Source organism: Arachis stenosperma, chromosome 4 (assembly GCF_014773155.1).
Source record: "Arachis stenosperma cultivar V10309 chromosome 4, arast.V10309.gnm1.PFL2, whole genome shotgun sequence".
NCBI classification, from domain to species: Eukaryota; Viridiplantae; Streptophyta; class Magnoliopsida; order Fabales; family Fabaceae; genus Arachis; species Arachis stenosperma.
The window spans coordinates 139,904,988-140,042,591 of NC_080380.1; the positions used below are offsets into that span (position 1 = coordinate 139,904,988).

Below are 137,604 nucleotides of genomic sequence, written 5' to 3' on the forward strand. Positions count from 1 at the left end.
AGCTACTTTAATTAAGATTTGAACTATATAAATTGTTCTTTTTAAAAAAAGATTATTCTCTTTAATCAAATTCAATATAGATTGAATTATTTGTATTATTCAACATTTTATTTTTGGTAAAATGACTAAAATATTCAATAGTACGTACTAAATGAAATGAATTAGAATTTTTTTTTTAAATTCTCTTGATAACTTTGAAAATTTATCACCCGCCTACAAATTTCTTTGATCTTGATTCTCTTCAAAGAGAGTAACATATAAGAACTTATTTGCAGTTAATGTTGTAATAATAAACTTCCTATTGAGCATTTTTTTTCTAAATATTACTATATCCTAATTAAATTCAAATTCATTGAATCATAAATTAGAAATTAATTTCATTCCCATTTAATTTTTTGACACGTTGAGCACCCCTATTTTTTAAGATTCCTAGCATTCATTTGTCCTCTTTCTTGTTTTGCCTTATTTATACATTAAAATAATAATGAAACTAGAAATTAAATATGTAATGGTTGTTGGTGGTGGTGGCAGAGGTTACAAATTGAGAGGTACAATGAAAAAGGGTAGGAGTGGATGTTGTTCCATTGTTGGTGCTTGCAAATGCCACAACCTTCAAATGAGAAAATAAGAAGGTTTGGTGGTTGTTGGTGGGGATTGAAAGCGAGTGTTGGACAAATTGGTTCACATTCATTTATGTTGATTGGATATATAATGCTACCTAGTTTAGCTATCCATTTTTGTTGCTACATTATCATTCATTTTAGATCTATATCTTTTTAGTTCACATACTTGGTAGAGTATTAGACTATTATTTTCTATATAAAAAAAATTAAGTGTTAATAATTTGAATTATAGATTAATTTTATATCATTAGGAATTTGGTTAGTTTAATAAAAAAATTAAATCAACTATCCAAATTAGTTTATATTTTTTAATCTAATTTTTTATGAATATCAAATTAGTTTATATTTTTTAATCATTATATTTGTCTATGCTTTAATCTTTCATATAGTAAAAAAAAAATGATAGTTTACCTTTTAACACGAGAAAAATAAGAATTTGTTTAATTTGAAAAAAAAATAACTTTTTACATTTATTTTAACATCTTTGTATTTCATAATTTTATAAAAAAAATATTTTTTTCATTTACAAAATAAAAAATGAAAATATAAACCATAAAACCCTAAAATTTCTCCTATTGATTGTCATTTAGTTAAATTCATTATTTAAACAATTATTTAAATACTATAAAATAATTTCTATGTTGGATTTTCAATGGTCATTCACATTCACACTAAGGGGTTTTTTTTTTTTTTTTTGGGGATTTTGAAAAATAAAGGAAAAGTGACACAACAGAGAATAACACATGCATTGATGCCCTTCCATGGGACCTACCTAATCTTCATTAGGTCGTTGACTTTCAGAGATGAACTAGTTGACTTAAATGTCAAAAGAAATTGGGGACTTGGCCCAATGAGCAAACAAACTTAGCCCGACAAAGAAATTTAAAAACAAAAACAAAAATTAGTACTTAGTTTGTTAATCTATTTAAATAAATATCAAAATTTGAACTAAGTTGGGTTGGTTTAGTGGTTAGCTCACTAGTCCGCTTAAGCAAGGTTGGGGTTCGAATCCTGCCTTGTACATGCAGCAACCCATTGGCCAGCGGCAAACCCTTAAATGGAGCTTAGTACCGCGGCGGATTAGTCCTTAGCCTGTCGGGCTGAGGGATACCGTGGGAAACCAAAAAAAAAAAATCAAAATTTGAATATTTTATTGTACATATAGCAACTCATTAATTAATGATAAATTTTTAAATAGAATTATGATTTGTAATGTATGTATCAATCCTTGATTTATTAGACTATAATTGTAAAATATTGTGAAAATAAAAAAAATCAACAAAAATTTAAAAATATATATTATTGCAAGTTAGATTTTTAAAACTATAACTCTTTTTTTAAAACTTTATTGTTTTATTATTAGAGTTAGCTTACATGTGATTTTAGAGTAAATGATAAATTTATTATTAGTAAAAAATTTTAAATATTTTTATTTAATAAATATAAATAAATATATTAAAAATTTAAATTTTTTAATAACTTTTTTTAATTTATAAACTTAATATGTGTTCTAAACTCTTATTATTAACTTCTGAAGAAGACAAAGCACAAGTTTTTCATTTATTTTTTGTAAATCCACCAAAAGAAGACTTGTTCAATCCCCCCCCCCCCCCCCTTCTTTTTTCCCTCTTTAAATTTGGGATTTGTTTTCATCGATCAACACTTGGATTAATTATTATATTCGTTTAATCTTCTTCTTTCCCCCATTTGTGAAGCATAATAGGTATATATCATGAGTTCATAGAATAAAAACCATGCACTCATTCTAGTGCTCACTTCTCTCTCTCTCTCTCTCTCTCTCTCTCTCTCTCTCTCTCTCTCTCTCTCTCTTCTCTCTCTCTCTCTCTCTCTCTCTCTCTCTCTCTCTCTCTCTCTCTCTCTCTCTCTCTCTCTCTCTCTCTCTCTCTCTCTCTCTCTCTCTCTCTCTCTCTCTCTCTCTCTCTCGCTCTCTCTCTCTCTCTCTCTCTCTCTCTCTCTCTCTCTCTCTCTCTCTCTCTCTCTCTCTCTCTCTCTCTCTCTCTCTCTCTCTCTCTCTCTCTCTCTCTCTCTCTCTCTCTCTATATATATGGTCCATCTACGTACAGATGTACTTTTGTATATATTTACAGATTTTTGTCTTTTATTGATTTAAAAGTGTGTCACTTAAAGTGTTGTTTAAAGAGAAAGTGTTACCCTTAATCGTTAACTTGGCTCTGATACCAATTTTTAAATGTAATTTCTTTTTTCAAAATTTCTATTAACTCTTCATATTTTGCTTCGAATAAGTTTATAATTTGTATAGATTTGGTTGGTGGTACTTTATAGTTTACAATTTCATAAAAAGTATTGACAATTTCTACTATTACTAATTCTGATTTCATTTTTATAGTTTTCAATCTTATTTTAATTTATAATATTCTTTTTTGCATGGATTATTGTATATAAATCTTTTATCTATTTGTCTTTTTTTTAATATAATTTTTCAAATCTTCAAAAACCTCTTTTATTTCTACACTTTCTGTTGTTCTAAATATCTTTTTAAATTTTCAACTTCATTCTCCATTTTTTCTTTCAACAGCTTAATTCTTTAAGTCATAATATTTTCTAGGCATTTATAAATTTTTTAAGTTTAGTTCCAACTTGTTATATTATTCTTATTTCTATCCTTTTTATTATAAGGTCATTAATTTCGAATGAAGATTATTTAATTTCCTTTTATACCCTTTATTTTACTTTTTAATTTTTTCGCCATTTTTCTTTTTATTTTATTTTCTGGTCTTTCAATCTTTGTATACTTCATTATTTATCTTAGAATTTCTGCAAATTTTATCATCGATTCATCACTATTTTCTAGAGATTCTATTAATTTTTCTAACTCTTCCACTTCTCCTTTCAATTTGTCATAGATTATTTTTAGAGCTTTAAATGCTATTTGATTTATTTCAGAAAACTGTAAATAATTCAACCGATTTTCTCTTTCAAAGAGCTCTTGTTTCTTGTCTTGATAGGTTACATATATTTTTTCTTTATTTATTGTCATAACTTAGTGTTTAGGGTTTCATTTAATTTTTCGACCTTTTTTTGTTAATTCTTTTATTTCAGAATTTTCTTCTTTGATCTTTAACTTAGATAAACTTAACGGGCTATTAATTTTGGATTCTCTTATTTGAAAATTTGATGAAACTAATTTTCCTAATGGTTCTTTTAGTAAAAGAACTGGGTTTTCAATAGCTTTATATTTTGGTATTTTTGTCTTTACAATTTTCTGAAATAATCATCGACATAAATTCTTTCTCTATTTTTAAATATTATACTATGATGGCTATTTGTTAAAGCATAATTATTGCATATGTAATTGAAAATGGTTCATCGTCTTGTTCCATTAGATTCTTTCTGTGAAATTTATAAGCCAAACTTATAGATCTTCCAAGATTTTCAGTTGATAAAGGTATAGCATATCCAAGATGGGCATTGAATTTAACATTTACGTTTGCCAAGTTTCCATGAACTATTCCAATTATTGATCTATTGGGTCATCAGTAATTCTTTTGTCACAGATTGCTAAGCTTATTGGTGAATTAATTCCTTTCATATATGTAGATTTGATTAAGACTTGTATAGTACTAATATGAATCCATCCAATTTTAGATCTTTTTTGTTGATCCTTAATTTCTCAATCTGTTACTCAATTCTTCATCATTTATCAAAGCTATTTCAAGTTCTCCATGGCGGATTTATCTTTATAGGGGCTTCAAGTTGAATTTTTCCATAGTATATATATTTTTTCTATTAAAAACTTCTTTTAAAAGATTTGTTTATTAAAATTTTCATTTGATTTGAGATTTAATTCTGTTTTAGAACAGCTGTTTTTCATTATTAGTAGGCAGATAATCTATAATAATCAGATTCTTCCGTTTTCTCCTTGCTCTCCTAGCATATGAGTACTCTTAGCCTCCTGCTTTCTATTGTCTGATGCCTTCTACAATTGCCTAAGCAACCTATTTATAATGGTTGGGTCTGATGGACAATTCCCATCCTTACCCTTCTTATGACGTCATTGCTTACGTCATTGTTTATTATCTTGCACCAGCTACATTGTTGGTGCTCTATGACCTAAGCGCTTACGTCATATGCAATAATGTTGAGAGATGCTTCAGATGTGCTGTCCTCCTCTTTCATTATTGACCTTCAGATGCGTTGTCTTCTTCCTTTATCATGTGGGGTGATTCCGTTTCATTATTGCTTTCTTCAGATAACTTGAGACACATAAATAGCACTTGTGGTCTTCTCTGTCTTTTATCAAATAGCAGAGATTCCTCTTTATCCCTTCGGGGAGCTTTTCTAAGAGTCCAAATAAGTTGTAGAATGCTGATTCAAATTCCACTAAGAGTCTCATCTCTTTCTTCAATTTCATTCCTTTTACTGGCACAAGCAAAGTATTTCTGCTTTTATAATTGATTCTTGTGTGAGATTCCCTTGTTATCTTTTGAGTTCTTTCGAAGACCATTGCTAGTGCTGGCTAGTCTTCCTTCATGACTGTAGATTGTTAAATCTTGAACTTGATCAATTGGTTGAAAATTTTCTGGGAAGACGGACATGAAGATTACTTGATGTGCTGGAACCAAGCATTCTTCTTCTTCATTAAAAATAGGTTGACTATTCGTAAATTTTAGGGATATATTCCTTGGATTTACGTTGTCAATCATATTTTTAAATCTCTTTACTGCATCAACGAATCCTGCAGGAAACTCACTAATAATTTTCAAATCATTAAAAATTAAAATTGTATCAATTAATCCATACTGGAAAAACTGATAGGTGTCAGATGGGGAAGCATCTGAAAATATAACCAGCTTTGTTAGCTGTTCTTTGGCAATAGGATAATATCCCAAGATTGCCCTTTTTTCTTCAGTCCAATTCAGAACTATGTTAAGGGTTTCTTTGAGATTTGATCTACAGACCCTTTTCTTTTCCTTAATTTCAGCCCTTGTAGGATGTTTCTTATCCCTGTTCTCTGGGTTTGAATTGGAGCTTTATCTGCTCTTTTAGGGTTTGCTCTGGATGAAGAGCTTCATATTCCCTGAAAGATTCTTTGCTTTTTCCAGTGTTAAAACCCTCCTTTATGAATTATCTAGATTGATGTGTAAATGGTGCTGCTTTTTCCCAGGCACATATACTCCTTTCATGGGGCCATTATAAATTACATAATATTTTTTATCTTGGGTGGATTTTTTGATAATTCAGCAATTGTTTATTTTCTGGAATTTTTTCTTCACCTGATTTGTCACCACGCTTAGCTGGCTGAACTCTGATGGTTTTTGGTTGTTGTGTTAATTTCATTGCTTCGATGGCCTTTTTGAGGGATTGGATTTGTATCCTTATTTGCTGACAATGCTTGCATTTTTCGAGTTCTTGTTCGTATTTTTGAATTTCTTGATCTAATGCGTTGTAGACGAACTCCATTCTCTTGTTAATGTATCTGCAATAACATTTTTGTCACCCTTAATATATCAATTTTTATGGATATTGTAACAAAAATAATTGCCATCTTACCAATCGTCCATGATTATAATCAACTTTTAAGTTATATCGTATAAAACCTGTTAGGTAACTTGAATCTGTCCTTAATGTAAATTCTCTGGGTAGTAAATCAATTTTCCATTTCTTAAGAGATTTAATTGCTGCTAGAGTTTCCTTTTCATGAGTGGTATATCTCTGTTCTGTTGGAGTAAAAGTCCCTGAAAATACCTGCAAAGTAATTCCTTTGGGGGATATTTAGAATCTAGTGATTATTTTTCTTGTTCCAAACTTTTATAGCTTTCTTAGCTTTTAGACATCCTGATCAGGTTATGTCTGAAGCATCTGTTTCTACTATTAAGTAGTCATTTTCTTCTGGAATATAAAGTTCTGGAAGTTTCCACATAATTCTTTAATTCTTTGAATTGTATACTATCTTTTTCATCCCATTTCCATTCTTTTTTAGTACTTATTTTTGGAAATAAGCTTTTAGTGTATTCTGTTTATATTCTTTAAAAATCCTTGATCCGAAATATATTATACACCCTAAAAATATTTGTAATGTTTTCTATCTTTTATTCTGTTCGGAAATAAATTTACCTTTTCTAGAACATTTGGTTGAAGTTTTAGCTTTCCTTGAGTGGATAGAATTAATCCAAGAAACTCTATTTCTTGTTTTGCTATTCTTGCTTTCTTTTTGCTAAGAACTAATCCTTTCTGTTTACATCTTTCTAAAACTATTAATAATTTTTGAAGATGATCTTCTTATCCGTTTTGTAAAAATTAGTATATCATCAATGTATACTAAAACAAATTCATTTAACTCTTTTAAATTTTCTTCCATAAATCTTTGATAAATACTTGGGGCTTGCTTTAATCCAAATGGTAATACATTCCATTCATAAAGCAACACACTTGTTGATTCTTTTGTTGGGCAAGTAAAAGCAGTTAATTTCTTTGTTTCTTCGTCTAAACGAAGTTGCCAATATCCTGATTTTGCATCAAGAGATGAAAACCAAGTTGCTCCCTTGATTTTTTCTAAAATAGAATCTTTTCTTGGAAGTTTATAAGCATCACCAATAGTTGCTTCATTCATTTTCTTATAGTTTATTACCATTCTTCGTTTTCCCCTTTTAATTTCATTATTGTTTTCTACGTAAAAAGCTGGAGCCGCATGAGGACTTTTACTTAATCTTATAATTCCTTTTTCTAAAATATCTTTACATTCTAATGAGAACTCTTCTCTATCTCTTGCAGAATAAGGAATTTTATTTGGAACATTTATCTCTTTTGTGGGATCTTTTAATTTAATGCTTACTAATTCGTTATTTGTATTTTTAATATCTAAAGGATTTTCAGCACAAATTTCATCCAAAAGTTCTTCTATCTTTATTTCAAGATTATTTTTTGAAATATTTATCTAAAAGTATAAATTTAAATAACATGTTTCTAATATAGAAAATATTTTAAATTTTAAGATCTTATCTATAGTAGTAGTTGGTATTTTTATACGTTTTGATTTTTGATTTATTGAAGAATCGTGTGGGGCTTTTAAAACTATATATGTTAATTCTTGAATGAATGGATGATATAGCTTTAAAAAGTTATTTCCTATGATAAAATCCATTCCAGAATCTAACATATATATAAATGGAACAATAAACCTATAATTTTGAATAAAAATTTCAACCATCTCTGCTTTTTGGTCAATTTTATGTATTGATTTGTCAGCTATTCTAACTCTTAATGGTTTCTTTAATTTTTTCCAATCAGTTTTATATTGAACTAGCAAAGCATTGTGTTGCCCCAGAATCTATGAAAGCATTTATAAACTTTTCTGTTTTTTTATAGTAATAAATGTAGCATTATTATCAGTCTCTGAGTCTGTTTCCGAGACATATTCAAAAATATAGTCTAAGTTATCATCAGATTCTTCTAATGGTTCCATAAAACAAGACTTAGCAATTTCTATTTGTTTAGTAAGATCCTTTTTATCCTTCTTTTTCGGGCATTCATTTGCGTAGTGTCCTTCTTCTTGGCAATACCAACATTTACAATTTTCTTTTTTATTCGGGCAATAGTTATTTCTTTGTCTTTTGTTTTTATTGTTATTTTTTTTCTAAAATATCTCTTTTTCTCCAGTTTGGATAGTATTTTCTTTTTCTAAATTGATATTTTCTTTTTCTTTAAAAATTTTTATTAAGACCATATTTTTGAGGTATCTCTTCATTATCCTGACAGCAAATTCTGATTATATTTGCAATCTTTTTTGAGTTGCTTCTTGCATACAACGTTCTTTTATTTCCTCTCTTATTGCAGAGGTTGCTCCACCAAAATTATTTTCAATTGTTCCTCTATTTATTTCTCTTATAAATCTTCTCATTATAAATTCATTAGCAGGATATGGAAGTTTGTTATGTACATACTAAGATAATGATTTTTATCTTCTTCTTTTAATTTGTAATAATGTATTCTATATTCACATATATAAGATTCCACATTACATAATCATATATCTGAATATTAGCTAAATGGTTTTTTGCTTCTTGATATTCTTTATTATAGACTTCTTGTCTATGATCTATAATATTTTTTCCAAAAAATTCTTTATATGAATCATCATTATATATAATATCTTATCATAAGCTGTTGTTTTTGTTTCTAATTCTTCTATTACTTGGTTTTCTATTGATGTCATATAATCTCTTATAGTTCCTTTAGTATGAAACCCTATGTAATTCCAAATGTCTCTTCCAGATAATTCACTAAGTTTTGGATTAGTAAAGGCTTCTAATAAGAAGGAATTAACCAGTTTTCGAAATTTCTTTTTCATTCTTTTTGCAGTCTAAATCGAGCATTCTTTCTCCTTCCATTTCCTGGATTTTAGGAACGTATTTTGATGGTATTTTTGTATATTTTGAATCTTTATTTATAAACCCTTTTTTAAAAGCATAATTATCAAAACCTGTTTCCCATTTAAATTGAGATTGATTATCCTTAGATGTTCCAGCTTCATTTTTTACTTGTATTGGAATTGCTGGTTCTTCGTCACTTGAATAATCTAAAATGTTCTTCATTTCTATATTTTCAGAATTAACTAACTCTTCTTCTATTTGAAAACCATGTTCCATAATATTATTTTCTTGAGTCATTTTTAATTGTTTAAAAAGTATTGTAACTTCTTCTAATTTTTCTTCAATATTCATAATTTTAATGGTGGTTTTACTTTTAGATTTGTTATGTTGATTATATTTTGAAGTTTTTCTTCTTTAGGATTCTCTTTTTCCTTATCCCTTTGAAATTTTATACATACTAATATTTCTTCGAGCATATCTACTATAGAATTTAATTGCGGGTTGAAGGTATGATAAAGATGTGGAGAATCATTTCCATGGTAACATTTTTTAGAAATTCCGTGTGAAAAATAAGTTTTTTCAGGTTTTTGAAGTCCTTCAATAAAACTTATAGTAAAATAAAGATTTTGAGAAAAATCATTTTGTATTGATTTTAAAAATTCGGTGTCATTACAATTAACATTAGTTAAAATCATTAATTTTTGATCTATTAATTTTGATAACTTAATTATTTCTTCTCTTAAATCTTCTAATTTACTTTTTTCCGTTAGGTGACGCTTTTCTTTGTGAAAAGTTATAGTTTTGAGTGAAAAGTGTAGCTTTAAGATGTGTGGTTTAGATCATTAAATCTGTAAATCTGTACAGATTTAGATCTGTACCATATAATTTTCTTATATATATATATGTTATAATGCGATATCAAGAGTTACTCCTTATCATTAAATAATATAAAATTGAGTAATCAAAAGAATATGATATAAAATATTATATTTAAAGTGACCAACTGACCATCGGATCGGGTTTTTGTTGGCAAAAATAAAATATGTGGAGCCAACTTTGTACTTTTTACATGTATAAAAATCGTGTAGATATATTCCATGTGTGATAAGTGTCTAGTTAGAGGAACAAAAATAATATTTTATAGTGTTTGTTTTATTTTTCATTGTTTACATAAAGTGACTTTAAAAATTTGTTTGTTTGTATAATTAGGTTTAGTTAAATTAATTACGGAAAAGCTATGTATATAAGTGATTAGGGCTTGTAAGTATTACACGTTAATTAATTTCTAATCCACTAAAATGCGCTGCAACTGCTACATCTCTTACACGCGCTATATAAAGATCATGCGTTTGTATAACTACCAAATTTAAAAGATTTGTTTTCTTCTTTGTTTTTCTTCTTTCCAAATTTGCTCCTTCTTCTTCTTGCGCGTCTTTTCCTGGTTTTTCGATCGTTCTTTTTCCTCCTTTCTCATTGGTTTGTTCTTCGTCATTAACATTAGTTCCTCTCTCTGTAACTCCAGCTTCGTTTTCTATTCGATTTTTTGGTTTCTGAAATCAAAGTTTGAACTCGTTTTAAAGATAATGGATGATTCAACTTCAGATTATCAGCTGAATCAGGACAAAGTGGATTATGAATTTGAATCTAACGTAGTTCCTGAGGTTTGATTTACATACGATTACTCTGAATTTTGTTGCAGTTATTTGTATAGCATTGTGTAGCTGAATAATTCGTGAACATTGACTGTGAAACTAACGCGTGAACATAAATCTGTAGATTGAATCTAATGTATTAGTTTTGATTAATTATCTGCAATTTATAGCAGACGCTCGGGTGTAGATCAGAATTTTTTGGGTGTATTTTTGGAGGAAGTGTGGGTGTATTTACAGTTTATGACTTTTTTTTGTTATTTTAGTTGAGTTGTTGTCGTTCGGGTGTATTAGATCAGACATGATTGGGTGTATTTTTTGTTTTTGACATGGTGTATTCTGCAGCCTCTCTCTGTTGTTGATGACCAGTTTGTTCCCAAGGTTGGAATGACCTTTACCACCCTTGAAGATGCTGGAAAAGTTTACAGGAACTACACCAAGGCTGTAGGGTTTTCTACAAGAGTTCGGAGCACAAATAGGAAGGAAAACGAGATTAAGAATCAATTGATTACATGTAGCAGAGAGAGAAAATGGAAATCTAAAATATCTCAAACAGCACAGGGAACTAAGCATGTCCATTCGTCGTACAATAGAGAATAACGAGGAAGCTAGTATTAGACCAAGCAAAATTTACCAATCATTTGTTGCGGCTGCCGGGGGTCATCGCGAGTTAAATTTTATTGAAAATGATGTGAGGAATTACATTACGAGAGAAGTGCGAGAAGCGTAAGTGTGCTTAAAGACTCATTTGATAGGAATTGGAATGATTTTCTGCTGAATTTTGGTCTTGTGGACAACAAATGGCTTTCAGGTAATGTTTGTTCAAAATCTGCAGCAGAGGTGTAAATTTAATTTTTTTCGAGTGTATTTATAGTCTGTGTTTGGGTGTATTCTGCAGATCTTTAGGAAGACCGTCATATATGGGTTCCAATCTATCTGGATCACCACTTCTGGGCAGGGATGAGAAGCACACAAAGGAGCGAAAGCATGCATTCTTTTGGGTGTAAAAGCAGTGTTCTTTTGGGTGTATTTCTAAATTTTCTTGTATTTCACATTTTACATATATATACATATATATACTTCAGAATCTTGTTTTTATGTTATAAAATACTGTTTGTTTTTTTTTTACAACGGTTTAAGGGTTTTAGGTATTAGGGTTTAGGGTTTTAGGATTTACGGTTTAGGTTTTAGGGTTTACGGGTTAGGGGTTAGGGTTTAGGTTTTAAGTGTTTAGGGTTCAGAGTTTTAGGGATAAACCATCAGGGGAGATAGATTTTTGGGTGTATATTCAACTTTCTTTGGGTGTAAAAAATGACAGGTTATGAGTGTATATTTAGTTTGATATTTTTCTTCATATTATAGTACCTGTAATTCATACATTTTGAATACAGCAGAGATAGTTTAATTATTGAAAGAAATTTTACAATAAACTGGATTATAATTGAAAAATTTTTACAGCATGAGTTCAATTTGTTACAGGACTATATAACATTTATATTAATCAGTGTCAATATCCTTAGAATCTATCTGACAATTTGGTGATGTACCCTTAGCGGCGGGATGTGCATCAGGCCACCAAATCCCAAATTCCTAACAATTATTTTCTTCTCCTCGCTCATGTTTCTGAATTTCTCACTTAACAAATGTGTTGCACACTTAAGGTCTTTGGTTTGCTATAAACAAAGCAAAATTATAGTCAGATATATTTCTATTATATAAAACTGATTTCATCTAAGACATATATTTGTTCTTACATTTTTTTCAGCTTGGTTTCTGCTGTCATTTTTTCTGAAATGAAAAATACACCCATAGAAATCAGTAAGATATATCCATATATATGATTCAGATACACCCATAGATATGAGTCAGATATCACTCAAACATGCATTAGTATACAAGGTCAAGCAACATTACAAGGTCAAGCAATATACACCCATGGACAAGCAAATATTAGAATAGTTGCAACTGTTGACTATATTACAGTATATCAGTTCAGAAATATACACCCAACAAATTATGCTATATACACCCAACAAAATACTCAATATACACCCACCAAATCACGCAATATACTTCCAAAAATCAGTTACCAGAAGAACTAGAACAACAAGAACAGTAACACCTAGAACAACTAAGAATAACAGAATAACCTAGAAACAAGAATAACAGTAAAACCTAGAACAAGTAGAATATTAAAAATTGTAAAATGAGACCTAGAACAAGAAGAACAGTAAAACCTAGAAGAACGTAGAAGAATAGTAAAATCTAGTTCTTCGTTTTCGAAATGTGAAAAATATACAATATGAGTAAAATAGTAACGTAACGTACCTTGAGTATTATAACTTCATTTTTTCTGGAGATTGTTGATCGAGAGTTCTATGTTGTGTTGATGGAGAGTTCTAATCTTCGCGACGAGTCCTATCTCTGCAGTTTAGAATGTTGCTCGAAAACGGACGGTTTGTGTTTTCTTCGAAGGGCTTGGAGAAGTGGAAGAGTGCTATTTTGCGAAGAGCAACCGTTGAGTGGGGCGCGTGTAGTTTACGTTCCATTCAAAGAGAGATGAGTACGCGTATGAATGAAGTGTGGGTTGGGAATTTGTAAAACTTGTAGGGCCTTTTTGTTTGTATGTGTAGGACCTGAATTAATTAATGAGAGATGGAGTTGGGCTTTAGTCTATTGAGCTTTTGATATTGTTGGATTAGAAGATAAAATTAATAAGTTTATTGGATCATTTGGTACTGAAATATGAATTTAATTTCAAAAGTTTCTTCAATAAAAAAGAAAAAAATTTTCAAAACCCAGGAAAAAAAAAATCAATTTGAACTATACATCTTTATTCTTCTCATAAGTCATAACAGAATATGTCCTTAAATTATTTTTATTATCCTAATAATTATTTATTTCATATAACTTTTAAATTCTTCAAGTTAGAGTTATAATTAGTTATTTAATATTATTTCACATCTACTTAAAAATGTCCTTTAAAAGTCTAGAGTAAATTTTTAACTTGTATCTAAATTAGCTATAAATTTATCATCCTTATATTTTATAATATATCAATTAATCAATTATTCATTTAATTTACCAGATTTATTTATATTAACTGTCAAAACTTCTTTCTACTAATTATAAATACGTAACTATCAAAAGTAAAATAAATATATAAATATACATACATAGATAATTATATACAAGACAATTTTATTTATATCACGTAATGAATTTTCTAAAGTCGTATATTATTTTGGTTCAATACTATTAATTTAGCAAGCCTAATTATGGGATTGATAGGTGAGCTTTTTTGGGATAATTTACATCAATTAATTTATTAGAGATTAATTTTTATGAAGATGTCTTGAATAAAAATTGATTACTAAATAGATTTATATAAATTGAATCAAACAGAAATTTGATTTAAGTATTTACATATAAATTGAATTAGCTTGATTTAATTTACTATTTGTACATATTATTGATATTTTCTATTTGAATTCAAATAAAATATTTATTCTAATTCTAAAAAAATTGAAGTTTTAATTTCTATCTCACTTTAAAGGATTATACTTTATAATAATTTTTTTAACATCAAAAGTTTTAGTAATAATTCTTTGGATACTAATGAGTTAAAAAATAATTTTTAATAAATTTTTAAAAATTATTTATTGTTTCGTTTTAAATCCATAAACTTGTAAAAATATAGATTTTTTAGAACTTGAATTAAAATACAAAATATAAATTTTTATTTTTATTTATTTTATTTATTTTTTTGATATTTTATTTGAATTCAAATAGAAGGTACTTTCTTATATTGATACTTATGTTTTAAAGTTAATGATTAACTTAAAAATAAGAAATGCCAATAATTTATACAAGTAATAAATTGAATCAGGTTGATTTAATTTACTAAATATATGTTGTACAAGTAGTAAATCAAATCAGGTTAATTCAATTTTCATGTAAATACACAAATTGAGTTTGCCTTATTTGATTTTTATAGATCTATTAGGACAGACGTGTAACCAATTTTTATTCAAAATATTTTTATAAAATTGATTTTAATTAATTTATTGATGCAAATTACCTTTTTTTATTGTTTGGTTAAATTACTGGATTTTTTATTAAGGATTAAAATGTTTTGATTCAAGCTATTATTTTTGGTATATTTTCAATATTTTTATTTCCATATTTATTTTATTTTTGGTAGTTGAGTATTTATAATTAGTAGAAAGAAATTTTGACAATGTAATATAAATAACTCATAGTAAAAATTAAATAAATAAATAAATAATTAAGTAATTACATATTATAAAATATGAAAATCATAAAATTATAGCTAATTTAAACATAGATTAAACATGGACTTTAGACTTTTAAAAGATATTTGTAAGTATATATAAAATAATATTAAACAACTAATTATAATTCAATCTTAAAGAATTTAAAAATAATATAAAATAAGTAATTATTAGGCTAACAAAAACAATTTGAAGACATACTCTGTTACAAAAAGAGTAAAGATATATAAGTCAAATTATTTTTTTTTCTTGGATTTTAATTTTGTTTTTCTTTTGGTTGAAGAGAGTTTGAGATTAAATACATGTTTCGGTACCAAATAACTCAATACAATGAAGTCTATTATTTATTTAGCTTTTTATTACTAACAATATGAAAAATTCAAAAGACTGAGGCCCAATTTCATTTCTCATTAATTAATTTAAATAAACTTAATTATACAAGCAAATAAAGTTTCAAATCACATTATGTAAATAGGATAGAGATAAAGACAAATACTATAAAATGTCACTTTTAGTCCTTTAACTAGACACTTGTCGCACATTAGACATATCCACAACATTTCTATATATGTAGAACATACAATAGAATTTGCCTTATTATTATTACTTCTCAAAGAAAGAGGAAGGGGTTATATATTTTTTTATATTTATCTCTCTTCAGCTCAATTAACTTCTCTATACCAATAAAAGAATATTTTTGTGTTAATGTGTTATATCATATAAAGATTTTAAACAAAATTAATATACATTCTAAAAATTGATATCACTTAACTTGAAGGTAACAAACAAAGGCAATTATAATTTATGGGATGAATACATCATTGAAACCTACACCTAAATGGCTGAAAAAATGGTGTAGCACTGCACAGGTTGTTCTTTCTTTCCAATATTATATGTTTCCCATCAAATGATGACAGACAAAAACTGAGTACAGGCTCTGAATTGGATGCCATTGATGGAGTATTATATTTCTTTGTAATATATAATAAATACTCAAAAACTTCCAAGTTGTTAATTACTATAATTGAAGTATCTCTGTATTATATATATGAATTTAGTTATGCATTCACTGAATATGATGCGTATTTATGGGAGGAAATTATTTCTACTTATTTTGTCCTATTATTATATTTATATTTATTTTGTCCTGTTATTATATAATTAAGGAAAAAAACGTGAGGGTGAAATATATTGTGCTGTGATTCCTTGAATTGAATGTTATTCTCTAACAGATTGCATTACTCTAGAAATTTGTGAGACAAATTAGATCTAATTATATTATATATAATACAATGTTCTGAAAACGGTTCGGACCGGCCGGTCGAGCTAGTCGAACCGTAAACCGGACACAAAAACGGTTCGGGCAATTAGCAAAACCGCAAAATATGAAAATCGGAGTTAAACTGATGAACCGGTTGATAATCGGTCGGTCGAATCGAATCGTGATTCGGTTGGTTTTTGGGCTGGGCAGCAAAACGCTGCCGTTTCAACGAATGAAACCCCAAATCAATATTCTGAATCCCTAATTGCCTTAAGCCCTTCACAATTCTCATCGAGCAAGGTTATGAGAACGCCATCACAGTCTCACACGGCCAAACGGGTTTGGTGTCGAGCAGTCACCTCCGTCGAGCAGTCACCTCCGTCGCGCAGTCACCTCCTTCGACCAGTGACCTCCGTCGCGCAGCAGCCATCGTTTGTTGGAACTTGGAACAGCCACCTCCATCGTGCAGCAGCCGTCGTCCCTTGAAGGTGCTCCACCACTGGTCAGTTCACTCGGCGTCGCTGTCTCCCAAGTCCCACTCTCCCTATTGCATGTTCTGTTGAAGCCTTGAGGGTGCCTTCGAGCTTCCAGAGTTCCAGGTAATCTTTTTTTTAAGTTATGAATTTATGATTGTTTGATTGAATCATTGAAAAACTGTTACATGATGAACTCTGATTCTGTGAACTCTGATACTGTGAACTCTGTTCGTTGAGTAGCTCTTTGATTTTGTGACATGATGAACTGCTAAACTGTGAACTCTTTGATTGAGTAGCTCTTTGATTTTGCTTTGCTTACTAAACTGGATTTTGTTGTTTGTTGAATAATTGTGAATAATTTTGAATAATTTTGGATGTTGTTTGTTGTAAACTTGAGAGTTGAGATTATTGGGTTGGATTGCTGGTAATGTTTAGGTATGGATGAAAGTATCAACCAAGAAATACCTAAGAATAATAATGCGGAAAATAATTCTGTTTCAAATGAACGTTCTCTTCCTCCCGCGACTAACGAAAGTCAGTCACAAACTTCTAATGTTCGGGGAAAAACTGATCCTGCTTGGAGATACGTTGCTTTACAAAATATAAATGAAAAATCGTATTACCAATGCTTATTTTGTCTGAGTACTTTTGGGGGCGGGGAAATTAATAGAATGAAAAAGCATTTGGCGAAGATAGGTGGAGACATTAAGAAGTGTTCTAAGGTCCCGTATGATGTAGAAAAATAAATGGAAGGTTTATTGAAAGAGATTGAGAAAAGTAAAACTAATAAAAGAAAAGTAAGTTTCAACGAAGAGGGTACTGATGAGTGTGAGGATGCAATTGATGAAGCAATAGCGCAAGAAGAACAACAGAGTCAGTTACCAACTAAGGAGGTTATTGGAGGCGATCCAAAAAAGAAAGCAAAAACCATTATTCCTCCTATGTTTGCACCAAGAACAACTCTGGGAAGTCAACCAAGTCTGAAAAGCTTGTTTCAAAACAAAGAGGCGCTTCATGAAGTTGATAAGCGAGTGGCTAGATGGCTTTTGGATTGTAGGATTCCTTTCAATGCGGTTATGTCACCCTTTTTTCAAGATATGTTGGATGGTGTTGCTGGCATTGGGCCTGGTTATAAAAGTCCTTCTTATGATACATTGAGGGTTAACTTATTAGCCGATCTCAAAAGGGAGTGTCAAATGGTTGTTGATAGCTATAGGTCTACTTGAAAAGAAACTGGATGTACTCTCATGACTGATGGTTGGACAGATCAAAGGCAAAAAACGTTGATTAATTTTTTGATTTATTGTTCGAAAGGGTTGTGCTTTGTGAAATCCGTAGATGCCTCAAGTATGGTTAAAAATGCTTCAAGCTTGTGTGACTTGTTTTCAGAGGTGATTGAATGGATTGGACCTGATAATATTATTCATGTAGTGACAGATAATGCCGCGAATTATGTTGCTGCTGGTAGGCTTATTAATAAGAAATTTGAAAATATTCACTGGTCACCTTGTGCTGCTCATTGCTTGAATCTTATTCTAAAAGATATAAGCAGCATGCCACATATTTCTAACCTTGCAACACGTGCTTCGAAGATTACCGTGTTTGTGTATAATCATACGGTGTTCTTGTCCTGGCTAAGACAAAGAACTGATTAGAGGAAGATTGTTCGTCCAAGTGCAACTCGTTTTGCCATTGTCTTCCTCACATTAACAAATATCTTTGAGCGCAAATCAGATTTTCAATCATTGGTTATTGATACAATCATTGGTTATTATTATATTATAATAACATTTGTTAAGCATATTTTATATATATATATATATATATATATATATATATATATATTTTTTTTTTTGATTTATTCTATACGTATTAAAAATTTTAATAAACAACGAAAAAATCTCAGAAATTAATTTATGAATAGAAATTAAAATGGTGATGTGCTAGCATATTGTAGTATGTTGTGTAATTCACAAATATAGACTTGATGAAGTCAGTAACCTACAAAATGCAGGTTACATTTTGACTGAGACGAAAAGTGAAATAGCTGCAAAATGCAGCTTGCGTTTGGCAGGAGTGGGGAGGAAAACGAAATCTCGAAACGTATCCCTGCCACCTGCATGCCGACATGACTCGTAATTTTGACCATTCTCGAAACTCCAAAACGCAACCTGCGTTTGGCAGGCTGCAGAGGCAAATCGCAGGCTGTGATTGGCAGCCTCCCCACCTGCATGCATGACATGTGTATGGAAGAGTGGTGGAGCCGGTGTTTAAAAGCAAAACACAGGCCATGAGCATTTCACCGTTTCACTTATACTTGTTTCAAATTTTCACTTGCTATGGGTGGTATAGTTTAAAGAGTGAAAGGATTGGAGTTGAGGGTGAAAGGGGATAAGTGGTGGGAGGAAGAATCAGTGAAGGTTTGGGTTTTTATTTAATGAAAAAGTAACAATGTCTCGTAATTTTACTTTATCTGAAGAACATATTATTGAATATTTAGATCATCTTCAATGAGTAAGTATTATTTTTTTTATTTTATGATAAATAAATATATTTATTTTTATGTTCTTTATTTATGTTTTAATTAATAATTTATTGTTAATTTTATTTTTATTATTATTATTATTATTATTATTATTATTAGGATTAGTATATCGTTAACTTTTTATAATACTGTTTATGATAATAATAATAATAATTAAAATGTTATTTTTTAGTAATAAATAGGACTGTTTAATAATTTATTATTATTTTTTAGGATAATAATAAAATTGTGTTGTTATTAGTAATTTTTAATATAATAATAACTATAATAGTTAATAGATTATTAACAGAATATTATTTTTAAAAATTTTGTTATGGTTATTATTATTATTGTTATGAATATTGTTATTATTGTCATTATTAGTAACTTTATTATAATTGTTATCATGGGTACTGGCTGCTGGGTATATTATTATTATTATTAGCCGTTATTATGCTTAAGTCTGTCGAAAATAAAAATTGTTATCATGAATAGTATATTAATAAAATATTGTGTAGAATAATAATAATAAATTATTAATATTTTTTAATAATAAATAAATAATATTGTGTAATAATAATAATAAATTGTTATTATTTTCTAATGATAAATAAACAATGTTTAATAATTTTTTATTATTTTTTAATAATTTATGATTAGTTTTAAGATAATAATATTGTTTAGTTACCGTTGTTATTATTATTATTATTATTATTATTATTATTATTATTATTATTATTATTATTTTTAGTCATTATAGAATACTATATAATAATAATTATTATTTTCTAATAATAAATAAATAATACTGTTTAATAAATAAATATTGATTATTTTTTAATAACTTATTATTATTTTTTAAGATAATAATAATAATACTATTTAATTATTGTTGCTATTTTTTTTGAATAAATTATTAACAGATATTATTTAGAATTTAATAATTATCATTTTTCTTTTTGCAGTCTAATAGGAATTTGTTGTCTAGAAAACTCGATCCGCCCGATACTTTTAACGAGGTAGTTTCCAGCGGCACTAATATTTACTGGGTTTCAACACGTTTCACGAGTAGACGAAATGAGAGGTCATTGACAATCGGATTTTCTATCGGTAAAGAATTTCACAAAAATATAATCGCGTTGTAAGTATAACTTCTAAACCAACAGAGAATCCTTTCGTACAAAAGTTTTGTTTGTCACTTAAGCAAACCCAATAAAAATAAATAACCGAAGTATTCAAACCTCAGGTTATCTTCTCAAGGAATTGTAGGGAAGTAAGATTTATTATTGGTTATGGAAAAATGTATATTTTTGGGTTTTGAAATAGGAACAGGTAATTTAAATGGCAAGGAAAATAAATTAATAATTAGAAAAGCTCTTGGCAAGGTATGAGAATTGGAAGTCCTATCCTAGTTATCCTTATCAATTGTGATGAGAATTGGCTTTTACTCCCACTTAGTCAACCTCTAACTACGAAGGTAAGTCAGGTGGATAAATCGATATGAATCATCAAGTCCTAGTCTTTCCCTTGGAAAAGCTAGAGTTAGTCGAATCCAAATTAATTAGCAAGGAATTCCAATTTTGTGTCAACACCTCGAGTTTGATAACTCAAACGTCACCAATTACTTAACCAAAGCCAAAAGGAAAAATTCTAAATTAAATTGAAAACATCATAAATAGAATAAAGCAATCATAAATCTGAAATACCTCAAACTACGTTTAAACATAAATTCAAATCTAACATGGAAAAGTTCATAAATTAAATTGGAAAAATAAATAAAAAGAACATTAAACCTGGAAATTGAGAAGAAGAAATCATAAATCCTTTAAGAGGAATCATAATCCTAAATCCTAAGAGAGAGGACCTCTCTCTCTAAAACTACATTTAAACCTAAAAATTATGAATTATCAGCTTATGCTCAGTATGTATTGAGTCTTTGCATGTTCCCTGACTTTATTCTGTGTTTCTGGGCCGAAAACTGAGTTAAAACGCGGCGCATATTCTGTAATTTCTGCAGATCGCGCAGGTCACGCGTACGCGTCGGTCACGCGTACGCATTGTTTGACGATTTTCCTCTCCACGCGTGCGCGTCAGGCACGCGTTCGCATCATTTGCGCGAACTCCAATCCACGCGTACGCGTCAAGCACGCGTACGCATCACTGTGATTTTGTCCATTTCGCGCGGTCGCGTGAGCCATGCGTCCGCGTCGGTGTTCGCTGGTCATCTCCTTAGTTTCTTGTGTTCCTTCCATTTTTGCAAGCTTCCTCTCCATTCTCTAAACCATTCCTATCCTATGAAGCTTGAAACACTTAACACACGGATCACGGCATCGAATGGTATAAAGGAGAATTAAAATATACAATAAAAAGATCTCTAGGAAGCAAATTTTTAACCATGGAACAATTTTGGGAAGGAATTGTAAATACATGCTAATCGTATGAATAAGTGGATAAAGACTTGATAAAAACCACTCAATTAAACACAATATAAACCACAAAATAGTAGTTTATCAACTTTCCCACACTTAAACATTAGTATGTCCTCATGCTTAGCTTAAGGAGATAAAATAAATGAGTAGGGAAAAGCAAGACTCATGCAATGCAATGCAACCTATATATATGAATGCAACTACATGCAAAATGTTTCTACCTACTTGGTTAAAAGTAAACAAGTTCTCCAAGACAAATACAAACCAAATTCCACTAATTCAAATTATATAGTGAAAACAAGTAAACTTGTAAGAAGATAGCTCATAAAAGCAGGAAATATAGAATCAAGCACTGAATCCTTACTGGTAGTGTATATCACTCTAACTCTCAAGTGTCTAGGGTCAATCGCTCTACTCTTCTCTAATCAAGCTTTCTCAACCTTGTTCTTCATCTAACCAATCAACAAATATTTAATATACCAATGCAAATATCATGAGGTCTTTTCAAGGTTGTAATGGGGCTAAGGTAAGGGTGAGGGTATATATATGGCTAAGTGAGCCATAAATTGAATCATTGAATAGCCTAAGCTCTCACCTAATACACACACACTCTATGTAATTCTAAAAATCACACCCAACTATCCATAATTCCCTCTTTTGGATAATTCCTATACTCATGAACCAAATTTTTGATATTTCTTTACTTTTATCACATGTGCATTGATCTTTATTAAAACTTAACATTGAGGTAATTTTATCCCCTTATTCACTTACTTTTTTTTTGTATCTGAAACATAACTTATCAATGCACATGGATTTTTAATTTTTTTTCTGATTTTACATGAGTAGGTTCCCAAATTTCTAATATCAAAATAAATTAGAAACATGATACATTCCCTTATTAACCCATGTTCCCACAGTTTTCCCACATTTAGTTGATGCACAACCTCTATCTTAAACTAACCAAATATTCAATTGGGATATTTAATTTATTTTTCTGCTTAAGGCTAGTGATGTGGTAAAATATTAAACAAATGGGGATAAAAGGCTCAAGGTGGCTAACAAAGGTAATTGAAAGGGTAGGCTATTTGGGGGTAAGTGAGCTAGTAATCAAATAATGGCCTCAATCATATGCATGCATTTGAATACACTAAACATTGGACATATAGGATAGAACAAAGTAAAAAATTACAATCATAGAGAAGAAAACACACAAGAATAAAATATTATGGTTAAATAATGTAACCATGTAATTAAGCTCAAATCTCACAGGTTGTGTGTTCTTTACCTAAAAAACCATGTTTCAAATACAACTTTAAATAAATTTAACACAAAAGTTTTGATTTAAATTGGTGAAATTTTTCAAAAAATAGGGTCTTAAAAAGAGACTTATTACTTTAACCAAGCAGTAGCTAAATGCATAAAATCAAACAAACATGTAATGCAACATGCAAATGCAACAATGTACTAAATAAAATAAAACATTGGTGTTGAGAAAAAAATAACTAACCCATGGAGATCGGTATTGACCTCCCCACACTTAAAGATTGCACCGTCCTCGGTGCATGCTGAGATGTGCAGGTGGACGGGTGACTACAACTGATGCTTTTCTTTAGAGATTGTGCAGATGGACTTGTCTGTTGCCCCATATAGAAGTCTCTTTTTTTCTTTCTCGATGGCCAGCTTGAAAGAAGAGGAAAAAGAAGAAAAAGTAACCCAGAAATAATGATAGAAAACAAATAAAATATGAGGGGGTAATGCCAAATAATAAGGGTCTCAATTACATGGTAGCTACAACATGCAAGAGAGAAGACAGTAGGAGCAAACGGCATATTAATAGTGCAAAAGTTGCAACAATGGGAGAAAAGAGTGTGAGTAATGAAAGACAGTGTAAGTTCATGTCAATGCAAGAGGAATACAGGTATCATAAAAGATTGACATTGACAGAAAAATAATATCACCCAACATTGTAAAACAAGTCACTAAGCACCAAAATAATACCAGAAAGATATAATAGTTGAAAAAGAAAATGAAACACCAATGGAAAAATAATAAATTTAAAAAAAGAAATAAAAATATGCACAAAATTAAAATACAATGAATGAAAACATGCAGATAAATTAAGTAAAATAGAATGAAGGAAAAGAAGGATGAGAAGTTAAAGAGATGAAGAAAAAGAAAGTAAGAAAGGAGGAAGAAAGAAATAAGAAGGAAAAGAAAAGATTTAGATTTGGGGAAGAAAAGATAAGATTGGATAAACTGTGAGTCGCACGTGACGCGGACGCGTGGGGAACGCGTTCGCGCAAGTTGCCAAATTTTCGGATGACGCGTACGCGTTACTTGGTTTGTGCCATTGGCGCGAGAGCAGCCTCACGCTCACGCAACTTTCTGTCTCATACGCACTTATTGCCAAAATTAATTGACGCGTGCGCGTGAGGGATGCGCACGCGTGGATGGTCTGGTTTAGAAAATGACGCGTACGCGTCAGGGACGCGTACGCGTGATACGGCTTTGTGCTTCCAGCACTATGCCAGCACCACTCCATCCTAACTTTCTGCTATACACCTTTTTACGCTGATTTTGCAAGGTCACACGTACGCGTGGGTGACGCGTACGCGTGGGTGGCTGATTTTTCAAGTGACGCAGATGCGTGGGCGTGTTTGTGCTTAAAGCATGCCTCTGGTCACGCTTCCGCGTAACTCTCTACTTCTTTTCTTCTTGTTTCGAATGCACATATGACGAGGACGCGTCAGCGACGCTAGCACGTCGCGTGCATTTTTTTATATAAAATGCAGAATGCAGTATGCAGATGCTGATACAGATGTTATGAATAATTCCATGTTCAATAAAATAAAATAAAACTAAAAAACAAACAATACTAAATAAAATTATAATTGAAAAAGGAACGATCATACCATGGTGGGTTGTCTCCCACCTAGCACTGTGGTTAAAGTCTTTAATATAAGTTGGACATTTGATGAGCTTCCTATTATGGTGGCTTGTGCTTGTATTCATCCAAAAATCTCCGCCAGTGTTTGGAATTCCAACAGCCTCCGGGGTCCCAAACAAGGCACATAAAGCCCTTGAGTAGCTTCAAACAGGTTCTCAGGTTCCCGGAGTATTGAATATCAGAATAGATTTCAGGATCCCAAACCTTGCTTTTACACCCGCTTTTGTCTAGAATTATATTTTTCCAGCCGGGCGGTTTGGAAGTTGTATTCTCATCAAGATGACCAAACATCTTCCGAGACCCATTCAATTGAACTTGACACCAATCTTTGCACTTTAAATAGAGGCGTGGAACCTTATTGAATCTTGCATACCAGCTCTGAGTACGAGCCAATTCCCTCTTACTCTTAAAGCCGCAGAGAGCTCTAAGCTGGCCATTTGTTTCAAGCAAACCATATTCAAGTGGAAAAGTAAAGATAAAGGCTAAGAATTTTACCCACTTGAAGTTTGTATTGGGCGGTAATGGCCTTGGGATAGGTGTTTCCAGCGGTTCTGCAAGCTCTACTCCCTTGTGTTCCTCTATGAATTCCTCCACTTCTTTGCAAACTTCTTCAATTTCAACCATGTCTTGATCAAAGTCTTCGATTTCTTCTTCATCATCACTCAAGTCATAAGTTGGAGGTTGAGAAAAATCTACCTCAGCATCATCTTCGTATTCACTCGGGGAAGATTCTTCTATCTCAAAGAATTCACTTGCGGATGCAAGTTCATTACTAGGAGAACTTGACTCGTGATTATCATTCTCAAGGAAACTTGCCTCTTGGATTGTTCCGTCTAGTTCTTCATAAGGTAGCTGTTTTGGGGGTTGTGCACTATCCTCCTTAGCATCAATTGTAACGTCCTTGATGGAATTTTCCACAACTCTAAATTCCCATGGAGGTTCAGCATCTCCTAAATCTTCAACCAATTCTTCTTCTTCTTGGATAATTTGGGCTTCCTCCAATTGTTCCAGTACAAATTCATGCTCCTTACTGTCCACCGGAGTTTCTAGGATCTCCTTCATACTACGTTCTTCATGAAATTGCCCACATGAAGCCATGGAGGTTCCTTGCGTATCCGAACGTCGGGAAGGTAATCGATTTATCGCTTGGTCCAGTTGGCGAAGGGTTGCATTAAGTTTTTTCACTGTTTCCTTGAAACGCTCCCTTGATTCTTGAGGTGATGGATATGGACATGGTACATAGGGAGGTGGTGTTTCTTGGGAGTAATTGGATTTGAATTGGGGTGGATAAGGGTCATACGGTGGTGAATGGTGGAAAGGGGTCTTGTGAGTGTGGTGGTTCAAAGCTATGTTGAGGAGGTGGTTCATAGGTATATGATGGGGCTTGTTGGTAACTACAAGGGGATCCACCATATCTATTGTCTTGACATGGATTCTGGAATGGTCATGGTCCTTGGTATCTTGGAGGGTGTTGTTGCCTAAAGGGTTGATCAGATCCTCGTGGCTCCGTCCATCTTTGATTGTTTTGACCTTGATGCATGTTCCTGTTATAGCTTCCATTCCTTTCAACACTATTAGAACCAAACTCAAAGCAATAGGGGTGAGAACTCATAGTAGTTAATAAAAATTAAAAGCAAAAATAAAAACAAAAACAAGTAAAAGCAGATATTTACAATAACCAATAATAAGGCACACGTTTGCAATTTTCCGGCAACGGCGCCATTTTGACAATCGAATTTTCTATCGGTAAAGAATTTCACAAAAATATAATCGCGTTGTAAGTATAGCTTCTAAACCAACAAAGAATCCTTTCGTACAAAAGTTTTGTTTGTCACTTAAGCAAACCCAATAAAAATAAATAACCGAAGTATTCAAACCTCGGGTCGTCTTCTTAAGGAATTGCAGGGAAGTATGATTTATTATTGGTTATGAAAAAGGTATATTTTTGGGTTTTGAAATAGGGAACATGTAATTTAAATGGCAAGGAAAATAAATTAATAATTTGAAAAGCTCTTGGCAAGGTATGAGAATTGGAAGTCCTATCCTAGTTATCCTTATCAATTGTGATGAGAATTGGCTTTTGCTCCCACTTAGTCAACCTCTAACTACGAAGGTAAGTCAGGTGGATAAATCAATATGAATCCTTAAGTCCTAGTCTTTCCCTTGGAAAGGCTAGAGTTAGTGAAATCCAAATTAATTAGCAAGGAATTCCAATTTTCAGTCAACACCTCGAGTTTGATAACTCAAGCGTCACCAATTACTTAACCAAAGCCAAAAGAAAAAATTCTAAATTAAATTGAAAACATCATAAATAGAATAAAGCAATCATAAATCTGAAATACCACAAACTACGTTTAAACATAAATTCAAATCTAACATGGAAAAGTTCATAAATTAAATTGGGAAAATAAATAAAAGGAACATTAAACCTGGAAATTGAGAAGAAGAAATCCTAAATCCTTTAAGAGGAATCCTAATCCTAAATCCTAAGAGAGAGGAGAGAATCTCTCTCTCTAAAACTACATCTAAACCTAAAATTTATGAATTATCAGCTTATGCTCAGTATGTATTGAGTCTTTGCATGTTCCCTGGCTTTATTCTGTGTTTCTGGGCTAAAAACTGGGTTAAAATACGGCCCGCAATTGTCTCCAGCGTATTCTGTAATTTTTGCAGATCGCGCAGGTCACGCGTATGGGTCGGTCACGCGTACGCGTCGTTTGACGATTTTCCTCTCCACGCGTGCGCGTCAGGCACGCATTCACGTCGTTTGCGTGAACTCCAATCCATGCGTACGCGTCAAGCACGCGTACGCATCGCTGTGATTTTGTCCATTTTGCGTGGTCGCGTGAGCCATGCGTCCGTGTCGGTGTTCGCTGGTCATCTCCTTAGTTTATTGTGTTCCTTCCATTTTTGCAAGTTTTCTCTCCATTCTCTAAGCCATTCCTGTCCTATGAAACCTGAAACACTTAACACACGGATCACGGCATTGAATGGTATAAAGGAGAATTAAAATATACAATAAAAAGATTTCTAGGAAGCAAGTTTTCAACCATGAAACAATTTTGGGAAGGAATTGTAAATACATGCTAATCGTATGAATAAGTGGGTAAAGACTTGATAAAAATCACTCAATTAAACACAATATAAACCATAAAATAGTGGTTTATCAGTCATTCTGCACTACTGAGTGCCTTAGTAGAACGTTGGAGGCCGGACACTCACACATTTCATCTTTTAGTCGGTGAAGTGACGGTGATGTTGGAAGATGTGAGCTATATTCTTGGTCTCCCGATTAATGGTGAGGCTGTTACGGGTAGATCAGACAGCAATCACGAGTTTTTTGTGGAGAACTGCGTTGCGTGTTTTGGTCAGGAGCCCAGTCCGCAAGATCACATGTTGGGGAAGGTTAATCTTGCATGGGTCCGGCGGTGTAGAGACACTGAGCCGTGAGACACTCAAGAGTCTGTTGAGTGGTATGTTCGAGCGCACATTTTCTGCGTGCTTGGAACAGTTGTGTTTCCGGATAAGTCGACCACTTCATTGAACTCGAAGTTTCTACCACTACTTCAGGATTTTCACCGGATTTCAGCATACAGTTGGGGGGCAGCCAGTCTGGCACACCTATACAGATCGTTGTGTCGTGCATCACAATACAACTGTAAAGAGATGTATAACCCCCTGATATTGCTTTTTGTTTAGGCATGGGAGGCGTATGCCGCTCCTAGCACCTATAGAAGAAAAAGTAATAGGAATAGAAGAAGTGGTGTGAGGACACTAGCATGAGTCTCGCTTCATGTTTATAGACAAGGCTGTTGTTTAAAAAAATTTTTTAATTCAAATCGCAGGCTGCGTTTGCAGCTTCCAAAAATTTTTCTGACTCACGAAAAATGCAACCTACATTTTAGGCCAAAAAAAATATTTCGAATTTTGAAAACCCCTAAACGTTGCCTGCGTTTAGTGAATTTTGAAAAAAAAAAAATTAAAAATTCAAAACGCACGTTAAGATTTCACCTGACATCATAGTAATGAATATTCTCCATTTCATAGTGTTACACCATACTTCTTTTCATTTGCAAAAAATGAACCAAAAAATCTATAAATCTAATAAGAATAATATTCAAATTTCAGAGTTTTTTTTTTTTCAAAACTAAGATATTTTATTCTTCAAAGGATAAAATAAAAAATGTCCATAGCTAGGACAATAGTACATAAAATAGAGTTCTCTTAGGCTGCGTTTGTTTACAAAGATAGGACACTGAGATATGGACACAGAGACACAAAATTATGTTTGACAGAGGAGACATGAACAGAGATAGTGTGTCCAGAGACACTGAATTAGTGTATTTTGTGTCCATTCTAACAGGAAGGACACATGGACACTAATAAGGACATAATTTTTTTTATTATTTTTGTTAATTTTTATAATTATATTTTTTATTATTATATTTTTCATCTCAAATTTTTTGAATGAAAAAAAAGAGAGAATAAATTAGATTTTCATATTTTGTTCTAGTTTATCACCAAACAAAATATAAAAACACAAAATTTTATGTCTCTGTCTATCAATGTTTTATCTTGTCCTATTCTCAATGTCTTGTCCTGTCATATTCTCAGAAACAAATGCAGGCTCACGACCAACTCGAAAAAATAACATCAAATTAAAGAGAAGAAAAAAAAGAAAAGTAACTAACTCACTTTTGATTTTTTTTGCTTAGACATAGTATCCCAATTAATTTACGTCATCTTTTATTCTATACCTTTCATCCCATTAAAATTAGAAGAAAATGCTATAAATTTTGGAAATTAACATGTTTGATAGTCTGAAACATAATAGTGAGTATATAAGAATAGCTTCGTCCACTACTTTAATTAGGATACACAAGTTTTTTATTTAGATCGATTAACATACAGTGGACAAAAATCTTAGGTATTTATTGTGAGCTCCAGTATATTTAACAATAAGTTTTGCTATTATCAAGAGCTTTTTTTCCGTAGGAAGGGAGTGGGGGAGGTATTATTACTGAAAAATAGGGAAGATTTATTTAGGTTCACCATACATGTTTAGGAGCTCTAGAATATGATCACAATTGTCCTCTGTAATCTTGTTAAACGAGATAGAATCATTTGCAAATAGTAGGTAATTAATTGAGGGACACCTTTGGTTGATTTAGATTCTAGAGAATTTATCTGATTTGACTCTATCTTGTCTAGCAAAAAGAAAAGATTTTATGCACAAAAAAAAAAGATAGAAAGATAAAGAGTCATTTTATCGAATATCTTTATTTGTCTTAAAAAAATTAATAATTAATCTTTCACAATAGAATAAGAAATTGTAGTCACTACCTCTTAAATTCAACCAATCTATCTATGATCAAAACCTAGTTTTTGAAAAATAAACTAAAAACATTGTCATTCAATTCTATCATTATAGGATTTATTCATGTTTAACTTCAACTCCATCTTAGTAACTAAACCTATCTCAGTTTTCTGTATGCATTTATGAGCTATAAAGATGTTATCATTAATTAGTCTTCTTTTTAGAAAAATATTTTGATTAGGACTAATTAGTAAGTTCATAAGATTCTGTAGTCATTTTTCAGAGACTTTTATAATAATAAAAAAATACAAACTAAATTAAATAACCAAAAATTGAAATTATTCTATCAGATTTTATAGTTTCATCAAATTTGTAATTAAGTTCTTATAGTTTAAAATTTTTTAATTGGATCTATAAACTATTTTAAATTTTGTAATTAAATTTGTTTGCACAAAAAATTATATCAATAATGGAATATTCTTCTCCAAATTAAAAATACGCATACCTAAAGGCTAAACTAACATCTTTTTATTTTTTGAATATTCTATTAACTCTAATATTTGATTTGAAAATAATCTAATTGCAAAATTTAAAATAATGTAAGAATCCAATTAAAAACTTTTAAACTATAGAGACTTTTTTTTGGGACTTAAAACTAACAAAGTTATTTAAACCTAACAAAAAAAAATACAAAATAAATACATCTAACTCATCTAATTCAACACTATATATATATATAAATGCTATTTATCTTCATTATTCTTGGAAATCGCTCTACACTCATTATAATAAGTTGAGTGAGCAATATTCACAATAAAGAGTAGTACAAAAAAGGGGAAAATTTTATGCATTTTTTAAATTTATCATGCATATGATAAAGTACCATCCCTTATTTTATACATATATATAGAGATGTTCTAAACCTACTACTTCTATCCAAAATATTTACCATATGTATCATGGTTTTAAATTACAATTGCAACTGTGTTTCAGTGTAGAATTACGGGAAAGAAAAACATGTATATATGTAATAACCACATATTGTGACGGTAGTTATTGACCGCCATTATTTAAAACCTTGACATGCATTTCCAAAGTGGTGATTGAACTATGCTATTTCATGATCATCCTTGTAATGGTGAATCCCTACAAAGGGGACATGACCCATTAACTTTCAACCACAAGTCAAGGCAATCCCGGTGAAAGTAGTGGCCACATTGAGGCATCATCCTCAAAATTTCGAACTTGCCGTAATCCGAAATACATATGCAACAAGTAGTTGCGTCGCAATTGCTAACAACAATGTTGTTGTTAGCAATTGCAATGTGAGGAAAAGTATGGTATGAGTTGATCACATGCATAGGAAGTCCCATAGTCTTAATATTTTCTTGATTTTGAGACAATAATAATGTGTTAGAGTTTTCAACCGACCTTGATTTCAAGATTACAATATGTAATAGTCTTATTACGAGAATTATGATGAAGAATGAGAGCATCATGTGGGACAAATTGAGAGGTGGTCGTGTTTGTGATGACGTGGCAATCGAAGAACGAAAAGTTAACTCTACGGTAGCCTCCAACGGAAAAGTGGACATGGCTAAGTTAATCATACAAAAACAACATTAAAAATTTATCCTTAATTCTGGATATTGGTTTAATAATTCAGTTTCGAGTAACAATAGTTAGGTTTCTTATAGCGGGTAGCGATCGTTGTGAATAATTTCAAGAGTTTAGTTTTTTTAATTGATAATTGTAGTGTAAAGGCAAACCACTTTTATTTTTTTAATTTGATTTGGAAAATTAGTATAAAATCATAATTCATGAAATCATAAGATGAAACACAAAATTATATTTAAAAAATTTGACGATTAATGTCATATAAGTTAAATATCAAATAAACCAAATCATATATGTCATAATCGTTGTTGTATCCAAAGGAAATCAATTTTACACATGCATTGTATTTTCCCTTGATTCTACCATCACTCACTCACAAGATACTACTGAACATATATACTACATACAAACAACCGATTGAAATAAATTCTTTTCAATCTTCAATGGCAGAGTAGCAATGGCAACAAAAAAAAGAAGGCCCACAAATTAGTGTGCATTTGTGTATAAAACTAGCGTATAAAATTTTATATGACAAAAATTAGTAAAGTTTGAATTTAATAAATATTATATAACATTTATACCAAAATAAATTATTTTAAAACAAAAATAATATTTTATATATATAAAATATTAATTTAAATATAAAAATATAACATTTAATTACTAATTTTAATAATATAAAATATATATTTTAATTATAAAACATAATTTTAGACCGTAATGCATCTATCAAAAACATAACTCGAATCGGCCAAAATAGGCAAATATTATACTAATAAAAATAACAAACACAAATCCAAAAAATATAATTTGACACCGAACTAAAATTCATATCTACTTAAAATTGGTGTATTAAATTTATTGTAACTACTATGTGGTTCTTTTAAAGACAAAATTATATATATTGTGTTATATAAAATATATATCTATACCTACCTAATTTGACTCTTTTAATTTAATAAATTATATTAATATTTAAAAAGGGCTCAATAGCCACATTCGAATATTATGCATCGGTGCATAATGGCTACTATTATAGTTTGATATTGTTTAGAGACGGGATATATATCGGTACGTACAAGAGCAAAATTCATGTGTCAATCTTTATCATTATGTTAAGTTTATTATTTCACTAACTATCTGAAATGACTAAACTCAAAAAGAAAATATTATAACATAATTTTAATAAAAAAATATTTAAATTTAATAGCCAATGAGAAAAGAGAGTTTAAGTATATCTGATAAAATTGTGAAAGAATAGGAAAAGTAAAGAAATAATTTTTATTGATTATTGATTGATTAAATTGAACATGTGTTGTAAATTATGAGGGTAAAATTAAATATATATATAGAGTATTATCCTATGAAAGATAAAAATAAAGATAAGATAAGAAGAGAAGATAACATAAAAATAAGATAAGATAAAATAATAAAGACTAAAATTAGAACTGAATTTATGTATTCTGTTGGGTTGAATTTATGGGCCATAAGACGTCTTTATTGTTGTCATGGGCTAATATAAAAGAGTAGTTTAGTACGCCCCCGCAAGCTGGTGGATGGAAGATGTCAATAATCCACAGTTTGGATAAGTTCCAAAGAAATTGTTGAGGAAGACGCGTCTGACGTAGTGACGCGGAAGAAGATGCGTGCGGCGGAGCTTGAGCTGCCGACGGCAAAAATATAAAAGGAGATGTTGTACTTGAGTAGCGATCTTCAAAAAATGCATACGTATGACGCAATAGCTTCAAATGGCGCATAGACCGCGATAAATAAAAGAGGGCGCGTGGAGCACAATAAGAGTGCAGATGAAACTACTAAAACATATGCAGATTAAACTGCTGAAACAAAATACAGATATGACTGCTGAAACGACGAAATTGTCGAAAGAAAAGAGGCGCAGACGGAATTGCTGGTAAAGAACCGGGATAACCAAAAAGGATTTTCACTTGGATGCCTTTAACAAAGATTGGTTGGATCTTGAACTGAATTGGAAGATTGATTATTCATTGTGATAGGAGGTTGAAAAAGAGGTAGGGTGATTTCTCACCGAAAAGATGATAGCTTATGTATCCTCTTCAATGAGGATACCAAGGCTCTGATACCATGATAAAATTGTGAAAGAATAGGGAAAGTAAAGAAATAATTTTTATTGATTATTGATTGATTGAATTAAACATGTGTTGTAAACTATGAGGGTAAAACTAAATATATATAGAGTATTATTCTATGAAAGATAAAAGTAAAGATAAGATAAGAAGAGAAGATAACATAAAAATAAGATAAGATAAAATAATAAAGACTAAAATTAAAACTGAATTTATGTATTCTGTTGGGTTGAATTTATGGGTCATAAGACTTCTTTATTGTTGTCATGGGCTAATATAGAAAAGTAGTTTAATAATGATAAAAATCAAAATTAAAAATGAATAAAATAAAAAAGAAAAAATTTCATCATCATTATAACAAAAGAATAAATTACCATTTATACCCATAAAAGATACAGATACGGACAAATGTACCCATACAAGAATAAAACGACAATTATAACTACAGAAGATGGCTTCCGTATGCCAAGAGTATCCGGATGTTGGTTACACAATTGGTCCGTTAGGGTATTTTTGGCACACAAAAACTATTTTCCATGAATACAATTATCATTTTATTTTTATATGAATACATTTGTCAGTATTTATATCTTTCATAAATACAAATGGTAATTTATTCTATAACAAAAAATACACCAAAAATCTTTGATTGTTAACTTTATTTTAACTTATTTTTGTATATTAATATTATTAAATATATTGTAATTGTTAGACTTTTAGAGATACCAAAAGCTATTTATTTAGCATCTTTTATATGAAGATAAATATTCTTCATATTGTAGGCTATTAACGACTTGGAAAAAAAAATTAAATCTATGATGTCTTTTAAAATTTATATACTTTAACTTTAAACTAAATTTAGAATTGAGTTGCTGATGATGAGTCTGTATAATTAATAATATAAAAGATAATTTTGTTTTATCTTTTTATAATTAATTAAGAAAGCAAATTAATTACTTTTAAATATTTTAATATACTGTGATTTTTATGAAATAAATTAAGTTAAAAATAATTTTATTTTGTCTCATATCAAATGAATAAAAGAAATATAATAGAGAGAAAAAAATGTTACAGTCATATATCTTGGTTCAACCCTTTTATGTAATATGACCTATATCTAATTTACACCACAATTGTACTAGAATTTACACTATTTTTATCAAAGATTTATAAATACTAATTTCCAAAGATATGACCTAATCCTATCAGAGATAAACCAAATTAAACTTCTACATACCCAAACTTGATTTAGTTAGGTTTACTCCCTAAACTTTTAACCATTAAGTGCTCATCTAACTTAGTAAGAGAATCTTCTCAAGATCATAAATACAAAACAGTATACATACAAAAGAGATCAAAATATTTTTTTTATTTTTTTTAAATTAATTCTCTTTGCCTTTTCTCTCAATAACTTTTACTGATATCTCACATAATACTTTTTTCTATTGATAAGAAATAAAAAAAGATAAAAACGGAAGAACATATTAATGTAAAACCATGAAGGAGAAAAATGTTAAGTGAAAGTTATGAAGACCCAACTAGTATGCTCATTCTCTTTAATTCAATTTCTAGCCGTTTATCATTTTAAATAAAAATAAAGCTTCTAAAACTTGAGTTAGGTTGAACACTTTTAATTTTGTTCTTATTCCCAAAAGTGCATAACAGAGACGCAGATTAGAGATGGGACAGTAAGGTAACTTCAAAAATTTGTCAACAAACTAAAATGGTAATACAAAGATGGAATTGCTATGTTGATTTTTTTTCTTATTCAACTTTTGATTTGATTTTAATTTTTTGCAACAATATTGGACTATTATTCTTTTTTCTTTTTTTTTTTTGGTGAGCTGGATTGGACAACTCTTAATCTTAGGTATTACAATACACTCACTCTACACATTCACTCACACAACATTAAAAGATTTCTTTTCAATACTTGATACATTCACCAAAATTTAAACTCAAATACAACATATTAAGAGACATAAATTATTATCTGAGCTAAACTTCAGCTGTTTTTTTTAATGCTTAAACTTAGTGTTTTTTTTATAGAACTCTAATATGAATATATATTTTTTTTATTTGTGAAATTTTTTATCCTTAATTTAAGGTTAGTTACGTGGATTACAATCAAAAGAAAAAAAGAAAATATTTAATTGGAGTCTTAGGCACATTAGACATGGACCTAAAAAAAGAATGAGAACTGACTCTTGAGAATTTTGGGACTTTTTTACATATTTTAATTCTCTACACAATAAACATATACATCAACTATACTGGTGAGCTTTTAACTCAAAACTACAATATTAATTATTATTAAATTATTGTTTTTGTTTTCTCGAACTCAACAGTACATATCTTTATTAAAATAAATTATTTTATAAAATATACATTTTCAAGTTTTGATTATATTAAAATAAATGTAAAAATTATTTATAAAAAATTTAATTTATTTTATATTTTATATTTTTTTTTCTCATTTAACCATAGTAGTTAGAATCTCGATTTAACTCTTAAAATCTTTCGATATTACTATTTTAAATGAGAGAATCGATTTTACAAAATTTGTACTAGGTCTGACGATTTTACAATTTAAATCTTATTAAGATTTTACGTTTTACGTACTTAATTTACTTTTTCGATTTCACGTAACATCTCGATTTTCTCTACCTTGCATTTAACAGTATCATTCCAATCAATTAAAAAATTGCATTAAAAAGCTTCTCATCATCAAATAAATTTCGTGAGGAAAAAAGTTATTTCTATCATGCCTCTATCATATATCTAAACGCCAATTACTTGTTCCACACAATATATATATCTGATCATGGCAACAATTGTTCAAATTCAAACTCTTTTTAGTGTTATTAGTTTCAATTCCAATTCATGGAACCTAGCTTTGCATATTCACTTAAATTAATCTTGTTCCTTATCATCACTACTCCATGGTTTCTATTGTCCCTTCATGGCTATAATAATAATGTTGATGAGAGTTCAACTTATTCCACATACATAGTCCATATGGACAAATCTCAATTTCCTAACATATTCACAACCCACCATGATTGGTTTGAGGCCACAATTCAATCTTCAAAACCATCCATTCACATATCAAATAGTAATGAAAAACCATCAAAAAAACAATTATTGTACTCATATAATCATGCAATGTATGGTTTTAGTGCAACCTTATCTTCAGAAGAATTAAACTCTCTTAGAAACTCATATGGATTTATTTCAGCATATCCTGATAGAACCGCCACAATGGACACAACACACACCTTTGAGTTTCTCTCTTTAGACCCTTCTTTTGGGCTATGGAATGCTTCAAACCTTGGTGAGGGTGTGATTGTGGGTATGATTGATAGTGGGGTGTGGCCTGAGAGTGAGAGCTTCAAAGATGATGGAATGGAAAAGAAGCTTCCATTGAAATGGAAAGGGACATGTGAGGAAGGTGAAGAGTTCAATGCCTCCATGTGCAACTTGAAGCTCATTGGTGCTAGGTATTTCAACAAGGGTTTGGTTGCTGCAAAACCTAATGTCACAATCAAGATGAACTCACCTAGGGATTATGATGGACATGGAACTCACACATCATCCACTGTTGCTGGAAACTATGTTCATGGTGCCAATTTCTTTGGCTATGCCAAAGGTGTGGCTAGAGGCATTGCACCAAGGGCTAGGGTTGCCATGTACAAGGTAATTAACTAATTTTATTGTTTTTGCATGTTTATGTTACAACAAAATATACAATTATCTTATGGGTATAATAAAAATCAATCAACAAATTAGTTATTTGTATGAAATATATATTTAAATATAAAATATATATTAAAAATAAATAAAATAAAATAAATATATATTTAAAAAATATTAGAAAATTATTAGAATATTTATTATTTTTTAATTTATTGTTATTGAATATCAGTTAGTCATTAATGTTTAAAAATACAGGATAAAATATGTTGACTAACTTAAAAAATTGAGTTGATGACAAAATAATTACTAAAAATAATAAATTATAATAATTTTTTAATATTTTTTATATATTTATATATAAATATATGGTGATTGATTTTTAGTATATACATATTATATTTTATAAATTTATATTGATAGGCAACTATTGAATATGATATTTTACGCATTAATTAAAAAATTTAGTTTTCATGCGATGTAAATTTTTTATATATAAATCTAAGACATGCTATAGTGTCTTTAATATTATCTCCAAACTTATTACTAAAATAAATTAGACAATTTAAATACTATAATAAAAACACTATAAAATTTACCTAAATCTAATTATGTATTGGCAAAACTAAACATTGGCTATTATATAAATACTTATTACTTGAGTTTATATAAAACAATAATTCGATTTGATTGCACGATGAGTATGTATAGTGTAAAAAATATTTTTTATTTAAATATATAAAAGTTCATATCTTAGCTAAAAAATATATATACATATAAATAATATAATTAGATAATCTTAATCAAATATTTATAGTAATTTTTTATAGTTTATAATAAATGGGATTCGATAATAAATAGAATGAGGGCTTACTAATTTGTTTCTATTTTCACTTTTAATATTTTTTGTTTTAAAATTTTGTGGCAAAAGAATTAAAATAAATTTTTAAATTTATTATTATTTATATTTTTTAAATATTTTAAAAATAAAAAATACTGAATATAAAAAAATGGTAAAATATATCATAAATAAATTTATATTTTAAAATATTTGTGGATCCAATATCGGATATAGGTATCATGGGAGGAAGGTCGTCAGGCTTCCGATATATTGGCCGGAATGGACCAAGCAATTGGTGATGGAGTTGATGTGATTTCAGCTTCAATGGGGCTTGATAAAGTTCCGCTATATGAAGACTCCATAGCCATAGCTTCTTTTGCAGCAATGGAGAAAGGCATTGTTGTTTCAACTTCTGCAGGTAATGAAGGTCCAAAGCTTGGAACCTTACACAATGGAATCCCTTGGGTTATAAATGTGGCTGCAAGCTCCATTGATCGTACATTTGGAAGCTTGGTTCTTGGAAATGGTGAAACCATCATTGGTTGGACACTGTTTGCAGCAGATGCTATTGTTCAAGATCTTCAACTTGTTTATCATGACACTTTATCAGCTTGCAACTCTTCGCACATGTTAAGTGAGGTTGTTTATTACTAATTATTTAATTTCTTTGGGTTAACTATGTTTAATTTTTTTTATTCTTCTAAAATTTGTGACCTTTTGTGCATATATATAGTCTTATACTTTGTTATTAATTAGTTTGTCACTGTTAATTAAAAACTTATTAAAAACTTATCAATTGACAAATAAAAATGAAATTTGTAAAGTATCTTGTTTATCATGTCAGAATTTACTAAAAACAATTTAATAATTCTTTGCAACATAAAAAAAATTATAAATTTTATAAAAAAAAGTTATTTAAAATTTAGTTTATTTTATGTTTTAGAACTCTTAATTAGTATTTTATTAGGTTTTATAAGAAATTCATATGACTCTTTACATTAGTTATGATATAATATTAAATTTATAACACGTGTCATTGTCTAACTAACAGAAAGAGAATTAATCTGATTTGAAATTATATCTTTTAAAAACTAATTTAAAATGGTTATTAATCCTATCAAATTATTTTAATTTTGTGATATTTCTAATACTATTTTAACTCTTATTCATACTCAACATGATATTTAATGTGAATGTTTAATAATAGGTTGTTGCTGCCACATCCGATAGGATTATTGTATGCAAGGCCAGTGATTCAATTTCTGTGTTTGATCAAATAAAATTAGTGACTACGACGAATGTAAAAGGAGCAGTGTTCATCTCAGATGATCCTCAACTAACTGAATGGGGGCATCTCTATTCTCCTAGCATTGTAATTACTTCCAAAAATGCACAATCTGTAATCAATTATGCACAAAGCAACAAGAATCCAAAAGCCACTATCAATTTTCAACAAACATTTCTTGGAATCAAGCCATCACCAGTTGCTGCACATTATAGTTCAAGAGGACCTTCACCTAGTTTTCCATGGATCTTAAAACCTGATATAATGGCACCAGGAACTAGGATTTTAGCTGCTTATATTCCTCACAAAACAACAGCAACAATTGGCACAAATGTCTTTCTATCAAGTCACTATAATATTCAATCCGGAACTTCAATGGCTTGCCCTCATGTTTCTGCGATCGCGGCACTTCTTAAAGCAGCACGCCCCGAATGGGGCGTTGCTGCTATTAAGTCAGCAATAATGACTACTGCTAATTTTCTTGATAACACGGAGAATTTAATTAGGGATAATGCTAACCCTAATGAATTTGCTTCACCTCTTGCAATTGGAACCGGTGAGATTGATCCTAATAGAGCACTTGATCCAGGTTTGGTTTATGATGCTACCCCACAAGATTATGTTAATCTCCTTTGTGGTTTGAACTATAGTTATGATCAAATATTAACAATTACTAGGTCAAGATCCTATGATTGTTCAAACCCATCACTTGATCTTAATTACCCTTCATTTATAGTTTTCTATAGCAAGGAATCAGAATCAGTGGTTCACAAATTTAGGAGGACAGTGACTAATGTTGGAGAGGATGGTGCTACATATAGGGTTAAGGTGAGAGAACCAATGGGGTCTATGGTCACAGTGTTACCTAATACATTGGTATTCAAAGATAAGAATGAGAAGCAGAGTTATGAGGTTCACATAATATATATGAAGAAGGACAATGAAAGTAATAATAATGTGTCGTTTGGGGACATTGTTTGGGTTGAAGATGGTGGAAAACACACAGTTAGGAGCCCTATTGTTGTGGCACCAAATGGAATTGTATGACTTCATATGTTGCTTTCATAATATATAAGAACTCTTTATTATTATTATATTATTATTATTATTATTATTATTATTATTATTATTATTATTATTATTTAGAGCTATTTAAACCTTAGCTTTAAAGGTTAAACCAATGCCTAGAGTCCTGCTTTGTTTTTAATGCAAGATTTGTGTTGAACTATTTATTTCACATAAGAAAAATAAAAAAAAAGAAGTAAGATAATTTGTTATAAGTATAATTATTCATATATATGGCAATTTTATAACATAGTATTAAAGCTTGTATGTGATTTAGAATTTTAGCTTAAGATAAATTACAAAAATTTTTTATACAAATTTAAAAGAAATAAACTCTTAAAAAAATATATTAGAGATATAACATTTGTATATCTCTTCTATTAATTTAAATTTTTAAAATAAGTGATTGTTCTTGACATGATTTTAACATAAAAATAAATTAAAATTATAAACGTACATAACAAAGTAAAATATATTTAATAATTATAAATAGAGAAATAACATTAATTATTTCCTTACATTTGTCTTACATCTGAACCAATATTAATTATTTATCTTTTTCTTCACTAAAAGTATGGTCTTTTATTTAATATTTTTCTTAAAAATATATAATTTATCAATTAAGTACAAAATTAAACAAGTTGTAAAAGTTTTATTTTATGATTGTGAATTTGGGGCTTGATCATTATTCATTAACTCATATTATTATTAGTATTAGTATTAACTTGGTCTTCATGCATTTCGGGTACGTATTCATATTATTTGACATAACAAATTAAAGTTCTGTCGCTTCTATGAACTGTTCTAGCTAGCTTCATTCTTAACTTATTAGTCCATGACATGCGTGCATTATTTACCATTATATATATGACTAATTAAGTGTTTAAATTATTCAGTTTTAGTCTACATTTTGGTTTCTTCTGAAGAATTAGGCAACAAATTTTGAGTGTGCATGTAACTTCATTTAAGACATAACTTTGCCCGTGAAACATATTATTAAGTAATTAACATAAGTATTGAATTGATCAACTACGGCCCAAGCTATTTTTTATTTAATCATGCTGATAATTATGTTGATTGTTGTTTATTCTTTTTCCGCGTTTTACATTGACATTATAAAAAATAATAATAATAATCATTATTATTTTTATTTTTGAAAACCATATTCCATCCCTATCCCATTTGACAATGAAGATTCATATCTTATTTGACAGTGATATTTTTCTTATACTAATTATTTTTGTGTTATAAACAATTGAGTAATGCGATATAGTTTTCGAAAGGATCTAGAGCTGAAAATAATAAACTAAACCAATAGGGAATTTATTGTACGTACGGAAATAATTAGTAGTGACCTTTGCATATAATAAGATGTGTATTTCATTGTAATATACATATAAGAGTAATTACCCAAATCAGTCCCGAGAATTTTAAAATCGGACGTTTTAGTTCTCGAAGGAAATTAATATCCAAATCAGTCCCATGGTTTATCTCCGGCGGCCAAAATAATCCCCAAACCGATTTCTCCATTTTATGCCACCAGAAAAAGCTGAAGTGGCACAGTTACTCTTCAGCGTGTCCAGCAATAAGAACAGGTGTCATAGAAGGACAAATTAATCCCCAGCCACCTCATCAAAATGGCATCATTTAGGGCTTGGAACCAAACGTACGTTGAGTTTTAGTGGGAGACACAAGGTCAGACTTCTTCTTCTCAACTTCAACCCCTTTCTATTCAAATAGAAACTAAACTCCACACATTCTTCAAATTGTTACAGAGAAGGTGGCTGTCAATCCCTCGCACCTAATCTCCCAGAGCAACTGAAGAATTTGATTACCAACGCTAGCATTGGGTGACTCTGTTGACACGTCGCTCCCGAAACAGAAGCAACAATTGGCGCGCAAGACGGAGGGAAGTGGATGTTACGATCGTTGAACATGTTCATTGAAGAAGGTGAGCTTATATTCTCTTTCTTATGTTGCTTAGATTTATGGAATTTTGAATTAGTTAAGTACAACGCTGAATGTCACCATTACAGAATATGTTGGATTTTGAATTTTTGTTCTGTGATAATTATGGAGTATAATGGTTTGGTTGTTATGTTGTGACTATATAGTGTTTGGTTAGGGTTCAGTTACCAAAATTCTCAAAATAGAGTAGTTTAGGATTTGATGATTCTGTTTGTTGATTTCAAGTATGTTGTACTTGCAGTTAGATGGAGGATTATGTAGTTTCTGTTTTCCACCATGGTGGACATTTTGTAAGGGATAACCAGGGAGTTCTTCTATATATTGATGGAAAAGTTGACAAATTTCCTAAGATGGATATTGACCTCATATGCTTCTTTGACCTGGAAACTCTGTTCAAAGGTTTAGCCTATTTAGATTACAAGGCTATGTACTGGTTTGATCCTAAGGCTCCTGACTTGGAGAGGGGGCTGCACCCTATAAAAGGAGATTTGGAGATTAATCATTTGCGTAAAAATAAACAGATGAACTAGGAGACTGACGAGTTTTATCTATATTTTGATCACCCAATAATGGTTACTCCACCAGAGGACATCAATTTGGACTTTGATGCTGATGCAGATGTTGAGGAGGAGTCTAGTGATGACGGATATGAAACGACAGAGGATGAACCATATAGACCACTCCCAGCAGGATTTGAGGATGAAGATAGTGACTCAGATTGTTTGATTGTGAAGAGAAATACTAGAAAAGTTGGCAAAAAAAAAACAGAGGATGGTGTAGAAATGCAGAGTTTACAGAGGAATATAGGTGCAAGAAGGAAGGCTTTAAAAGAGAATAAAAAAGCTACAGATGGGCCAAGTACAATCAAGACAAACACTAATGGAGCTACTGGTTCTGGATCAAAGTATGCAGGCCCAAACATGTCAAGGGCTGCTGTTGCTGCTAGGCCCAATATTAGGGCTCCAAAAAATGCTGGACAAAAAGGTCATAGGTCAACTTCATCTGGCCCAACTGCAAATGGGCCAAAAACTGTTAGAACAAAGGCTGGATTACTAAATTTTGAGGTTGCCAATGCTGCTGAAGCTACTAACAGTAGTAGTGAAGATGAGGCTGAGAAAAATATTAAAGAAGAAGATCCAATTTTTGAGTATGAATCAGAGACATTGTTGACTCCGAAAAGCTCTAAAGATGAGAGAGATAGGTATGAATTTCCTCAATTTAATGAAGGTGTTGGATTTGGGGAGGTAAACTTTGAGTTGGGAATGGAGTTTGCCACAATTGAAAGTTTTAAGAATGCTCTTAAGGATCATGTAATTTTTTAGGGGAGAAAAATTAGGTACATAAAGAATTATCAAAGGAGGGTTAGATGTGATTGTGAGCATGGTGTGGAGAGGATTAAAAAGCCATGAAAGCCAAAGGAGCAAAGTAATGTTTCAGGTGAGCACAATGTGAATGAAGCTGCTGTGACTAAAGAGACTGTGACAACTGAGGCTACCAAAGTTGACGTTGGAGATATGAATGCTAGAATTAAGGATTATGTTAAAAATGGAACTGGTAGTGCCAAATTGAATCCTTGTCCATGGCTAATTTATTGTGCATGAAATAATCAGCTTAAGAGTTACCAAATCAAGACTTATACTCCTAATCACACTTGTGCCAGAGAATTTGAAAGCAACATGGCATATCAGAAGTGGGTAGCCAAGAAGCTGGAGAAGAGGCTTCGAACTCAGCCTCACATGACCCTGAGTGAGGCTTATGAGCACATCAAGATCGACTACAACGTTATGATTAATGGGAAGATGGTATATAGGGCCCTCAAGAAAACAAGGGAGCGTGTGATTGGCAACGAGAGAGCACAATACAGTAAGTTGAGGGACTATCTAACAGAGATACACAGGATTAACCCAGGGAGCTCCACCATTCTTGATGTGACACCCATCCCTCAGTCCCTTCCACTGTTTAACAGACTATACATCTCTCTAAAAGCATGTAAAAGGGGTTTTAAAGCTGGATGTAGAAAACTAATCGGTCTTGATGGTTGCTTCTTAAAGGGATACTTTGGGGGCCAGCTATTATCCGCTATAAGTCAAGATGCGAACAATCACTTCTATGTGATAGTATTCGCTGTTGTTGACAGTGAAACAAAGGAGAGTTGGAAGTGGTTCCTCACCTTGTTACAAGAAGATCTTGGAGATCAATACATTCATAGATAGAATTTTATCTCAGAGCAACAAAAGGTATTCTTTTAACTTAGTTGTTTTCGGGTTAATGTATAAGTTAATTTAGTTGTGATTAATTATCTTACTTGATGGATATAAACTAACAAGCAATTGATTAATTATCTTGCTCTGCACATTTTTTTAATTAACATTGTTAGTTCTATTAATTTTAATTAAGTTATAGTTAAGTTGCTGATTATGTTACATTGTTGGGACTGTATATAGTTGCTGATTAAGTTATAAGTTAATTTAGTTGTTTTTGGGTTAACGTATAAATTAATTTAGTTGTGATTAATTATCTTACTTGATGGATATAAATTAACAAGCAATTGATTAATTATCTTGCTCTGCACTAGAAGAAATTTTTCCATTCTTTCAATAGCTATTTAGAATATATATAAAAGGGAACACGTTCTGTTAATGCAGCTTTCAAAATACTAGTTCAATGTATTGAGACTAATATATTACTCTTAAGACTCAATCAAACATAATCAGGACCTACACATCTAGAAATCTACACATCTAAAAATCTGGCAACCTTATATAATTAATGCAAAGATCATTATAAAGTAATATTTTCAGAGTACTAACAATACAAAAAATGGACATTACTAATTGATTTAGTCATAAGAAAATTTGAAGTAGAATTTCAAGACTTGGTTTTAAGTATTTTCTCTCTTTCTACTAAAACCTCTTTAAGTTTTTAATATGAAAACTGATGATACATTTTGTTAGGACTAAATGTCTTCGAGTTGATTGCTCTAATAATGTTATCAATATATTGCTTATTATTGCCTGCTATTTTGTGTCTAGTATGGTGAGTGAAAAACTAAATATAAAGATATGTAATTTGTGTTATTGCACTGTTAGATTTGCTACCATAAATTTGTTTACTCTATGCATATGCTATCTTCTTTATCACAGGGTGCAGCAAATTCTAGAGCGACAATTCTCCAAAGTGCAAGGGCCAAGCAGCCTATTATTAGACCATAATATCCTGCACCAGTCCAGTCTAGCACTCCACCTCCTATTCCACCGCCTAGACCAAGTCAAGGCGTCTCAGTAGAAACAATTGCAGTGGCAAGTGAGGGTACTATATCAAAGATGTTCCAGTTTATTCCTAATCCTGGGTTCAAGCATCCGAGACAGAAGTGAATGAAGACAAATGATTATGCTTTTTGATGTAATAGTTTGGTTTGTATTTTGGTAATGAACTTTTAAGTTGATGGACCTAAACTTGAAATACTCTTAATTTAGATATTGATGATAGAGTAGTGTGGATGAAACTTTTTTTGTGAATTATGTTTCGGCTCATGTATGACCAAATTCTCGAATTCTGACTTTAGTTTAAGTTGCTACTATGACAGTTATGTTGTTTTTATTAGGTCGAATCTGTGACTTGCATTCTATGATTTGAAGTTGCTATTTGACATTAAAGCAATATATTTACTGTTATAAGTAACGGTGCTGTTGTTTTTTTCCATTATTCATTTCATGCTATTTGCTGTCAACCCATGCAAAGAACTTGTAATGAGATAACTTTTTCCTGCTCATCACACAAAAATAGCTCTTCAACACAATTCTTATAGAATGTAAATTATTCAAAATCCTACAATTGTTTACCTTATATAGTGGGCATCCAAAAAATAGTCTACCCGAATTTTCATGAGTCCTTGAAGTGGAGATTATTGCATACAAACCGCATAGACATTTTGGGTGTTGCCCTTTGGGAATTTCAACTTTACTTAGGCTGCTGATGTCACCGTCTCCGATAATGCTACAACTATGGCCACCGCCGAGTCTCCCACCATGGCGATTCGAAGACGATGAGCTTCCTTTGCTTGGTGTCATTACAACTGATGATAAATTAGGGTTCCAAAAGTTTTAACGAAGAAGACGTTTCTATTCAAGTACAGAGGGGTTGAGGTAGAGGAGAAGAAGCACGACCTTGTGTTTCCCACTTAAACGCAACGTTTAATACCAATCCTTAAACGGCGCCGTTTTCATAACATGGCTGGGGACTAATTTGTCCTTCTATGACACCTGTTCTTATTGCTGGACACGCTGAAGAGTAACTGTGCCACTTCAGCTTTTTTCGGTGGCATAAAATGGAGAAATCGGTCTGGGGATTGTTTTGGTCGCCGGAGATAAATCATGGGGATTGATTTGGGTATTAATTTTTTTCGGGGACTAAAACGTCCAATTTTAAAATCTTCGGAGACTGATTTGGATAATTACTCTACATATAATTAAGTTTCAAAATTCTCCAGTTTGTTGCAAGAGAAAAATCAATAAAATAAAATGTTTCGGTGTGTTTTTTTTTTTTTTTTTTTATTCCCCTAATGAGTAAGGTATATATTTTTCTTCTAAATATTTGACTCAATCAACAGAATCACTCTTTGTCTTAATTAAGCCAAAGTGCCAAACAAATCATTTCATATATTGATATATAAAACTACGTATTGGACCGCATGTATCTATTTATTGGAAAACCGCTAGCTACAAGATTAGTTCTTCTAACTAAATATTTACAAAAATTGTGAGAGTCTTGAAGAGAAAAACAGTGATGATGAAAGAACTTTAGACAGAGCAATTGACAAGGAAACTTAATTAAGTGTATTTTCATCTTTTGTGTGTTTTGAATTACACTCTATATATATATATATATATATATATATATATATATATATACAAGTGCAGTGGCTATAATTATAGGAAAAGTTTTAAAAGTATACTAGAAATACTCACATTTAAGTAGTTTTAGTTGTTAATCTCAATCATAATATATATATATATATATGATTAAGATCAACGGCTAATACTACTAAAACATCAGTATTTCTAATATACTTGAAAATTTTCTGGGCATCTAATAAATTTAAATCCAGTGGACACTTATTTAAGGTGCAAAGTGATGAACATGTGAATTAGGCAAAGTAAACATAGAGAGTAGAAATAACAGAATGTCAGCAAAAAACTAATTTGTTCTATTGACTAAGACGTTTGGGCACACTAGTCTTTGTCGTTTGCTTTCATTTCCTTTGCAATTCGACTAAGCCTATGTATGCTATGTGATTGACAAACAATAATACCAAATATTTGTCTCATTCAATCATATATCAACAAATTTAACACAAAGTTTTCTTACCCCTATTGCATTGGTGTGAACATGACATTCATATTTCATAGAATATACCAAGTCAATGAATAAAACAAAGCCAACACCGCGTGAACATGCCTCTTAAACAAATTCAATTATTAATGAAAAACTCATCATCATCATCATCATCATCTAGTAATATATACTATTGTCTTTGTCTTTGTCTTCTATACTACAGACACTTAATTGGTATCATCAATGGAGCTTCACTACTATCTCTACATTCTCTCAATAAACCTATGCTTCTTGTTATTGTTACCTGAATCACTCTATTCCCAACAAGTGTACCTAAATGGAACAGTTTATGATTGCACTGATACCCCTTCTACACCAAAAGGGTACCTTTGCAATGGCCTCAAGAAATCATGCACTTCATTCATTGTTTTCAGGTCCAAACACCCTTATGATAACCCTGCAAGCATTGCATACCTTCTTGACTCTGAAGCATCAATCATAGCCTCAATCAACAAGCTCTCAAACAATGCAAGAATCCCTTCTAACAGACCCATCATTGTTCCTGTTTTCTGTTCATGTCATGGAAATATCTATAGCCATGATGCTTCTTACACTGTCAAGAACAATGACACATACTTTGAATTGGTGAGAATCTATCATCCACATATATAATGCTACCAAAGTCTCAATTTTGATTCTTAAATGTGTGACTCATTTAGTCATTTCCTTTCATGAATGTATGCTATGTGTATCCGTTTGGTTTACGTTTTCATTTTCAGTATTTTCTATTTTCAAAAATTCTCGTATTTACGTATCGTATCGTATTTGTATTCATGTGTCATAGGTAAAAACAACTTACCAAGGACTAACAACATGCCAAGCATTGATGGGGCAGAACTACTATCCCCCTAATGGACTTCCAATTGGTGCTGAACTCACAGTTCCTTTGTTATGTGCCTGTCCAACAGAAAATCAAACTTCAACAGGTGTCACTTCCTTATTGGTTGATTTGATCAACTATGGTGACACCTTGAAGTCCATAGGAGAATCTTATGGTGTTGATGAAGAAAGTATGTTAGAGGCTAATAAGCCACAAAGTAAAAATAGTAGCAGCTTTAACCTCTTGGCCTTGACACCTATCTTGGTTCCTCTAAGAGGAAAGAGTTGCAAAGAGGATCCAAATAGTTTCTATTGTAACTGTTCTAAGGAATTTCTTGCTGATGGAAGCTTAAAGGGGATTTATTGTGATGAGTCTGATGGTCAAAAATTTCCTGCCAAATTGGTTGTTTGCATTGGTATTTTTTTTTTTTTTATCTAAAAACTCTCCATTTTTCAAGTAAAATATACTTCCATTAAAATCTTGATTTCTACATGAATAATTTATGTTATAAGACTAGCATTGTTTGATTTTTGCAGGTGTTGGCATTGGTGTAGGCTTTCTTTGTTTCTTTTTCTTGGGTTATAAACTATTCCAATACATACAGAAAAAAAGAGAAAGGATTCACAAGGAAAAGCTATTCAAACAGAATGGAGGCTACTTGTTACAAGAGAAAGTGTCATCATCACATGGAAATGGATCACAAAAGGTAATAATAAAGCTTTTCACAGCCGAGGAGCTTCAAAGAGCAACAGATAACTACAACTGGAGCAGGTTTCTTGGTCAAGGTGGATATGGAAAAGTCTACAAAGGAATGCTACCAGATGGAACCATAGTAGCTGTTAAGAGATCTAAGGAGATTGAGAGGAACCAGATTGAGACTTTTGTCAATGAAGTTGTCATTTTATCACAGATTAATCACAGGTATTGAAGCTCAAATATCACAATCAAGTAAATAACTAACTATTTTCTCCTATATTCACCGATATCTCTAATAACAGGAATATTGTGAAGCTCTTGGGGTGCTGTCTTGAGACAGAAGCACCATTACTAGTCTATGAGTTCATTCCAAATGGAACACTTGCACAACATATTCATAGCAAACACCATGAATCATTTTCACCACTTTCATGGGATAGCCGGCTTCGAATCGCATGCGAGGTAGCCGGAGCAGTGGCCTATATGCATTCTTCAGCTTCAATTCCCATCTTCCATAGAGATATCAAACCTACTAACATACTCTTAGATAGTAACTATAGTGCAAAAGTGTCTGATTTTGGAACATCAAGATCATTGCCACAAGACAAAACTCACTTGACAACACAAATAGGAGGAACTTTCGGATACATCGACCCTGAATATTTCCAATCTAGTCAATTTTCGGATAAGAGTGACGTATATAGTTTTGGAGTTGTGCTTGTCGAAATCATAACTGGGAAGAAGCCGATTTCGTTTATAGAAGAAGATGAGGGTCAGAATTTGATTGCTGAATTCATTTCTGTGATGAAGGAGAACAAAGTTTGTGATATCTTGGATCCCAAGGTATTGAAGGAAGCTAAGAAGGATGAGATTGTTGCAATTTCAAATCTTGCAATGAGGTGTTTGAGGCTAAATGGGAGAAAAAGGCCAACAATGAAAGAGGTTTCAGCTGAGTTGGAATCATTGAGGAAGGTACAAAGTTCCATGTTGGTTGATAACCATGATCATCATCACGATGAATCAACAAACAATGATGAAAAATTATTGCATAAACACAACAATAGTTTAGTACAAGAATATGCAGAGGAGAGCATTTTGCTGTCATTACAATTACAAATGGAGTCCTCATCCTTCTAAGATGTTACATTAATAACTGATTCTATGTTAGTTATGACTTGTGTTTCAATTTTTGGTCATTGTTTTTCATATGCATGAAGTGTGTGTCCCCTAAGACCATGACCAATTTAACTGTCTTTTTTTCCCCTTCATTATGTTATTGTTCTAAAGTTGATTGTATCAGAATCATGATCAACTTTTCTAGAAAAATTAAATCATATATATTTAAAAAAATGCCATTTTAGATAACAATAGCAGTTAGTGATGAATTACCAATTACCATTCATCTTGTTTGATCATTTGACTTCACATGATGAATTCTGTTCAAACAAAAAGAGAATTCATATTGGAAATGTTGAGCTCTTAAAACAAAAGGAAAATTCTTTTACTCAAAGTAACTCACTCTGAAGGTTATTATTGGTATACTTGTTCCAAATTTGTATGAGTCAAATATCTTCCAATCCTCCAACTTTGAATTATCAAATAGTCAATATTTTCTAGTCATGTTGCTTAGGAAAGTGTAAAGAAGGATAAGAAAATACTAAAACAACCCTGCCTAATGCTTACAAACTTATTCCAAACAGCAGTGCTGTTGTTGTCAGACATTACAAGTCCAAATAGTTACTATTTTCAATTTGACATGGTAGCTTTGAATTCTTTTTGATAAAACTTAAGTATCTAGTATCTACTATTGGTAACATAAAAAAGAACAAAGTGCAACTCATCTATGTTCTTGTCTTCTCTAAAGAAGATCAAAGAGGAACATGGAGCTTCACTACCTCAACATTATCTTCCCAATCTTCATTCTTTTATCTCTATTTCCACACCAAAAGGGTACCTCTGCAATAGTCCTAAAAAATCATGCACTTCCTTCTTAGTTTACAGGTCCAAACCTCCCCATAACACCCCTCAAACCATTGCAAATCTTCTTGGTTCTGAAGAATCTACAGTATCCTCCATCAACAAAATTTCAAGTAATAAAAAAATTCCTACCAACAAATCAGTCATTGTTCCTGTGTCTTGCTCCTGTTCCGGAAATATTTATCAACACAATGCTTTTTACGCAGTCAATAAGGATGACACATATTTCATGTTAGTGAACACTACTTACCAAGGCCTCACAACATGCCAGGCTTTGATGGGACAGAACTACTATGCTTCTGTCAACATTGCCGCCATTGGTGCTCAGCTCACAGTTCCCATGCTATGTGCTTGTCCAACTGCAAACCAAACAGCAAAAGGCGTGACATCATTGCTCATTTAAGAGATTCCATTGAGGGGTAAGAGCTGCAAAGATGATACAGAGAGTTTCTATTGTACATGTTCTCAGGGAGATGTCACAAATTCAAGCCTCATGGGACTTAACTGTGAAGAATCAGATGGTCAAAAATTTCCTGCTAAATTGGTTGCAGCACTAGGTATATATATGTATATGTCTTAACCCTCACAGAAATTGAATATAGCTATGTTAGCATGGCTTTAGGCCTATATAGCATGTAGGCTATAGCTGATACTATTAAGGAGAAAAGGCTTAGTTTTTATTATTTGCCATATCTAAGTTTAGCAATTATGATATATCCTCCTAAAATTTGCATGTATTTGCAGGTGTTGGCATTGGTGCTGGCTTTCTCTGTTTGTTTCTTCTTGGTTATAAGCTGTACCAATGCATACAGAAAAAGAGCAAAAAACTTCATAAAGAAAAGCTGTTCAAGCAAAATGGTGGCTACTTGCTTCAATGCCTAGAATCCTGCTTTTTTTTTTTCGAGCAAAAAATTGAATGCAAGATTTGTGTTGTACTATTTATTTCACATAAGAAAAAAAAATAATTTATTAAAATTATAATTATGTTAAGATAAGTATGTGGATGACCACGTTGGTTTATCTTCTCCATATTGAAGGAACCTCTCTCCAAGACAATTAAAATAAATGAAGGTTGAAATCAAAACCTTCTCATGTGTATAAATAGTAGAAGCAACGTTTGAAACACAGCAATAAAAAAAGAAAGCTTATATACTCTCTCTCTCTCTCTTCTTACGAATACTTCTCTCTTTTATGTTGCAATCAAATACCATTCTTCTTATATTACTATTACAATTCTTTCTCTTCTTTTATTTTATAAGTATTTTAAATTCTATTTTCTATTACTCTTTACATATAATATTAATAGCAATATTAACCATCTTTATTATATTGAGATAGTATCAAATGCAAATCTCTCTCTCTTTATTTTTAATACTTTTTCTTATCTTTGTATATATATACACAATACAACATATAATATTATTATATATATATAATAATTATTGAGCTATTTATATTAATAATAAAGTCTTCTATTTATACATCTCTATTTTATATCTCTTATTTATTTTACAACACGTTATCAGCACGAGACTCTAATCAAATTTTTAGGAAGACTCAGGTAATATTTTCATTATGTCGAAACTCTCTCATCTTGAATTCAATGCTCTTGATATATCTGGAAACAATTATTTATCATGGATATTAGATGCTGAAATCCATCTTGATTCAATGGATCTTGGAGATACCATTAAAGCTGATAATAATGCATCCCAGAAGGATAAAGCTAAAGCCATGATTTTTCTCCGTCGTCATCTTGACGAAGGATTGAAAAATGAATATCTCACATTAAAAGATCCTGCAGATCTTTGGAAAGACCTTGAAGAAAGGTACAATCATCAGAAAACGGTGATACTTCCTCAAGCCCGGTATGAATGGACGCATTTGCGTTTACAAGATTTTAAATCTATAAATGAATATAATTCTGCAATGTTTCGAATCACCTCACGAATGAAATTGTGTGGGGAAAAAATAACTGATCATGATATGTTGGAGAAAACTTTCTCAACCTTCCATGCCTCGAATGTGCTCCTGCAGCAGCAGTATCGAGAGAAAGGGTTTAAAAAATATTCTGAGTTAATTTCTTGCCTTCTTGTTGCCGAACGCAACAATGAGTTGTTATTAAAAAATCATGAAGCGCGCCCAGCTGGCGCCGCCCCATTTCCTGAAGTAAATGCGGCAAATCATTACCCCAGAAGAGGTAAATGGCAAGCTTTTAATAACAAGAAAAATTATGGAAGGAAAAAGAATTATGTTCAAAAGAGAGGATCTCACCAGAAGTGGGACAAAGAAAGGAATATCGGGCAGAATAAATCAACCGAGGAGAAGTGTTTTCGCTGTGGTGGAAAGGGCCATTGGTCACGTACCTGTCGTACCCCAAGGCACCTAGTCGATCTTTACCAGGCATCTTTGAAAAAGAACGACAAAGGAAAGGAAACAAATTTTGTTTCAAATGATGCTGAGAACTCCACCACTCATTATGATGTATCTGATTTCTTTGAGGACCCTGAAGGAAATATTGGTCATTTGATCAATGATGGAATAGTTTAATATGTGGGATTGTGAAGTATATATGTAAATAAATAATGTAAAGAACTTATTGTTAAGTTTTATTTTCTATGTATTTAAGTTTCAAATGTGATGTACATAAATAATGAAATATTAATATGAATTTTGAAATTATTAAATGTGTCAAATTTTAAAATAAAATTTTAGTATATGACATTATTTTATGTACAGTATTTCTTAGAAAAATAATTCTGATCAAGTATTCAATTTAACTGTGCATGCTACTCATTTTATTATTATTTGTTTTTGAAGAATGGCAAGGATATGTAATGAAGATGTATGCCTTGCGGATAGTGCAAGTTCGCACACTATTCTCAAAAGTGATATATTTTACCCATCTTGTGCCAAAAGAGGAATATGTTAATACTATTATTGGCTCAGGCAATGTGATAGAAGGCTCCGGAAGAGCTATAATTTTGTTTCCTGGAGGAACAAAATTTATAATAAATAATGCACTATTATCTACCAAGTCTCTGAGGAACTTGTTGAGTTTCAAAGATATTCGCCGAAATGGATATCATGTTGAGACGATGAATGAGGGAAATCATGAGTATTTATGTATCACAACTCATGATTCAAATAAGAAAGTTATATTAGAAAAATTACCCTCTCTTTCATCTGGGTTGTATTATACCAAGATTAGTACAATTGAATCACATGCCACTGTAAACCAGAAGTTTACTAGCCCAAATGAATTCATAACTTGGCACGACCGTTTGGGTCATCCGGGAACAACCATGATGAGGAGAATTATTGAAAACTCTCATGGACATTCACTAAAGAACCAGAAGATTCTTAAAACTAGTGAATTTTGTTGTGCTGCATGTTCTCAAGGGAAGTTAATTTTAAGGCCATCACCAGTAAAGATTGGATTTGAGTCTCCTGAATTCCTAGAAAGGATTCAAGGTGATATATGTGGACCTATTCATCCACCATGTGGATCTTTTAGATATTTTATGGTCCTCATAGACGCATCTTCGAGATGGTCACATGTGTGCTTATTATCTTCTCGCAACCTGGCGTTTGCGAGATTACTGGCTCAAATTATTCGATTAAAAGCACAATTTCCAGAAAATCCAATTAAAGCAATTCGTCTTGATAATGCTGGTGAATTTACTTCCCAAGCTTTTGATGCTTATTGTATGGCTAATGGAATAAGTGTTGAACATCCAGTAGCTTATGTTCACACACAAAATGGGTTAGCAGAATCACTTATTAAGCGCCTCCAATTAATCGCTAGACCCTTGCTTATGAGAACAAATCTCCCAACCTCGGTTTGGGGGCATGCTATTTTACATGCCGCAGCACTTATTCGTTTGAGGCCAACAAGTTATCATCAATTCTCTCCTATGCAATTAGCTTTTGGCCAGCAGCCAAATGTTTCCCATTTAAGAATATTTGGGTGTGCAATATATGTTCCCATTGCACCACCTAATCGCACCAAAATGGGACCCCAAAGAAAATTGGGGATATATGTTGGATATGATTCTCCCTCTATAGTGAGGTATCTTGAGATACAAACTGGTGATGTGTTTAAAGCCCGGTTTGCGGATTGTCATTTTGATGAATCAAAATTTCCAACATTAGGGGGAGAGAATAAGCTTCCTGAAAAGGAACTTAATTGGAATGCATCATCGTTGATGCATTTAGATCCTCGATCAGGGCAATGTGAACTAGAAGTTCAAAAGATTATACATTTGCAAAGAATAGCAAATGAATTGCCTGATGCATTTTCCGATACAAAGAGGATAACTAAATTTTATATACCAGCGGAAAATGCCCCAATTCGAATTGATGTCCCAGTAGGACAAATAGCCACGGAAGCAAATACACGCCAGAAGCGTGGCAGGCCTGTCGGTTCCAAAGATAAAAATCCTCGAAAGAGAAAAGAGGTAAATACGATTCCTGTTGAAAAAGACATAGTAAAGACACCGGCAGTTGTCCAAAATTCTGATATAACGCCAGAAGACGTTCAGGTACCTGAAAATAGTGAAAATGATGAGATCTCGATAAATTATGTCTTTACAGGAGAGAAATGGGACCGAAATAAGACAATTGTCAATGAAATATTTGCATATAATGTGGCATTAGATATCATGCATGAAAGTAAGGATCTTGAGCCAAGATCAGTTGAAGAATGTCGACAAAGAAATGATTGGCCAAAATGGGAAGCAGCCATGAAGGCTGAATTAGACTCACTTGCAAAACGTGAAGTCTTTGGACCTGTAGTCCGTACACCTGAAGATGTAAAACCTGTTGGATATAAGTGGGTATTTGTGAGAAAACGAAATGAGAAAAATGAAGTCGTGCGCTACAAAGCCCGACTTGTGGCACAAGGTTTTTCACAAAGGCCCGGTATAGATTATGAAGAAACGTATTCCCCTGTAGTGGATGCGATAACTTTGCGTTATTTGGTCAGCTTATCTGCATATCATAAACTGCATATGCATTTAATGGATGTGGTAACAGCCTATTTGTACGGCTTATTAGATCGGGATATCTATATGAAAGTCCCTGAAGGACTAAAGATATCTAAACCATCCAATGAATATTCGCAAGGGTTGTACTCAGTCAAATTGCAAAGATCTTTATATGGTCTAAAGCAATCTGGACGAATGTGGTATAATCGTCTTACTGAGTATCTGGCCAAAAACGGATTCAAGAATGATGATATCTGCCCATGTGTTTTCATAAAGAAATCTGCATCTGGGTTCATTATAATTGCTGTGTACGTTGATGATTTAAATATCATTGGGACTCTTGAAGAGATTCCAACAATTATAAAAACTCTAAAAGAAGAGTTTGAGATGAAAGATCTTGGAAAAACTAAGTTTTGTCTCGGCTTGCAGATCGAGCATATAAAAGGTGGGATCTTTATTCATCAAACAACATACACAGAAAGGATCTTGAAAAGATTTTATATGGATAAGTCACATCCATTAAGTACACCAATGATCGTAAGATCTTTGGATGTGAAAAAGGATCAATTCCGTCCTAAAGAAGAAAATGAAGATATCCTTGGTCCTGAAGTACCATATCTTAGTGCCATTGGAGCGCTAATGTATCTTGCTAATAATACGCGACCTGACATATCATTCGCGGTGAATTTATTAGCAAGGTATAGTTCCTCTCCAACCAGAAGACATTGGAGTGGAATCAAACAAATTTTTCGATATCTTCATGGAACGGTTGATATGGGATTGTTTTATCCCTATGGATCCAAGTCACAACTAGTTGGCTATGCAGATGCCGGATACTTGTCTGATCCACATAAAGGGAGATCTCAAACAGGATACCTGTTCACAAATGGTGGTACAGCTATATCTTGGAGGTCCACGAAACAGACAATTGCTGCAACATCCTCTAATCATGCTGAAATACTGGCGATTCATGAAGCTAGTCGCGAGTGTTTTTGGCTGAGGAGTCTGATTCAATATATTCTATCATCATGTGGACTGATTGATCATAAGATAGCTCCAACTGTCCTGTTTGAAGATAATACAGCATGCATTGCTCAACTTAAGGGAGGATACATCAAAGGTGATAGAACAAAGCATATTTCTCCCAAATTCTTCTTCACTCATGATCTTCAAAATCAAGGGACAATTGATGTCCAACAGATCCGTTCAAGTGACAATCTGGCAGATTTATTTACAAAGTCACTCCCGAAATCCTCCTTTGAAAGATTGGTACATGAGATTGGGATGCGCCGATTTCGAGACGTTAAATGATGTCGGCAAGAGGGGGAGACTGTACTCTTTTTTCCTTGGTCAGGTTTTTTTCCCAATGGATTTTTCTTGACAAGGTTTTTAATGAGGCAGTCCCCATCACAAAGGATATTGTACTCTTTTCCCTTCACTAAGGTTTTTTCCCACAGGGTTTTCCTTTAGTAAGGTTTTAATGAGGCAATAATCCTAAATGGTCATCCAAGGGGGAGTGTTAAGATAAGTATGTGGATGACCACGTTGGTTTATCTTCTCCATATTGAAGGAACCTCTCTCCAAGACAATTAAAATAAATGAAGGTTGAAATCAAAACCTTCTCATGTGTATAAATAGTAGAAGCAACGTTTGAAACACAGCAATAAAAAAAGAAAGCTTATATACTCTCTCTCTCTCTCTTCTTACGAATACTTCTCTCTTTTATGTTGCAATCAAATACCATTCTTCTTATATTACTATTACAATTCTTTCTCTTCTTTTATTTTATAAGTATTTTAAATTCTATTTTCTATTACTCTTTACATATAATATTAATAGCAATATTAACCATCTTTATTATATTGAGATAGTATCAAATGCAAATCTCTCTCTCTTTATTTTTAATACTTTTTCTTATCTTTGTATATATATACACAATACAACATATAATATTATTATATATATATAATAATTATTGAGCTATTTATATTAATAATAAAGTCTTCTATTTATACATCTCTATTTTATATCTCTTATTTATTTTACAACAAATTATTCATATATTTTCTCAATTCTATCAATTTAAATTTTTTTTTTTTAAATTTATATGACATGGTATTAAACTTGTAAATGATTTAGAATTTCAGCATAAGATAAATTGCAAACAAATTTTACACAAACTAAAAAATATTATTGAAAAAATGTATTAGAGATATAATATTTATGTGTTTCTTCAAATCAGTTTAAATCTTTAAAATAATTGATTTCTCTTTATATGATTAACGTAAAAATAAATTAAATTATATACATACATAACAAAGTAAAATGTATTTAATTGCAAATAGAGAAATAACATTATTTCCTTTCATTTATCTAACATGTGAACCAATATTAATTAGTTATCTATTTTTTTCATAAAAGTAAGGTCTTTTAATATTTTTCTTAAAAATATATTTATCAATAAGTACAAAATTAAACAAGTTGTAAAAGTTTTATTTTATGATTATGAATTTGGGGCTTGATCATTATTCGTTAACTCATATTATTATTAGTATTAATTTGGTCTTCATGCATGTCGGGTACGTATTCATATTATTTGACATAACAAAGTTCTGTCGCTTCTATGAAATGTTCTAGCTAGCTTCATTCTTAGCTTATTAGTCCATGACATGCATTATTTACCATTATATATATGACTAATTAAGTGTTTAAATTATTCAGTTTTGGTGTCTTCTGAAGAATTAGGCAACAAATTTTGAGTGTGCATGTAACTTGATTTAAGACTTCATTTGCCCGTGAAACACATTATTAAGCAATTAGCATAAGTATTGAATTGATCAACTACGGCCCAAGCTATTTTTTATGTTGATTATTGTTTATCTTTTGCCGCGTTTAACATTGACATTATAAAAAAATAAATAATAATAATCATTATTATTTTTATTTTTGAAAACCATATTCCATCCCTATGCCATTTGACGATGAAGATTCATATCATATGTGATAGTGATATTTTTCTTATACTAATTATTTTTGTGTGATAAATAATTGAGTAATGCGATATAGTTTTTGAGAAGCAACCACTCATAATAAAAATATTTTTGAGTAATTAAAATTTAATACATATAATTGATTAAATTGTTTTATTTTTATCAAAATTAGATCAGACAAATTGATTTGGCGAAAAAATATGTGAACCAAATCTTGAACAACCAATTTAAATTAATATTTTTTTTTTAAATTACTACAATATTCTTATTATAAAAAATGACTACAATACCCTTATTATAGAAAATAACTACGATACTCTCATTATATATATATATATATATATATTGAGAACCTTAAATTCTAACCCTTCTCTTTTTCTTGTGTCGTCGTAGGGTTAATAGATAGCTAATTAATATTATTATCTTTGCATACTCTTTATGTATTCTTTCCGTTTTATTATCATCTTCCTGCTACACCTGGTACGTCATTTTAAATCAAAATGTTTCTTTTAAATAATTTATTTAAATTTTATCACATATGATGGTTTGATTTAACGAGACTTAAATGTATATATAGTGTATTAAAATATGTATATATTAAATATTTTATACATGAATTAAATTTATTAATTTTTATTTTTAAAAATTAAAAATTTATTTACTGATTATAATTAATAAATTAATAAATGCACATGTCATCAATTATATAAAATATGTAAGAAGGGTATATAATACCCTCAAAACCCTGAGTTTTCCTCCTTCCTCCCTCCTTCCTCGTCCCTCGTCCCTCGTCCCTCGTCCCTCGTCCCGCCCAATGGAGCAAGCTAATCCTCAAAATCATTGAATTTTCCTCCTTATTGCCGATTACAATTGCACAGTAAAACAGTATATAAGATTACCCAAAAATACATGGACAACAAGCATAGTTTCTTCAAGAACTTTTTTAATTATAAATTAAAAAAAGTAATATTTAATAATGACCATCATTGTTATCGTCTATAAAAATACATAAGTACACCGGAATAAGTCATATTTAACAAAAAAATTTAATTATAAATTAAAAAATAATTATTTCTCAAAAATAACAAGAATTGTTATACTATGTACTTTTTGTGTACTCTTATGTACTCTAAAAAAGGATAATAATAGTTACCATTATTTTCCAAAAATAATCCACTTCAAATATATCTGATGATTTTGTTGATAATTTTAATTGTATTATTGGATAATAGGTTTTGTCTTTTCGAGGAATCTAGAAGCTGGTTTTATAGTAGTTTGCAAAACATGAATTGAATTATTTTTGTTGTTGGCAGACAACACAGGAGATGAGCAAATTGCATGATGAATTGAATGAGAGAGTATCGGAAGTAAAACGTCTGCAACCGGAGCTAACTAGACGCGAAGATGAAGAACCAGTTGAAGCTGTGGACACCCTGAAGAGACTAATCCAAACTTTAGAGAAGGAAAACACTACTCTTCAGGTTGATTGATATCTTTACTGTATTCTAATACATTCTGTCATAAAGATTTTCAACCATATTACCACTCAAATTAATAATGATTTTTGATATGAGGAGTGCAGGGGCCAGCAAGTTGTGTGATTTGTAGTCATCAATTAGCCATTATTGGTGATTTCAATGGTGTGAAATTTCATCCAAGGTGAAAGATCACTCACTTTGCTTTTGCTGGTTAACTGCTGGCCAGATTTTAATAAAACTGCAGGCCCTAGACTTTTCCTTTTGATATTGCATTTCAAAATGTACTCTAATGTACTCTATGTTATTATTATTAGATGGAAAAGAATGAACTTAAAGCTGCACTTAAAACAAGCAGGATGTCTTTCACTAGGAAAATGTCATCTGATGCTTCTCAGTTTTAGAATAAGGATGCAGGCATTAGCAGTGATGTCAGTATTTAATAGCAATACTTAGTTTTCCAGTTGTGCAATAATAATCATGTCAATATTTAGTTTTACAGTTGTGCATTAGTAATCATGTCAATAATAATGCCATTGAACGACATTGATTTTGAAATTGCAGCCATGCTCCTTTTTCGCTCGTCACTCCTGCATGAAAGGGGATGACTGCCCTTTTGATCATCAACTCTCCAAGTATCTTTGTGATAACTTTGTGTCCAGAGGTTCTTGTGATGCATGCTTGTTTTCGCACCAGGTACCACATCCACTATATATTAAAAATTTAATTTTTTAAAATTTATAGTAATTATTAAAATAATGATATAATGAATGTACTCCTACAAAAAAATAAAAATAAATTCATAACTGTATTTTTTGTTAAAAGGAAACATAACTCAATAAATGTAAAGTCTAATTTAAATAACTATAGTTAAATAAAATCATTTATATAAAACGGACATAAAATTTAACTTTTTGTTATTTGGTATAAAAATAAATCATTGTTCTTATACATAATGACATAAAATTTAACATTATTCTTTTCTATATGCATCTATTTTTTTAGTTTTTATCCTTATTTCTATGCTTTATTTTAATCTATAATAATATCTATTGAAATATCAGAAATTTTGGTGTCCAAATTTAAATTCCAATATTGTCTTTATTGAGAAAAAAGGTTTATTATTAAAAAAAATTCTTCTGTACAACCATTAGTTACTTTACATAAAAAATTTCCACTCATTTTAAACAGCAACTTCATTAAAAGTTTATGTAAATCATTGTTAAAAATAAAATAGTTTAAACATGATAATTTTTTTTAAATAAATGGACAAAGAATAATTTTTTTCTTTAAATTATTATATCATATTATTTTAATGTACTCTTGGTACCTACAAAATATATATAATGATAATTGGTGTTCAAATTTAAGTTTCAATATTACTCTTAAAGAGAAATTTATTATTAAATTTTTTTTCTTAAGTCACTGTTAAGTAAAAAAAATTTTACCCGTTTTTTCACAGTAACCTCATTAAGATTTTTCTATTAAAGATAAATTATTGGTGCAGATTAAAATAGTTCAAAGAGATTTTTTTTAAAAAATAAATTTACTCAGAATATTTTTTCTTTTCAAATTATTATCATACTCTTTTTAACGTACTCTAAATACCTACATAACATATAATGTCAATTGGCGTTCAAATTTAAGTTCTAATATTGTCCTTAACGAGGTTTATTATTAAAAAAATTTATCCTGTACATCAGTCAGTTACATTGAATAAAAAAACTTCCATACATTTTTTTACAATAGCTTTGTTAAGAGTTTTCTTTTGGATGTAAATTAGTCATGCAAATTTTTTATTATCGATATGCTTTGTAAAGAATAAAAGTAAAATAGCTTAACAAAGGGTATATTTTTTTAAAAAAATTTACACAATAATTTTATACCATCATATCATGATTTTCTTTGCATATAATATTCATTCTTCTAAGTTCATTCATGGAGTACTTTACAAAAATTATATTTAAGTAATTTTTTATCTTATAACTATTTTATATTTTGGAATTCAAAATTTTGTATTTTTATTTTTATTCAAGGTTTATTTTTATGTTTTATTTTAGTTTTGTTAATCAAAAGTATTTATATTAGTTTTATTTTTTACTTTTTAGGATAAATAAAAAGATGGGACCTTTTTTGTAAATTAGATGATTGAAAAATTATTTGTTATAGAAAAAGTTATATCTATTTCTTGACTATAGGAGTAGATATAATTAACTCTTAAATGTGATCAAAATAAATATAAATTTATTCTATTTTTTTAAAATTTACATTAATTATTAAAATCATGATATAATGGATGTACTACTATAAAAAAAAATGAAAATGACTTCACAATTATTTTTTTTTTTTTGTTGAAAGAAAACATGATTCAATAACTGTAAAGTCTAATTTAAACAACTATAGATAAGTAAAATACATAATAAAAAATGGACATAAAATTTAACTTTTTTGTTATTTGGTGTAAAATTAAATATAATAAAATAAATCAATGTTCTCATACATAATGACATAAAATTTAAGATTATTCTTGTTTAGATCCATCTTTTTTTTAGTTTTTATTCTTATTTTTATATTTTATTTTAATTTTATTAAACCAAAAAGTATTAATATAATTTAATTTTAATTTTTAACTTTTAATCATAAATGAAAATATGTGAATTTGTAATACATTAGATGATAAAAAAATACTTATAATAAAAAAAATTAAATTTACTTCTTCGTTATATTTATAAGAGTGTAGATAATTCACATAAGAGTTACAAGATTTTTTTTAACTTTATTTTTAAAGTAGTATTCACTTTTGTTTGTAATAATTACAAACTAATATACAGTGGTAACTAATTGGTATAGAAGAGAATGTAGAAGGAGAATAAAAATGGAGGAAGAAAGAGAGAACAAGACAATATAAAAGTGGTGGTGAACCAACAATGCACATGTGAATAGATAATGGTAAGAAAAAAGAATAACAAGTGTCATCATCACACGGAAATGGGTCACAAAAGCTAATAATAAAGCTTTTCACAGCTGAGGAGCTTCAAAGAGCAACAGATAACTACAACTGGAGCAGGTTTCTTGGTCAAGGTGGATATGGAAAAGTCTACAAAGGAATGCTACCAGATGGAACCATAGTAGCTGTTAAGAGATCTGAGGAGATTGAGAGGAACCAGATTGAGACTTTTGTCAATGAAGTTGTCATTTTATCACAGATTAATCACAGGTATTGAAGCTCAAATATCACAATCAAGTAAATAACTAACTATTTTCTCCTATATTTACTGATATCTCTAATAACAGGAACATTGTGAAGCTCTTGGGGTGCTGTCTTGAGACAGAAGCACCATTACTAGTCTATGAGTTCATTCCAAATGGAACACTTGCACAACATATTCATAGCAAATACCATGAATCATCTTCACCACTTTCATGGGATAGCCGGCTTCGAATCGCATGCGAGGTAGCCGGAGCAGTGGCCTATATGCATTCTTCAGCTTCAATTCCCATCTTCCATAGAGATATCAAACCTACTAACATACTCTTAGATAGTAACTATAGTGCAAAAGTGTCTGATTTTGGAACATCAAGATCATTGCCACAAGACAAGACTCACTTGACAACACAAATAGGAGGAACTTTCGGATACATCGACCCTGAATATTTCCAATCTAGTCAATTTTCGGATAAGAGTGATGTGTATAGTTTTGGAGTTGTGCTTGTCGAAATCATAACTGGGAAGAAGCCGATTTCGTTTATAGAAGAAGATGAGGGTCAGAATTTGATTGCTGAATTCATTTCTGTGATGAAGGAGAACAGAGTTTGTGATATCTTGGATCCCAAGGTATTGAAGGAAGCTAAGAAGGATGAGATTGTTGCAATTTCAAATCTTGCAATGAGGTGTTTGAGGCTAAATGGGAAAAAAAGGCCAACAATGAAAGAGGTTTCAGCTGAGTTGGAATCATTGAGGAAGGTACAGAGTTCCATGTTGGTTGATAACCATGATCATCATCATGATGAATCAACAAACAAATGTGAAAAATTATTGCATAAACACAACAATAGTGTAGTACAAGAATATGCAGAGGAGAGCATTTTGCTGTCATTACAATTACAAATGGAGTCCTCATCCTTCTGAGATGTTATATTAATAACTGATTCTATGTTAGTTATGACTTGTGTTTCAATTTTTGGTCATTATTTTTCATATGCATGAAGTGTGTGTTTCCTAAGACCATGAATTACCATTCATCTTGTTTGATCATTTGACTTCACATGATGAATTCTGAATATTCAACCACAAGGATTGATTGAACACTAACACTTCAAACAAAAAGAAAATTCATATTGGAAATGTTGAGCTCTTAAAACAAGAGGAAAATTCTTTTACTCAAAGTAACTCACTATGAAGGTTATTATTGGTATACTTGTTCCAAATTTGTATGAGTCAAATATCTTCCAAGCCTCCAACTTTGAATTATCAAATAGTCAATATTTTCTAGTCATGTTGCTTAGGCAAGTGTAAAGAAAGATAAGAAAATACTAAAACAACCCTGCCTAATGCTTACAAACTTATTCCAAACAGCAGTGCTGTTGCTGTCAGACATTACAAGTCCAAATAGTTACTCTTTTCAATTTGACATGGTAGCTTTGAATTCTTTTTGATAAAACTTATTAAAGTATCTAGTATCTACTATTGGTAACATAAAAAAGAACAAAGTGCAACTCATCTATGTTCTTGTCTTCTCCATAGAAGATCAAAGAGGATCATGGAGCTTCAATACCTCAACATTATTTTCACAATCTTCATTCTCTTATCTCTATTTCCTCAATATCTCCATTGCCAACAACAATTCCTCAATGAAACTGTCTTTGACTGCTCCAGCAACCCTTCCACACCAAAAGGGTACCTCTGCAATAGTCCTAAAAAATCATGCACTTCCTTCTTAGTTTACAGGTCCAAACCTCCCTATAACACCCCTCAAACCATTTCAAATCTTCTTGCTTCTGAAGAATCCACAGTATCCTCCATCAACAAAATTTCAAGTAATAAAAAAATTCCTACCAACAAATCAATCATTGTTCCTGTGTCTTGCTCCTGTTCTGGAAATATTTATCAACACAACGCTTTTTACACAGTCAATAAGGATGACACATATTTCATGTTAGTGAACACTACTTACCAAGGCCTCACAACATGCCAGGCTTTGATGGGTCAGAACTACTATGCTTCTGTCAACATTGCCATTGGTGCTCAGCTCACAGTTCCCATGCTATGTGCTTGTCCAACTGCAAACCAAACAGCAAAAGGCGTGACATCATTGCTCGTTTACTCGCTTGGCGAAGGCGACACAATCAAGTCAATAGGAGAGACTTATGGTGTTGATGAACAAAGTATTCTTGATGCCAATGAGCTGAACCAGACATCAAATGGAAACAGAAGCTTGAGCCTTATGGCGAGGACTCCGATTTTGATTCCATTGAGGGGTAAGAGCTGCAAAGATGATCCAGAGAGTTTCTATTGTACATGTTCTCAGGGAGATGTCACAAATTCAAGCCTCATGGGACTTAACTGTGAAGAATCAGATGGTCAAAAATTTCCTGCTAAATTGGTTGCAGCACTAGGTATATATATGTATATGTCTTAACCCTCACAGCAATTGAATATAGCTATGTTAGCATGGCTTTAGGCCTATATAGCATGTAGGCTATAGCTGATGCTATTAAGGAGAAAAGGCTTAGTTTTTATTATTTGCCATATCTAAGTTTAGCAATTATGATATATCCTCCTAAAATTTGCATGTATTTGCAGGTGTTGGCATTGGTGCTGGCTTTCTCTGTTTGTTTCTTCTTGGTTATAAGCTGTACCAATGCATACAGAAAAAGAGAGAAAAACTTCATAAAGAAAAGCTGTTCAAGCAAAATGGTGGCTACTTGCTACAAGAGAAGGTCTCATCTTATACAAATGGACAAAGGACAAAGCTTTTTACCGAGGAGGAGCTGAAGAGAGCAACAGATAACTACAACCAGAGTAGGTTCCTTGGTCAAGGCGGCTTTGGCACGGTCTACAAAGGAATGTTACCGGACGGAACCATAGTCGCCGTTAAGAGATCAAAAGAGATGGAAAGGAACCAGATACAGACTTTTGTCAATGAAGTTGTGATTCTATCACAGATTAACCACAGGAACATTGTTAAACTCTTGGGGTGTTGTCTTGAGACAGAAGCACCATTACTTGTCTATGAATTTATTCCAAATGGAACACTTTCTGACCATATTCATGTGAAAGAGGACGAGTCATCATCGCTTTCATGGGATGGCCGCCTTCGAATCGCTTGTGAGGTAGCTGGAGCAGTGGCCTATATGCATTCTGCAGCTTCTGTTCCTATCTTCCATAGAGACATCAAACCTTCAAACATACTCCTAGACAGCAACTACAGTGCTAAAGTTTCTGATTTTGGAACATCTAAATCACTTCCATTGGATAATACTCACTTGACGACTGCAGTAAGAGGAACTTTTGGGTACATAGATCCTGAGTATTTTCAGTCCAATCAATATACAGATAGAAGTGATGCGTATAGTTTCGGAGTTGTGCTTGTTGAGCTCATAACTGGGAGGAAACCACTTTCATTGTTACAAGATGAGGGTCAGCATCTGATAGCAGAATTCATTTCTCTGATGAAGGAGAACCAGCTTTCTGAAATTCTGGATGTCAAAGTGCTCAAGGAAGCAAGGGAAGATCACATTCTTGCCATTGCAAATCTTGCAATGAGATGCTTGAGACTCAGTGGGAAGAAAAGACCAACCATGAAAGAAGTTTCAGCAGAACTAGAAGCATTGAGAACAGCACAGAGTTCCGTACTTATCGACCTTGACCGCATCTCGCCGGAAGATGGTGGATCACCTAACCACACCACCAGGGGACCAATTCAAGAATCTGGAGAGGAAAGCATTTTGCTATCCCTACAAATGGAGTCCACATCCTTCTAAGATGCCTGATTGACACCCCAGATATTTGTTCATGAAAATGTTGGCTACATCATAGAGAAAACCCTTCAGTTGTATATGTATTTGGTTATGTCAGAGAAATTTTTTTCAAATTTTTTTAGCAAGGCTAGAGACTCGGCTTATCACATATGTTGTTAAAATATTAGAACTGCTCCTATCACATTTGGTACATAATTCTAGAAAGTATATTCTGATAAATTTTCTGGCTATGAAGCAGTTTCCATTCTCTTTTCCTCTCGGTGGTAAATTTTAAGCATTTGAAGCTTAGGAAGCACTGAGAATTTCAATTAAAATTAGAAAAACAACATTCACTTAGCATAAGGTCCACATGATTCCCTACATTTTTACAAATTACTGATCTACAATATGGAACATTCCTCTACAACCTTTTTCTACAGCTAACAGCATAAATTAAGCAAGGTTATCCACATCAAGCACATATTTATTGGTGTTTGTTATAAGCTGGAACGGTTATCATCAGATATGGTCTCTTCAGAAGATGTGTCACTATCAATAATAATTAAGGCATCTGATTTCTTGACATGTTGCTCCAATGGCTTATTCACTTTCATCATCCCAAATCTTCTTCTTGAATAGGTTGCACAGTGAGAAGAACCATTTTGATTTGACATTTGTGGCTCAGTTGTTCCCAAACCACTCAACCTATTTTGAGGCACAAAGCTAGACTTCCCGGCATCCAAGCCATGCTCCGGATGAGAACTCAAAGAAACGGCTGTGGCCGGAGCCAGGTTCGGCTCAACTGACTTTAAAGGAGGAGCAAAAATTGCTTCTCTCAGCCAGTGAGGCAAATTACTGTTTCCTGTGGAAAAGTTAAAGGGAAAATCATTTGAATAAGAATTTTCTCTGGGAAGACTCAAGCTCCCAGGAAAAGATCCCCATTCATAATTATCTGCACTTTTGTTGTAAGAGGCCTTCCTAGAATGAAAGCCCGGCCTATGATTCCGTCCGGTGGTGTTACCATGAGAATTTAACCGAGCACGGGATTTCTTTAGGGTATTACTGTCCCTGTAAGAAAACATATCTTCCGGCGAAAGCTTAGTATTGTCTATTGCACTTTCTCTCCAAAAACTTGCTTTAGGATCTAAGCAGAAGTTTCCTTCCAATGATGCGGCTTTTGGATACATGAACTGTGGAAAAGCAACATCATTCAAAACTTTTAATTGTTCATCCTCCCAACGATCAGCAAGGTCCTTTGCTAACCTTAACGGCGAAAACCTCAGTCTTGGATCCCTTAGCATGGCGTCCCAATTCCCCTTACCATGTCTCCTCACACCAATCCAGAGATAATCCAGCTCCTCTTCAGACCACATGGTTGGGTGTGGCATCAAGTTATCTTGAAAAATGCCCCTTTCATTCAAAGATCTTGCTCTGCTTACAATGCTCTCAAGCATCATTTTGTGTCGGCGATGCCACGGTTTTCGGCTTGCTGAATATTCAGTTAACATGTCTTGTACAGAACCTTTGGTTTCACTCAATGAATTTGGCAAAGGCAATAGTGACAAGCAAGTAATGGAATCACAACCTCCAATGTTAGGCTCAACAGGTAAAGACAAACCCAAAGAAAGCGAAACTGTTGGCACAGGTTCCGATCGAATAATTTTACTTTGTTGAACATTCATTCTTTTGCTAGACATCATGCTACCAGTTGACTGAGGTTGAGCAATGATTGAGCAAACATCACTGGATGTTCCTTCTGGAATCATCTGTATATTCAAGAAAACAAGAACTAAGTTTATGGTTTAACTAACATATGCCCTAAGGGCACATGATAAAATTATCAATTAAGAAAGCTTTTATAGAAAACAATGCAAAATTTAAATTCCCAATGCATTTGTTGTGCATTTATTAAAGTAAACTATTTAAAACTTTCTATTACTAGCAACATTAACTTGTGCCTGAACCCATAATAAATATCAATCAATGGCAACACTATCATTTGAATGAAACAACATACAATTACTTTTGTGTAAACTCAATCTTATTTACATTCATAGAGAAGCAAAGGCATTTATTTCTACCTGTGTATCTTTGACATTTAACAATTCCAATGGAGAAATTTGATCTTCCACAGTGGCAGAACTACTGCTTATAGAGGCCAATTTGTCTGCAGGAGTTGTCATCTTCAAATTTACGGGATGTTTGCCAACACCCAAGTTTAAATCAACTATGTTCTCGTCTGTATCGCATAAAATATGCTATGTGAGCTCTTCTAGGCAAATTGAAAGAAATGCAGGTTAAGCTTTTTTTTTCTGACAAATGTTGATCATCAATAACTACATGTTTAGCACTAACTGAGAAAATGTACCTGAAGAGTCAACAAGCAGGTCAAATTCACGGAGTCCTCCGGTTTTTTCCGCATCATCACATGTACCATTTCGCATGGCCTCTCTTACAGATGGCTCGGACTCTAGTTCCTGATCAGCAGTTGTGGTTGGGCAGGGATCACTAGAATCAACATTGATAGAAACTCCTTCACAATCCTTATGCATATGTTCAGCATCCTTTTGAATTAGGCAACTCTGGCCTGGTTCTATTGCAATGGTACCGGTTTTGTCTATGTCCTCGCCATGATGCAGTTGCTCCCCAAAATGTGTCACACTGTTACAATGAACACATTAATATTCTATTTTTTTATCTGCCACAACTAATGTTTTTCTAATGGATTTCATAATGGAAAAATGTGGGCTGCATTGACTTGTATGGAAATATACCATGTTGCGGAAACAACTCCCGAAGTGTCCGGATGGGGTGCATTTTCTGCCTGTCATAAAATAAAAAACTAGTGTGATTCATATCAGGCCTATATAATTAACTGTTTTACCGATAGACAAGCAAAACACAAATTGTCATGAACTCGTCATTGATTCAACAGTTGAGCAGATTTCATATTCAAGATTGTCAGCTTCGTTGCCTAATATTTTAGAGATCTCTTCAATCTGCCTAGTGTGTAACTCTGATGTCCTCAGAGCTATCTACCATTTTGACTGATTTCCTTGCCACTACATTACTACATCCCTTCGAAAGCATGAAAAGTTTTAGATGAGGATTTGGAATACTATATTGAAGAATGATAAAGAATTATTAATTTGAATCGAATTACAGGATCATTGTAGTTAAAATTCAAAGATAGAAATTATATATAGAACACAAACCCAAGGATAAAAAATACTTAACTAATGTTTCCTTTGACAACATTAGGTTATCTTCTACACTAGAACTACATGCTCCCCAATAATATAAAGTAGCTAAAGAACTTGCTAACACAACAGCTTAAACCTCATTTTCAAAGTGATAATGTGTGTAAAACTTTAGATAACATCCTATCATCCCCATGCTTCGTTGCATTGATCAGTTAATACATAAACCAGCTAAGGGGAAAAAGGAATTCTTAGATAATAGTTCGAAAATTACTACAAAACAAGCTTGTAGGTTCTATGAACTAGAATCCTCCTAAAACAGTTGGCTATCATAAAATTTGCAAGTCCACAGCATTAAGATTTTTATATTAACAAATCAAAAGTTTAAGAAAATCACCAGAAAGCCATACTTTTTCTCTAGCTTGATTAAGCACCCCTCTTTCTGAAAGCTCAACTGATTGATTAAGGTCAGCCAGAAAAACCGTAGAGCAGCTTTTAGAGGATGCTTCATTTTGGATTTGATTCAACAGCTTCCCTCTTTCCAAATGATCCACTGATTGATTAAGGTCTGGTACTTTATCTACAGGACATTCCTCACAAGATGATTCATTGGTAGAACTAGCACTGGCATTAACATCAACAAGCATGCTCCACTTGGCTAGCGCTGATATATTTTCCTTCCCGTGCAATAATTCGCTTTGTCCATCAGTTGCATCTGAATCTCTTTTTCTTTTATGGCATCGATTGAAGGTAATTAATGGGGTGCCCAACTTAGTCTTTATAACCTTACGTCGAGATGGGTTAATGAAACCATCTTTTAACTGTGAATCAGTAAATTCTTCTATTGACTTATTCAATACAGAAGATTCATTGCCTTTTGGAGAGCTGCATTCCCTTGTAATGCATGCCTCTGAGCCAACTAAATTCAAACCATTCCCGGCATCCAATTTAACTGAAGGGGAAGTGCATTGTATATTTGGACAATTGCTAAATTCATTCTTAGAGATTTCAGTGGCACAGGAATCTCCAAGAGGACCAGAAGCATTCTTTGAAGCCTTTTCTGCGTGTACAGCAAGTAATTCACCAGCATCCCTTGCCGTCTCTGAGGTATCCTCGCATTGATGCCTTGATGAAAATGATTTAGACCTAGTAACCATTACTTCTGTTGCATCACAATTTCCTTGCTCTCCGGACCTAAGGCTGTCAGGTTTGCGAACCGGGAGCCATGATGAACAACCTCGCTGCTTGGCAAGAAAATAAAGTGTAATAAATAAACATATGTTTCACATTTTACAGTCATAGAAATGTATATCAATGCACTTATTTAGTATAAATACAATAATAAAGATAAATGCTACATGTAAAAATCAAAGCATTCAGATTTTCAGAAGTTTCATTTGAGAAAATCTCACCATCCGTTTCTCTTCATTCTTTTCCGTTGCCTTCTCAGCAGTTTGCTTGTCATGTTTATCTTGTGCAGATAAAGAATAATTATGGGCATCTTCAGAAGATGATTGTCGCTTTCTTTTGTATGTTAGGAAAACTTTGCGGCCGAACATTTATACCTATGTGAATACAGCTTCTACAATTCTTGATGCTATGCTTCGAAGTACTAATGTCAAAATTTCAGTTAGGTTACAATGTGCATGATGGTTGGCTAAGCTGGGAATCTAAAATGAGCACTGAAAAAAGGGTACAAAGACAAAGTTAAAACTTAAAAGGGATACGCTAAAATGACAGATAAGGAAAAGCATAAAAGTGTTAAACGAATAGAACATTATGAATATGAGGAAACTCTAGAATTCAACAACTCTCGACAAGTTCCTTCTTCAAGAGCAACCACAAATTCCAGAAGAAACTTGCCGAACTTCGACCGAATTCAATATTTGGCCCAATAAGAAAAAGGATTCTCTTTTTCCCCATTTCAATGGTCATACTCTCTTAACCATAAAGCATGAAAATTTTCTCTCATATAACACATTAAGCCATGCAAAATCCATTGAATGGATTTGTAAATGAACAAGGTTCTTTCTTTTCATGAGAAAAAACACAGAAACACTATTCTAGAAAGCATTATCCTAGCCTCAACTCTACCAAATCACCATAATCAACACTTCATTATTTCAAAAGAATATTCATAAATGCTCCATTTTTTGGCTGGAGCATAACACATAAATTGAAACCTGAGAAATTTCAGACATAAACCCCGCCATATTTTCCCTCTAAACACATTAAAAAATAGACAAAAGAAAATTAAAAAGTTGAGTTCTTGCAGTTAGACCCAGCACGAGAACAAGTTCACTTACACTGCAGAATCATGAGCTTTCAAGTTCATCCTCAATCAGCCATTTTCCTTTATTTTCACAACACCCCAGAAGAAAAATTGTAAATTTCTGCAGTTAGCAACCAAAAAATTTTAAAAAGAATCAATCTTTAGCAAATACCAAATAGTGAACACTCCAGAAAAAGAAAATCAATAAACAATAAAAAAGAGAAGCTATGAGTATAAAAACAAAACCAAAAGAAAAAGTAAAGCAAAACAAGAACAAGAAGCAGAAGCAGCTTACAAAAGATGAAAGGAGAAACAGAGGTGAGAGGAGTGAAAGCAAAAACCTTTTCCAATGTTTGTGTCTCTTGTCTCTCTCTCTCTCTCTGCGTGCGTGTCTTTACTCTCTAGTACTTTCACAATTACGTAGTTCCACAAGTGGACTCTGTAAATTTTCTTTTTCTCTTTTAGTAACGAAATAATCTTACCAAAAAAAATAAAAATAAATTACTGCTTGACTTTAAATAAACAATATATTCTGTTTTAGATTTTTTCTGATATCATCTGAACCATTCATTAAATACTATTGAGTATTGACAATCAATTGCCAAAAAAAAAGAGTTAAAAACACTTTGAAATGTCTATTTATTTCAAGCGATGTGACACTTATCGAATTTTTTTAAATAAATAATTTAAATATTTTATTTACAGATATAAATCATTTATAATTTATTTACCAATTTAAAGTTGTTCATACCAAATAAGTAAGGTTTGCCCTTATACATGGAGGCTAATTTTTTTTATATGAGATTGGCACGTAAGTTATACTGAGTTATGGTGTATTAGGGGGTATATACAGTCCAATTTCATTGCAGAGAGAGAGAGTGACATAAATCGGACCGTCCGATTTGTGTGACATACTGAAATCAGATCCAAAATTTTCTGTATCGTCTGCCACGTGGAGCTTGTACTCAAACTGGACCCAAGGGTTTCTGTACTCGGTCTGTCCGATTGCAGTACCTCCAATTGGACGATCTGATTTATCTTGCACAGTTCTCATACTCTGGTGAAACACCATATATCTCCATAACCCTACTATACACCAATCCTCTATCCATATTAAAATTAAAAAGTTCATATATAAAAGTCGTTTATTGCGTGATTTATGTCACTTTCACACTCTCTTTAGCTTCCTTTTTCCTTTCTTTGGACATTTCTCTTAATATTTTTGAGGTACTCAGACATTATAGCACAAGCAAATATACGGGATAATGACATCAACCGTCTAAATGCGACATGACATATTATTGGAGCGATCGACTTTTCAAACTAGTGTTGTATAGTTATACTTAGGATACTTTTATAGATTTGGTATTTATTATATATGATTAAAGTATATGTTATTTAGTAACATAAAAAAAGGTTAGTTGTCATATTATTTAGTATTTTTTAGATGGTGCAATATATTATTAGTAAATGTTAATTAATTAATTTAATTTAATTTAATTGATAAATATCTATTATGCTTTGTATTTTTTTAATTTGAATTTTATATTTTTAATTTTAATTTTAAACATACTAAGTAACTTGTTTTACTGAATATTTATTGTAATGTTGTTAGATAAATTTTTTAAATGTTTGATTTATAAAGTTAATTATTCTTAATGTATTAATGGACTTACGATATTTAGCTTAATTCTAAATTCAACTAAATTATGAAGTGTGAAATAATTGCTTATTATAATTTTTATCTTTTTATTTCGAAATTTAAATTTTTTTTATTTTGGATTTCAAATATGTCCTATATCAAATAGATTTTTTATTGAAATTTTTTATATTTTAACAAGGGGTAAGTACGATTTTGGTTCTTTAAGTTTAGTGCCAGAATCGAATTCGTCCCTTTTGTTATTTTGCTATTAAAGTCGTCCTTAATGTTTTTTTTCGTATTAAAATCGTCCTTTTTATTTTTTTGGACAAAAATACCCTCACCACTACCAACACAATTACCTCCACCACCACCACCACCACCAACACTAACACCACCGCCACAACCTCCACCAACACCACCACCAGCACCATGACCACCACCAACAGCACCACCACAACCTCCCCCTCCCCGCCCCCGCCTCCCCTTCCCCTTCCCCCCACCCCGACGTCCCCTCCCCCTCCCCAACACCACCACCAACGCCGCCGCCATCCCCTCCCCCCTTTCCCCTTCCCCTCCTCGCCTCCCCTTCCCCCACCCCCACCCCGCGCGTCTTCCCTTCCCCCCACCCCGCGTCCCCTCCCCCTCCCGACCTCCCCTTCACCACCACCCCCACCCTGCACCCTCACCGCCACCCCCCACAACTCACTGCACCGCCACACCCACCACTCCCACCTCCACGCCCTCCCCGACACCGCACCTTCACCGCCACCCCACACAATCCCAACATCCCCGCCTTCACTCCCATCTCCACCCTCCCACCCCCGCCCCTACCGTGCACCCTTACCACCACCACCACCACCCCCATCCCGCACCCTCACCCTCAACGCCACCCCTACAACCCACGGCACCACCACAACCCATCCCACTCCTCCACCCCCACCCTCACCGCCACCCCCCATCGCCAGTCCCGCCTCCCCTTCCCCCCACCCCCACCCCGCGCGTCTTCCCTTCCCCCCCCCCCTCCCCCTCCCCCTCCCCCTCCCCCTCCCCGCCTCCCCTTCCCCTACCCCCAAACAGAAACAGAGAAACACAAAGCCAGAGAAACATAGAAACAGAGAAACAGAAACAAACAAACACAGAGAAACAGAAATTCAAAGCACAAAGAAGAGATCTGGTTCGAAGAAAGGCAGCGGCTGCAACGGCGGAACGGCGAGACTGCGGCGGCGGCTTCTCTTCTCCCTTCATCGTCATCATCATCAGAGTTCTGGAGGAGGCGGCGGCGACGATGAGGTCACGGCGGCGGCGACGACGGAGGCTCCCTGGCGCCGTCCCCCTCCCCCCTTCCCCTTCCCTTTCCCTTTCCCCCAACGCGTTTTTACGCGTTTTCTTTTTTTTTTAATTTTATAATTTTTATTATTAAAATAGAATAGGGGTAGTTTAGGAATAAAACAAAAAATTTTATTGAAAAGGACGATTTTAATACGAAAAAAAACATTAAGGACGACTTTAATGGCAAAATAACAAGAGGGACGAATTCGATTCTGGCACTAAACTTAAGGGACCAAAATCGTACTTACCCCTTTTAACAAAGGTCTCGTATACTACTCCTTAGATGAGTTAGCCACACTCTCGCACCACCAAACATCATTCTCCCTTACTTGAGGGAGGTTGGGTTTGGCGACACATTGCAGCTCAGGAATTTTGTGTTGACAACCCCTTGATTACTGCATTCATGGAGGATGAGAGATAGAATGACACTACAAATGAAGTTGTTGTCCAATTGTCGATGGTATTAAGACATAGTGAGAGCTAAACAGGTGTGCAAACTGCCAAAGTTACACACTTCCCTGAAGAATTGAAATATAATCGATAGGCATTTAAAACCAAAATAATCATGATAAATAAGAATATCAATTACAATATAAAGTAAGACTTACCAATATTTGAGATTCTATCGAAGGACAACACATAGATTCTAAGGACATCCTCCTGGAAATTGCCTACAATGTATGTGGTATTTTGATCGATCCGACTCCACAACTCGGTACTCAACATTTCTTCGAATGTTGTAATTCTTCGCACCTTGCATGACTGCCTCTTTATTTTTGAATGTGTGACCAATGTAAAATTCCACACCACCGTCTATGTTGTAATCGTCCCCATTCATATTAAAAAATGGAGTTTTCTCGTGCATCACGTCCAAATCCAATGTATGATAATGACTAGGTACAATTGATAGTTCCAGAATTAGTTGCGGGACAGGCAGAAGATACCGAATTGAAGCACCGACAGAAATCTTTGGTACAAATTCTTCCTCATCATCATCCTCAGAAGAACCACTATCACAACTATCGACAACATACTTCTTATCGGACTCGTCATCACCCACGCCTATATCTATATGACAATTGGGATACACACTAACAACAACATATCCACTATCATAGACATTTTTACTAAATTTATTGAAAAACGGAGGAGAAGAAGAAGTGAAATATTTGTAAAAAATATAAATAGTTGCAGATATTTGTATAGCTGCTCGAAATTTGTCGTATTTTATTTTCTTTGCGGTGCAAACGAATTAATTTATCTAATATCTCATTCACATGGTAAACAAATTGAGGTTGAACGTATTTTGTTTATAGTATAAACGTGATACGTGTTTATCCTTTTCTTTTATGTATTACATGTGCAAACGTGATATGTGCAACACAAAATGTAAATGAGATATAATCAACTTTAATTCGTTTATACTGTAAACGAAATAAATAAAAGAATATAAATTAATAAATAGACTACAAATTATCTATATCTATAAAAAAATATTTAAATTATTTATTTAAAAAAAAATCTTACACCTATATTAAAAATAAATTTATTGGAATTAGATTATATTTATATTTTATGAATAAAATAAAATTATTTTTAAATATGTTATTATTGTTGGAGTTCTAACACTAGTTAACAGATAACTTATTCATTCATGTAGTTACTATACATTTAGGAACACAAATATGATAATAAAGAATATTATATATATCCTAAAAATTAATTACTAATTTAGTTATTATATATGAATATATATTTATATATAAAAGAGTAATTTGGACATGGGTCTAAGAGCATCTATAATGGTAGACAATTTGAGTTTTTGTTCTGAAGCAATTAAAATTTTGAAATTGAGACTTATTAATTATTATATCTATTGGAGAAACAATGTTAAGAACTTTACTCATTTCACAAGGTAAGGGAGTCCCTGTGAAAAGGAACTAAAAATAACAAATAAATTTATGATAAGTGTCATTGTACTTTAAAAAAATATTAAAATAAATTAAAAATTTTAATAATATTATTATAGAAATTAAGCATTTGCTAATTTCACAATGCTCCTAGTAGCTAAATATTCATTTAAGTTAATTAATGTTGTTAATTAATTTAAATTATAATTATATATTATGTATTATTATTTATGAAGTTATTTTTCTTTTAAAATATTAGTTTTTATAATAGTAAATTATTTTTTAATTTAATTATTATAAAAAATTAATAACTATATTAATTTTAATTAATTAATTAAGTATGACCACAATAGAGATTGAACTTAGTTCTTTTTAATAGAGAAGAGAAAAATATTTAAAGTTTTTATTTATTATTTATGACGTAAAAATTGACGTAATTTTTTTTTTTATAATAAGTTGGTCATAAATAAAAATTGAGATAAGTTTTCTACTAAAAATGGTCTAAATATTTAGGTACATAAATACTTATATGGAACTGAATTTTAAAGTAGTAGTAAGTTTTTGTCTTCAAAAAATTGTTGAACTACACTCTACAACAGCGTTAGTTTTAGCTATTAAAAATCGTTGCATTAGGTTAAATAATTAAAACATCTATAAAAAATCGTTGCAGTAGATTAAATAATTAAAACATCTATGGTGAGTTTTGAGAAGCAAATACTTGTACAAATAGATTGATATGACAAGAACATAAACTTCAGTTAAAATGTTTATGTATTTCTTTAAATTTTCATGTAGACTTCATTAGAATGGCATTTTCTAAAATAGTTTTTGTCTGATTTTTTTTGGGCTTTTTGTCCCATTATCTATAAAAGAGTAACTTAATTATTTTAGATTACTCTTTATTATTGTTATTTTATTTTTCTATAATTTTTTTATTAAAAATATTTTTAAAATAATATACAGTAAAAGAATAACATTATTAAATCAGAAAGTATCAAAATCATTCTTATTTTATATATTTTCAATATATTTATTTTCTAATGTATATTTTATATAAATAATTAATTAATAGTTATTTATAATGTACAATATTATTATAAATAAAAGAAAATTTTAAAATATTTTAAAAAATATTGATATTTTAATAATATTAATTATAAAAAATATATCTAATATATATTAATTAAAATTAATTATTAAAATAATTAGAATGCATTATTCTAAAAACATTTGAAAATTAAAAAAAGAAAAGACTCAACTACTATGCTTTTGACAAGAAAGGAAAGTTAGTACCAGAAGCCAGCTACATTGACTGACACAAGTTATAAACCTTGCTTTTGCTTGCAATGCATTGTCACTGCAATATCCATCATCGTTATTAAATGCACACGTGAATATTTCCAAAAAAGGATAAAATTATATTCTATATAACTTGTAGTCCCAATATCTTATTGGGCCAAATTGGGCCTGATTATTTAATTGCATTTCCTTACATAACTCATTATCTACATTGAAGCCCACCTGCGTTCATATAAGCCCAAAAAGAAAAAGTTAATTGGTATATCATCATGCATATACCGCCATGACCAAAAAAAAAAAAAAAATCATGCATATACCGTGTGTTTCTTACTTTCTTGCCAAATATTTGACACTGACATTACAGAAAATTTTATGAATGTATATGCATGGTTCATCAGTAAAAAATTTAAGTATGTTGATTATTTCAATATTATTTTATGCAACAAAAACAGATTTCTATTGAATTAAATTATTAATACTTAATTAGAGAGAGAGATGTTGAATTGTTGATACAGTAAACAGCTACTTTTTCGGTGACCTATGTCTCCAATGCATGCGTGCGTGACGCCACGACGCGACATTTATTCGCTTACTTCGTGCGCGTAACAAAAAAATTATTTATATTTATTAAATATTAAGTAGAATTAATGTATATTTTATTTTTAGCAGAGCAAAAATATTAAAAAATTATTAAAATTTATTATTTTCTTATCATTAATTAATTATTAATATTTAAAAATATAAAATAAAATATATTGTAATATTAATAAATTAAAAATATTAAATAAACAATTAAATAATAACAAAAAATAATAATTCTCATGATCCTAACATTTTTCTCAGCAAGATACAGTAAAAATATGCATGATTAGATTAAGTCAGATTTAGAATTTAGTTATTTGTTTTAAAAATATATTATAAAAATATAAGAAAAAGAACTTTTGTAATTATATGTATTTAATGAATTAAAAATATAAAAACTTTTTGTTAATAATTCTTTTAGTAAAATATTGTTTTGAATAATATTTTAAAAAAATACTTAAACACTATTTATTAAATAAAGAATATTATATTCTTTAGTAACTAAACAAATATTATTTTTTATTTATTTTATTTTATAATAATTCAATTTTAATGTTTATAATATAAAATTTAAAATGTTTTATATTTTTTTAATCTCTAATGACAAATTAAATTTAAAAAAAAAACTACACTCTTTTGCATTAGCATTAGCATTAGAGTTTAGAGCAAGTATTAACTAATGCAAGACCTTAAAAGTATATTATAAGTTAAATAAATTAAATAAAAAATTAAAAATTAAAAGAGCAGTTAATGAGTTGTTGTTGAGGTAGACGTGGGTCTCAAGTCTCAACGGTCTCGTGAATGTCTTCTTCTTCCTCCACGTGTCCTCCTCTAACACTTTCTCACACTTTCCGAGAAAAAGAAACCAAGCAAGACGAAAGGGAAAGTGAGAGAGTACCCCAAAAAAAGAAAAAAAAAATCAGAAAACAGCGTTCGTAAGAAACTATTATACCTTACCCATCGTCATCACCAAACTCTTTCTTGTCCCAACCACTCCCCCAATTCACACCTATTTCTTCTTCATCTCGATCTTTCCAGAAATCAAGTAAACCAAAAAAAGAAAAAGAAAAAGATAACAATCGTTATACTCCTTCACCGTTAAATTCGACGATGGCGGAATCTTCGAGCAACACTCGCCTATCGAATTCTTCCGACGAGGTTTCAGTCTACTTGGACGCCGAACCTCGATCTACTACCGACATTGCCACCACCTCATCCTCTTCAGGTATATCATGGTTCTTTTACGGTGTTAGATCGCGTTACGTGCTACTTAATCTCATGTAAGGTAGTGGAATTGATATAATTTTATCGGAACAGTGAAGAATCAAAGTTCATGTGGTTACAGTGTGTATTTTTGGATAGTTTAATCAAAGTTCACGTGTTAAGTTCGGCCTTTTGTAGATTGCGTTCTGATTAAGGTAGTGTAATTGTTGTTAGTGTAGTTTATAGTAGAATATGGAATAGTGACTGTGAAATTAAAATACAATGTGTATTTCAAATATGGAATGGTACTATTTTTGTGTTTTTGGATTGGCCTTACGCAGGGCATGTTGACAGGGACACGTCAACTACTAGGCATAGTTTGGCTGAAGTTATGGCTATGGCTGAAGCTGAAGCTGAACCTGCACCGACTCGTCATAGCCGGTATCACCGCCAAAAGAGTGCTACTAAAGTTAGGAAGAACACCGGAATCGGCTCCATTATGAAGTTCCTTGATGAGAATCTTCCCGCCAAGAAAAGGGTACCACAAAATATCACATTTGATTGATTGTTTATCTTCATGGAGTTTTATATTAAATATTTTAATTAAGGAATTTAGGTGTTGGACATATTAGATTTCTGCATCACTGATTTAGATGACTGCAGGGAAGTTCTGCTACCTAGAAGTGTTATTAAATGCCATTTGGAATAACAAGCTACCATAATGCTATGATATATACATATTACATTTTAGCTGTTACCTTGGTCCAGTATTATTTTTTATCACTTGAGCATTAGCCTATGACAAGCGGTTGCATTGCAGGCCACATAGAAAAAATATAGATTAGATTACTTAGATTATTAAATAAAATAGATTGGAAAAAATAATGAATTTGCAGGTAATAATTTTGTTACTAGTAAATATTTTATATACGAAGAAGATGTCACTTACTGAATACACTGGCATTCATCTGCATCTACTAGTGTTACATTTGTATCTTGGGTTTCAAACATCATAGTTTGGTGTTCTTAAATTTTCTATTTTGAATCTGAAAAAAATACATTTGCAAATGTTGCAGCTGCGATTTCTAAAAAGAGCTTCTGTGATTAAGGATGATGGCACTGTCGAATTTGATGTACCAAGAGATATCAATCCCCCAGAAAATATTGGAACTACGGTTACCTCTAGGGAACCTTGCAATGAATCTGGGGAAGCAATACCCTATCATGATATTCATCCACTTCAAATAGTAATGCTTATAGTTGGCACTCGGGGAGATGTCCAGCCATTTGTTGCTATTGGGAAGCGTCTACAGGTTTTTTTTATATTCCTGGTTTCTCATGTATAATTCCTGGTCCATGCACCAAAGTAATATTTTTGTTTTAACTCACTAAGATATTAGGATGATTTGGTTTAAGCCCTTTCAAATAATTTGAACTTGCCGAAACAATTTATCATAAGTACTTTAGGGACTAAGATAAAATATGGTCTCTTGAGACTACAGTTATTGCCTTCCCTTGCACCCACTCCATAGGAATCTTGGCTTATTCTTGACCTCCAGCTGTGTATTTGGACTAATATGTTATACTGTTGTCCTCTCCTGTATCCTGTAACGAATGTCAATTGTGCTTCTTAGTTAGGGCAGAACAATATCAAAACTTTTTGAGTCTTTCAAAAATCTAGATGTCTTTATGTTTCAATTTTTCTTTTCATTTGTTCCTCTTAGACGATCGCAGCTCTTGTAATTTACTCTTGTGCTGTAATATAGCCTGTCTAAGACAGAATTTTTTTTTGCAGGAAGATGGCCACAGAGTTAGGCTAGCTAGCCATAAGAATTTCAAAGATTTTGTTTTGAGTGCAGGCTTGGAGTTTTACCCTTTAGGTGGAGATCCCAAGGTTCTTGCTGGTTGTAAGTGTTTCTTATCTTACCTCTTAGATAACCATTCTGAATTTTGCTTGTTTTAATTTAATGATGATTAAAGAGTATATATGCTCACTAGAACTCCTATGTTTTAAGTGGGTTCACATTTTGGTGTAAATTGAATTGTAGAGAGTTAATATTCAATTTGGTCCCTGAACTTGCACGGGAGCTTCAATTTAGTCTCTGAAGTTTCAATTGCCTCTATTTAGTCTCCAAACTTTGCAAAGCATTAGTCCCTGGGACAATTTTTAGGCACACAAACGTTTAATGGAGCGCTGACCTGGACAGTCAGGTGCCACGCTAGAACCTGTAAAATTATGCAACTTTGGTTTTGGCGCTCAAATAGCCCAAAAACAACGCCGTATCACTTGCTTTGGTAGGAAAAGTTTCAATAAACACCACTTACGATGTTTTTGGGCTATTTGAGTGCCAAAACCAAAACGACGTCATTTTATAGAGTACAATGTGTCATCCGGCTGTTCACGTAATGTATGTGCGTCATAAATTGTTTCAGGGACTAAATAGAGACAATTGAAACTTTAGGGACTAAATTGAGGCTCGCGTGCAAATTCAGGACCAATTTAGATAGTGGGATATCTCATGTAGCTATTTTTCAAACATAATTTAGATCCATTTCATCTTTTCAAATGAGCTACTCTCTGTCACCCTTGCCCTGTTAACAAGAAATGTCAACATGACACTTATGCTGTAGAAATAGACATTTATTTGCAAACATGAAGAAAAATATGGCTTGAATTGATACAATGACAAATTAACAGATGTTCAAATATTTTGATCTACTTCAATGAAGGTAATTGAAGAATTGATATCAAATCAAGAAATGTGATCTACTCTATAAGAAAGGAAGATAAAAAAAATTGGATGTGCCAGTTTTTACGAGAGGAATGTTGGTTTTATTCTTTTGAATGCATGACCACATACCAGTAGCCATATCAAAAAGATTTCTTCTCCTTGCTCATGCTTTCATATTATTAATATGTTTATTTATATGCTTTCTTCAGATATGGTCAAGAATAAAGGCTTCTTGCCGTCGGGCCGCTCAGAAATTCATAAACAAAGAAATCAGATAAAGGCTATTATCAACTCTTTGCTTCCAGCTTGCAACAGTGCTGATCCAGATACTCATGTTGCATTTAATGCAGATGCAATAATTGCCAACCCTCCAGCATACGGTTAGACTCTAAATTTTTTTTGTCCCTTTCCATTCATCACAATAACAAAATCAATAACATAGACAACAAAGTGTTTTTCTATTGTAATGAGAATGTAATAAAACATTTTATCAAATGACAAGAGATTGTATAGTAACCAAAACTGGATTCAACAACAAACTTGCTGCCTGGTAAAATTTAAGGAATTTGATCCTCTAAAGTGTAGAGGTACAGTTTACAGATTAAAGTGCAGAATGGTAATCTCAGTTCATTATACTGTGCTTGTATTGTATAAAAATCCAAGCTGCTAATCCATAAGTGCAAGTGCATTTCATAGAATGCCATTCTTAAGTTTAAATTATTTTTTACAGTATCACCTAAAGGTACAACGGTTTGAAGATTACATTGTCAAATAATGAAAATGGTATATTGCTAAGAGTTATATAGGAGAGATTAACTTGCGACCTGTTTCAGCGGCTGTGAGAATCAAATCATGGCAGAAAGAGAAGGAAAGGGAAACGCCTTTCACCATTGATGATTTGATGTCTTAGTTTTTACAATGTCCATAATGAGTGAATCATATCTTAAGATCTTGACAAGAATTTCCTCCTTTTGTGTAACTAAGAATGGAAAAGTCAATCACAAATTGTTAATAGCAAATTGAAAGAAATTCATCGACAGAGTATAGAAATGACTATAAAATTAACAAATAACGTGGCATTGTTTACATCCAATGTATAATGAAAAAGTATCTCACGTTCTTTTAATGTATGAAATTATGCAGGGCATACTCATGTTGCTGAGTTTCTAAAAGTTCCACTTCACATATTCTTTACAATGCCATGGACGTAAGTCTTGCTTGGTACACGGACTAATCCTGCACTTAGTCACCTGTATTTTTGACCGAATTATGTGCTATATTGCATCATTCATTGACTTGGGCATTAGGAAGGTTCTCAGTAAGGCTCGTTTATTGATTTGTTGTTAGCATAAAGATTATATGAGCAACTAATATAGGTATAAGGATCTTATTCTAATGATGTTTGACTATATTTTCAGGCCAACAAATGAATTCCCTCATCCTCTTTCCCGCGTTAAGCAACAAATTGCATATAGAGTAAGTTACATGGCCTCGGAGAGTTAATCCAACATAATCAATCTATTAGTTTCACTCGATATGACTAAGTTATCAGTTTTTTGTATGTCTTTCAGCTGTCGTATCAAATAGTTGATTCTTTAATCTGGCTTGGAATACGAGATTTAATAAATGAATTTAGGAAGAAGAAGCTAAAGCTAAGGCCTATTACTTATCTAAGTGGATCTTATACGTCCCCTCCTAACATGCCCTATGGTTATATATGGAGCCCTCATTTGGTCCCTAAACCAAAAGGTTAGATATGCATTTATATTTTATAGTGTCATCTCATCTTTCCATTTTTGGCACTCTCTAACTCCAAGCTGTTTCTTGATGATGTTACGATAGACTGTTTGTGTTTTGCTTCTTGTTTTGCAGATTGGGGACCCAACATTGATGTTGTTGGATTTTGTTTCCTTGACCTTGCTTCAGATTATGAGCCACCAATATCATTATTAGAGTGGCTTGAAGAAGGCGAAAAGGAAGGCAAAAAACCTATATATATTGGATTTGGTAGCCTTGTGAGTTTCTTTGCGACTGTTCACTTGTTTGGTCTTTTGGATATGTGATTACACAGCAATAAATTTGCAGTTTTTTTCCCTCTAGTCTAGCAACCAGTATAATCTAACTGTAGTTGTCAAGTCTGTCCATTATGGAGTGATATCCCAGCACTAATTATTTCCATAAGCAGCACTCGAACTTGAGACCCTGCTTAAAGAGAATAAGTTCAACCAATAATTATTGGTGCATTCTTTTTTGTCTGAATATAACTTTCTCAGGTAACTTTTGCAATGAACCATAATTAACTCAGTGGCTTGTCCCTATTCAGGCATTGAATTGAATGTAACTTAACTTATTTTGTGATGGGACTTTGGAAAATTTAATGTGGAAGTGATAGTTAAGAGCCTAATTATTATGTCCTGTTCCAGGAAGTGTCCACAACTAAAGTTTGAGTATTCCTATACCAACAACACTAATTATGAGAGCTCTTTCCTGAATTGAGTGGTGTATAAGGATTAATCTTATTTAGATGGCAAAACATCATGAAAGGATAGCCCTAGAAGCTAAATGCTTGGCAATAGCCAAAGCAGATATAGAAAACCGCTGAGCTACTCTTTTTTTTCTATGTTGTTATTCTACACTTGATCTAGTTAACTGTCAAAATATTTGCCACTACTAAAATGTCTGCAAACCCATTCTAATGTAATTTCCTTTTCTTTTTTAATCTTATTTTGAGCAGCCTCTAGAGCAGCCAGACAAAATGACACAAATTATAATTGAAGCTCTGGATAAAACCGGGCAGAGAGGAATCATCAACAAAGGCTGGGGTGGACTTGGGAATTGTGAGTCTTGATTTTCTGCCTGTATCATGCCAGCAGTATACTGCATTTTTCACCTCATTGTGAAGCATATAGTAATTTCTGTTTCTCAGTGGCAGAAACAAAGAATTCCGTGTACTTATTGGACAACTGTCCACATGATTGGCTATTCCCAAGATGCAAGGCTGTGGTAAGTATACAACTTCTCTAAGTGGCTTAGAAGTCAATTGTTTTGAGCATAACATTGAAACTTGGTTGTAAGATGTTGTAAATGTTTCCAGGTGCATCATGGGGGTGCTGGAACAACTGCTGCTGGTCTTAGAGCTGCAGTAATGTATCTTGCATTTGTGAATTTTGTAATCTAAGTGGTATATTCATCCTACAACAAGAACATCTCTGTTTGTTTTTGCAGTGCCCAACAACAATTGTACCATTCTTTGGGGACCAGCCATTTTGGGGAGAGCGAGTGCATGCCAGAGGAGTAGGCCCGGCACCAATTCCAGTGGATGAATTTACATTAGGCAGGCTGGTTGATGCTATAAACTATATGCTGAAGCCAGAGGTAATATATATATATGCGATCAAAGTGGTTAGTATTTGTCTCATACCATATGTACCAGAAAAAAGGAAAGTAGAGAAAGCTTTTAGATGTAAAGGGAACTAATCATCAGAGACAAAGCCAAGCATAAGATCCATTTATAATTTCCTCCTAAAATACAGCATGGAATCATACAGAAGAGAGTATAAATAAAACAAATGCAAGTTATGTTCACAATTTTGGCTTTTTATTAGCACTACATGTTTTACATCGAACTTACATCTCACAGGTGAAAAGGAATGCCGAAGAACTTGCCGATGCCATGAAACACGAAGATGGGGTGGCAGGAGCAGTTGCAGCCTTCTATAAACATTATCATCCTCAAACACTTGATTCCGAGACCAACCATCAACCGGTAGCCACCGTGCCTAGACTTGGGTTCTCCTTCCTAGGATGCTTTGGTCTCTCTAGATCTAAATCCACAACTTCTAGATAGATATCAATCCTCGTTATTCTAGATAGATATAAATCCTCGTACAACTAACTTGCTCACTTAAATCACATGTTCACCCTTCAGTCTATTCTAATGTAATGTGCCATTAAGAAATGTAAATCGTGTTTTTTTGTTCTGTGTAATCATCTCCATGGATATTTCTGAATGATCCATCAGGATCCAATTTACTTGTAAATGATAATCACTCTTCTCTCTTATTTAGCAGCAAATAGTGAATGTTCCTGCTCCTCATTTCATTGATCAATGCTACTTGTTTTACACCCACTGCTGGATGGAATGTAAATTCCATATATTTTAGGTCCTTTGTCTTATACTAAGAAATCAAGGTATATTAACTCGGATTCTTACAAATGTTATTTCAGATATCATTATTCCAATCTCTGTTGACACTTATACTAGAAAAGCAGAGTATTTTGTGCATCCTTCTCTAAGTTTCTATAGATGAATTTATAGTTTGTGAATTCAGGTAAACTTTTTTAGAAGTTATGACGATGTGAAAGATTGCTGTGTTCCAATCTCATTACATGCATAAAAAAATGGATGGAAGATAGCAAAAGAACTATACATAATTGATTTCACAACTTCAAAGATTTAGGACTGAGCCTGATAAACTTCGCCTTTCTGACTTGTGTCATCTTTCCTCATGGATGGATCAATTTCCATGGTTGACATTTGTAACGAGGGCACAATTGGAGGTTTTATTCTGCGTGTAACTGTCATCTTCAACCCTTGTGTTGTATGAATTGTTGCTCCAGTAGTCATCTCAACCTATGACAGCAAAATTAATCATTCAGATTCTGCTTAGTACATTGCAGTTTCAGTGAAGCAATTGAATTTGCTTTAAGACCATTATTCAAGGCAAAAAGTTTTGTTAAAAACAATGACAGGTTCCTGAGACTTGATCAAACATTGTTAAATATCACAACAAAAGAAACAAACTTACTGGTGGGGCTCCAACTGCCATTTGAAAGTTGAACCGTCTAACAAGCATTGCAAGTGCTACTATGGTCTACCATAAGTATCATAAGATCATGCAAGTGAAAAATTTTCATTAGTATGTGAGGAATAGCAAATCATGTCTCATATTATCATAGGGTTTACGTCTCGAATCTCCTATAAAAAGGACAGTCCAGTGAACAAACAAATACACCCTTAACCTCACAAGTCACAACAATATAACATTCACATTACCTCATATGAAGCAAACAAATCACCAACACATTTCCGCGGTCCTCCCCCAAATGGAAGATACCTGAAAGAGAGAGTAGCAATATTACTTGCATTAAAATAAAGTACAGAATAGAACAACAAAAATAAATTAAGTGCAGATAAAATATACTTGAAGTTTTGATTTGTCTCATTGGGGTTAGGTCCATCTACTGGCCATCTTTCCGGTTGAAACTTATCAGCATCATCCCATAGGTTTGGACTACGATGCAGGTTCCAGACAGATATAAAGATATCTTCACCTCTGCAAGTAATTGATGACATAAAATCATTACATTTCAGAAAAGAATACTCTAAGTTGGCCAAAACAAAAATGATCGATATTCATCCCTTAAGGTTACATCCTCGTTGTTTTAGAAATTACTGTGATTTCACATGTGAAGTAGTAGGTGTATAGCACAATGTGAATTCAGCCATGAAATTTTCTATATAGGGAGGTAAGTGTGTTTTCTGTAACAGGGTAGTTTTCTTGATAGAAGAAAAGCAAGATATAAGTTAATGAAATCTTAGACTGGTTAGTGTAATTTACTAACGAAAAAGACTTACTAAACTAGACAAAGAATCCATTAGCATTACCTTTTTATAGGATACTCGCCGAGCATATCATTCTCAAGAGAGCGACGGATCAACACTGGTGGTTGAGGGTAAAGCCTCATTGACTGAATATTGAATAGATTTCAATAAGTTTAACAATTATAAAAAAATCAGCTCTAATACTATAGCAAGTCTCCTTTCTACCTCATTGATCACTCGGGTTGTATATCGGAGTTTCTTCATGTCTTCGATAGTTGGAAATCGATCCCCTAGTACAGAGTCAACCTATGAAATTTTATACATTGTTAGATTCTTGTGAGTGGGAAACTTAATCGTTACTCTGATAACAATCTGAAAGCTAAAAAAGAATCTCATGAAACCTCTTCTTGGAGCTTCGACACGACGCTAGGCTCCTGCAGCCAACAGAAACAGCAAATAAAAGGACTATTATTTTAGACATTAATGCATTATAAGTCAAGTTTACACATTATTAAATTGAACCACAAATCTGTTTGCATGCATGTGTACGTGCATGTGACTATTCGTGTGTGCCCGTGCGTGTGCGAGTGTATAATGCAGCAGTGAGACCACAAATTATACCTTTGATAGAAGATGGAAGGTCCAAGTTAAAACAGCAGCTGAAGTTTCATGTCCAGCAATGAGCATTGTCATTAAATCATCGCGGAGTTGCTTACTCGACACCTACAGAGTCATTAGTTTGCAATTATGTCAAATTCTTGTTTCCTCAACTAAAATAACTTGAGAAATAAGCTAACATACATCATCTCCTGATGCCAACAAGAAATGCAGAATACTTGGATCTTGCTCATTCATGTACTCCTCGTGAAACTGTAACTCTTCTTCGTCCACCATTCTCTGCAAATGATAATTAAAAAAAATATTAAAAATGTATGAGATACCACCACAGGTTTAGCAGACTCTAGCATTGTAAAGGTTCACAATGGGAATCAAGTTAATTATTTTGGAGGTCCCTATAATTTAACTCAATTTTCAATCGGGTCCCTATAGCTTAAAAGTTTGTAAATAGTAATTAGGTGCCTACATTATACAAAAAGTTTTAATTTGGTCCTTATATTTTAAACATTTAAATTTTTCATGATTAAAATCTCCATAGTATACCAAAATTTTCAGAATAAATATAGGGCTTGATTACCAAAATTTTTAAACAAAAGCGACTTGATTTATCATCCAATGAAGAACTTCTAGTATGACTAAACAAACCATTTTGAGAATTTAAGCTTGCATCACCCTATGGTGAATATTACCTTGCATATTGCTACCAGCTCATTAAGTGTATCATTGATCAATTTGAGAGCAGCAGAAACCTTCCTTTGACGCGGTGATATGTCTTTCCATATTGGGATCTCCCATACTGGAATCGGAGAAACGCTTCGATCTTCTGCTTCTCTCAGTACAGTATATACAGCCTGATCTAATTAGGTAAGGTACAACAATATGAAGCTTGTATATAAAGTGATTTCACTATACTTGCTAAACTCAAACATCAAACATGATAAACATACAAGGGTAGGGGAATATTCGAAAAACATACCTCAACTATACCGGTATCATTTGTTAAACTGTCAAAATCATAATTGAATACTGCCTTTCCAATGATGTCCAAGGTCAATCGAGAGAAAAGTGATTCCATCTCAACATCTTCCCCATCAGATGCAGCATCATCTAGCTTCTTGCAGAGCCTATCTGTGGCTTGTCCAAAAAGGCTAATCATCGCCACTACGTACTACATCACAATCAAGAAACAAAAACAAGAAAGAGATCAAGAAGTTGTAGCAAAGATTTACAAAAAAGTAAGGGTGAAGTAGCTATTGAATATCCAATCAATTATGCACGGTTCAATATACACTTCCTAACAGAGATACACATGCTTATCTACACAATGCAGGATTAGTTCATCCAATATAAGAAGTGAACCCTTTAAATCATGACCTATGCACCATAATTCTATCTAGCATATTAATTTTTGGGGACTTAAATAAATTTGTCCAAAAACACTAGACAAACCTTCAGATGCAATGCTGGGACTATAGCTCGTCGTCGAACTCGCCACACTTCCCCATCAGCCGGGATGAGCCCTGTCCCCATTACAAACTCTAGGATCTCAGCCAAGATACCCTGCAAATGGAAACTAGTACAAAATGAGGGCCGAAGCAGAAAGGCTGTTTTACAAGGGTAGTCATTCTTCACTATCGAATTGATCACCTTCGAATAAGCCTTTGAATTGTCTCTCAAGATGTGTTTTGCTATAGACGGATCAGATACAATCAAAAAGGACTGTAAACCAAAGAGAGAAACTCAGTTATCAACTGGATTTGAATCAATTTTCAGGAGCAAAAAATTGATCCGGCAAGAGCAAAATCCTCATTGCCTATCCTATTCCTGTGTAGTAAGTAATAAGGAATTGCTTACAAAGGGATGAAACTAACCTTTGGTCCAAAAGTCAACCTGAAAATTCCACCGTATGTGAGGTAAAGTTCATACAATGGAATGAAGAATGCCTCACTTCTAATAGCCTTGACAGATCCTTTTGCCTCAGGAATTTCGGGGTAATCACCTTCCCCTGCCGCCCAACCGAGCAAAAACCCCACAACCTCTTTGGGCACCCCCACCTTTAACAAGCTCTTCTTCAACATAGAACTTAAACTAAGATCAAAACCCACAAGAACAGAACAAACCATAACATAAGCAAATAAAAACCATGTCATATTCTTATAGATCATAACCAGTTCTTACACCATATCTCTCAATTTTTGCAGCTAACTACCCCCCTCTATTCCAAAATATCTATCATCTTGGAAATTTAGTATATTCATAGTTCAATGAATATGGTTACAGTGATATCCAAATTTATTGAATTATGAATGTACCAAATTTCCAAACCGACAGAGTGAGTAACTAACTAACCCCATCATAGAATTACAAAAGCAAATGCATGAAATAAGGTAAAGTCAGAAACTTTAAGGTTGTTTATGCATACCCAGATTGTTGCTTCACTGTGAATTCACCTGAGGCAATCCTAGCAGACAATTCAGCTCTTCTTTTCTCCTCAAGAAGCTTCTCAACACTCTTGACACCATCATCGTCCTTAGAACTATTAGGGCCCCTTCCGTTGGAAGAGGAACATGCAATCACAGGTAAACAATACCCTCTTTGTGTAGAAAGTGAACGGAAGCACCAACAAGAAGAAGAATAATAAGAAGATGAAGAGAAAGAAGTGATGGATTTGATTCCATTTATGGGAAGCTGTTTGTAACTGAATCGTTTGTTGGGAATAGAGAGAGAAAGAGGAGAAGCATGAGGAAAAGCAACATGGGAAGCCATGGGTAACATAACAAGGCACCAAACCAATAATAATCTTCACAAATAGAATAAAAAAGAAAAGGTAACAGTTTGGGTTAGTGTTAGGACTTGGAAAGAGATAAGTAAGTGGTTAATGGAGAACACTCAAAACTCGAGTGTGTCGGATTGTACATAGGAATCTTTGGAACCATCATATGCTAAACATGTGCAACTTGGTTACAAGATACCGTTTTCTCTAGCTTCCATTGTTAAATATGTTCGTGTCATAGTAAGCCACGTTTGTTTGGTCATCAACAAGTATAGTTTCATTTCTGAATAATGATAAAATACACTGATTTTGTATTATATAAGGGTCAATTCATACCCTTTCGAAAAAAAAAAAAAAAGGGTCAATCCATAGGTTTCATACTTTTAGTATTACTAGAATTGATGTAATTTACTAATTTCTATGGATACCAGAACCGTACTGAAGTGACCCGATTGACCGGGTTAATTAATAACTCAATTTAGATCCACCCAGCAAAAATAAAATGAATATATATTTTATAAAATATATTAAAATTAATAATTATAAAATTAAAAAAATTATACATAAATTAAATTTTAAGTAAATTATAAAAATAATTAATTTGAATTTTTTATTTTATATTATTATTTTTAATTTTTTTAAGTAGTCATTTTTATAGATTATATTTAAATACTATAGTAGAAATATAAAATTATTTAGATGAAATACAAGTTTGAATATAAGTTGCAATAGTTGAAATTAATTTTAAATTTTATAATTTTTTTTATTCACGATAATAATATATATTTTTAATAATATCAAAATTAAATAATATTAAAAAATATAAATTGTTAAAAAAAAGTGATATATGAATGATATAACTAATGAAGATAATATAATTAGACTTGAAAAACTAAAACTGTAAAACAAAAAATTGTAAAGGACATGATATATAGTTAAATTAACATTCAACATTCCACTTTCTAATTTTGTTTTTTATGGCTCACAATACTACCATGTATTTTTAATAATATTATAAATGATATCAAAAATATAAATTGTTGAAAGAAAAAAAAGTGACATATGTATATTATAACTAATGAATACAATTGCTGAAAGAAAAAAAAAAGATATATAAATATTATAACTAATAAAACAATTAGACTAAAATAAAATTATAAAAGATATGATATATAGTTAAAATTAATATTTTTTTTAGTTTTATTTTTTTATGACTCACAATAATACCATATATTTTTAATGATATTACAATTAAATAATATTAAAAAATATAAATTATTGAAAGAGAAAAAAAATATATAAATGATATAACTAATGAATACTATTAGACTAAAAATAAAAAATTTGAAAAAAAAATTGTAAAGTTCTAATGTTTTAAGAATTTATTATCCAATATACATGTTTAGCAAACTAAAAAAAATTATGGACTTCAACCAAATCTTTAAATATTTATGCAAAACATTATTAAGAATGGAGGAAAAAGAATAAGAGACACGAAATTATGTGAAAAGAGGAGATAAAGAATATGTGCGAAATGAATGTTGATTTATATAGTAAACATAAGAAGGAGTATATAAAGAAGCATGAAAGAATATGAATTATATTTTATTATTCAATTTATACTTACTAAAAAAAAATTAACATTGTAATCATATAGTATCCTACATAAAAATAAAGAATAAAAATATGAAAAATATAAAGTAACATAAAAAAAATAAATGTCATAAGAGTAAGAAAAAAATAAAAAAGAATTCTAAATTGTAATTTTATATAATAAATATAAAAACAAATGAGTATAAAAGAAGGTGATAAATTATATTTATACCTATTAAAAAAAATAATATTAACATTAAAGGCATAAATATCTTATATAAAAATAAATAATAATAATTAAATACAAATTATAGAAGAATATAAAAAAAATAAATGTCATGACTCATGACTCATAACTCATGAGAGTGAAGCTAAGGAAAATGAAAAAAAAAAACTCTAAGCTATATAGCACATGAAAAATAGAAACAAAAGGACGCTTTTGATTTTTTATATGGAGAAGAAGATGTAGTAATACAACAATGTGGAGAAGAGAAATATTTTACATATATATGGTCTTAGCAGAAAACGGAGGGTTCGTTTTCAGTTTGAAAAAAAATAAAAAAAGTTAAAATTACAATACGGACGGTCCGATTTGTAATTTCAAAAATAAAAAAAAATTTTAATGTTGAAATCGGACCGTCCGATTTTCATTTCAACAAATTAAAAAAATAAAAAATACAAATCGGACCCTCCGATTTCATGTTTATTTTATTCTTCAAGTAAATCGGACCCTCCGATTTGTAGTTTATTTTTCTATCAAACAAATCGGACCGTCCGATTTGAATAAAACACCATATAAAAAAAAAACACCTGATTTTCCCATAACAATGTATTACACCTATATTTATCCAATATAAAAAAAAATTAGCCACAAAAGGATTAAAAATCAATTCAATCAAAAATAAAAAAATTAAAAAGTAATTCAATTAGATAAGTAGTAAATAAATTATACCAGCCAATTAATTATGACAAGGCATAATAATATTAAAAAATTATAGGACAAAAGAATTATTTGGATGAGCATTTATAAAAAGATTTTTTTAAATGATTTTTAAAAAAAATAAATAAAAATAAAAATAATTTTATATTTAAATATCTTATATAAAAATATTTTTTTATCTAATAATTATATTTAGATAAAATAATATAAAAATATTTTTATGTTTATTTATTATATTAAAAATATATTTTTTAAAATAAAAAGATGATTACTGGTCAAACTAATTCTTAAAAGATTGACTATTCGTTAAATTTGTCCCTGAATAATTTTTCTAATTAAATTAATCCTAAAAAATTTAAATTTAACCGTGTTTGTTCTTCCATTAATGATTTAACAGATTCTGTTAAAGAAAAGCCACATAAAACGTTAACCATCCCTAAAACAAACGATGCAATTTTGATTATAAGGATTAAACTGATACAAAATGATGCAATTTTGTATGATTATTGAGAGTAAACTCTTTCACTCCTCCATTTACATTGTTAATTACTTAATTTCATCTTGTTTCACTTCCTCTTCACTCTACTGATTAGAATGGAAAAAAACACCAAAATAAAGTTAATTACATATTTTATTGGAATTTCTCTGTCAACAAAATATTTTAATTTTTTTATATTATTTTAATTATTTATAGTTGCTAGTAAAGTGAACACCACCAGTTCTTCATAATTCATTCTAATGAAAAGGTTGCACTTTTTTTTTTTACTTTATTCCCAAAATTCTATCTTTTTGTTCATTTGCCGTTTTCCAATTTTGCAAGGGCCACGGGAAATAATTTCACATCACAATCAATTTTACAATTAATACAGTAGTAGTAGCATATTTTTAATAATATTAAACCTGTGGATGCTGAAAATGGTGAGTCTGATTGGAGGCTAGAGTAGCGCTTTAGAAAGATTTGGTGGCGGGTGGCGGATGGCGGAATCATCACCCAAAAGGCCCTTGGTCATGACTCATGAGAAATTGTTGGAATAAGAGAGGCGGCGACCTTGGAGGAGGAAGTTTTGGTGATATATATGGTTGCTTGTTACAAAAATAGAAAATTATTAACGGAAACTGTTAATCTATTGACAAAAAATAAATGTGATTAAATTTAAAATTTTTAATGACTAATTTGATTGAAAAAATTATTCGAAAATGAATAACTAATGAATACAACTAGACTACAAATAAAAACAACTTAACAAAATTATAAAGGTCTGGATGAAATAAGTAAAAGTCTAAAAATGTATTTGAAGATTACTTTAAATTCTGTTTTAATATATTTTAAATAGATAAATAGATTAATCACCAAAACTGATTTATTTTTGGATAAAATTTAGTCGTCGATGAATTGATCAAAAACTAAAAAATTAGTAAATCGATCAATTTGATCTGATTTTTTAATAATTAATTATTTAAAATAATTGGGTAAAGTATATTTTTTATCAAATTTGATAAAAGTTTTAAAATTACCCCTAAGTTTTATTTTGTTTTAATTTTGTCCCAAAAGTTTTCGATTTACATCAAATATATTCTCGACGGCTAAATTTTCAAAAAGTCTAAGACCAATCTAACAATAATGCATAAACATTATACTTGATTTGCTTGTGTTAAGGGTTATTTTTATGAAATTATTGTTGAATTTGTCTTAAATTTTTTTAAAAATTAGCCGTCAGGAATATATTTGATGTAAATAAAAAATTTTTGGGACAAAATTAAAACAAAATAAAACTTAAGGACATTTTTAAAACTTTTGTCAAATTTCAGAAACAAAAAATATACTTTACTCAAAATAATAAAATACAAAAAATATCTTTTTAAAAAATATATTTTCATATATAAATATATTATTTTATTATATACAGTTCAACTTCAATTAAATCCTTTTTAAACCTTTAAACTTATGAATTTTAAATTATCTCTATTTGAAGATTGATTCAAGTTTTTGAACTTTAGTAATTTCTATAGTTTTAAGAATTGGGTTAGATTACACCATTTAATCGATTCAACCGAAAATTAATCACTTTTTTTTGTTTTTTCTTTTAATAACCAACTTCAAGATAACTGTTGCAAACCGATGAAAATTGGTCTAATCATCCTAGCTACGATTATTTGATAGGCTAGGCTAAGCAAACTTGGTTTTCTTAAAAAAAAAAAAAAAAAAAATCCTCAAATTCCATGAATGACATTTTAGTTATACCTTTTAAAAAACTGTAAAGAAGAAAAAAAAGTGAAGGTAGATATTATTATGCGATTATGTAATTTAATTGATATTGAATTATTGATTTTAGGTTTTTAAGAGTTTATATTAATATATTTAAATAAATTTCAGTATAAGAAAAACGTTGAATACCGTCGAATTTAGCAGCAGATTTTGACGATAGATTTATCGATAAATTTACTAGTAGATATGGCAATAAATTTATTAGATAAAAAGGTTACTGCCGGATTGATATTTCAACGGTAAATTCGCCAGTAATAATTGGAGGAGAAATAAGAAAATTTGGCGCCAAAATTACTGTATAATTTGCTGTCAGATTTATCCGCCGGTGAATCTCAATTAATGAAACATTACGTTTTGGTCATGCGCAATACATTACCATTGAATTTACTGGCCTCTCCCCTCACTTTTGAGAACACCCTTTGATTTTCTCTCTTCCATTCTCCTCTCTCTTCTCTCTGCCCTACAACATCCTCCGGCAACCCTTCGCCAGTGCTATCCACCTCCATTCTCCTCTACAGTCTGCGTCAAGTTGCCTGGATCGTGTTTCGTTGCTTCAAACGGAGTTGTTCCATCTGTCTCTGCCATCGTTGGAAGATTTGCAGCTGCCGCCCCCTCTGTCGCAGAAGCTGTGTCTCTCCACCATTGTCTAGTAGGTTGCTCCCATCTCTCTCCTTATTCCATTTTGCTGTTTTTTTTTAATAAAAAATCTAACCCCTTTTTTGTCCTAACCCCCTTTTTACCCTAACAGCATCTCGTCGCTGATTGTTCTAATCTTCTTCAGCTTCTGTTAGTTGTTCTTCTTGTTGTTGATTCTTCTTATTAATTGTTATGTTGTTGTCGTATAGATGTTCAGTTTTTGTAGTTATTGAATTTATTTGCTGCTACTGTTCTTGATTACTTAAATTTTTTGCTAATAATTATTGTTCAGTTATTGTAGTTATTGCTGTTATGGTTCTTGTTGATTTGTTAGTGATTGTTGCTATTGCTGTTATTATTCTTGTTGATTTATTAAATTTTTTGCTAATAATTGTTATGTTCTTCTAGATCTCTGCTTTGAGCCTTGTTTTCTATGTCTCCATTGTGTTTGGGAACGTGTTGTTGATGTGTCTTCCTGTGTCGTTTAACCAAGCAATTGGTGCTACAACACCTTTCTTCATTGCCCTTTTTCTCTTCAAGAGGCAGGCTTATAAAGTGGTTCGAGGTTTGATTTCTCTTTTCTTATTTAGTTTTCTTTGTTTATATATGTTTTGGATGAGATAGTCATTTGAGTTGAAGATAAACTGAAGTAAGATTTGTTAGTAACTAAGAATCTTCTCTCTTAGTAGGTTATGTTGTTGATGAAAAAGAGTAGCTCATATCATTGGAAAAAAGAGGGTGTTGACCATTTCATAAGTATAGCTTGTGTTTTATGATAGTTGAAATGCACGATTTTCATATCGTTGATGTAGTTTATTAACTATTATAGTTATTGTCGGTGTTTACAGTATCTGATTAAGTTATAATTCTGTTTATGCACTTTTCTGTAGGTAAAAATTACATATTTCATAATTTCCATAGTTTTTTGCAATCTTTTAATTCAAGTTGCAACTCATCCACTTAATTTTCAGCAATTACTGATAGTAGAATGGCGGAAAACGACATCATGAAAGATGATATAATATAAGTTAGTTTTTGTTTTTTTTTTTTTTATTTTGTTTTTCTCTCTCTCTTTTTTCTTTTTGTTTTTGTGGTTTTATTCCCTAATAGTGATTTACTTCATTGTCAAACAGTGTTTGATAACATTATGTGATACTGAATTAAGTTAAGTTACTTCATTAAATTTGGTTTTGTGATTTTGTAACATGTAAAATCTGAAAACAAAGAGAATAACATAGTAATGGTTTCTATTTATGTTATCGATATGTGTATGTTTTATAAGGTAAGTAATTGGTTTTTTTCTTTTCGTGACATTTGATTGTGTACTGCTGGTATAAAATGAGCAATTATGCCTTTCTTTATGCTTTGTTATTTTTGTTTTCAGTTTTCCTATGATTTTGTGATTTATTTAGGGTGTAGGAGTTTTTTCAATTTAATAATTTTGTGATTTGTTGAATTGGATTGTAAATTATATAGGAATTATTTTTTGAATCTTTAGCTTTTTGATTTGTCATTGTTTAGTTTCCATGTAAGTGGTGGATTTCATTCATTCATGAATGAAGTAGTTCCAAAGTAAAAGAAAAGAGATTAAAAAAATCTGGTTTATCTTTTGTATTCAAAATTTTTGTTTGTAAACTTTTAACTAAAAATTATAGACAAATTATTATAAAAAATTCTAAAATTTTAAACTTTATTAGTTTAGAAATTATTAAATTTAAATATTTAAAATTGTATAGTGAATTAATTTTCAAACAATTTTTATAAAAAAATTAAAATTTATGTTTATTATCGGATTTATCGTCGTTAAATCTGTCGACAACTATTAATTTAATTATTAATAATAAATCATATATTACCGTCGGATTTATCGAGAAAAAAATCAGATGATAACAGGCTCCATAATTTTGCAATTAAAAATTTATATCTGCTGGTAATTAGCGACAGATGAAAAAATCCACCGATAAATAATTATTGATGAGGTTTATATCATTAGATTTATTTTTCCATTAAATTCGATGGTAAACAGATTATTGACAAATTTTTTTATTAAATTCACCGATAAATCCGATAATATTTAACTATTTTTTATAGTGTTTATTATATATCTATTTTATTTGATTCAATTATCATTCATTGAAGATTGGAACACTGTTCTTTTAAATCAACTACTTAGCTTGAACAGGTTATTACTGACTGAAACTTAAGAATATTTACTAATTTTACTTCAAATTAAAATGAGACCGGCAAGATTCGGGGCGATAAATTAATAATAATAGTATATAATAAATATTAAAAATTGTTATGTTTTGTAGAAATAAATTAAATATATGTAAATTAAAGTTAAATTTAAAAGGTGTTTTATTTAAAATAATTTGTAGTATAAAAGTTTGGATGTTAGAGTTGTAAAAAGTAATATTTTTATTTGACAAATTGATTTTTACATTTCTTTTAGTTGGTAATTTGAAACAATTGTGTCCAATAATTTTTTTGCTTCGTCATCAAATAGTATAAAAGCTGTTGCAACACTTTAATTTGAAACCTTTAATTGAAATCTGAACTTAGAATAAATATTGGGTTAGTAACTAATAATTTGATAGATGAGATTATGAAAAATATATAGAGTTACCTTATTGTTGGATATTGTGGTGTTTAATTACATGTTCCATGAATGTAGTTGTTTCCTTTTTTATATGCTTTCTTCTTATACTTTTCACATTCAACATAGTTCCATCTAAATTTGTTATCAATTTCGTTTATAGTTGCTAAAATTATGAAGATCTTTTCCTATTCTAATATTCAATTTATGTTATCATTAGGTATATGGTATTTGAGTAAGTATGAATGTAAGATGCATGTTGTGAGTTTTTTTTTGTCATACTTGATCATCAGATTCTCATTGCATGACCATTAGATTTTGGATAGTTATTCAATTTCTAATCATTCCGCTCTGAAAAAATGATGCTCTATTGAATAAGTTTGAGATGTGTAGTTTAAAAATAAATTTTTTGTGCTAAATTTGATGTTATTGGAAGGAATAGTTATAAGAGACTTATATAAGTAATTTAAATAATATGGAATTAAATATTTGTAACGTAAAATTTATTATGATTAATAATATTTTTATGACATTTGTAATATGGATGTTTATTACCTTTAGTGAGTTATTTATAAAAATTAATAAATTAATTGTTGGGGTTATAAATTTATTGTATTGTTTATAACGGTAAGATATAATAAATATAGGAATATGAATTCAATGTATTTGTAGGTTACAAATTCATTGTATTATATTTTTTAGTTTTTTGTTGATTTGAAAATAATAGTTGATTTGGTAAGAATTGAGTGGTTAATTCTAAAATTTTGTCAAGTAAGTGATATTGCTGACATGGTATTAATTGAAGGAAAAAAATGTCTTACAAATAAAGTGGATAAATTTATTTATCTATTTTTATATATTAAAGATAGATAAATAGATAAACTATGTAATGGATAAGAATTTGGAATAACTTTAGTTGTGTTGTTTTAGTTTCTTATGTGATTATTAAAGGGGAAAAAACCTTCTCTTATTTCTTAACTTTTAAAAAAGGACTCAATAAAGTGTAGGATAAAATTTAGTTAAAAGAAAAGAGGATAAATTGAAATTTACTCATCTTAATTTTGGTTCATGTGCAATTTATTTCTTCAAATGAAAACTTACCATTTAACTCCATGAAATTCTTAAATGGTAAAAAAGGCCTTTGACTCAAGAGTTACTCTCATATGTGTGTTTAGTAGCACCTTTAATAGCAGAATAATTGTAAAAAAAATTTATAACATATTAACATCAAATGCATTGTAAAGTTGAACATTTTAATTTCTTTAATGTAAATTCTTTATTTTTTTTAGTTTTAGTTAATAAAAAAAAAGATTTAACAAACTTGTACCATAAGGGTATATTTTTAAAATATAATAATAATTTTTTTATTAATTTTGATGTATTCAATACATTAAAAACATAAAAATAATAATTTGCACAATAACTTTTATAAAATATTTTCTTTTATGATTTGCACAAGTTAACAAAATCTTAAAAAAAATCCAAATCTTTATTGATGATTGAAACAATGATATTTTTTAATTGTTTCAAATCAAAGGCACAGGGAAGACACATCTAATCTTCTCACAATTGGTGCCAAGAAAAATAAGAAAATGAAAAAGAAAAGGTTGTCTAAATAGAAAACATGGCACTAGCATGTGTATAGATAGATATATAAAATGAGTTAGTTCTTCTTGATGTTCCTCCTTATAGCCTCAGCATTTTCCTTGACAGCATCAGCAGAATCTTGAGCCTTTTCAAGAACAGAATCAGCAGCCCTATTAGCAGAGTTACGGGTAGATGCCCAAGCATCTTGCATGGTTTGCTTTGCCTTATCAGTGATGGTATGTGCTGCTGCCCTATTGGCTGTGCTCTTTGTTGTGTCCCATGCTTCTTGCATTGTTTGTTTTGCTTTCTCACTTATGTTTTGTGCTGTTTGTGACACTTGATTTGCCATTTCTCCTGCCTTGTCTACTGCCCTGTGTGCCACCTGTCATATTCTCCATAAAAATAATTTAGTAATATATTGTATGAATGTATGAAATGTGATAAAATTGAAGTTAAAAGGTAATTAATTACATGTTCAGCTGTGGAATAAGACTTGTCTTGCTGGGTAGTATCATTCATGCTGTTAAAAACAGTTTCAGTTGTTTCTTGCCTCGTCATGCCATCAGTACCAGGTGCTGTGCCTTCTGCCTTATTATGAGGTGGTACCTAAAGTTTAAGACCATCATTTGGTAATACTCAAAATGTATATATATATAAAGAAAATTAAACTACGCACTGTAAATTTTAGATATATGGGTCTTCTTTCTTTTTTTTTTATGGGTTAATAAAAGTTGAAATTCAAACTTTCGGCTAAAATTTTTATATATAAATAATTTTAATGTGAAATACAAAAATATTTAATTATTTTAGTGTTTTATACAGTTACAGTAATAGCACAAAAATTAACATTTTGTAATAAAAAAAATTTAATTATAAAAGAATAAAATATTACTGACGTTTTATAATAAAAAAATATTATTTTAATTATTAAAATACAAAACGTCAGTGATGTTTTGTTAAAAAAATATTATTTTAATTATCAAAACACAAAACGTTAATGATATTTTGTAAATAGCCATAACAATATTTAACACATAGATTAGTTTATCATAAAAATTTCACACCTACTAATACAGTATAAAAAAAAGTTTCAAACTTTCTAAGTTATAAAAATTTTGATAAACAAAAAATACATACATGAATAGTTATATAGACACGTACATAAATAAATATGAATATAAATTGTTTATATTATTATGATATGAGTAAATTACTTGGATAGGCCTAGGGGTAACAGCTGCAAAAACCCTAGGGTTCCATACACGAGCCCTAGCAATGGTTGCACCAGCATGCCCAAACTTGGGGAGGGAGCTAACTAGGCTATTAATTCTTCCTGCCATTGCTTCTTTTCTTTTTCTTCTTCTTGTTTTTAATACGTTTAATTTGTATGTGCAAGTTTTCTTTGCTTTAATTTGTTCTTTATCATTGTGAAAAATAATGTATATATAGTGTTGTATTATTCCTTAGCGATTTTGTCGCATACAAGAGAGTAATTAACGCTCAATAGTGGTAAGAAACAGAGATGAAATAATGTTCCACATATAAAAGGGTCTATATGACCCGGTATTATAGCTAACTTAATCATTACATAAGAGGTCAACTTTCTTTTCCCTTTTAGGGGAAAATGTAAATTAAATATTTAATTTAATGAGTTAATTTATTTTTCTGTAAAGAAAAAAATTTGGACGGGATTATTGTGTAATGATATCTTATTACGTTGAGCGTTATTTAACTCGAAAAAGTTTAATATACCTAATATATTTCGAAAATAGTTTGACTTTTAATTGAAAACAATCATGCCCATAAACTATATATATAAAAAATCAGCCACTAAATTAATCATTAACGCAACACATATTTTTCTTTATTTTTGTCTTTATATTCTTTTTTTTTTTGCATTCTTCCTTTTTTCTCTTCTTCGCTTTCCTCCTTCTTTGTCTTCGTATTCCTTCTTTTTCTTCTTCTTCTTCTCGTTTTTCTTTCTTTTCCACCGTCTTCCTTAAGTGATTTGTTCTTTTATTGATGTTGTTATTGCTTTTTCTTTTCCTCCTTTGAATTGAGGTTCATTTTTATTCAAAAATGAATTTGATGTGCGTTTTATTGATAATTGAGTCTTTTTGACTACTTGTTTAAAATTGAACTGATTTCGATTTATTTGTGAATTAATTAAAGTTCATTTGATGCTGCTGATAAGTATTGACCAAATTTTTTATTTCTTAAGTAATTTTGATTCATTTTTTAGTTTAATCGATGTTCATTTGGATCCAAAAATAAATTGTATGTGTTATTGATGATCGAGTCTTTTTTACTGCTTGTTCAAAACTGAACTAATTTCGTTTCATTTGTATGTTAATTGAGGTTCATCTAATGCTGTTGATAAGTATTGACTAAATTTAATTTTTATTCCTTAAGTGATTTCGGTTAATTTCTTAGTTTATTTGAGGTTCATTTGAATCCAAAAATGAATTCGATGTATTTTTGTTGATGATCGAGTCTTTTTGACTATTTGTTCAAAATTGAACTAATTGAATGAAATGGAGTGGAATCAAATGCAATTTAATAAAGTGATAATGAATAATTTCATTCTTCCTTACTAAAAAATTTGATAATACTTATCAGAAGTATCAAGTGAACCTCAATTAGCACACAAATGAATCGAAATTAGTCCAATTTTTGTGTATACCCAAAATTTTTGCAATAGTTTCAAATTTTTGAAAAAAAAATATTTACATGTTATTTTGTTTTTTTATTCCATTGTTTTTTAATAAATTAGTTGTCACTTGAATTTAAATTATGAGATATTATAATATATTTAAAATATTATATGTTAATATAGTATTTAAGCATATGTAATATTTATTTAGTTTGATATGATGCTGATTTGTTCATTATCACTAAACTATATCATTAACTTATAAATAAGTACTCACTGTACATTTCTGAATAATATCTGAATATCAAACTAAACTTGTTCTACAATTTGTTATTATGAATTCTTATAGTACTATTGTTGAGAGAGGAAGTGTGATGAGAAATATGGTGGATAAAGGGGGTGGGTCATGGTGACTCTGACGGTGTCGATGGTATGGTCACTGATAAGAATAAATGGTAGTTGTGGAAGGGAAAAAAGGAGATAATAGTATCAACAGACAACAGTGATGGTGGTAAGGTGATCAAGGATTATGAATGGTGTTGGTTTAGAAATGAAATTAGGATTAAAAAAATAGATAGTTTAAAAATTTTAAGTAATTTTTTAAGATTAAAATAATTTTATCGACCAAAATTTATTTTTTATGAATACAACATTATTTTCGTTTTTTAAGTCAGCATTTAGAATTTTTTTTTTAGAAAGGATAGTATTCTAAAACATTTAATTTCATAGAGTGATTCATAATTATAAAATCCAAACTTTGTTTTAGTTGCATTTCTATATATAGTACTTGATATAGTTACGAGAAAGATAAGCTTACATCACTACGACACTATAATCTCATATATGAATTTCAATTTAGTTTCAATTCACAAATGTTATTACTCTTTAATTCTCTCATCTCATACTTCAATCTCTTCATAATATCACTTTTATTTTTGATCAGTTTGCGTAAATTTTATATATGTTCTTTTTTTTATTTGCTTCTTAATTTGATACTATATCATAAAATTACTTAATTTAAATATTTAAATTGAAAGAAAAAATAGATAAATTATTATATATCTATCAATATTAGATCCGTTAAATTTGTATAATTTGCTTTGTGCATAGCCATTTTTTTTATACTAAAATTTTTTTAAGAATAACAAAAATCAAATTTTAAAATTTTTTGTCATAAAAATTTTAATATCATATTATAAAATTATTTATATTAAAAATTTAAATTGATAAATAAAAATATATAAATAATTATGTTTTTAATATTCACAATTTACATCATTGCACGCATTCATCATGGCATGCAGTCAAATAATTACATAAATTGGTGTTATATTATGAATAATACAGATATCAGGGTATGATATTTATATAAAATTGAACAGATATAATAATAGTATATACCAATTTTAAAATGACAATTTTTTAATATAAAAATCTTATAAAACCATTTTTAATAAGGTTTTAAATGCGATTCTTCTAAAATTTTATATAAATAGACTAATTATTTATATATGATTTTTTACTTTCTTGAAAATAAATTTTAAGATCAAATCACATTATGCAGCATTATCATTATTATCGTTATTACTGCTAATCGAATATTTATTGTTTTAATTCTATTATTTTATTTATTGTCATTGACACATGGTAACATATACTAGTAATACTAGGTCCAACAATGTTAGCAACTAAGAAAAAATAATTTAAAATGTAATTATAAAATTAAAAATATTAAAATATTAAAATTAAAAGTGAAATAAAATATAAACACTGAACAAAAAATACTTTTCCTATTTATTGATATTCTCTCTTTTCATGAATATAGTGTAATTTATTAAAAAAAATCTTAAGTTGAATCGTGTGAGAGAAAATTAATAATCAAAATTAATCAATCTCTCATTTTAATTGTCTATTTTTACATTTTGTGTAGTTACAAATTTGGATAATACGAATAGTTTTGTGCAATTATATATATACTTTATGTATATTGGAAATGAATTTTTTCGATTGTTAAAAAAAAATTGAAGGAACAAAGTGTGATTTTTACTTCTTCATTATGTTATTCTCTTTTTTCAGATTTTTTTTGTTCCACTTATAAAATTAATTATAAAAAATCATATTTTACTCTTTCAATTGTTAAAAAAATTAAGAAGATTCATTCCACATGTATATCTATTATAACAGAAAATTATACCATATATTTAAAATACATTGAAAAATTGATTATATATTTTCGAAATACAAAATCAATAATTCAAAAGTTAATGCAATACCCCAAAAAATAGCAAACTAAAAGGAAATGCTAACTCTTTTAGAGAAATCACTACTATCAATATATAATTTTTTTAAATTTGTTGTAATGGAGTCAAATAATTTTTTAAAATTCAGATATAAGATTAACTTCTTAAAATATTTTGAAATAATGCATTCAAAATATACAGTAACTCTCATCAAGTGTCTACATTTATCAACGAAGAATTAATACATTATTCAAACAAATAGTCAATTAATTATTGACTCTTCATCTTTTATCTTCTTAAAGTCAAATAATTCTATTTTAAATTAATACTAACGAATTTATCTATTTTGTGTTTTAAGAATATATAATAAAATTATAAATTAAAATTTTTTTTATTAAAAATATAAACATTTAATTTTTTAATATGTTTATTTTATATCTATTAAATAAAAAAATTTAAAATTTTTTATTAATAGTAAATTTATTATGTGTCCTAATTAATTCTAAAACTTAAAAATAAAAGTAGTCAAAATTAATCATTATTATAGTTTTCAAACTATGAACACAAATTAATTTCACAATTTACAATATTTTAAATTACATTAATTATTAGAAATAAATTATCCGTCTCCTTGGTTTCTGTGAATTTAAACTTTCGATAAAAATGATGTATATATATATACCTATTACCTATACACAACAATTATAATTCGTCAAGAGTGAAACAAAAAAAGAGAGAGTAAGAGAGAGATAATTATTCAAACATCAATGACTCTTTGTGTTAGTAGAAACATTTTCATGCTATGGCTTCTTGTTTTTCTTGTTCAATTATTATTATGCTGCAGCGAATTGATGCCAAAAATACATGTGACTATCCAAAATTACATGGAAGGGCATGAAAGCTTGATAGTTCATTGCAAATCCAAAGAAGATGATCTTGGAGCGAGGCTTGTGAAGTATATGGATACATATGAGTTTGAATTCAGAGTTAATTTTTTTGGTGGCACACTTTTCTTTTGTAGCTTTCGATGGCCAAGTGTGTGTCATTGGTTCGAAATATATAATGAAGATAGAGATTGAAAAAAGTGTAAACAATGTATTTATAGAATATATAAAAAAGGACCTTCTAGATATGTATCAGATAATACAGATATTTGGTATCCATGGAATCCAGATGAATGTTAATTTTTTTTATTTTATATACTTTGGATGATAGATTTTCAAGAACACTATCAATTATTCTTGTAATCATTAAAATAAATTCTATTGAAATAAGTTTGACGTTGATGATGATGATATATGTGTTAGAAAATTTTATTTGTGCCTTTAAAATAAAGGTGATAATTTTCTACATAAGTAAGTGCCTTGCTTGTCCTTTAATTATCAATTTATTTTATAAGCCAAATTTATTTGTCTCTTAATCTCTTTTCTAGTCTTGATTTTAACTCGTGATGATTTTTCTCTTCTCCCTAAATTTTACCGTGTGAAATTTGATAATAATGTGTGTTGAGAAAAAGTTTTAATTAAGAATATGCGCACAAATTAGTTTTGAAAGAATCTTGAATTGAAAGCATTGGTTCTTTGATAAACTTTTATTTTTTATAAATTCTCAAAAATTAAAACTTATTTGAGTATTAAGAGGATTAGTTCTAAAAATTTAGTAGAGAAGTCTAAAATTATAATATTATATAATCAAATATATATTATATATAATCATGATTAAATTTTTTTTTAATTAAAAAATACTAATAAATAGTTGTTATATAAAAAAAATTATTTTAGTTCTTATAAGTTTTTTATTTTGGATTCGATAAAATATAAAAATTATTTTTTTTTAGTTAGTTTATTTTGTTGAGTATTATTGTAATAATACATTATATTTTTATGTTTTATATCATAAACAAATATATTATAAAATAATATAAATAAATTATTCTAATAATTTTGTTATATGCATTTAAAATATATTCGTAAATGAAATATATATGATATTAATCTTTTTAATGAATTTTGAAGGTTGTGGTAGGCTTAGAGAAGGGGGGTTGAATCTATGCCTTCCTTTTCAGTTTCTGTTTTGACCCCTTTTAAGCAGAGCTACGAATCTGATTCTGTTTGAACTCAGCAGCGGAAATTTATGAGACAATTTATTTTTGTCTCATGAAAAACAGAAAACAGAACATGACAGAGAAGAAAAAGCTAACACCAGCATATATCCTGGTTCGGTTGCCTTGTGCTATGCAACCTACATCCAGTCTCCTCCACAAATGTGGAAGAATTTCACTATAGTTAACAGTTTTACATACACCAATTTCACACTCAAGTTCTACTCTAACTTGACATTGGCTATGCTAACATCTAACTATTTTCTCTTAGTGCTAACCCAACTAAGAAAGGGATACCAAACAGGAATAAGATACAAGACACTTGACCAACCTAAAGAAATCTGAAAATAACTCTAGGCTTTTCTCTCAAGTGTATCTCTCAGCCTTTTTCCACTCATGGCTTTTTCTCAAACTTTCTCACAATGCCTTTTCTCTCAAGAAATTACAGAAAGATAAGCTTTAGAAAAGTACATTATAATCAGAACAACATGAAGGAGATTGACTTCATCAACAGCCTCTAAGCTATGTGAAAAATCAGCTTTGCAAACCTCTGAATCTGTTCTTCAATGTTGGCAGAATGCTTCTTTGATAGAGAGCATTGTCCAAGTAGAGGAACTTCACAGGGAATACTTCACAGAACTCAACGTTTCAAACTCTGGTTTTCTCTCCTTACCTTGAATGAACAGCAAGCTCTTCTTTTATCTCCCTGCATGTTCCTTGGTTCTTCCTCCAAGGTCAACATCTTGAGCCTTGAGCTTCACCAACCACAGATTCACTTTTTCTTTTCAATCATCAAATTGGAACCTTTCCTTCTGACTTTTTCAACTTGACCGAAAGCCATGAATATGTAACTGAACTTGTTTTCCAATGGTCAACTAAAATCTGAACCCTTGAATACCAACTTGGTCCCCAAGTCTTGATTAAGACCGTAGATGCACAGCAGAATAGGGCAGATAGCAATTTTCCCTTCACAGCCATTTTCGGATAGAGCAGAGAGTAGGGAAGAAAAGGATGAAGATCTGATTCATGCAAGATGATATGGTTTACCTTTCTTAAGCTTGATTTAGCTTGGGATTTCTGTTTTAGCTTCTGTGCTTCAAGCTTCAACTCTCTCTCTCTTGCTTCTTTGGTTAATGGCTTATGGAAGAAGCTTTTCTTCTCTTTCTCTTTCTTGCTTTTTCTGAAATCTTGATGTGACTTGATTAGAAGGAAGAAGAACGTTGCTTTGGTTGGAGCATTATGGTGGGAAATGAAAATCAATTCGGGTTTGGATCATGTAACCCGTTTGGCCCATCTGATTTCTTTGGCTTCTTCCTTTGCTTTTGCTTGAGCTTTTTATTTTGCTTTCAGCCCAATATTCTTTGCTGAATGCCTTTTATTCCATTTGGGCTATTACCATTTGGCCTGCAACAATAAACAATTAGTTAATTAGTAGATATAATTGATCAACACTAATTATTTATTTTGCTCAAAAATAATGTTTGTCATCATTAATTAATTTAGTTAATTTCTTAACTCAACAAATTTTTACTTAATATGTTATATATTACTAATATATGGAAATTATATGGTACAGATTTAAAGATTTGACTATGTGGCAAAATCTAAACCACACATCCTAAAGCTACACTTTTCATTCAAAACCGTAACAAAGAAAAGCGTTACCTAATGGAAAAAAGTAAATTAGAAGATTTAAGAGAAGAAATAATTAAGTTATCAAAATTAATAGATCAAAAATTAATGATTTTAACTAATGTTAACTGTAATGACACCGAATTCTTAAAATCAATACAAAATGATTTTTCTCAAAATCTTTATTTTACTATAAGTTTTATTGAAGGACTTCAAAAACCTGAAAAAACTTATTTTTCACACGGAATTTCTAAAAAATGTTACCATGGAAATGATTCTCCTCATCTTTATCATACCTTCAACCCACAATTAAATTCCATAGTAGATATGCTCGAAGAAATATTAGTATGTATAAAATTTCAAAGAGATAAGGAAAAAGAGAATCCCAAAGAAGAAAAACTTCAAAATATAATCAACATAACAGATCTAAAAGTAAAACCACCATTGAAATTATGAATATTGAAGAAAAATTAGAAGAAGTTACAATGCTTTTTAAACAATTAAAAATGGCTCAAGAAAATAATATTATGGAACATGGTTTTCAAATAGAAGAAGAGTTAGTTAATTCTGAAAATATAGAAAATGAAGAACACATTCTAGATTATTCAAGTGACGAAGAACCAGCAATTCCAATACAAGTAAAAAATGAAGCTGGAACGTCTAAGGATAATCAATCTCAATTTAAATGGGAAACAGGTTTTGATAATTATGCTTTTAAAAAGGGGTTTATAAATAAAGATTCAAGATATACAAAAATACCATTAAAATACGTTCCTAAAATTCAGGAAATGGAAGGAGAAAGAATGCTCGATTTAGACTGCAAAAAGAACGAAAAAGAAATTTTCGAAAACTGGTTAAATTCCTTCTTATTAGAAGCCTTTACTAATCCAAAACTTAGTGAATTGTCTGGAAGAGACATTTGGAATTACATAGGGTTTCATACTAAAGGAACTATAAGAGATTATATGACATCAATAGAAAACCAAATAATAGAAGAATTAGAAACAAAAACAACAGCTTATGATAAGATATTATATATAATAATGATTCTATATAAAGAATTTTTTGGAAAAAATATTATAGATCATAGACAAGAAGTCTATAATAAAGAATATCAAGAAGCAAAAAACCATTTAGCTAATATTCAGATATATGATTTATGTAATGTGGAATCTTATATATGTGAATATAGAATACATTATTACAAATTAAAAGAAGAAGATAAAAATCATTATCTTAGTATGTATATAACAAAACTTCCATATCCTGCTAATGAATTTATAATGGGAAGATTTATAAGAGAAATAAATAGAGGAACAATTGAAAATAATTTTGGTGGAGCAACCTCTGCAATAAGAGAGGAAATAAAAGAACGTTGTATACAAGAAGCAACTCAAAAAAGATTTGCAAATATAATTAGAATTTGCTGTCAGGATAATGAAGAGATACCTCAAAAATATGGTCTTAATAAAAATTTTCAAAGAAAAAGAAAATATCAATTTAGAAAAAGAAAATACTATCCAAACTGGAGAAAAAAGAGATATTTTAGAAAAGAAAATAACAATAAAAACAAAAGACAAAGAAATAGCTATTGTCCGAATAAAAAAGAAAATTGTAAATGTTGGTATTGCCAAGAAGAAGGACACTACGCAAATGAATGCCCGAAAAAGAAGGATAAAAAGGATCTTACTAAACAAATAGAAATTGCTAAGTCTTGTTTCATGGAACCATTAGAAGAATCTGATGATAACTTAGACTATATTTTTGAATATGTCTCGGAAACAGACTCAGAGACTGAGTAATAATGCTACATTTATTACTATAAAAATAACAGAAAAGTTTATAAATGCTTTCATAGATTCTGGGGCAACACAATGCTTTGCTAGTTCAAATATAAAACTTGATTGGAAAAAATTAAAGAAATCATTAAGAGTTAGAATAGCTGACAAATCAATACATAAAATTGACCAAAAAGCAGAGATGGTTGAAATTTTTATTCAAAATTATAGGTTCATTGTTCCATCTATATATATGTTAGATTCTGGAATGGATTTTATCATAGGAAATAACTTTTTAAAACTATATCATCCATTCATTCAAGAATTAACATATATAGTTTTAAAAGCCCCACACGATTCTTCAATAAATCAAAAATCAAAACGTATAAAAATACCAACTACTACTATAGACAAGATTCTAAAATTTAAAATATTTTCTATCTTAGAGACATGTTATTTAAATCTATACTTTCAGATAAATATTCTGAAAAATAATCTTGAAATAAAGATAGAAGAACTTTTGGATGAAATTTGTGCTGAAAATCCTTTAGATGTTAAAAATACAAATAACGAATTAATAAGCATTAAATTAAAAGATCCTACAAAAGAGATAAATGTCCCAAATAGAATTCCTTATTCCGCAAGAGATAGAGAAGAGTTCTCATTAGAATGTAGAGATCTTTTGGAAAAAGGAATTATAAGATTAAGTAAAAGTCCTCATGCGGCTCCAGCCTTTTATGTCGAAAACAATAATGAAATTAAAAGGGGAATACGAAGAATGGTTATTAACTATAAGAAGATGAACGAAGCAACCATTGGTGATGCTCATAAACTTCCAAGAAAAGATTCTATTTTAGAAAAAATCAAAGGAGCAACTTGGTTTTCATCTCTTGATGCAAAATCAGGATATTGGCAACTTCGTTTAGACGAAGAAACAAAGAAATTAACTGCTTTTACTTGCCCAACAAAAGAATCAACAAGTGTGTTGCTCTATGAATGGAATGTATTACCATTCGGATTAAAACAAGCCCCAGGTATTTATCAAAGATTTATGGAAGAAAATCTAAAAGAATTAAATGAATTTGTTTTAGTGTACATTGATGATATACTAATTTGGGTCCATCTACTGTACAGATGTACTTTTGTACAGATTTACAGATTTTTGTCTTTTATTGATTTAAAAGCGTGTCACTAAAAGTGTTGCTTAAAGAGAAAGTGTTACCCTTAATCGTTAACTTGGCTCTGATACCAATTTTTAAAATGTAATTTCTTCTTCAAAATTTCTATTAACTCTTCATATTTTGCTTCGAATAAGTTTATAATTTGTATAGATTTGGTTGGTGGTACTTTATAATTTGCAATTTTATAATCAAAAGTATTGACCATTTCTACTATTACTAATTCTGATTTCATTTTTATAGTTTTTCAATCTTGTTTTAGTTTATAATATTCCTTTTTGCATGGATTATTGTATATAAAATCTTTTATCTGTTTGTCTTTTTCTTTAATATAATTTTTCAAATCCTCAAAAACTTCTTTTATTTCTACACTTTCTGTTGTTTCTAAATATCTTTTTAATTTTTCAACTTCATTCTCCATTTTTTCTTTCAACAGCTTTAATTCTTTTAGGTCATAATATGGTGTTCTAGGCATTTATAGATTTTTTAAGTTTAACTCCAACTTGTTTATATTTGTTTTTATTTCTATCCTTTTTATTATAAGGTCATTAATTTCGAACTGAAGATTATTTAATTCCCTTTTATACTCCTTTATTTTACTTTTTAATTTTTTCGCCCTTTTTCTTTTTATTTTGTTTTCTGGTCTTTCAATCTTTGTATACTTCATTATTTATCTTAGAATTTCTGCAAATTCTATCATCGATTCATCACTATTTTCTAGAGATTCTATCAATTTTTCTAACTCTTCAACTTCTCCTTTTAATTTGTCATAGATTATTTTTAGAGCTTTAAATGCTCTTTGATTTATTTCAGAAAACTGTAAATAATTCAACCGATTTTTTCTTTCAAAGAGCTCTTGTTTCTTATCTTGATAGGTTACATATATTTTTTCTTTATTTATTGTCATAACTTAGTGTTTAGGGTTTCATTTAATTTTTCGACCTTTTTTGTTAATTCTTTTATTTCAGAATTTTCTTCTTTGATCTTTAACTTAGATAAACTTAACGGGCTATTAATTTTGGATTCTCTTATTTGAAAATTTGATGAGACTAATTTTCCTGATGGTTCTTTTAGTAAAAGAACTGGGTTTTCAATAGATTTATATTTTGGTATTTCTGTCTTTACAATTTTCTGAAATAATTCATCCACATAAATTCTTTCTCTATTTTTAAATATTATACTATGATGGCTATTTGTTAAAGCATAATTTATTGCATATGTAATTGAAAATGGTTCATCGTCTTGTTCCATTAGATTTTTTCTGTGAAATTTATAAGCCAAACTTATAGATCTTCCAAGATTTTCAGTTGATAAAGGTATAGCATATCCAAGATGGGCATTGAATTTAACATTTACGTTTGCCAAGTTTCCATGAACAATTCCAATTATTTGATCTATTGGGTCATCAGTAATTCTTTTGTCACAGATTGCTAAGCTTATTGGTGAATTAATTCCTTTCATATATGAAGATTTGATTAAGACTTGTATAGTACTAATATGAATCCATCCAATTTTAGATCTTTTTTGTTGATCCTTAATTTTCTCAATCTGTTTACTCAATTCTTCATCATTTATCAAAGCTATTTCAAGTTCTCCATTGGCAGATTTTATCTTTATAGGGGCTTCAAGTTGAATTTTTCCATAGTATATTATATTTTTTCTATTAAAAACTTCTTTTAAAAGATTTTGTTTATTAAAATTTTCATTTGATTTGAGATTTAATTCTGTTTTTAGAACAGCCTGTTTTTCATTATCTAATAAGGCAGATAATCTATAATAATCAGATTCTTCCGTTAATTCTAAACTTTCTAAATAATTCATAACTATGAGATTAGGATAAAGGCGTACCTTTCTGGAGAAAAACTTCCTTTATTTAGAATATTTACATAAGATGTTTTTATCTCCAGAGGGGAGATTGTAGATACTAACTCCAGAGGGGAGTTTAGAATTGGTTTTTCCTAAGGGAATTCTTCTTCAAACTATAGAATCGCCTCGGCAGCTTCCTCATTGCTCTCCTAGCATACGAGTACTCTTAGCCTCCTGTTTTCTATGGTTTGATGCCTTTTACAATTGCCTAAGCAACCTATTTATAATGGTTGGGTCTGATGGACAATTTCCATCCTTACCCTTCTTATGACGTCATTGCTTACGTCATTGTTTATTATCTTGCACCAGCTACATTGTTGGTGCTCTATGACCTAAGCGCTTACGTCACTATGCAATAATGTTGAGAGATGCTTCAGATGTGCTGTCCTCCTCTTTCATCATGTGACCTTCAGATGCATTATCTTCTTCCTTTATCATGTGGGTTGATTCCGTTTTATTATTGCTTTCTTCAGATAACTCTGAGACACATAGCTGGCACTTGTGGTCGTCTCTGTCTTTTATCAGATAGCAGAGATTCCTCTTTATTCCTTCGGGGAGCTTTTCTAAGAGTCCAGATAAGTTGTAGAATGCTGATTCAAATTCCACTAAGAGTCTCATCTCTCTTTCTTCAATTTCATTTCTTTTACTGGACACAAGCAAAGTATTTCTGCTTTTATAATTGATTCTTGTGTGAGATTCCCTTGTTATCTTTTGAGTTCTTTCGAAGACCCTTGCTAGTGTGCTGGCTAGTCTTCCTTCATGACTGTAGATTGTTAAATCTTGAACTTGATCAATTGGTTGAAAATTTCCTGGAAAGACGGACATGAAGATTACTTGATGTGCTGGAACCAAGCATTCTTCTTCTTCATTAAAAATAGGTTGACTATTCGTAAATTTTAGGGATATATCCCTTGGATTTACGTTGTCAATCATATTTTTAAATCTCTTTACTGCATCAATGAATCCTGCAGGAAACTCACTAATAATTTTCAGATCATTAAAAATTAAAATTGTATCAATTAATCCATACTGGAAAAACTGATAGGTGTCAGATGGGGAAGCATCTGGAAATATAACCAGCTTTGTTAGCTGTTCTTTGGCAATAGGATAATATCCCAAGATTGCCCTTTTTTCTTCAGTCCAATTCAGGACTATGTTAAGGGTTTCTCTGAGATTTGATCTACAGACCATTTTCTTTTCCTTGATTTCAGCCCTTGTAGGAATGTTTCTTATTATTCCTGTTCTCTGGGTTTGAATTGGAGCTTTATCTGCTCTTTTTAGGGTTTGCTCTGGATGAAGAGCTTCATATTCCCTGAAAGATTCCTTTGCTTCTTCCAGTGTTAAAAACCCTCCTTTATGAATTATCCTTGATTGATGTGTAAATGGTGCTGCTTTTTCCCAGGCATCATATACTCCTTTCATGGGGCCATTATAAATTACATAATATTTTTTATCTTGGGTGGATTTTTTGATAATTTCAACAATTGTTTTATTTTCTGGAATTTTTTCTTCAGCTGATTTGTCCACCACGCTTAGCTGGCTGAACTCTGATGGTTTTGGTTGTTGTGTTGATTTCATTGCTTCGATGGCCTTCTTTAGGGATTGGATCTGTGTCCTTATTTGCTGACAATGCTTGCATTTTTCAAGTTCTTTTTCGTATTTCTGAATTTCTTGATCTAATGCGTTGTAGACGAACTCCATTCTCTTGTTAATGTATCTGCAATAACATTTTTGTCACCCTTGATATATTCAATTTTTATTGGATATTGTAACAAAAATAATTGCCATCTTACCAATCGTCCATGATTATAATCAACTTTTAAATTATATCGTATGAAACCTGTTAGGTAACTTGAATCTGTCCTTAATGTAAATTCTCTGGGTAGTAAATCAATTTTCCATTTCTTAAGAGATTTAATTGCTGCTAGAGTTTCCTTTTCATGAGTGGTATATCTCTGTTCTGTTGGAGTAAAAGTCCCTGAAATATACCTGCAAAGTAATTCCTTTGGGGAATATTTAGAATCTAGTGATTCTTTTTCTTGTTCCAAACTTTTATAGCTTTCTTAGCTTTTAGACATCCTGACCAGGTTATGTCTGAAGCATCTGTTTCTATTATTAAGTAGTCATTTTCTTCTGGAATATAAAGTTCTGGAAGTTTTCCACAAAGTTCTTTAATTCTTTGAATTTGCATACTATCGTTTTCATCCCATTTCCATTCTTTTTTAGTACTTATTTTTGGAAATAAACTTTTAGTGTATTCTGTTATATTCTTTAAAAATCCTTGATCGGAAATATAATTTATACACCCTAAAAATCTTTGTAATTGTTTTCTATCTTCTATTTTATTAGGAAATAAATTTACCTTTTCTAGAACATTTGGTTGAAGTTTTAGCTTACCTTGAGTAGATAGAATTAATCCAAGAAACTCTATTTCTTGCTTTGCTATTCTTGCTTTCTTTTTGCTAAGAACTAATCCTTTTTCTTTACATCTTTCTAAAACTATTAATAATTTTTGAAGATGATCTTCTTTATCCTGTTTTGTAAAAATTAGTATATCATCAATGTACACTAAAACAAATTCATTTAATTCTTTTAGATTTTCTTCCATAAATCTTTGATAAATACCTGTGGCTTGTTTTAATCCGAATGGTAATACATTCCATTCATAGAGCAACACACTTGTTGATTCTTTTGTTGGGCAAGTAAAAGCAGTTAATTTCTTTGTTTCTTCGTCTAAACGAAGTTGCCAATATCCTAATTTTGCATCAAGAGATGAAAACCAAGTTGCTCCTTTGATTTTTTCTAAAATAGAATCTTTTCTTGGAAGTTTATGAGCATCACCAATGGTTGCTTCGTTCATCTTCTTATAGTTAATAACCATTCTTCGTATTCCCCTTTTAATTTCATTATTGTTTTCGACATAAAAGGCTGGAGCCGCATGAGGACTTTTACTTAATCTTATAATTCCTTTTTCCAAAAGATCTCTACATTCTAATGAGAACTCTTCTCTATCTCTTGCGGAATAAGGAATTCTATTTGGGACATTTATCTCTTTTGTAGGATCTTTTAATTTAATGCTTATTAATTCGTTATTTGTATTTTTAACATCTAAAGGATTTTCAGCACAAATTTCATCCAAAAGTTCTTCTATCTTTATTTCAAGAATATTTTTCGGAATATTTATCTGAAAGTATAGATTTAAATAACATGTCTCTAAGATAGAAAATATTTTAAATTTTAGAATCTTGTCTATAGTAGTAGTTGGTATTTTTATACGTTTTGATTTTTGATTTATTGAAGAATCGTGTGGGGCTTTTAAAACTATATATGTTAATTCTTGAATGAATGGATGATATAGCTTTAAAAAGTTATTTCCTATGATAAAATCCATTCCAGAATCTAACATATATATAGATGGAACAATGAACCTATAATTTTGAATAAAAATTTCAACCATCTCTGCTTTTTGGTCAATTTTATGTATTGATTTGTCAGCTATTCTAACTCTTAATGGTTTCTTTAATTTTTTCCAATCAAGTTTTATATTTGAACTAGCAAAGCATTGTGTTGCCCCAGAATCTATGAAAGCATTTATAAACTTTTCTGTTATTTTATAGTAATAAATGTAGCATTATTACTCAGTCTCTGAGTCTGTTTCCGAGACATATTCAAAAATATAGTCTAAGTTATCATCAGATTCTTCTAATGGTTCCATGAAACAAGACTTAGCAATTTCTATTTGTTTAGTAAGATCCTTTTTATCCTTCTTTTTCGGGCATTCATTTGCGTAGTGTCCTTCTTCTTGGCAATACCAACATTTACAATTTTCTTTTTTATTCAGACAATAGCTATTTCTTTGTCTTTTGTTTTTATTGTTATTTTCTTTTCTAAAATATCTCTTTTTTCTCCAGTTTGGATAGTATTTTCTTTTTCTAAATTGATATTTTCTTTTTCTTTGAAAATTTTTATTAAGACCATATTTTTGAGGTATCTCTTCATTATCCTGACAGCAAATTCTAATTATATTTGCAAATCTTTTTTGAGTTGCTTCTTGTATACAACGTTCTTTTATTTCCTCTCTTATTGCAGAGGTTGCTCCACCAAAATTATTTTCAATTGTTCCTCTATTTATTTCTCTTATAAATCTTCCCATTATAAATTCATTAGCAGGATATGGAAGTTTTGTTATATACATACTAAGATAATGATTTTTATCTTCTTCTTTTAATTTGTAATAATGTATTCTATATTCACATATATAAGATTCCACATTACATAAATCATATATCTGAATATTAGCTAAATTGTTTTTTGCTTCTTGATATTCTTTATTATAGACTTCTTGTCTATGATCTATAATATTTTTTCCAAAAAATTCTTTATATAGAATCATCATTATATATAATATCTTATCATAAGCTGTTGTTTTTGTTTCTAATTCTTCTATTATTTGGTTTTCTATTGATGTCATATAATCTCTTATAGTTCCTTTAGTATGAAACCCTATGTAATTCCAAATGTCTCTTCCAGACAATTCACTAAGTTTTGGATTAGTAAAGGCTTCTAATAAGAAGGAATTTAACCAGTTTTCGAAAATTTCTTTTTCGTTCTTTTTGCAGTCTAAATCGAGCATTCTTTCTCCTTCCATTTCCTGAATTTTAGGAACGTATTTTAATGGTATTTTTGTATATCTTGAATCTTTATTTATAAACCCCTTTTTAAAAGCATAATTATCAAAACCTGTTTCCCATTTAAATTGAGATTGATTATCCTTAGACGTTCCAGCTTCATTTTTTACTTGTATTGGAATTGCTGGTTCTTCGTCACTTGAATAATCTAGAATGTGTTCTTCATTTTCTATATTTTCAGAATTAACTAACTCTTCTTCTATTTGAAAACCATGTTCCATAATATTATTTTCTTGAGCCATTTTTAATTGTTTAAAAAGCATTGTAACTTCTTCTAATTTTTCTTCAATATTCATAATTTCAATGGTGGTTTTACTTTTAGATCTGTTATGTTGATTATATTTTGAAGTTTTTCTTCTTTGGGATTCTCTTTTTCCTTATCTCTTTGAAATTTTATACATACTAATATTTCTTCGAGCATATCTACTATGGAATTTAATTGTGGGTTGAAGGTATGATAAAGATGAGGAGAATCATTTCCATGGTAACATTTTTTAGAAATTCCGTGTGAAAAATAAGTTTTTTCAGGTTTTTGAAGTCCTTCAATAAAACTTATAGTAAAATAAAGATTTTGAGAAAAATCATTTTGTATTGATTTTAAGAATTCGGTGTCATTACAGTTAACATTAGTTAAAATCATTAATTTTTGATCTATTAATTTTGATAACTTAATTATTTCTTCTCTTAAATCTTCTAATTTACTTTTTTCCATTAGGTGACGCTTTTCTTTGTTACGGTTTTGAATGAAAAGTGTAGCTTTAGAATGTGTGGTTTAGATTTTGCCACATAGTCAAATCTTTAAATCTGTACAGATTTAAATCTGTACCATATAATTTCCATACTAATATATACTTTTTGTTTACTAATATATGATGACATTGACTGTTTATCTATTTTAGAGATTAAAAAATAAATAACAAATAAAATTAAATCAAATTTTAAAAATAAAATAATAAATACAATAAAATAAAAATCGTTGGGATCTATATTTCTTCATCCAACCATTAATTTGTTAAATTTAATTTTTATACACAGTTAGCGTAGAAAAATTTTACACATGCATCCAATCACGCTACATCATAAAAAATAATTACTATTTTCATTAATCACATGGATGGTTATCTAAAAACACGCGTGTGATTGCACGACTTACACTGGCAATAAAATTAAACTCTAATTTATTTGTGTAGCAACTTTGATAAAAAACAAATGAGGCACCAAAGAAGAGTTAATACTCAATTTGATTCTTGAACTTGCATACGAGTCAACTAAAGTTTCAATTGTTTCTTTTTAATTCCCAAACTTTGCAAATATGACTCGTTAGTCACTTGAATAATTTTCGATGTACAAACGTTAAGTCGTTAACAGAGCACTAGCATAGATAATCGGATACCATGTTGGACTTTGTAAAATGACGTCGTTTTTGTTTTGGCACTCAAATAGCCTAAAAAAACATCGTAAATAGTATTTATTAAAACTTTTTCTCCCAAAACGAGTGACCCGGCATTATTTTTGGGTTATTTGAGCACTAAAACTAAAACGGTATCGTTTTACAAATTCTAGCGTTACATTTGGTTGTTTATGTTAGTGCTTAATTAATATTTTTGTACCGAAAATTGTCTCATCTAAAATTTGTAGATTAAATAGAAGCAATTAAAATTTTAAAGACTAAATGAAGACGTTCAAATTGAGTAACCAAATTAAATCTATGGATATGAATTTGAAGGACTAAATTAAAAATTTGTCAAGCCTTTTAATAGGCTTCAAGCCAATAAGGCTTATTGGTTTCGATCCTAAACAGATAATCGCTTCTTTCACTCAACAACTACAATTTTGGTTTCGATCTAGACATCGGATCTAACCTCCCGAAATCTCTCAACGATAAAAAAAAAAAAAAAAAAAAACCCTATTCCTCTAACCCTTCTTACTCCACCACAACCCCTTCCTCTTCCCAACCGAGGAGGACCCAACAAGTCTCATGGTCTCACAAGCCCATTTTCGTTCCTGCCACTCAGATTGGGTTGCCCGGTGGTCTCCCTTCCATGGTAAGTGACATCTTCGGCAAGTCATGGGCCACTGTCTTAACTTTATCTTCTCTTCCCAATGCCAAAAACTACAGCACAACAACTAGAAACTACACCCAGAACTAGAATGCGAACACTGGAACTCGAGCATGACTGGATCTGGAAGGCGAGCACGGCCGGATCGATAAGGTGAGTGTGACAGGATGGGAGTTGGCTCCTCCATCAGCGTCGGAAGGCATGCTCGGACAGGGACAATGACGTGTTGATGAGTAAGGTGGGGAGAAGGATATTGCTCCAGCATGGTCGGCACAAAGGCGATGTGATCCCAGCAGAGTTCGCAGGGACGGCGGTTCTGTCACAATAGAAAAGTGGAGGACAGTGGCTGTGTTGATTAAGCAAGATTAATCAGTGTTTTATCAGGATTATTGTAATGATAACTGGTTTTCTTCAAAAATAGAAAAGTAATTTTGCAGAAAACCACTGATGAAATCCTTCAACTCTGATTTGAATTCCTATTGCCCCCCTTTTTTGGAGGGTAACAATTACTTGCATTTTATGTGACTATGCAAGACAAAGCATTTATTCAATTGCCACAGCCCAAAAGTACAATCATTTTATTCAGCCTTTCAATCTAAGAGTAACTGTCAGGTAAACAAGTTTAGGTAACTACATAGTGAGAATAAAACAGATACAAATTAGTGAAATAAAATAAAGAAATAAGAAAACCAACAAGGCAACAATAACCTTCACTCTTTCTACAAATCCAGAGAACATGCCAATCACACGTTCCCCATCCTTCAGCTGGATCCGACTGACTTCCAGAGCTTGACCCACTCTTCCATGGCTTCGGCGGCACGAGAGAACATAGGATCAACCTTCCCCAGTTTCTCCTTCACTGTCTTGGCCATCTCGAGCACACAAGCCTCGGCTGTAGTTGCTGATTGTGAGAACCTTACTGACTGAAAGAAAGGAACTACTTCCTCCATCAGTTTCACTCCTTCCCACTCTTTCTTTAAGCTCTCTATGGCATTGCCTCTTTCTGTTCTCCAGACATAGGGCAATCCGCTTTTCACACCAAGGGCTAGGTGATCGCATATTACTTTCACACACATTCCGCTCCATATATCTTCCACAGTTTCCCACCTAAACTTTCCTTCACCGGCCAATTTCAAAGCCGGGACTAATGCTGGGCCAATTGCTTCACGGTTGAAGGCAATGTTGATACCACTCACCGGCAACATGGATCTCACCGGGACAGTCAGAACAGCATCCACATATCGCGTGTTCCTCTCTTTTGGCTTAAGAGCTTGTGTTGGTGCATCAAGGTCTGCTAGATTCAGCCATAGTCCACACGACAAAGCACAATCAACCCCAGTTCGCAGGCTAAATGGGTACCCACGAACAAAATCTGCACCCTTACGGAATGGATCATACAGTGTATTAAAGAAGAAAGGAGTTGCGGGTGTCTTGAGGTTCACAATATGCTGAGCCACAGGATCTACCATATTTCCTGCAGTGTCTTTTGCTGGGACACAATCATCATCAACACAGACAACATACTTCTTCCGTGAAACCAGAAAACCAAAGTATCTACATGAATATCCGGAGAAGAGAACAGCGGAAGAACCCACCACACGCTCAATATCAGATTTTGTATAGACATCCGCACTGAAGCCCCCAGGAATTTGGAGTTCCTCCTTGAGGTCAGGATCTTTTACTATTATCAGGTGGAAACGGGAGAATATTGGCTTCCACTCATTCAAGAAAGATTTAAGATCACAGTGCAATGCGCCAATCACAATATCCACTTCATTTTCGTTGATAGTTACTTGAGCCATCTTCTGAGGTGCAGAATACAAATTCTTTCACAAACTCAAGTGTTGTTGGCTGCCACACCCGATGAATCGAATTTGAAGTGCAGACAATGGTTTAATCCTTTCTCAAAATTTCTCAGAGCACCCTGTAAGAAAGTATTTAAGAGGGTCAGAAAAGAAACACTTGCCACCCCAGGATTAGTCACAAAATGTGTAAGATAAATTCTTAGAAAAACTCACTGGTAGGAAGCACAGGGGTCAGAATATGTTGTATATTCAGTGCCTGAACAAGTGAGAGGACTTCATCCTTACCGGTTGCTATAAACAGTCTCAGAACTTTCTCAGTCAGTTTACCAGCTCTCAAAATTCTCTGCCCACAAAAGTCATGTAATGCAATCAAAATGCTAACAAAATGAAACTTCAGCAAACAATAAAAGATTTATATTCTATAAAGAGAACGAAATAATCGGAACCAAATTTACAATAGCCTGACTCTAAATTACGAATCATGATTGGCAGACACCATTGATGGAAAAATCACAAAGACAACTTACTTCTTTGTTGCAATAAATATCCAAGGTCAAGGCAACAACCAACAAGGAAATCTGAATTCAGAATGTAACGGGTCGAAAAAGAATAAATCAGAATGTAAAGCAAATCTGACCCTGGGACTACTAACTGCTACACCTTATTCCACTTGTTGGGTTCGGTTACATGGATGAATTAATTGCACCTATCATAAATCATAGGTTAATCACATTGACTTCCCTTGAGATTAAGTGATATACACAAGATGCCCTCCCTTTGTAAGGGTATACATAAACTCTGTTGAAACTCACATTCAAATTATTATATAATATTCACTGAATATGGTAAAAAATGTGACATACTGACACTAACCTCCCCACTAAAGAAGTAGTCACTGTAAAGTGTGAGGTATGTAATATCACCTAACCTCAGAGATGTGTAATTTACCCTAATTTATGTGCATATACAAGATATTAACCCTCTCCAATGACCCAAATAATTAAAAATCAACTCAATTCAGTGTTTTAGGTACCAACAATGATAAACAAACTTTGCCAAACATTTGACTTAAACTTGCAGCTGCATATAAACCAAATTAACTCGCATCATAAGAAACTCACGTAAAAGAAAACCCTAACAAGAAGGACCTTGCAGCGGCAGCAAAAATCATGAGCAAGTTCAGATTTTTAGGGCAGATCAAAACACAACACACTAAAAAAACGATCAAAATCAGAATGGGGTGTTGCTGTTGTTACCTATGAATGAATGAATGAATTGAATAGATAGGGTACGAAGTTTGAAATTGGAGAAGAAAGAGAGTAGAAATAGTGGAGGAAAACTCACGAGGAAGAGATCGAGAAGGATGTGATCAGGGATGACAGAGAGATCGGAGAAGTCGGAGAGATTAATGACCGCTGAGTCAATTGTGAGAGAGAGCAGTGTTGGCGGTGTTCTCATTCATTCAACTCTCTCCTTTTCTTTCTTCCTTTCTTTCTCTCTTTCTCATCAAACGAATAAATGAAAATTTTAATTAATTAATGAATTAATTAATTTTGAAAATAATAATTAAATTAAACAATAATAGTAAATACTAAGAATACAAATGATTGTGCTGGAGAAGAAGAGAAACCAGATCCTAGAATCTCTGAAGTTTCCGCCCTTGGATTGGCCTTTTGCCTTTGCTCTTTTTTGTGGATGGATAACTCATTTCAAACATTATAACATTCACAACAGTCAACCCCTCGTTCTGCCCGCTTTTCTTAATAGGATGCTACCGTAAGGATGCTATTTTCATCTTTTTGTAAAGACGTTTTTATTTTGTGGTTGTTATTGATTTAAAAGCGTATTATTAAAAGTATTATTTAAAGAGAAAGTGTTACCTTAATCGTTAACTTGACTCTGATACCAATTTTTTAACGTCGACTTTTTTTGAAATTTCTATTAACTATTCATATTTTATTTTGAATAAGTTTATAATTTGTATAAATTCAATTGGTGGTGCTTTATTTAAAGGAAAAAAAATAATTTGCAAATTTATAATCTAAAGTATTGACCATTTCTACTATTTCTCTTGCATTTATTACTAGTCCTTGATGTATATTTATAATTTTGATTTATAACTTTTCAATTTTGTTTTAGTTTATAATATTCTTTTTTGTATGGATTATTGTATATAAAATCTTTTATCTGTTTGTCTTTTTCTTTAATATAATTTCTCAAATTCTCAATAACTTCTTTTATTTCTACACTTTCTCTTGTTTCTAAATATTTGTTTAATTTTTCAATTTCATTCTCCATTTTTTCTTTCAACAGCTTTAATTCTTTTAAGTCATAATATGGTTTTCCAGGCATTTATAAATTTTTTAAGTTTAATTTCAACTTGTTTATATTTATTCTTATTTCTATCATTTTTATTATAAGATCATCAATTTCAATCTGAAAATTATTTAATTCCCTTTTATACTCCTTTATTTTACTTTTTAATTTTCTCGTCCTTTTTCTTTTTATTTTATTTTCTGGTTTTTCAATCTTTTTATGCTTCATTATTTATTTTAAAATTTCTGCAAACTCTATCATCGATTCATCACTATTTTCTAGAGATTCTATTAATTTTTCTAGCTCTTCAACTTCTCTTTTCAACTTGTCATAGATTATTTTTAGGGCTTCAAATGCTCTTTGATTTATTTCAGAAAACTGTAAATAATTCAAACGATTTTCTCTTTCAAAGAGCTCTTGTTTTTTGTCTTGATAAGTTACATATATTTCTTCTTTATTTATTGTCATAATTTAGTGTTTATGTTTCATTTAATTTTTTGACCTTTTTTGTTAGTTCTTTTATTTCAGAATTTTCTTCTTTAATTTTTAACTTAGATAAACTTAAAGGGCTATTAATTTTAGATTCTCTTATTTGAAAATTCGATGAAACTAATTTTCCTGATGGTTCTTTTAATAATAGAACTGGGTTTTCAATAGCTTTATATTTTAGTATTTCTGTTTTTACAATTTTCTGAAATAATTCATCAACATAAATTCTTTCTCTGTTTTTAAATATTATACTATGATGGCTATTTGTTAAAGCATAATTTATTGCATATGTAATTGAAAATTGTTCATCATCTTGTTCCATTAGATTCTTTATGTGAAATTTATAAGCCAAACTTATAGATCTTCCAAGATTTTCAGTTGATAAAGGTATAGCGTATCCAAGATGGGCATTGAATTTAACATTTACGTTTGCCAAGTTTCCATGAACAATTCCAATTATTTGATCTATTGGGTCATCAGTAATTCTTTTGTCGCAGATTGCTAAGTTTATTGGTGAATTAATTCCTTTCATATATGTAGATTTGATTAAGACTTGTATAGTACTAATATGAATCCATCCAATTTTAGATCTTTTTTGTTGATCCTTAATTTTCTCAATTTGTTTACTCAATTCTTCATCATTTATCAAAGCTATTTCAAGTTTTTCATTGGCGGATTTTATCTTTATAGGGGTTTCAAGTTGAATTTTTTCATAGTATATTATATTTTTTCTATTAAAAACTTCTTTAAAAATTTTGTTTATTAAAATTTTCATTTGATTTGAGATTTAATTCTATTTTTAGAACAGCCTATTTTTCATTATCTAATAAGGCAGATAATCTATAATAATTAGATTCTTCCGTTAATTCTAAGCTTTCTAAATAATTCATAACTAAGAGATTAAGATAAAGGCGTACCTTTCTGGAGAAAAACTTCCTTTATTTAGTATATTTTACATAAGATGTTTTTATCTCTAGAGGGGAGATTATAGATATTAACTCCAGAGGGGAGTTTAAAACTATTTTTTCCTAAGGAAATTCTTTTGTCAGACTACAAAATCGCCTCGGCAGCTTCCTCCTTGCTCTCCTAGCATATGAGTACTCTTAGCCTTCTGCTTTCTGTTTTCTGATGATTTCTTACAATTGCCTAAGCAATCTATTTATAATGATTGGGTCTGATGGACAATTCTCATCCTTACCCTTCTTATGACGTCATTGCTTACGTCATTGTTTATTATCTTGCACCAGCTACATTGTTGGTGCTCTATGACCTAAGCGCTTACGTCATTATGCAATAATGTTGAGGGATGCTTCAGATGCGCTGTCCTCTTCTTTTATCATGTGGGTGGATGCGCTGTCTTCTTCTTTTATCATGTGGGTGGATCCCATTTCATTATTGCTTTCTTCAGATATTTCTGAGACACACAGCTGGCACTTGTGGTCTTCTTTGTCTTTTATCAAATAGCAGAGATTCCTCTTTATCCCTTCAGGGAGTTTTTCTAAAAGTCCAGATAAGTTGTAGAATGCTGATTCAAATTCCACCAAGAGTCTCATCTCTCTTTCTTCAATTTCATTTCTTTTACTGGACACAAGCAGAGTATTTCTACTTTTATAATTAATCCTTGTGTGAGATTCCCTTGTTATCTTTTGAGTTCTTTCAAAGACCCTTGCTAATGTGCTGGCTAGCCTTCCTTCATGACTGTAAACTGTTAAATCTTGAATCTGATCAATTGGTTGAAAATTTCCTGAGAAGACGGACATAAATATTACTTGGTGTGCTGGAACCAAGCATTCTTCTTCTTCATTAAAAATAGGTTGACTGTTTGTAAATCTTAGGGATATATCCCTTGGATTTACATTGTCAATCATATTTTTAAATCTCTTTACTGCATCAACGAATCCTGCAGGAAACTCACTAATAATTTTTAGATCATTAAAAATTAAAATTGTATCAATTAATCCATATTGGAAAAACTTATAGGTGTCAGATGGGGAAGCATCTGGAAATATAACCAGCTTTGTTAGCTGTTCTTTGGCAATAGGATAATATCTCAAAATTGCCCTTTTTTCTTCAGTCCAATTCAGGACTATGTTAAGGGTTTTTTTGAGATTTGATCTACAGACCATTTTCTTTTCCTTGATTTCAGCCCTTGTAGGAATGTTTCTTATTATCCCTGTTCTCTGGGTTTGAATTGGAGCTTTATCTGCTCTGTTTAGGGTTTGCTCTGGATGAAGAGCTTCATATTCCCTGAAGGATTCCTTTGCCTCTTCCAGTGTTAAAAACCCTCCTTTATGAATTATCCTTGATTGATGTGTAAATGGTGCTGCTTTTTCCCAGGCATCATATACTCCTTTCATGGGGCCATTATAAATTACATAATATTTTTTTATCTTGGGTGGATTTTTTAATAATTTCAGCAATTATTTTATTTTCTGAAATTTTTTCTTCACCTGATTTGTCCACCATGCTTAGCTGGCTGAACTCTGATAGTTTTGGTTGTGTTGATTTCATTGCTTCGATGGCTTTCTTGAGGGATTGGATCTGTGTTCTTATTTGCTGACAATGCTTACATTTTTCGAGTTCTTGCTCATATTTTTGAATTTCTTGATCTAATGCGTTGTAGACGAACTCCATTCTCTTGTTAATGTATCTGCAATAACATTTTTGTCACCCTTAATATATTCAATTTTTATTGGATATTGTAACAAAAATAATTGCCATCTTACCAATCGTCCATGATTATAATCAACTTTTAAATTATATCGTATGAAACCTGTTAGGTAACTTGAATCTGTCCTTAATGTAAATTCTCTGGGTAGTAAATCAATTTTCCATTTCTTAAGAGATTTAATTGCTGCTAGAGTTTCCTTCTCATGAGTGGTATATCTCTGTTCTGTTGGAGTAAAAGTCCCTGAAATATACCTGCAAAGTAATTCCTTTGGGAAATATTTAGAATCTAGTGATTCTTTTTCTTGTTCCAAACTTTTTATAGCTTTCTTAGCTTTTAGACATCCTGACCAAGTTATGTCTGAAGCATCTGTTTCTACTATTAAGTAGTCGTTTTCTTCTGGAATATAAAGTTCTGGAAGTTTTTCACATAATTCTTTAACTCTTTGAATTTGCATACTATCTTTTTCATCCCATTTCCATTCTTTTTTAGTATTTATTTTTGGAAATAAGCTTTTAGTGTATTTTGTTATATTCTTTAAAAATCCTTGATCAGAAATATAATTTATACACCCTAAAATTCTTTGTAATTGTTTTCTATCTTTTATTTTATTAGGAAATAAATTTACCTTTTCTAAAACATTTGGTTGGAGTTTTAGCTTTCCTTGAGTTGATAGAATTAATCCAAGAAACTCTATTTCTTGTTTTGCTATTCTTGCTTTCTTTTTGCTAAGAACTAACCCTTTTTCTTTACATCTTTCTAAAACTATTAATAATTTTTGAAGATTATCTTCTTTATCCTGTTTTGTAAAAATTAGTATATCATCAATGTACACTAAAATAAATTCATTTAACTCTTTTAGATTTTCTTCCATAAATCTTTGATAAATACTTGGGGCTTGTTTTAATCCGAATGGTAATACATTCCATTCATAGAGCAACATACTTGTTGATTCTTTTGTTGGGCAAGTAAAAGCAGTTAATTTCTTTGTTTCTTCGTCTAAACGAAGTTGCCAATATCCTGATTTTGCATCAAGAGATGAAAACCAAGTTGCTCCTTTGATTTTTTCTAAAATAGAATCTTTTCTTGGAAGTTTATGAGCATCACCAATAGTTGCTTCATTCATCTTCTTATAGTTAATAACCATTATTCGTTTTCCCCTTTTAATTTCATTATTGTTTTCGATATAAAAGGCTGGAGCCGCATGAGGACTTCTACTTAATCTTATAATTCCTTTTTCCAAAAGATCTTTACATTCTAATGAGAACTCTTCTCTATCTCTTGCGGAATAAGGAATTTTATTTGGAACATTTATCTCTTTTGTAGGATCTTTTAATTTAATGCTTACTAATTCGTTATTTGTATTTTTAATATCTAAAGGATTTTCAGCACAAATTTCATCCAAAAGTTCTTCTATCTTTATTTCAAGATTATTTTTTGGAATATTTATCTGAAAGTATAAATTTAAATAACATGTCTCTAATATAGAAAATATTTTGAATTTTAAGATCTTATCTATAGTAGTAGTTGGTATTTTTATACGTTTTGATTTTTGATTTACTGAAGAATCGTGTGGAGCTTTTAAAACTATATATGTTAGTTCTTGAATGAATGGATGATATAGCTTTAAAAAGTTATTTCCTATGATAAAATCCATTCCAGAATCTAACATATATATAGATGGAACAATGAACCTATAATTTTGAATAAAAATTTCAGCCATCTCTGCTTTTTGGTCAATTTTATGTATTGATTTGTCAGCTATTCTAACTCTTAATGGTTTCTTTAATTTTTTCCAGTCAAGTTTTATATTTGTACTAGCAAAGCATTGTGTTACTCCAGTATCTATGAAAGCATTTATAAACTTTTCTGTTATTTTTATAGTAATAAACGTGGCATTATTACTCAGACTCTGAGTCTGTTTCTGAGACATATTCAAAAATATAGTCTAAGTTATCATCAGATTCTTCTAATGGTTCTATGAAACAAGACTTAGCAATTTCTATTTGTTTGGTAAGATCCTTTTTATCCTTCTTTTTTGGACATTCATTTGCATAGTGTCCTTCTTCTTGGCAATACCAACACTTACAATTTTCTTTTTTATTTGGGCAATAGTCATTTTTTTGCCTTTTGTTTTTATTGTTATTTCTTTTTCTAAAATACCTCTTTTTTCTCCAATTTGGATAGTATTTTCTTTTTCTAAATTGATATTTTCTTTTTCATTGAAAATTTTTATTAAGACCATATTTTTGGGGTATTTCTTCATTATCCTGACAGCAAATTCTAATTATATTTGCAAATCTTTTTTGAGTCGCTTCTTGCATACAACGTTCTTTTATTTCCTCTCTTATTGCAGAGGTTACTCCACCAAAATTATTTTCAATTGTCCCTCTATTTATTTCTCTTATAAATCTTCCCATTATAAATTCATTAGCAGGATATGGAAGTTTTGTTATATACTTACTAAGATAATGATTTTTATCTTCTTCTTTTAATTTGTAATAATGTATTCTATATTCACATATATAAGATTCTACATTACATAAATCATATATTTGAATATTAGCTAAATGATTTTTTGCTTCTTGATATTCTTTATTATAGACTTCTTGTCTATGATCTATAATATTTTTCCCAAAAAATTCTTTATATAGAATCATCATTATATGTAATATCTTATCATAAGCTGTTGTTTTTGTTGCTAATTCTTCTATTATTTGGTTTTCTATTGATGTCATATAATCTCTTATAGTTCCTTTAATATGAAACCCTATGTAATTCCAAATATCTCTTCCAGACAATTCACTAAGTTTTGGATTAGTAAAGGCTTCTAATAAGAAGGAATTCAACCAATTTTCGAAAATTTCTTTTTCATTCTTTTTACAGTCTAAATCGAGCATTCTTTCTCCTTCCATTTCCTGGATTTTAGGAACGTATTTTGATGGTATTTTTGTATATTTTGAATCTTTATTTATAAACCCTTTTTTAAAAGCATAATTATCAAAACCTGTTCCAGCTTCATTTTTTACTTGTATTGGAATTGTTGGTTCTTCGTCACTTGAATAATCTAGGATGTGTTCTTCATTTTCTATATTTTCAGAAGTTACTAATTCTTCTTCTATTTGAAATCCTTGTTCCATAATATTATTTTCTTGAGCCATTTTTAATTGTTTAAAGAGCATTGTAACTTCTTCTAATTTTTCTTCAATATTCATAATTTCAGTGGTGGTTTTACTTTTAAATCTGTTATGTTGATTATATTTTGAAATTTTTCTTCTTTGGGATTCTCTTTTTCCTTATTTCTTTGAAATTTTATGGATACTAATATTTCTTCAAGCATATCTACTATAGAATTTAATTGTGGGTTAAAAGTATGATAAAGATGTGGGGAATCATTTCCATGGTAACATTTTTTTTGAAATTCCGTGTGAAAAATAAGTTTTTTCAGGTTTTTGAAGTCATTCAATAAAACTTATAGTAAAATAAAGATTTTGAGAAAAATCATTTTGTATTGATTTTAAGAATTCGGTGTCATTACAATTAACATTAGTTAAAATCATTAATTTTTGATCTATTAATTTTGATAATTTAATTATTTCTTCTCTTAAATCTTCTAATTTACTTTTTTCCATTAGGTGACGCTTTTCTTTGTGAAGAGTTACGATTTTAAGTAAAAAGTGTGTCTTTAGAATGTATGGTTTAGGCTTTGCCACGTAGGCGTCTTTACCATAAAGTCATTTTTGGAATCTTTATTTAAGTGGTGCCTTTCTTAATAACTCTAAACAAAGTAATTGATATTTTAATTATTGAAGAGGAAGAGAAATTCTTGAGCCAATAATGTTTAATATTTTTTATTATTATTTAGTCAACATAAATATTAAATTATCATTTTATTAAATTATATGTGTAAATTTTAAAAAATATAAATACAAATTATATTAATTTATTAGTACAAATTGTATTGATTTATGTGTAAAAAATTTTAATAAATATAAATGTAAATTATATACTTATGTGCAAACGTCTATAAATATGGGTGCAAATTATTACTAGCTAAGTGCCGACAAAAAAATGATAATATTTGCTAATTATATAATATTGTTTTAAGAGAAATGTTAGAGGACGATGTCATTAATGTTTAAAAATATGAGATAAAATATGTGGTTAAATTATGTAATACCGAAACTTCCAGTACATCATGATCGTACCAAAAGTAAAGCATTACTAACTCATTTTCCTTATTAACTATTTAATATTGAGTCATTAGTTCGATGTTGCGTTCAATGACAGAACTTGAAACAAAATTTTGGAGGGTCAGATAGAAGATAATTGTCAAGATGCTTTTAATATGGACCCCATTTAAGATAAGTTCATCTAACATCATCTCTCTGATTTGGGTGATATTGCCAAATTTGAAGCCGTTTTCCAAGATCTCGTTCCAAAGAATTAAGGTCAAACTCATCAGATACAACTCTTTAAACTTTTGAAGGTTGTATCTCACTTTCTTCGTGATTCATTAAGTAGAAGAACTATCTATCGGTGTTAATATTGTAAAAGCTATGATGCACGGACACTGACACGAACACGGGATACGACACGACACGGGACACGCCGACACGCGAATTTTAAAATTTTATAAGACACTGAGACATGCATACATATAAAATATAAAGTATATTTTAAATAAATCATAATGATATTTTGATATTTTATTGATATTAGAATATAAATTAATTTTTTTTATTATTTTTAATGTATTATTTTAATTATATCAAGTATTTAAAATATTTTTTATTTTAATAAATAATAATATATATTATATCTAAATTTATTTCAAGAATATATATTAAGAATAAGACTGGACACGGTGACATGTAATGATATTTAGATGTGTCCAAGCATATCCGGAAAAAAACTTTTTTGCTTTTTATTAAGACACAGTTGGACACAGCAGACACGCGTGTCCGACGAGTGTCGGTGAGTGTCGTGTCCGAAATGTGTCCGACACGCGGACACGACAACTCAGTAAAGTATCTGTGCTTCATAGTGTAAAAGTTATATGTTCTCCTTTTTGAATATTAACCTTTCTCTTAAAAAAATGCATCAATTCTTTGATTTTTTTATGATTATTTTGTATAAAAATTTGAATATATATCCTGTAAAATATGTAAAAAAGAAGTTAGAAAGATAAATATTAAAATTTATAATATTTATTGAATTTTTTTAATTTATATAAATACAATAATATCAATACTTATTGAATATTCTAATAAAAATTAAATTAAATAATAAACAGTAAAATATAAAATAATATTAAATTATATAAATAAAAAATACTTAATTTTTTATATTTGAACTCAAAGGTAAAATGAGTGTTGTTTATTGAATAGAGAGCTGCGAAATGCGAATACACTCAGTTCAGTCCAAATCCAACATGTTTTGAATGTTTAAAATTAAAAACTATTGTGTAATAAAAGCAAGAGATGAAGATTAAATTTTGGTATTTTAAGTCATGATAAAGTATTTGAGTCAACTGAACTATTTTTTATTTTTTAAAGAAATATTACTAATTTTTTTAATAAAAGTTTGGGGGGTCATAGCCCCCCTTATCTGAACTAAGTTCCGCCCCTCGTTGTGTTTCAATTTTATAGAAAGTAGTTAAAAATTTTGTTTTTATTAACTAAAATCATATATCAAAAATTACGGAGTAACAGTAATCACATAATCATTACTAAAAATAAATTCCATATAAATAAATTCAATATAAAACTTGAATACATTACCTATCCCTTTGGATAAAAATAAGATCCTAATCAATAAAGGCGAGAGAACTATATGAATACAACATGAATTACAAGTAAATCTACTAATCATCCGCAACTTCTTACTGAATCTTCGAACCTATATCACTGAAAGGGTGAAAGATTTTGGGGTGAGAACAAAGAGAATGGAAATGTCGTAAAAGTAATGATTAAGATGCAAATAATTAACTTTACTTAATAAAACTATTTTTATCAAACTTTTGAAAATACTTTTTAATTTTACTTTAGATAGTTAATTACTTTTCTTTAAATTTCTAAACTCAACATATTTCTGTCACAAAACTTGTCATACCAACTATTTTTCCGCCCCCTAATTAATTCTTAGTCACAACAACAGTTATCAATCACCTCAATACATCACAAATTAATAGCACAAGTAAGGAATTCAATTCAACACACAAATAAGTCGCAATAAGACATACAACACAATCACAAAGAAGTAATACCACCAAACGCAACCAAATGCATATGCACAAACATTATGATGCATGCCTGTTCCTAGCGCAGGCCATGAGCTCATGCGTCGGTTGTCTACCCGCAACCCAACTTTACTCGAGGCGAACCCCGAATATGGTTTCTTTACTATATCAGTTAGACACCTTGGCATCACGGTTACCCGTGCCAATTAAGCCTCATCATAATAATATCTTAATGTGTATCACAGTAAGAAACAATGCTATTAGTTAGGCGAACATTCCCGCATTAGCAATCTCAGGCTATCAATTAGGCGGCTCCTTTCGCATTAGCAATTTGACGCAAGGCCATTCACATTTCATTTTCTTTCTTTTCATTATACCTCCACATCACCAATTACATACTCATATATACCTCCGCATCACCGTATTATTAAATGTACCTCCGCATCACCGCTTAACTATACATACCTCCACATCACCTTATCATTATTAACACCTCCGCATCACCATACATTCATTCACCTATAATAACCTCAAAACGTTTAATAAAAGTTCATTTTCTTAATAAACCAAACTCAACTCATCACTTAAAACAATAATATTTTCTCAATAGGATAAACTTAGAACATAATATTTTCCTTGAAAAACTGAAAACAAAATAGAATAAATCTTAAATCAAGTTTTCCTTTGAATAATGCTTTAAGTAAAGTCTCGAAGTGTTATAAAAATTTCTGCAGCATTTCCTTCAAAATTCGAGTTTTGCCACTCTTCAAGGGTCCTTTCTAAACCATTTTCAACTCTCAAAAAAACTATTGATAAATCCAACAAACCATATTCATTATTAAAATATTTACAATTCTCAAAGCTAACTACATTCAGTATCAAATTATTTTCAACTCTCCATTTATTACCAATAAGTCAAACCAACGCTTTCTCCAACTCTTTCCAACAGTTTTAAACTCAAGTCATTTCCTACTTTCAAAAATATAAATCAAACCTTTTAATATTAAACCATTCTTTTGATTTGTGTAAATATATAAATCTATTTTTTTCGCAACTAAAAAATATTTCTCAAAATAAGTTTATAAGTCGGTTTTTTAAATCAAAATTACCTTTTTGTTTCTTTTCTTTGATGTTTTTAAAAGTAAAGTTGATGCAAATCTTTTGTATCTTATATCAATTTTCAAAAACGAAAATTTTTATAAGTGGAGTGGGATGTAAGACCCCAGATTTTAGAAATAAATAATAAATTATTTATATTTATATATAATTTTATTTTTAGAAAGTTGCCTTTATTAAAAAAGTAAATAAACTAAGGTTATGAGAATTCGAGTTTTAAATTAATTCAGTTTTATTAAAT

General features: G+C 30.8%; 10 protein-coding genes across 17 annotated transcripts; 5 read left to right on the forward strand and 5 right to left on the reverse strand.

The window, feature by feature from the left end:
* The first annotated feature begins 36,433 nt into the window (after positions 1-36,433).
* On the forward strand, positions 36,434-40,489 carry LOC130976498 (subtilisin-like protease SBT3). The gene is made up of 3 exons (XM_057901371.1): positions 36,434-37,293; positions 38,366-38,770; positions 39,339-40,489. The coding sequence occupies exons 1-3, from the start codon at positions 36,481-36,483 to the stop codon at positions 40,461-40,463; spliced, it is 2,343 nt and encodes a 780-aa protein (XP_057757354.1). The 5' UTR covers positions 36,434-36,480; the 3' UTR covers positions 40,464-40,489.
* A 7,526-nt stretch (positions 40,490-48,015) lies between these two features.
* On the forward strand, positions 48,016-50,628 carry LOC130973424 (wall-associated receptor kinase-like 2). The gene is made up of 4 exons (XM_057897925.1): positions 48,016-48,428; positions 48,628-49,078; positions 49,200-49,584; positions 49,662-50,628. Exons 1-4 carry the CDS (start codon positions 48,027-48,029, stop codon positions 50,494-50,496), a joined length of 2,073 nt encoding a protein of 690 aa, XP_057753908.1. The 5' UTR covers positions 48,016-48,026; the 3' UTR covers positions 50,497-50,628.
* Positions 50,629-63,643: 13,015 nt separating this feature from the next.
* On the forward strand, positions 63,644-65,012 carry LOC130976163 (wall-associated receptor kinase-like 1). The gene is made up of 2 exons (XM_057900939.1): positions 63,644-64,006; positions 64,084-65,012. Exons 1-2 carry the CDS (start codon positions 63,897-63,899, stop codon positions 64,916-64,918), a joined length of 945 nt encoding a protein of 314 aa, XP_057756922.1. The 5' UTR covers positions 63,644-63,896; the 3' UTR covers positions 64,919-65,012.
* A 454-nt stretch (positions 65,013-65,466) lies between these two features.
* Positions 65,467-67,977, forward strand: LOC130976162 (wall-associated receptor kinase-like 1). Its single transcript, XM_057900938.1, has 2 exons — positions 65,467-66,405; positions 66,593-67,977. The coding sequence occupies exons 1-2, from the start codon at positions 65,550-65,552 to the stop codon at positions 67,771-67,773; spliced, it is 2,037 nt and encodes a 678-aa protein (XP_057756921.1). The 5' UTR covers positions 65,467-65,549; the 3' UTR covers positions 67,774-67,977.
* A 78-nt stretch (positions 67,978-68,055) lies between these two features.
* Positions 68,056-73,623, reverse strand: LOC130976161 (uncharacterized). Of its 3 annotated transcripts, none has more exons than XM_057900937.1 (8): positions 73,517-73,623; positions 73,256-73,342; positions 72,362-72,561; positions 71,360-72,190; positions 70,524-70,573; positions 70,118-70,410; positions 69,831-69,988; positions 68,056-69,515 (listed from the first exon to the last, which is right to left on the reverse strand). In XM_057900937.1, exons 3-8 carry the CDS (start codon positions 72,506-72,508, stop codon positions 68,247-68,249), a joined length of 2,748 nt encoding a protein of 915 aa, XP_057756920.1. In that variant the 5' UTR covers positions 72,509-72,561; positions 73,256-73,342; positions 73,517-73,623; the 3' UTR covers positions 68,056-68,246. The 3 variants fall into 3 exon arrangements, with proteins under 3 accessions (XP_057756920.1, XP_057756918.1, XP_057756919.1); XM_057900935.1 differs by having other exon boundaries at positions 72,362-72,631; XM_057900936.1 differs by having other exon boundaries at positions 72,362-72,631; positions 73,563-73,620.
* A 424-nt stretch (positions 73,624-74,047) lies between these two features.
* LOC130975696 (uncharacterized) lies at positions 74,048-75,412 on the reverse strand. Its single transcript, XM_057900445.1, has 2 exons — positions 75,223-75,412; positions 74,048-74,325 (listed from the first exon to the last, which is right to left on the reverse strand). Exons 1-2 carry the CDS (start codon positions 75,410-75,412, stop codon positions 74,048-74,050), a joined length of 468 nt encoding a protein of 155 aa, XP_057756428.1.
* A 5,514-nt stretch (positions 75,413-80,926) lies between these two features.
* LOC130973678 (sterol 3-beta-glucosyltransferase UGT80A2-like) lies at positions 80,927-88,094 on the forward strand. Of its 2 annotated transcripts, none has more exons than XM_057898298.1 (14): positions 80,927-81,208; positions 81,528-81,724; positions 82,263-82,499; positions 82,982-83,093; positions 84,128-84,298; positions 85,062-85,125; positions 85,337-85,394; positions 85,490-85,667; positions 85,791-85,933; positions 86,653-86,755; positions 86,845-86,921; positions 87,013-87,060; positions 87,144-87,293; positions 87,559-88,093. In XM_057898298.1, the coding sequence occupies exons 1-14, from the start codon at positions 81,094-81,096 to the stop codon at positions 87,763-87,765; spliced, it is 1,860 nt and encodes a 619-aa protein (XP_057754281.1). In that variant the 5' UTR covers positions 80,927-81,093; the 3' UTR covers positions 87,766-88,093. The 2 variants fall into 2 exon arrangements, with proteins under 2 accessions (XP_057754281.1, XP_057754282.1); XM_057898299.1 differs by having other exon boundaries at positions 81,049-81,208; positions 81,541-81,724; positions 87,559-88,094.
* A 30-nt stretch (positions 88,095-88,124) lies between these two features.
* On the reverse strand, positions 88,125-93,096 carry LOC130973677 (protein LUTEIN DEFICIENT 5, chloroplastic). The gene is made up of 15 exons (XM_057898297.1): positions 92,564-93,096; positions 92,013-92,229; positions 91,789-91,860; positions 91,591-91,701; positions 91,118-91,309; positions 90,831-90,992; positions 90,325-90,420; positions 90,145-90,246; positions 89,925-89,957; positions 89,749-89,829; positions 89,587-89,669; positions 89,123-89,254; positions 88,975-89,035; positions 88,727-88,792; positions 88,125-88,551 (listed from the first exon to the last, which is right to left on the reverse strand). The coding sequence occupies exons 1-15, from the start codon at positions 92,914-92,916 to the stop codon at positions 88,375-88,377; spliced, it is 1,938 nt and encodes a 645-aa protein (XP_057754280.1). The 5' UTR covers positions 92,917-93,096; the 3' UTR covers positions 88,125-88,374.
* A 9,512-nt stretch (positions 93,097-102,608) lies between these two features.
* Positions 102,609-103,872, reverse strand: LOC130975697 (uncharacterized). The gene is made up of 3 exons (XM_057900446.1): positions 103,747-103,872; positions 103,004-103,138; positions 102,609-102,914 (listed from the first exon to the last, which is right to left on the reverse strand). The coding sequence occupies exons 1-3, from the start codon at positions 103,870-103,872 to the stop codon at positions 102,609-102,611; spliced, it is 567 nt and encodes a 188-aa protein (XP_057756429.1).
* A 19,398-nt stretch (positions 103,873-123,270) lies between these two features.
* Positions 123,271-126,289, reverse strand: LOC130974293 (probable UDP-arabinopyranose mutase 5). Of its 5 annotated transcripts, none has more exons than XM_057899103.1 (4): positions 126,164-126,289; positions 125,878-126,031; positions 124,747-124,876; positions 123,271-124,520 (listed from the first exon to the last, which is right to left on the reverse strand). In XM_057899103.1, the coding sequence occupies exons 2-4, from the start codon at positions 125,989-125,991 to the stop codon at positions 123,490-123,492; spliced, it is 1,275 nt and encodes a 424-aa protein (XP_057755086.1). In that variant the 5' UTR covers positions 125,992-126,031; positions 126,164-126,289; the 3' UTR covers positions 123,271-123,489. The 5 variants fall into 5 exon arrangements, with proteins under 5 accessions (XP_057755086.1, XP_057755082.1, XP_057755083.1 ...); XM_057899100.1 differs by having other exon boundaries at positions 124,395-124,652; XM_057899101.1 differs by having other exon boundaries at positions 124,395-124,652; positions 126,135-126,287.
* Between the last annotated feature and the right edge of the window lie 11,315 nt (positions 126,290-137,604).

Excerpts from the sequence above, each read along its gene's own strand:
- LOC130976498 (XM_057901371.1), top strand. The coding sequence starts at position 36,481 with ATGGAACCTAGCTTTGCATATTCACTTAAATTAATCTTGTTCCTTATC. Across the intron at positions 37,294-38,365 it reads CTAGGGTTGCCATGTACAAG|GTATCATGGGAGGAAGGTCG; the intron begins GTAATTAACTAA and ends TATCGGATATAG. Across the intron at positions 38,771-39,338 it reads CTTCGCACATGTTAAGTGAG|GTTGTTGCTGCCACATCCGA; the intron begins GTTGTTTATTAC and ends GTTTAATAATAG.
- LOC130973424 (XM_057897925.1), top strand. The coding sequence starts at position 48,027 with ATGGAGCTTCACTACTATCTCTACATTCTCTCAATAAACCTATGCTTC. Across the intron at positions 48,429-48,627 it reads ATGACACATACTTTGAATTG|GTAAAAACAACTTACCAAGG; the intron begins GTGAGAATCTAT and ends CATGTGTCATAG. Across the intron at positions 49,079-49,199 it reads CAAATTGGTTGTTTGCATTG|GTGTTGGCATTGGTGTAGGC; the intron begins GTATTTTTTTTT and ends TGATTTTTGCAG.
- LOC130976163 (XM_057900939.1), top strand. The coding sequence starts at position 63,897 with ATGCTACCAGATGGAACCATAGTAGCTGTTAAGAGATCTGAGGAGATT. Across the intron at positions 64,007-64,083 it reads TTATCACAGATTAATCACAG|GAACATTGTGAAGCTCTTGG; the intron begins GTATTGAAGCTC and ends CTCTAATAACAG.
- LOC130976162 (XM_057900938.1), top strand. The coding sequence starts at position 65,550 with ATGGAGCTTCAATACCTCAACATTATTTTCACAATCTTCATTCTCTTA. Across the intron at positions 66,406-66,592 it reads TAAATTGGTTGCAGCACTAG|GTGTTGGCATTGGTGCTGGC; the intron begins GTATATATATGT and ends ATGTATTTGCAG.
- LOC130976161 (XM_057900937.1), bottom strand. The coding sequence starts at position 72,508 with ATGTTCGGCCGCAAAGTTTTCCTAACATACAAAAGAAAGCGACAATCA. Across the intron at positions 70,574-71,359 it reads TTAATCAAGCTAGAGAAAAA|GCAGAAAATGCACCCCATCC; the intron begins GTATGGCTTTCT and ends ATTTTATGACAG. Across the intron at positions 69,989-70,117 it reads CCTGCTTGTTGACTCTTCAG|ACGAGAACATAGTTGATTTA; the intron begins GTACATTTTCTC and ends TATGCGATACAG.
- LOC130975696 (XM_057900445.1), bottom strand. The coding sequence starts at position 75,412 with ATGGCGGCGGCGTTGGTGGTGGTGTTGGGGAGGGGGAGGGGACGTCGG. Across the intron at positions 74,326-75,222 it reads TGGTGGTGGTGGTGGTGGAG|AGGATTGGTGTATAGTAGGG; the intron begins GTAATTGTGTTG and ends TAATATGGATAG.
- LOC130973678 (XM_057898298.1), top strand. The coding sequence starts at position 81,094 with ATGGCGGAATCTTCGAGCAACACTCGCCTATCGAATTCTTCCGACGAG. Across the intron at positions 81,725-82,262 it reads ATCTTCCCGCCAAGAAAAGG|CTGCGATTTCTAAAAAGAGC; the intron begins GTACCACAAAAT and ends CAAATGTTGCAG. Across the intron at positions 85,668-85,790 it reads TTTGGTCCCTAAACCAAAAG|ATTGGGGACCCAACATTGAT; the intron begins GTTAGATATGCA and ends CTTGTTTTGCAG.
- LOC130973677 (XM_057898297.1), bottom strand. The coding sequence starts at position 92,916 with ATGTTACCCATGGCTTCCCATGTTGCTTTTCCTCATGCTTCTCCTCTT. Across the intron at positions 90,993-91,117 it reads ATGATACCGGTATAGTTGAG|GCTGTATATACTGTACTGAG; the intron begins GTATGTTTTTCG and ends TAATTAGATCAG. Across the intron at positions 88,552-88,726 it reads TGGCAGTTGGAGCCCCACCA|GTTGAGATGACTACTGGAGC; the intron begins GTAAGTTTGTTT and ends TTGCTGTCATAG.
- LOC130975697 (XM_057900446.1), bottom strand. The coding sequence starts at position 103,872 with ATGGCAGGAAGAATTAATAGCCTAGTTAGCTCCCTCCCCAAGTTTGGG. Across the intron at positions 103,139-103,746 it reads TTACCCCTAGGCCTATCCAA|GTACCACCTCATAATAAGGC; the intron begins GTAATTTACTCA and ends CTTAAACTTTAG. Across the intron at positions 102,915-103,003 it reads CTTATTCCACAGCTGAACAT|GTGGCACACAGGGCAGTAGA; the intron begins GTAATTAATTAC and ends AGAATATGACAG.
- LOC130974293 (XM_057899103.1), bottom strand. The coding sequence starts at position 125,991 with ATGAGAACACCGCCAACACTGCTCTCTCTCACAATTGACTCAGCGGTC. Across the intron at positions 124,877-125,877 it reads TCCTTCTCGATCTCTTCCTC|AGAATTTTGAGAGCTGGTAA; the intron begins GTGAGTTTTCCT and ends TTTTGTGGGCAG. Across the intron at positions 124,521-124,746 it reads GACCCCTGTGCTTCCTACCA|TAACTATCAACGAAAATGAA; the intron begins GTGAGTTTTTCT and ends AGATGGCTCAAG.